The 104,993-nt window shown below is 34.8% G+C and overlaps 2 protein-coding genes and 1 long non-coding RNA gene across 3 annotated transcripts in view; all 3 read right to left on the reverse strand.

The window, feature by feature from the left end:
* Window positions 1-12,779: 12,779 nt before the first annotated feature.
* On the reverse strand, window positions 12,780-72,486 carry LOC149781903 (uncharacterized). The gene is made up of 7 exons (XM_089936101.1): window positions 72,350-72,486; window positions 65,859-66,045; window positions 44,153-44,394; window positions 37,540-37,638; window positions 30,348-30,514; window positions 25,701-25,887; window positions 12,780-16,557 (listed from the first exon to the last, which is right to left on the reverse strand). Exons 1-7 carry the CDS (start codon window positions 72,375-72,377, stop codon window positions 16,199-16,201), a joined length of 1,269 nt encoding a protein of 422 aa, XP_089792227.1. The 5' UTR covers window positions 72,378-72,486; the 3' UTR covers window positions 12,780-16,198.
* On the reverse strand, window positions 51,812-55,043 carry LOC149781904 (uncharacterized). The gene is made up of 3 exons (XR_016414541.1): window positions 54,764-55,043; window positions 53,976-54,120; window positions 51,812-52,190 (listed from the first exon to the last, which is right to left on the reverse strand). It is a non-coding gene; the product is annotated as an uncharacterized LOC149781904 (long non-coding RNA).
* Window positions 72,487-83,937: 11,451 nt separating the features above from the next.
* Window positions 83,938-104,993, reverse strand: part of LOC149781905 (uncharacterized) — a 77,521-nt gene continuing 56,465 nt past the window's right edge. The window contains exon 7 of the mRNA XM_089935027.1: window positions 83,938-84,045. Coding sequence (XP_089791153.1) covers window positions 83,938-84,045 — 108 coding nt within the window. The remainder of the gene's footprint in view (window positions 84,046-104,993) is intronic.

The raw sequence follows: 104,993 nt of genomic DNA on the forward strand, positions 1-104,993 counted from the left end.
ATGACTTTATTTTGGTCATATTTGCGAGACTCAAAAGATTAGCAAGTTCATCCTTGACCTCGTCAAGGGTTGCATATTTAGATAAGTCGCCTTGAGGTTTGCCCTGAGTCTTACTCAGAGTAGATCTTCCGTAAATATCTATCATTGTATATTACTCTAAGATCTGTTTAAAACGCTGGACGACGATGTATACTCGTGCACGACTTTATGAGGTGGTGTCAGCGTCCTTGGCACAGCGTCGAGTATAGCAATTACTTAACCGCCACATATTGGAGGATCTGTTATTGTCTGTGTTGTTAATGTTGAATACCAGATTGGAATGCTTTACATCCAGCTCACATATTTTAAAAATTCTTTTGGTGGCGCCAGTCCATACGAATCAAAATAAACAACTCCACGTGGATCAGTCGTGTATGCAACCCAATGAGTACCTGAACCAGAACTTCCATCGAGATTAATGATACCGGTTTCACCATGGTTTAGTTGTTTTGATAATTTATCACGCATACAAATAGCTCTGAAGTTTTTGATGTTTAATTTCTTAGCGGCGTTAAGTAAATCAATATTGGACATTGGAAGGAGACGCTTTGCGTCTAACGAAGTGTAACAGGCATTCTCAGACATCGACCGTACCATGAATGAGGGGTTCCTGGCAGTCTTAGAACTTTCCCTTTCTTTTTTGGAAGTTTTTATTCCATGACCTGTTACTTTCCTTAGTGCCATCCCAGCGGCAGTTTCAACAGCACCAAGTTCAGCTGCTTTGGCAACAGCTGGGGCTACAGCGGCTATCAACACTGGTATAGCTGCAAGAAGTGGAAATATACCACCCGTCTTGACTGCGTCATTATTGGCAACCGCAGAAAGATTAAGTCTAACGCCGATCTTTGATCGTTTGGAGTCACTGAAGTGCCTGAGTTGACGTTCTGTCAGTGATAGTTTATTTGGACCACCCGCGATCTGTTCTGATTTCAGTGATATTTTTGTTCTACAATTCCTTTTTGACACTGATTGCAGCTTTTTAATTTGACCATGATTCAAAGTAACATTAACGTGATGATATGACATTATAATATCATGAGCGATTTAATTACATATTTTCTACTGGGGCATCAGTGGCTCTCATTCGTCCACCAACACCTTCAAGTAGCATTGTTTTGCCTGAGAGTATAACAGCGACTGCTCTGTAACCACCAGGAATAGCTGGTGGACCAGGTATTATTGGTGGTGATCGTGCTACACTAGTCAGGAAGTGTATATCAACGACAGATTGCCTGAATAAATCTAAATGTTCCAACGAAAAGTAATAGACTGGATACAGCGTTGTAAAATCACGCTATCTGCAAACCAGAATCAACATTCAGATCACGCCCCAAAACTATCATCAACCAAAGATAAGCACGTGCTACATGACTGCGATCAAAATTCAATAATACATCTTCGGATGATTCTTGATTCCCATTTATCCTTAAAGAAACTTCACTAACTCCAAGCGTGTCAAATACTATTGAATTTTGTGCTTGTGTGTTTTCTCGTGTATTTCCCTGAAATGAGATGAATATATGTCGCGGTGCAGAAACACACTGCTGTGATTCTATATGCCATGTAAATAAACCAACAACTTCGCTTGAAATACTGTCTGTTGTCATCGTCAACCATGACAATGTTGATTTACCGCCTTGACTCATAAAAGAGAAACAGTTGTTCTTCGTCGATCGATGGAGTCATTATTGGCATCGACAACAAAACTTTTCTTAATCTTATTATACATGCATCAACTGCGTCGGGTCGCCAGATTGCATCATTGTCGTCGTCTATTGTAACAAGTACAACTGTATGTTTGGCTCCGAAAATAACATTTCTGACATGTCTCCAAAATCCAAATATATGTGATAGTGGAAAAACACATGAAAATTATTCTTCATCATTTAACATTAATCTACGTGCGGTAAATCCTAAGATGAAATCGTCATTCATTGATACAACTGCGTCCACAGCTGCATTCAGTCTCACGTTTCTGCTTTCTGGATGATCAGTTGATTCATACTTTGCAAACATCATTGACGTACCAGATGATCTCGAGTAATCATCGCTGTATCTTGCAAGGCCAAGTATCGTCGTGGCAATATCGACGTTTTCCAAGCACGATTCAATGGGTCTTCCGTCAATCATGTATATGGCACTTTTAAATAACGCCATAATACCATTGTTAACAAAACCAGGTCGATCTCCAATTCCGATTCCTGTACTATCTGCTTGTGTGTGTGAGGGTGATTTTGATTTTTAACGTAGCTTTAACAACTTCTCAGTCATATCGCTGCGATGTATGCAGTGTGGCAGTTTATAGTGATGTCTAGCACTGGGGCATCAGACATGTAGCATGATGTCCCACCCAGTCACATTATCCTGACACCAGGCCGACAAGTCCTAAAACTAACCTCTTAATGCTGAGCGCCAAGCGAGGCAGCTGTTAATACCAGTTTTGTAAGTCTTTGGTATGACTCGGCCGGGGATCGAACCCATTACCTCCCGCATCCGAGGCGGACGCTCTATCCACTAGGTCACCGGAGCGGTCTGCTTGTAAAAGTCTACCTTCTACTTCATTGAATGCCTCAGCGGTTAAGAAATATCTGCTTGTATCCCGAACTTGTAATTCGATTCTTCCACATGCGTCATAAGAATAATATTGATAATCTCGCACAGATTCATCCTTGAGAACTAGTGCATCTATGTCAAATGTTGGATCAGATACACGTTTAAACATGTTATTATAATTGTTATCATCTAACACGAAGACCACTTCCTGCTATTAGACTAGCAGTGATATTTTTTTTCTGATAGTGGTACACTAGCCAACTCTGCTAATTTTTTTATTTGCAACTTGATTTACTATTTTACTAACATTTGCAGGCATAACTTCAGTGCTGGGCAATTTTACTAATTGCGGTTTTCGTCATATTATCGTGCTAGTCTATCCTTGATTGCTGAGAATGCTTTCCAGGCAACATCACCAACAGCACCAATACCTTTATCACGAACAACGTCAATAGCTTTCGTTGATAATTGTTTTGCAATCGGTATTGAGTTTGGGGCTATTCTTCTAAATAGACCCTGAACAACATCACCGAGTCCATCACCGTAGATCGTTTTTGTATGTTGGTAATCGCGAATTTATCACCCTGACCATTACAGGCCCGCGTTGAGCACTATGTATAATCATCTTATTTTCTTGTCACTGATCTAACTGCATACTCTCAATCACTGCGATAATCATCAACGATTTCATCAATGAGAAACCGATAAACATTAATGTCCATCGCCTGTAAATAATCACTGACAAAAGCATCTGCTTCATTAATGAGTTCTGGTGAATAAATATCGGATCGTTTTCCGCCAATCAAAATTTCTAGTCTATCAACATCGGCAAGGACATTATTGGGACAAAATTTATCGGTCAACGGATTTTTTTTTTTTACACTGCCAGTGGCAAAACCTTTTCCGGATGTTTTGCCTGGTTGTTGTAATAATTGCTGTAGTTGTTGTAACCGTGCAAGATAGTTAGCTACTCCATTGATAAATGCAATATATCTTGTATCGTTATTTCGGACCTGATCAATTTTCTAGTGTATACGGTATATCCATTTGTACCAGTTTTCAAGACTTAAAATATCATTAACGTACTCGGGTTTCAAAACTTTTCCTCTGATATCAAAACTCCGCACGGCAAACTCAGATAATTTTTCCACGCTGTCAATTTCTTTATGAGGGCAATACTCTCTTCCGTAAATTTATTATTCACTTCAGTTCTCTGTCTTGCTTGTTCTGGTTCTGGTTCCGATTCTGGTTCTGGTATAAGAGCCTTTATATCGGCTACTTCAGCACGAAGCTGGTCAATACCCTTAAGTGTTTATTGTGTTTGTGGTTGATAAGTAGCACCAGCTATTTCACTGTAAGTTCTCTTAGAGTCTTTTTTTTAATATAGTTCTTTCTGATATTTTTCCAGTTGCTTTAGCGGTTTGCTCGGTTGCTTTAGCGGTTTTATTCCAACGTGGGAAGAAGACCCACGATAGCCTTCGTAACCGTTTTAAATAATTGTTCTGCACCTTCTGTAAATTCCACTGAGACTCCTGACGCTCTTGTAATTTTTGCTTGATAGAATCACGGACTGGAAGATATTTCTTAATTGCATCTAGTCACTGTCGAGTTAGTTTAGCTGTGTGAGATTCCATTATTGATATAATACTGATTTAGGGTAACATGGTCATATTCCGATCAGTAGGGTAATTCCGACGGTGGATGCACGTCCCGCTGCTTACAGCAAAGATATGCAAATTACTTGCTGTGTTCTTTGTTTTTATTTGTGCACATGCGTATTCAAATTAGTAAAGATGTTTCCAGGGGACGAGGGCATCGCGTGACAAAATGACGTAATCACCTCAGTATTCTCTCATCCGCGCGAGTTCAGAAACGGCATTCATAAACAAATTTATTCAGGACCCTAGTCAGGCATCAATCATCCAAGATTTGTATAGCTTTCAATAACATAATAATTATCTTATCGTAGCTTTAAAATACTGCTTTGTGTCGCAAAAAAAGTAAAAATTGCACCAGTTTTATGACAAATAACAATAGTGTGCAATGTTCTGTATAGTAATAGGATTTACCCCAGGTTCTTTATCATAAGAGGGCAATTCGACCAAGAACACAAGCTTAAAGAAAAATTAGAACTATAATTAGTTTGTAATGAACTCTGAAGAAATCCCCCCACCCGAAAAAAATATGTAATTAAAAACAATAAATAAAAAATTAAAGGTATAAATCAAAATAACAAAATGGTACTTCTCTCCACAATTATCCCTATAACAGCATCCACAATTATCTATATAACAATATCACTTTCTATCTGCTATCTCTCTATCTGTAAAAAAAAAAACAAAACAACAACAACAAAACAAATTAAAGCTTTTAAATCTGGCAAGATAAACAAAATCTTTGTATTTTATAGATGAAACTTGTATATGTACGGTCAATATATGGTGGTCGGAATTACACATATCAGAGGTCGGAGTAAGCCACAACACGGTTGGATTTACTCCCTGCGTATACAGTCACCATAACTTATAACATATGGTAATGTTATATTTTAATCATAAACAATAGTTTCTTCTTCCCTTGTGACCACAGGATTTCGAAATTCCTTGACAATTCTGTCCTGTGTCTCTTCATCCGTGGAGGAATGACACATTTCAATCAAACGTGTCTTTGCTGATTTTTTGCCTCTGTATACTTGGTCTCTCATTTCTTCAACCAACCAGAACCAAACATTATGAACAGCACTGTTATGTTCTGAATAATAATAATAATAACGATCCTTTTCATATGAAATATTCCCCCGTACTGCTGGTATCAGACCATGTACATCCGACTCACTTCCCCATCTCCTGTTTTGACTGCAAATATAAACTTTCTCCTTCATGTTTTAATCCCTCGCGAAACAAATCGTTACTTATAACATGATTAAAAATGATGAACTTTATACATACCTACATACATACATACATACATACATACATACATACATACATTATAAATTGACATGTGAGTCAGCGATAATTTTGTTTCTTTTGTCAAATTTGCGTAACAATTTGTTTATGTGCGAGATGTATATGTCTGTGTTCTTTATTCTTGCTTCTAAGCGGAAATTCTGATATGCTCTGTGATATCTTCCAGGGATTTCTCTTAAGAGTTCCTCATCTTTCAGTACTCTGACAAAAGTTTCAATATCCTTTCTTTGTGAAAATTTTGATTTTCCTGTCTGGAAACTTTCCAATTCGGAGACTGTTGTAGAATATATCTTGTCTAGAACATGGCCAACCCCACCAGCCAACTTGCTATGTCTGTCCAGAGTGGCGTCACTCAGCTGATGACCGGCCGATCGTAAGCTTTCTGTAAAGATAATAAAAAGTCAGCATTAATATTTTAACCTCCAAAATTAACATTATGTGGCAGTTTTCAAATTAATGAACACATAATATATTAGACATCAAGAACAGCAGCAGGGAAGGCGAACAGACCACTTGGTTGAAATATAATTTGCTTAAAACAAAACATCATACGAAAAAAATAAGGTCATGTATGTACTTTGTTTACATATATGAGGTCGCGCCCTCCCTGCTGCTATAAATTTATCCAAATATTTTATCAAGTCCGATTCGATATCTTGTTCTGGGATCATGTAAATATCCATGCGGAGTAGCTTGCGCTCGTGAAAAACAGTTTCTTATCCATGTCACCGCCACAGAATATTTCGCAACATCTCCATTAAACACAACTAAAGTTCCTGATCACGGATGGTATTTGTGAGACAAGTATTTTAAATCAAAAATGTGTGATTATTCACTGTTGTTAAATTTGAATTTTTATCGTGATTAATACCTCGAGAATGAATAATTTTATGAAGATAATTCTGCTCATGATTGTTGTGGTGCACTGCCACAATGATACAATTGTGCAACGAGAACGGCGAGGCTGTACTGTTGATATATACGGGAGATCAACCTGTGGTTCGCGTAAATGTCCAAGATGTGATTCATGTTGTCGTGATCATGAATGTCCCGAGCATGAATGTCCAGTACAAAAATGTCCAAGATGTGATTCATGTTGTCCCGAGCATGAATGTCAAGTACAAAAATGTCCTGAATGTCCAGAAGTTCCACATGCAATGTTAAATCCCAAACAAGCGGAATATTTATCATCTATCGGAATCACAAACACAGGATCAAGTATGATCATACTGGATATTTTCATATTACTGCTTGGTTAAATTTCACATATTGAAGGGTTTGATACGGATTCAATTCCGCTGGAGGTTTGTGCAGGTGTATTACGATCCTGCAATTTCTTTTTTCGGCATACTCGATGATCTATATCTCAAGAATTTTCTGCAGAGGGTGGATCTTCTCGCTGTACATGTGACACTGATAGCAGAAGAAAATACGAAATAAATTTAATCGTCAATAGTAAAGTGATTGGGAAACTCCAACAATTATATAGGAAATGTTGGCGTTTCCGCATCGACGGTAGATGTATTTTTTTCTGCATCTCAAGAAATTCCTCTGCAGAGGGAGGATTTTTTCTTGACGTATAATATCTAGGAGATAGATCTCTTCGCGTAATAAATCAATAATGATCTGTATTTATTTTACAGATCTCAGATCTGCCTCGTAAACCCCTCTTACATCTCTGGCCATGTATATCCGCGTCTCACATACTGATTGTGATAACCACAGTATTCTCCATGACATGATCTTCCACATAATTCGATTGATCCTTCATGAAGCCATTTACAGTTGTTCGTACCGATCGTCATTGTATATTTTTCATGGAAGAAAATAATGCTACCAATATCACCAACATAAATTATATTAATACGGACAAATTTTCAAATGATTTTATCTGTATTGAAAAATTTTGGATTTTTTCAGCAGTTCAGGATATTCTCGTGGATTGATAAAATGATTGTGGAGAGTTCAACTATTATATAATATAATAATATTAGTTGAACTTTCCACATTGTTCGGTGGAACAATCTGACGAAGAAATATTTTTTTTTCTGCATCAAAAATTCCTCAACAGTTGGATGGTTTTAATTTTTTTCTGATACAGTATTCAACCATTCAGTACATTTTTGTACTGGACATTCATGCTCGGGACAACATGAATCACATCTTGTACATTTTTGTACTGGACATTCATGCTCGGGACAACATGAATCACATCTTGTACATTTTTGTACTGGACATTCATGATCAGGACATTCATGATCACGACAACATGAATCACATCTTGGACATTTACGCGAACCACAGGTTGATCTCCCGTATATATCAATATATATCAGTACAGCCTCACCGTTCTCGTTGCACAATTGTGTCATTGTGGCAGTGCACCACAATAATCATGAGCAGAATTATCTTCATAAAATTATTCATTCTCGAGGTATTAATCACGATAAAAATTCAAATTTAACAACAGTGAATAATCACACATTTTTGATTTAAAATACTTGTCACACAAATACCATCTGTGATCAGGAATTTTAGTTGTGATTAATGGAGATGTTGCGAAATATTCTGTGGCGGTGACATGGATAAGAAACTTTTTTTCACGAGCGCAAGCTACTCCGCATGGATATTTACATGATTCCAGAACAATATATCGAATCGGACTTGATAAAATATTTGGATAAATTTATAGCAGCAGGGAGGGCGCGACCTCATATATGTAAACAAAGTACATACATGACCTTATTTGTTTTCGTATGATGTTTTGTTTTAAGCAAATTATATTTCAACCAAGTGGTCTTGCTTTTTTAATATTTTTTGTACAGTAACCCTAAATCAAACACCAAGTACCGCAAAAAAGGACTAAAAAAAGAATATAATGCATGAATTTTTTTAAAATTACTTTATGAACAAGTAAGCATTTAGTGGATTTTTCTTGTATGTGTTTTATCATGGATAACCATTTTGTTCTTTATAGTCGCTGGGAGAAGGTACTAATATAGAATAATTACAGTAATAAAAGGCTTCAATGTAGGATGTTCCTTCATAGATGTTAGATGGAGTTAGCTTGACCTAATTGACATATAAAGACATTAATGCTCTGAAACAAATATAACATGGCTTACTTGTAATTAGATTGTGACCCAGGATAAAGTATTTTCTGTGGTTATTGCTGTGGAATTTGACCATGTCTTGCTTCCAAAAGGACACAATTAATGGGCCATCATTTTCTCTGACAGCATCTCTTCTTACTCTATCTTCCATCCCTCTGATGAGAATTGTCTTTGTATACTCGAATTTTCGGTCGACAGCCTTTTCATTTACAGAGTCTTTCTTGCACTTCCCTTTCTTAGATTTCCTTCTTGAAATCTTTTTGCAATTATAACAGACGTATATATGTATGTATACATGTATGTTTATATTCATAAATACCACTGTAAATGTTATTAATAAAGATCATCATGCTAATCATGTTATAAGTAATGTATGTATGTATGTATGTATGTATGTATTCATAAATACCATTGCAAATGTTATTAATAAAGTTCATCATACTAATCATGTTATAAGTAATGTTAAGTATTAACATGTATGTATGTATGTATGTATGTAATCATAAATACCATTGCAAATGTTATTAACAATGTTCATCATAATAATCATGTTCTTCTTATAAGTAATGTCAAGTATTAATATGTAGATATGTATGTATGTCATAAAATCCATTTATACCATTGAAAATGTTATTACATATGATTGAAGATACTACCACTAGTAATAATAATAAATTAATATTATTATTATTATTATTATTATTGTGTAGCATATTTTCACATCTGAATACAGTTTGTGGTCTTTTTACAATTTATTTATCATTCAGTCTATCTCACATTTCTGACATAACGTCTCTCTCTCTCTCTCTCTCTGTGTCTCTCTCCTAAATTTCTGCCGTAACGACACAGCTCCCACCCAAGCATTAGTAAGTTCCCAGTGATACACGCCTTGCAAGACGGTTTTCACGCGTTACTCTTGCCATGTGGTGATGCTACTTTACACGCATGCGTGGGTAATTCAAATCTGAGGTCAACAGCCGATGAATACACAGGTGTTCTGTTCTGACAGGGATTTATGCTAAAAAAAAGTGTGTGTTCTAAAGGATTTAACGCAGTGGATCATTAGAAGAGGGATTATATTTACCGTCTGGATACAAAGATTAGTCTAAATAAGTTCATTAATGAACAGCGCGCGGTCCGATCATCCTCAGATACATCTGCGGACGCTTCAGCACTAGTAGTGCATAATAACGTTAGTCTCCGCCGCCAGTCAAACAAAAAAAAAAAAAAAAAAAAAAAAAAAGGTGGAGAACAACTTGCTGGTCTAATTTGGCAGTGGATTGGCATCATTTATAGAAAACACAAAGCTGTTCAGAACAGGATGCTGTCAAATTTCGTCTTATTCTGTTCAGCAGTTTGTAAATAAATCTTGTTTACAATTCTCTTTTAGTAATGGGACCATATTTTACGGTGGAATTGCATCATTTGTATAAATTTAATAACCCTTCTTGCCAGAATGTTCTCTCCTGATTTTGGTCTTATTGTGTTTAGTGATTTCTTAGAATTTGTTTGAAGAATTTATCTATTTTTAGTAACAAAAGCCATATTTAAAGGTGGATCAGCATAATTTTTTTATATCAGTCCTTTATGCCTGGATGATTACTGTCAAATTTAGTATACCGTGTTCAGCAGTTTTTGAGTTGAAGTCATTTAAATGTTTCTTTTTTTTAGCAATGATCAGGGATGGTCCTGGCTTTTAAAAAGCTGTCGCCAAAAAAATCGCCAACCTCAATATTTTGTCGCCAATTTTCAAAAAGTGTCGCCAAAAAAAGTAGTGTACATTTTTCCAAGTGTTAATTTAGTCTATTAATGTAACAGGCAATGAAAATTACAAAAGATGGATTAGTTAATACTTTAATTACAACAAGCATTAACAAAATGTTACAAAGTGTTACATGAAGATCCGTCGCGATTTTAGGGCTGCCCACTTGTTGAATGCAGTTTCAAAGTCTAATTTTTCACATCTGTACATGCTAATTCTCATTAAATTCTCGAGAGATGAGATGCAGAGCTTATTTCTGATGTCAGTTTTTATGAGGTTCATCTTACTGAATCCACGTTCACAGTCCTCAGTGCTGACATGTGACACCAGTAGCCTCTCAGCAGCCCCCCACCCCCCTTTTATGGCTAGCTTCACAAAGCTTGTAGCGAATTGCTTCCTAAATCCCAAGAATGATCACTGAATGCTGTATAAATTTTCTCGACAAGAAAAACAGGATCTCCATTCCCACGAATGAAACTTACACGAGTCAACACCTGGCAATATTGGACCATATATATAAGCATAAATTCACACCCAATTTAGGGATTCTTTCACTCCTGTATTTTGAGAAATAAATAATTATTATTAATTATGCAAAACTGGTTTTTTTTGCTATTTCTTGTTGCGGAGTTTAAGTCTCTGCAGCCGTAACACGGGACTGATGGCAAAAGGAAAAGATCAATGAGTATAATGCTGCACTGGCGACAGATGTAATTGTGATTGAGATTTTTTCCATTTGCTTTGTATTTATACACAGTAGTCGGTACTTCAAAGGTTATCAGTTTTCTATGAAGGTTCAGCAAAACTATTGTATTGGTATATGTATAAAAAAAACAGAAGGATTAGCCATACAATTAATTGTATCTGTTCTATTCGCGTCTTCAGAAGTCGGTCAGTTGTAGGTATAGTGTGGTAGCATGATTGACTGTAGCGCAGCATACAGTACTCAGCCCAGATGTCAGCATAAGCAGATTATGATGTAACAATGCACTGTAAAGATAGGGTTGTCAATAAGAACAAAGGATCGTTTGTGTAACAGATTGATTCCAATCCATTGTTTAGTCAAGTTTTGGCTTCCTTTCATTCTGGCTTTAAATTTATTCAGTCCAAATCCATGATTGTACAGTAAAACCTGTCTTGAGAGACCACTGCTATGAGAGACCGCCTGTCTTGAGAGACCAGGTTCTCCATGTACAGATTTAGAGATTATATAGTGTTATAACCTGTTATGAGAGACCACCTGTCATGAGAGACCATTATGTTTTGGCAGAAGGGGTGGTCTTTCAAGACAGGTTCCACTGTATGTACAAATTAAATAACCAAAAAGTATGTTGCCAAAAAAATCGCCAGATGGGATATTTTTGTCGCCAATAAGGAAAAAAAAATCGCAATTGGCGACATCAGCGAAGCCCAGGACGATCCCTGAATGATTGTCATATTTGATAGTGGACTGGCATTGCTTGCATAAATTTTGAAGACCTTTATGCCAGGATTCTTATTGTAAAATATCGCTTGCAGGTTTTATTATTTTAAGTAACAGCAGCCACATTTAAATGCAAACTGACATCATTTGTAAAATGTTTGTATGCCCTGCATGCCATGGTCATCTCTTCAACCTCTGGCTGAAATTGGTCCAGTGGTTTTGAGAAGTTAAAAATAGCAAAAGTTGATGGGCAACACACTGACATAAGATACATGCTGGACATCAAAAACATGCTGGACATCAAATACAACATGCTGGACAAATGGCTATAAGATAAGCTCACATGGCCGTATAATCATGTGAGCCAACAACCTTTCAAAATCAGCAAAGCAGGAAAAGTTTGTAACAGTGACCTACATTTTCCCAACAAATAGTATCCTTCAACTGAAGATGAATATACTGATCAAAATTTTATGGTAGTTTTTAGAGAAACTGAGTTTTATGCAAAATCTGCAAGCAATCACTGAAGCATAAAAAGTCACTCTTGCCTAAAATAGTTATATGCAAAATCTGCAAGCAATCACTGAAGCACAAAAAAAATCACTCTTACCCGAAATAATGTCTGCAGAGAATCAAATACAAAAATGTAACATTAATGCATACACCAGTAACTCTGACAAGGACCACTTTGATCCCTTTGGCATGCTCAATAACTGCCTAGTCAAATCCTTTGAATGTGGTCTAAGTGCACATCATAAGTACCTTAACTACTGTGAAATGTTAACTGAAAACAGAGTATATAATATCATCTACAGACTTTACCAGCAGGTGCTGGCAACCTTAATAGTGTCTTTTCCATTTCAGGTTAAACAGCTGGTTCAAAATACGGACAGTAGTACCTCACTATAATGTTCATAAAGAGTCACAAACATGGATCAACATACAGGTGAGGCTGTCTTATACTGAGGTACTATTAACATACTGCTACTATTAATAAAATAAGTTTCATGACCATACATATGTCAACAATGACAAATTCTATCAGCAATGATATTACATTACTTTGTGTCTGAGACAGCAGTGACAAATCTATCAGCAATGTGAAACATTACTTTGTGTCTGAGACAGCAATGACAAATCTATCAGCAATGTGAAATATTACTTTGTGTCTGAGATAGCAATGACAAATCTATCAGCATGTGAAACATTACTTTGTCTGAGACAGCAGTGACAAATCTATCAGCAATGTGAAACATTACTTTGTGTCTGAGATAGCAGTGACAAATCTATCAGCAATGTGAAACATTACTTTGTGTCTGAGACAGCAATGACAAATCTATCAGCAATGTGAAACATTACTTTCTCTGAGACAGCAACAACAACTCTATCAGCAATGAGATACATTACTTTGTGTCTGAGGCAGCTATGACAACTCTATCAGCAATTTGATGCAATTAGTTCGTGTTTGAGAGAGCAACAATAATTAATGAATTGTAATGTATAATTTAAAACAGTCAACAATAATGAATGAATTGTAATGTGTAATTTAAAGCAAACAGTCAACAATAATGACTGAATTGAAATTTAACAAAAAATTAGCACAAAAATAAACAATGATTAATCACTCAAACAATGATATGATAATGTTTTCACTCAGATAATGATTATGGTAATTCTCTCTGTGATAGATGATTTCCACACATATAATGGTAATAATGATTTTCAAAACAATAATTAGATTTCACTTAGTGATAAATGTTTTCATATAAACTGGGACATATATCCTGTTCAAAACTACAAGGTATTTTCATCACCACCACTCTGCTGGATGGTCCAGGAGCCAGTATGAATGGATTGCCCCACCTGGTCTGCCTAAGAATCTATAGAATCCCTTTTGTTCCCTGTAGGCCCATTGGTCCTGAAGCTTTGGTCTCTCACCATGAGATAACCACTATCTTCTTCCCTGCCATTGTCACCACCCACAGCAGCACAGTGGTATATACATTCTAATTAAATATGCTGTGGTCAGGTTTTCCAAGCTAACACCTGTTTGAGGTCAAGATTCAGCATACCTGATCAAATTAGTGAGGCTATCAGTAGGGAAATGAGGCTATCCATGGGGTATTATGAATCTGGTACCGTATAATGAAAGGAAATTCTGGTTACTAATGTAAATTTCTCAACCAGTGACATTTTTTGAACTTGCCTATTGAACTTTTATCAATTTAAAGTACAAGGATAAAAAAACAATTAAGTACAGGAAGAGTGCATGCACTTCAAAAAAATTATTTGTTAGGAATGGTGAGGTCATTGTACAAAGAGAATTAGCATGCAAAATGGTCATTCTTGGGATTAAACCTATTAGTAAATGGAGTCCATATGGATATAAATATTGTGAATATTCAAAGTATGATGGAGTTTGATATGCATTTTTGAAGTTTACATTTACTATTTAATTTTATTATTATTTTTTCTCTGACAAATGCTTTAGGTAAACAGGGTCAGTAAAGTATCCCCCCCCCCCAAAAAAAAAACAACATGAAGAGCTAAAATCTTTCTCTCTCTCTTATATCAGGCGATAATAATTTATTCTGATCATGAGGTGCAAGAAGAAATATGTGATAGAATACAGACTTTATTTACTTTCTGAGTGATGAGGCAAATTTATACATAAATAAATACCCAACCATGATCATTTCATCCTTATAATTTCAATTTATTTCCTTTCTCTCATCAGATCAGCAGATTTCATTAGTAAAAACATTTACTTTTAGGTAGATTGAAGTTTTCTTTCATTAACCTCTTAACTGCGACAGAATACATAGCCCAATCTTCAATATCCAAGAGTCATCCATTCTTTATACAGTAATATAGGGTAGAGTGTCATAGCCAATCATGCCAGTGATGTATTATTACGATCATTATTTTAATATATAAAAAAATGGTTGATACTTCTTAGACCATGCTATTCCTTTTTTTCTAGAATTATGCTTGCATATGGCACATTTTGTTATAGCATTCATTGTTATTTTCTATGCCATTTGATCTTTCAAAAGCAAATTCATGTCCATTTTTAGTGAGATCCCTTGCTTGACATAAGACTCTGACCTTTAATAACAGTTGCTGGAACATGTTGTTGAGATGAAATGCAATAACGTCCAAAGACTGGCTTCTTAAAGCCTGCCATATGCCTTATTTGGCAAAATGTGTGAGTGTTGGATTGCAGGAAGGTCTGTGCATTTACATTGTTTTAACTTCTAATGCTTGATTTTAATCTGTGGTGACTTAAATGCCATATCGACTTATAGCCTGGTAAATACGGTGCTTCATATCTGAGATGTCAGTGACGACTCGTTCAGCAATGTGATACCATTGTTTCATGTCTGAGACAGCAGTGACAACTCTATCAGCAATGTAATACCATTACTTCCTGCCTGAATTAGCAACAACTCTATCAGCAATGTGATACCATTACGTCATGTCTGAGATTGCAATGTGAGACTATTATTTCATGTCTGAGACTGCAATGTGAGACTATTATTTCATGTCTGAGACTGCAATGTGCAAACATTATTTCATGTCTGAGACAGCAGTGACAACTCTTTCAGCAATGTAATACCATTACTTCCTGCCTGAATTAGCAACAACTCTATCAGCAATGTGATACCATTACTTCATGTCTGAGATTGCAATGTGAGACTATTATTTCATGTCTGAGACTGCAATGTGAGACTATTATTTCATGTCTGAGACTGCAATGTGCAAACATTATTTCATGTCTGAGACAGCAATGTACAACCATTATTTCATGTCTGAGACAGCAATTATATCTTTATCAGCATTTCGACACCATTATTTTATGTCTGCAATGGCAATTACATCTCTAGCAGCAATGTGATTCCTTTACTTCCTGTCTGAATTAACAACAACATCTCTATCATTAATGTGATAGCATAAATTCATATCTGAATTAGCAATGACAACTCTATCAGTAATGTGATAGCATAAATTCATGTCTGAACTAGCATTGTCAACTCTATCAGTAATGTGATAGCATAAATTCATGTCTAAACTAGTAATGTCAGCTCTATCAGTAATGTGATAGAATAAATTCATGTCTGAACTAGCAATGTCAACTCTATTAGTAATGTGATAGCTTAAATTCCTGTCTGAATTAGCAATGTCAGCTCTATCAGTAATGTGATAGCACAAATTCATGTCTGAACTAGCAATGTCAACTCTATCAGTAATGTGATAGCTTAAATTCCTGTCTGAATTAGCAATGACAACTCTATCGCTAATGTGATAAAATTACCTCAATAAATAGACTCAACTGTATTCATGCGTTCCTTTGTTGCAAATTAAAAACATATAACATAAATAAATAAAAAGAAAGCCAAAGGCATGAAAATATATATAAATAACCCAAAATCTCAATATATGAAAGTTCATCTGTGGCAGGTTTACATGTCTTTGGTTTTGTTAGACCCCAAATAAAGTGCTTTGATGTGATTTGAATTTTCTTGGTCACTTCCTCAATGCTGGTATTAAAAGTCTTTGCAAGAACATCAGCCATAGGAAGTAGATTTGTGGGAGAGTTTCTTCCACATGATTCCAGTAGAATCTGCTCCAGAGGAACTTTTGCCAGAAATTCGCTGGTGTGCATCCCTTCCCTGCTTTCTACGAGCATGGAATCTCCTATAAATGAAAAGTTATTTCTATAAGCAAAAATTACAAATTCTATTATCAAACTCCTACATATTTGTCTGCACAAAGAATCAAAGTATAATTGTTCTTTTTTGTAAGTACAATTTGAAAATATTTTGAACCCTGAACAAAAGTATTTTGATTCTTTTGCATTGTTTGTAATTTATAAAATCTGGCATTACTCACATAGGCCTGACAGCACACTTGAGATATGATTTGGTAAATGACGGGTCAACTTTGAGAAGAGAATGCCTTTTTCAACAAAAATGGCCAAGTTTCTGTTTTTAACTTAAAACTGCTGTTTCAGCTGGAAAGTGTGTGTTCTGTTATGTATATGTTCTGTTATGTATATTTAATTTGTATAGCTTGTTGGTCTTTTAAATGATTATATGTTATGTATATAATCTGTATTTGATACTGACCTTAGTCCAAAATCAAGATAATAGTCTACCTGACCAGTGACATTTTTATAAACAACACAATACATAATATATTTTTACGATCATAGAATAAATATTCATATCATTATCAATGGAGGTTTAACAAGTTTATGAGTCTAGTACATCAATTTTCCACTTGGAAATTCCTATACTTGTTTGGTAACTTTGAATGTTTTAAAGAGGAGACTGACCTATATTCTGGCATTATTAATGTGTCTTAGTTTATTCTATCAATGTCATTTACTTGGAAAATTAATCATTCTTGGCTTAATATCTGAAGTGGTATCAGTCTTATTCTTGTGTTCTCTTATTAATTCAGGTGGATTTATTTACTAAAAGTATTATTCACTGGAACTACAAAGTGTTCAATAATATTCTTGGAGTAAAACAATAATTTGGAATTATAGTGGATTCAGTCAATGACATTTAGGATTATATTATTGTGATACATCAAAAGACTGTTAAGGCATCACCACAATCCAGGCCATTGACACATTAGCACAGTCAAGATTACAGACAAATCCACACATTCAATATTGGAATTTATTTGGAATACCACTGGAATTCAACTGGAACTTCATACACTTTGACTTGAGATAGAACATTTAGGACTATGTGGGATTTAATTCTCAATACTGTAAGTTCTTTTTAATTTTTCACTTTGTATTCAAGGGAAATTAGTTATTTGTTGAATTTTACAAAACTTGATGGTTTTTACTCTTTTGAGCTGCTAAATTTATGACCATAGAGTTGTAACAGTTCAACTAATCCCCTCCACTGTAACCCCTTCAGGATCCAAACATACATAATCATAAATGAATTTTGTATCCTGAAGCAAAGTAAAAACATATCCCAAAAGACAAATGAATTTGATGGTTTATCTTTTATATGTCTTTCAATAATAACCATGACAACAGTGAAGTAGAGCTACCTACATGGCTTGTCCCATGTTTTTATTATGTAGGTGTCATTCTGATCCACCCAATCATTCCTTTTGTGTACTGTTACTCAGCATTCTGATTAACTATCCATTAAATATATACATCTATGACATATCGCATGACCCACTCAATAACTCTTTTTCCAAACTATGACCCAGTGTTCTAACAAAATATTCATTAAATGTATACATTTATGACATATCCCATGACCCACTCAATAACTCCTTTTCCACACTATGACCAAGTGTTCTAACAAAATATCCATTAAATATATACATTTATGACATATCCATGACCCACTCAATAATACCTCTTCCAAACTATGACCCAGTGTTCTAACAAAATATCCATTAAATACATACATTTATGACATATCTCTTGGCCCACCCAATAACTCTCTTTTAAAATGTGACCCATATATATATATATATATATATATATATATATATATATATATATATATATATATATATATATATTCCACTCTTCTAACTTTGATCTATTGAGAAATAAAAATGTGAATTGTTAAGGATAATATCTCTCATTTCTGAGGAATAAAGCAATAATCAGAAGTTGGGCAGGTAAATAAAGCAATTACAAGATGTCTGGCAGGTAAATAAAGCAATAACCATATGTTTGACAGGTAAAAAAGGCAATAGCCAGATGTTTGGTAGGTAAATAAAGCAATAGCCTGATGTTTGGTAGATAAATAAAGCAATAACCAGATGTTTGGCAGGTAAAAAAGGCAATAGCCAGATGTTTGGTAGGTAAATAAAGCAATAGCCTGATGTTTGGTAGATAAATAAAGCAATAACCAGATGTTTGGCAGGTAAATACACAACATTACACAGATTCTGAACCATTTCCATTCAGCAATTTAGGACCAGATGTAGTTACAGACAGATGGATGGACAGACAGATATTGAGCATCAGAATACCACACTATTTAAATAAAGGGAATAATTAATGGGGAGTTATCTGGGAAAAGAGGTCTACATGATCTACATTTGATATCACTCCTTGTGTAGAGCAATATTACCAAATTGCCCCTACATATTCTCAAGTTAATTTTTATTTGTGGGTACCAATTTTTAGAGATTTTGTGGTTTTTAAAAAACTTAATTTAAAGACCTAATAAAGCTTGACATGGACTGGAAATAGCAAGGACTCCTCTGTGCACCCATTAATATTTAGGCTTCAACAATAAAATGTTACTGACAAAAATAAATTTATTTTTTAAAATGTGTTTTCCATCTATGTGCAAATCTGAAACCTAGAAATCCAAATATTACATTGTGTTTGTTCCTACAGAAACAGTTTAAATGTAACTGAATATCAGTTCTCTATAAAATCATCAAAAGTGGCTGGCTTCAACATGTCTCCAAGTTTTCACCTAGTCTGTTAGAATTAAATCTCAAAGCACACAGCTAACAGAAAAAGAGCATAAATGTCAAGAGGATGCACTGTTATAATTGGTAACATGTATGACTGTACCACTTACATTATGACAATAAAATCATACTAACTTAAAATACTTTATAGTAATTATTACATTTTACAAAATAAATTAGTGAAAATCTTATAAAAACAAATCTGAATTCTGCTTGTATCTCAGTTTATGAATCTGGCATTATTTGGTCACTATTTTTCAGATCTTATGTTCTGTGAAATAAATTTTTCATTTACACTGTATGGATCATTTTCAGCTTTGATGTACCCTATATTCAGTGAAGAGCGCTTGAATAACTTGAATGAGAAAAGGAGAAAAGTGATGGGGAACTGACACAAATTCTCTACAATGGACACTAAAATAATCCAACTGCTAAATATTTATTGCATTTTTGACCAGGACTTATTTGTCTTTACAATCTCTTTAACAGGAAAACTCGAAAGCTATAAGTATCAATCCTGTTAATTTATAAGATTCCACTCCAGAACTGAGCACCACTGTCATTAAAGAAGAAATAGGGCAAAGTTGTTTGCACTACAGATCTCACAATGTTGAGAAAGTTAACAGACACTTGCATGCCTTTCATCTACTTTGATTGACAATTAATTTGAACCACTATTAAGAAAACCATGTGCTGTATGAAAACAACTGATGTAATTAGAACTGCGTCTGTATTTGAAATGGCACGAAGTACACTAAAATTACCTGCCCTTCAAATAATCATTACCATTTTTCTGAAATGACATTTATTAAATTTAAAAATATAAAAAAGCCTTGCAGAGCTAGCAGTTTACAAAGAAAACAAAAGGTCTATTTTAAAGTTCCTATGCAGGGGCAGATCCAGAAACACTATTTAGTGTTAGTAGTGGATGGAGTGAAAATAAGGAGGCATGGGGTCTCTGGGATGGAACCTCTGGTGGAAGTGTGGTGAAAGACCTGGAAACCCCTACATTTTAAGCAATTTCAGGTTAAAATTTTAACCATTAAGCTGTATTGAAAACTTATTCTAGGAAACATTCTGGCTGTTTCATGTTAATTTTTTCGTTTTATTTGGATTGGGGAGGGGATTCTTGGATCCACTCATGCTACTACATCGGAACATCGAATATTATATATAAGTATATAACATTATAATAACATTACAGAGTGAATACAACAGAATATTATATAACATTAAAACTAATCCAGAAACTCTACTTATTTTCACTGAACCCCCCCCCCATTTCAAGAGTTAAGTTACCAATTTTTTGCCAAGTAAAGTTAGATGAATGGATGGAAGAAAAGATAAAGAGATAGAATAGTAGTGGTGCACTGCATCTTTTCACTGGACCTAGATTCATGTTATGTATGTATTTTTATTACAGAATTTGCATTAATGGCCCCGAGTGGCCGAGTGGTCTAAAGCGCTCTCCGTTACGGATCACTGCCATCTCACCTCTGTCTGCGTGGGTTTTGAGTCTCGATTCGGCTAATGTGGGTATGTGAGAAAGCTTGCCAGTAGCTTCTTGTGGGTCAGTGGTCCTTTCCGGGGTTTTCCTGGGTTCTTCCTCCACCATTAATACTGGCCGCCATGAATAGCCTATCGTGTGCTGAAAAATGGTGTTAAACCCTACAACAACAACAATTTGCATTATTGTTAAATTGAAAAAGTGGTTTAAAGTTTATTGAAGACTTTCAAATGCAGTATTTTTAAGCATGTCCAGGGGTATGTATTATCTGTTATGGACATTCTAGCATGTCCTGGGCTAATTATTATCTGTTCTGGACATTCTTGCAAGTCCAAGGCTAACACTATTACCTGACAAGGTACTTTGTTTTAACAAGTCCAGGGCTTTTTATCTAAGCACTTTTTTAACATCTCCAGGGATATTCATGTAAAGATTTGCCAAATTTTGTTAAAATGGGGTTGGGGTTGGCTTGTCAGCAAGCAATAACTTATTGCTGGATAAACAGGACAAGGTGTTAGGATCATATCATAAATTAAAAGTTTGTATATAAAAAATATAAAAATCAATTGTCCAACAGTTAAGAAAAGTAAAGAATTGATCAGGGAAAAAGAAGAGGACATTTTTTCATTATGATTAATAATAATCTAAATTCAAGATGCCATCAATATAATCAACCTTTAAAACATATAAACAAAGATTGAGAACAGTACAAAGAAGATAGTCCAATTAATCTTTCCAAACATCACTAGCTGAAAAATGTTTACCTAGGAATCACTAGTCACCTGTTTCTTGATATCATTCAATTTCATGATACGATGATATAGCCACAATAGCTTGTTGACATACAAGCTGTAATATTTACAAGTAAAAGGCTTGACCAGTATTTGGTTAACTGAATAGAGAAATATAAATTAGAAAAGGTTTTGAGTGTTTATAGATTATGTTTTTTATTTTTAGTGTTACATTTCAGAAAAACTTGTCACTGGACACCTGATTAAAAAATAATAAATGCTACTGTCTTATCTTGTATATTAGAAAGAGAAGAGAAAAAAAATTTATTATATGCTCATTTTGTTCTCCATTAACTTTGCATTGTTAGAATCATTCAGTATTTTACAATACTGAACTAGCATGCAATTGATATTGAATTCACGTGAATAAAAGAACTACTTTCTATTGTAAACAAACAATGGACACAGAAGCCAGCACTTTTGATTTATTTTATTTGTCTGTGGATGAAGCAAACCAACTGAATGAACTAAAGCAGATGTTTCGTGGACTGCCACATACCAGCTGCTTTTGCACATTCCAATTAACTTTTCTAATACAATGTTTTGGATTTAGGCTAGCTATAGATGCCAGACAGGGCCCTTAAAAATAACATCCAAGTGACAAGGCATAATGTATCTTCTTTAGCTGGTAATAAGAATGGCAAAAAATATACTTACAGTTTTACATCCTGAATTTTCTCAAAATGTACTTTCTTAGTTCTGTAAATCTGACTTACATGAGCCATGTCATGGGTTCTCAAGCTTGATAACGCATTTTGAAATTTTACTGTAATTTCACCTATATTCCAAGTGCAATTACATCCTCCTTACTGCACTCAAAATGAAATAAACATTATATTCCATAGTATTTTTTTATCATTGTAATTGAAAGTCTTCCTATTTTTCCCACATTATGATTTCAAACATTCAATGGCAGAACAAAAAAACACCTGCAGATGTCAACAGTACGCTGCTCCATCACCACTGAAATTCGATGTACTTCATGTAGAATTGGCACATAAATCCAGCCCATAATCATGAAATTTCATAGAAACAACAAAAAATGCCAAAATCTATTCATTCCAGATCAAATGGAAAAGTTGTTGCAATGCGCATTCATTCACAATATGACTCCAAAGTTCAATTTTAAGTAGACCAAAACGCCATTTTCTTTTGAAAGTTATGTTTAGCACGCAACCAAGTTCAAATTTATCTGGGCGGAGTTATGTGCGCATTAACACTGTTGTTGTTGTGTAATGCTGAATTTGCGCTTGTGTATTTAGTTCGGAATACGGCATACATTCAGTTACTTTGTTTCATGTAGTATATTTTTATTTACATAATTAAGCCTTAGGTAGAAAAAAAAAATGAGGATATCATAAAATGGTTACTGCATTTGTATGAGAAAATATGAATTTGTTTTGTCAAATGGATATACTGCACTCCAAAGGTCGTGCAGTATTTCCATCCGAAAAACTTGTTCATATTTTCCCATACAAATGCAGTAAGCTATATATATATATATATATATATATATATATATATATATATATATGGTTATAGGGATTGATCTTAATGGTTTCCACATTTTTACATAGAGGGCGGGATGCATGGTGATGTAGGGACAGACCAAGAGACCAAATACTTCCCCTTGCCAGTATACACTTCTAAGGTGGGACCATGAACAGTTTCTTTTCTAAGTTATGACCCACATTATATCCCCTGCTGGTAATGGGAGATCCAGATGGTACTTCTATTTCAAAAAAATTTACTTGACATTCTCATGCTGAGAAAGTGTGGGGATATCAAGTGTGGGGCTTATTCAAATAAAGACTGAGCCCCAAAATATAAAGCTAGATACATGGTATTCATAACCATACAAGGGCAGTGTTTGTTGAAAAAAAAAATACCACTTCTACTCATGCAATATTCCTAACACAAAAGCTAAGTAACATAAAGTGTACAATGAATTTTATCAAAACATGTAGCAATAATGGGTGAACAGTTGACTTCCTTATACACATCCTTGTGGGGGTGGATTCAAAAGGCATTTAACATTCTCTGCATATTAAACTGCAAGTGTCATCAAATTCAAACTGATACTTTTAGAATTATTGACATTATCAAAATCCTTAATAATGAGCTGATGATATCAACCTAGATACCAGATGTTATATGAATCACTATTCCTTGCATTTTGATTTCCTGAAATAAGCATCAGTACATATTTTGAAATGTTGTCACCATGGTAACCACAAATTAAATATCTGCCAATCAAAGAATGTGTGTAACAAATACATAGCATGAAAACACAAAAAAATCAAACAAACAACATGAAATTTAGGCTTTGATGAGAGGTATATTAAACATATTTTTTTTTGATTTGGTTACCCAGGCAACCATGATTTCAGTACTAAGGATCTACAAACTTTTATAAACATAAGAACATTATCTGATGACATGTTAATAAATATTTCTAGACATCTTCAGATTTGTAAACTTCTTGATTTCACAAAAAGAATTGTAATGATTTGCTAGATCACAACATTAAATTTATTTTAAAAAGGTAACTTTCTGCAATAAAAAAACTGAATGAAATAGAGGTACATAACTCTAAAAAAAAAACAACAGAATGAAAATCCTGATTTTGGGACAAAGGTGTGAAATTCAATATTAAATCTGATTAATCTTGATTTCTTAGAAACCATATTTACCTTATTTACCATATTTACCATATTTACCATTTTATTTTTATTTTGTTGCATTTGTCAACAATTATGTGAAACTGCCATGTGTGAAATAAAATGTCTGTATCACATAAATACAGTAAAAAAAAAATCAATATTTTAGTTTTCAATGAAAGAAAATGGCACATATAAGGGATTAAATTCTGAGGGCTATTTCCACAGCAAGACAAATTTCTGATGCATTTGAACATTATCTTTAGACAAAGCAAGAAAACTTTCTGATGCATTTGAATTATATTTAGACAAAGCCGAGGATATGCTTGCCAAACAGTTACTATTAGTATCTAAATATCCAGAACCACCAATATTTCAGATACCACATTTTCAAAATTTGTAATAGTTTTCATAGTACTTAATATTTCTGGACACTAAGTACAATTTGTAAGCTGACTAAAAACAAATCAAGCTGGAATATAAACTAAGAAATGTTTCAACCATGCCCAAACACAGGTGACTACATATATAAATGTCAGACAATGAGGACAATTACCCTTATTATAACTTGAGTTCCTCCGGGAATCCAAGTTTTTTTTTTTTTCTTTTTACTTGCAGAAAGGGCTTGCCCTACCAGCCCCCCACCCCACCGCTTGTTTTTTTTCTTTCTACTTGCAGATAAGGTTTGCCCCTCTAGCCCCCCCTCCCCCCCACCGTGTGTTTTTCTCTTTCTACTTCCAGACACAAGCAGGTAACAGTATCTTACGAGTTTAATGTTTCTAAGTGATCATCATCCTCTTGCCATTTTGCCAATGTATCTAAACAATTTCTATACCTGAAAGAATACGCTGAGAAGGTACAATCGGTGGTTCTTTCTGGGGATTTCCTGGGTTCTTCCTCTACCATTAATACTGGCTGCCATGTATAGTCTACTGTGTGCTGAAAAATAGCGTTAAACCCTACAACAACAACAACTTACCTGTAACTCCATTGTAACATCCTATCTTTTACTAAGCCTTGGCTTCTTCTGGTGTCCCTTGTATTTCCAATATACCTTTCTGACATTACATGTACTCCAGCTTGTTCTAGTGTCCCTTACCTGTAACTGTAATGTAACATTGTATCTTTATGTAATTCTTGACTTGTTCTGGTCTCCTTGCCTGTAACTCTAATGTAACATCCTATCTTTATGTAATCTATGGCTTGTTCTGGTGTCCCTTATTTGCAACTCCAATGTAACATCCTATCTTTTCCTAAGCCTTAGCTTATTCTGGTATCCCTTGTAATTCCAATGTAACCATTGTCTTTACATGAGCTTGAACTTGTTCTAGCATACCTTACCTGTAACTCCAATGTTAACATCCAGTCTTTATGTAATCCATGGTTTGTTGTGTTGTCCCTTACCTGTAACTCCAATGTAACATCCTATCTTTACATAGGACTCTGCTTGTGCTGGTGTCCCTGAGAAATCATGGATAAGTATGCCTGCCAACTTGCCTTTGTTCTTTGTTAAAATTGTCAGAACTTCTAAGTGTGCACCTCTTTCATAGACATAGATGGGTCTGTTTCCAATCTCACATGCAAGCTTTACCTATAAAATTGATAAAATGCAAACTTTAAAATTAAACATAGACCAATTCCAGCTTTCACACCATTCTATATGATCCAGGCATTAGGATAAATATAGATGTATTTTGAATGACAGCAACCTTTAAATAAAAACCAAAATACAATATTAGAACCAGTGCAAAGTACTAATTATGATGTGGTTAAGGAATGCATTCTGAAGGGTTATAAGGTTATACTTGAGACATACTGGCAAAGGTTTGGGAACTAGAAAAAAACTGGATACACTCAATTAAGCCATAGTCTGATTTTATTATGGAAAATTATGAACCATTCATGCTGAAAGGTTCAATGTCACTTACCAGTGATTCTGCCATGCCTATCCCTATTAGAATATTAAGGGACATGGAAGCTTTTCAGAGTCAATTATTATTAGGTATTTTGCCTTTATCTTAGAATTATTCTTCTAGTCAAAGTGTTCACATTCAGGATGTACAGTATGGGTTTGTTAATGTTCCTCTTCAATGTGAAAATTTGTCATCAGACTTAATCTCAGGATCTGTGACAGTCAAAATGGTGACTTCATTATGATTACCCATCAAAGATATTCAGTTATTACTATGACATTGGTGGAGAAAAGGTTGTGGTTAATCCACTTGTAACTGATAAACCTTGTTTGCATAAAAAGGTTGGTCTTTATGAGAAAATGAAGACCACCTGAGGTATCTCTAGAGATGAGTGGTCGGTGAGCTACCAAATTGTTGTTCCTAATTAAAGTCATACAGACCGGGAATTCTAAGTCTAGCACATGAAACTCCCTTGTCTGGTCATTATCACAAGATTTCCAAACATTTATATTGGTGAAAATTTAAAGTGATGTTTCTAAAAACTGTTGATCTTGTCATACTTGTCAAATGGTAGGAAAACCTGATCAGAAGATACCTAAGTCTCATCTGCAACCTATTCCATAAATTTGATGAACCGTTTAGCAGAATAATGGTAGACTGTTTCTGTCCCTTACCTAAGATCAAGTAAGGCAACCAATATTGTTGACCATAATGTGTGCATCCACAAGATTTCCAGAGGAAGTTCCACTGAGGAATACTAAAACTAATACTAAAATTTGTTATATAGGTCTTGTTTTTTCTCTCCACTTTTGGCCTTCCCAAATCTGTTCAGTCTGATCAGGGGTCAAATTTTATCCAGCAAGTTGTGTATACATTAGGCATCCAACAGTTTACATTTACTGTCCATGCATCCACTTGAAAGTCAACAGGCAGTGAAAGATGTCATCAGAACTTGAGGAATATGATTCAGTCATATTGCTTTGATACAGGATCAGATTGGGATGAGGGTGTTCATTTACTGTCGTATGATGTCATGGAATCAGTTCAAGAATTATTAGGCTTCAGTTCTAACTAGACTTTGTCCATTTTGTCCATGGACCATTTAAGTTACTGAAAGAGAAACTTCTTTCAACCAAAGATTCAGAGATTAATCTTCTTGACTAAGTCTTTGATTTCAAATATAGGTTTTCAAAGGCTTGTGAAGCATCAAGAACTAATATTCACTCTAATCAGTCAGACATTAAATAAAGGTATAACAGAAACTCAAAAGAAATTAGTTTTCAGCCCGGTGATAGAGTTTTGGATCTCTTGCCTATATCTCAAAAATCCTCTTCAGGGTAAGTAGCATGGTCCATATACAATTCAAAAGAAAGTAAGTGACTTAAATTATATGATTGACAATCCTGCGAGGAGAAAACAGAAAAAAATTTGCCTTGTATTTTAACATGTTAAAGGAGTATGTTGATTGAGATAGTTCTATTAATCATTCAATCAGTTTAGTTGTGTGGATTTTAGCAGTGGAATGCAATCTGACTAGTGATTTTGGTTTAACCAATCTTCATAAATTTGGAAATATTAAACAACCTGGACCATATGATTTTGCATCTACAGCCACAAGAAATGAGTGAATTTAAACAACTGTTATGAGAATATGCACACTTGTTTCCAGATGTTCCAACACAAATAAATAAAACCTACCATGACACTGAAACTCTTGATTCTACACCTCTGAAACAGCAACTTCTCACACATGAATGTTTGCAAGAAAAAAGAAATTCAGTATTTGCTGGAGACTGATTTAATTGAACCAAATAAAAGTAACTGGAGTCTACATTGTATTCTAGTACCAAAACCAGATAATACTTTCCACATGTGTACTGACTAAAGAAAGGTGAACAATGACACAAAATCTGATTTGTTTCCAAGGCACTGACAGAATTGGAAATGCAATTCTTACCTATTGAAAGGATTATAGCAAATTCCACTCTCAGAAAGGGTAAATTAAAATTTGGCATTTGTAACTCCAGATGGACAATTTTCCAGCATTTAATGAATATGATGGCATCTGGTTTAGATAACTGTGATACTTACATTAATGATATAATCATCTACAATGTCACTGGGGAAGATCACCTGGAACCTTTCAGAAATTTTTTCATCAACTAGGTGATGCATATTTGACACTTTAGGTAAAAGTGAGTTCTGCCATGCTTTTGTTATATTTTTAGGACCTATTATGGGACATGGTCATGTTAAACCTATAAAAGTTAAGGTCAGGGCTAGATCTGAATTCCTAGTGCTATCAGTAAAGAGCAAATATGTAATTTTTGGGTATGGCTGGATATTTTGCTCCAATTTTTCAATATTATTGCTAAACCCCTTACCAATTTGTTGAGTAAGAAAACCAAGTTTCAATGGTCTGACAAACATCAGGAGTATTTTGATAAATTAAAGGCTGCACTTAGATATGCACCAGTCCTTTCAGCTCCAGACATCAGTCCATTAATTAAAATGTGTGTTGATGCAAGTGATACAGGGGTTGGTGGAATGTAGATTTAAGAAGACAAAAATGGTGTGGATGATCCAATGTGCTATTTTTCTAAAAAATTAAACAAGCACCAGAGAAATTATTTCTCAATTGAGACTGATTGTCTGGCTTTCATATTGACATTGCAACATTGAAATGTATATTAGTTCTCTAATTATTATATTTATTGATCACAACCCCTTACTTTCATTAACAAAAAGAAAAACAAAAATCAGTGATTTTTAAGGTGGAGTTTGATGTAGCAGGATTAAAGCATTGACATTAGGCACATCAAAGGAAAAAGACTAATTGCAGATGCAATTTCACTTAAGTACTTAATTGCTTGTATATTTTGTCATTCATAAGACATCTACCTATGTAATTTTTATTAATGTAGTACAATATGTATCCAAAGTCAGGAGAAAGTAAATAATTGCTGTAAATGATGTCACTGAATGCTGAAAATAAATCTCCAGCTTTCTCATTATTTTTTTGAAGTAGCCATGTGAAAATTAAAAGCTAAGTCAATGCAATCATGTAATACAATTTTTACAAAGTTATAAAAGCATTTGGTTCCAATAATATTTGTAAAAGCAGGTTTTGAAGCCAGCTGCCAGTAGCTAACAAAGAAGGCTCAAAGCTTTGATCAGTATAAAGCCAAGAATCAAATCTGACTGAAATCCAACAAAAACTAGGAAAGCTATGCTGCAGAAAATGGAACTTGTTCAAGGTCTTGCCAATATAATGCTGAATGCAAAATCTGAATTAAATCCAAATCCAAAATACACAATCAGGCTCCAGAAAATCAAACTAATTCAAGATGTCATCAATATAGAGCTGCATAGGAAATTTGGTTGATATCCAACTGTCCAATAATACTTAATAAAGCTAAGCTGTGTAATCCAAAGTTAGGAGAATGTGCATTCAGGGGCAATAACTTCCAAATAATGATAGTTGGGTAAGAAATTCTCTTGAGAGCTCATCAGTAAAAAGCTGCATACCAAATTAAATTCCAGGAAAGAATACCAAATTAAATTCCAGGAATTCCCAGTAAAGCATACAAAATTAAATTCCAGGAATCTCTTATGAAAGCATACCAAACTACTTTTCAGGAATTTCCTGTGAAATTTTTAATGATGACAAGGCAGCTGGACAGGCAAGGATATAATTATTTATTGAAGAGCAGTGCCAAATTTGTTAAGCAGGGCTTGAATTATTATGAGGTTTCAAATTGATAATGCTATATTTTTGTATTTTTATGCATTATTATGATACAATCTCAGTATAAAGTGTCCTCACACATAACATGCTCACAGTGTTATCAATAGTTACAACATGGGTTACTTTTACGGTTCTCATGAACAGTGTTATAAGAGTTTTAACATGGGTTGGTTTTATGACTTTCATGAACAGTGTTATAAAGAATTATAACATGGGTCAATTCTATCGCTACCGTGAAAAGTATTATAAAGTGGAAGACAGAATAAGACTAGAACTATTAGATTTGTGTACATCATAATGTGCCTCACTCATTAAAATTTGTTGACTTGGATCAACACTGTTCCACTGAAGGTGTGTATTTTTATGCAAGAACATATACTTTTCACATACCTGTGCTTCAAATACCTCTCGCTGCTTTTCCTTGCTAGACAATGAATTATCATGAATAAAATCCATTCCTGCAGGTCCAATGGCAATACAGTGTTCATCTGTCACTATGTTTCTGATTGCTGTTATAGAATCAGCATTATACTCATCCACAAAATGAGGGTGAATGCCTGAAAATAGTATTACTTTGATACAATGTCATTAATATTAATCTTGCTGAAAACATGTACAAGCAAAATGGGTCATCTGTTGTTTACCTGATTCATTTAAGGTTCAATTCTGAGCAAAATCCTTTTAAAATGAAGACCAGTCTAAAAATCCATAATACGCTGCAAAATAGAAAATACTGTTGGTTGCATGAGGTCATTTGAATTCAACATAAAGATGCTGTTGTATCAAGAAGTTGTCACTAAGGTATGAGCAATTTTCTCCATATGCTGAAAGGCTTAAGTGTATATTGATTCCATTATATGGTTTATGACAATACAGGGCAATAACTCTATACAACATTTTCAAAATTTTCATTATCTTTGAACTCATTTATGATTTTTGTGCAGATAATGCCAACAGTTTTGTATTGCACCTGTATACCAGTCTGTCATTGTTGCTAATCAGGTGTGCTTTCTTTTCCCTGGCACATCTGCATCAAAATGGCTGAATATATGGGCCATTTTCAAAAAAACGCGAAATTTCAGACTAGGCCGTGGACAAAAATAAATTATTTGATAAAGACTTTTTATTTTTTTCAATCAAACAAACCAACATCAAATACCACTAATAAAAAATATGCAACCTTAACTCAAACAGTAAATATATTTTTTTTCAAAATATTCAAATACAGGTTACAAAAAATGTCAATTGCATAACGATAACAAAAATCTTTATATTTTTTTTCTGAGTTAATATAGTAATCAAAACCATAAACCAAATAATGTGTTATACGATTACAAACATATCCCACCTATTTTATCCTCCATTTTTTCAACTAACTTATTATATTGTTGAAACATGTAGTTATTGTTAAAAAATGTTTAAAAAACAATCGAAAAAAATTATTTTACATGAACAACAAATAAACAATCCCCATTTGAAGAGATTGATGTTATACACATGATGAAAACAACATTAAATAATTAGATAACAAGCATTGAATGGTGTTAGAATTTGCAAAAAATGTTATATTAAGCATGTTATGCAATTGACATTACCGTTATACAATTGACACTCTCGTTATGCAGTTGACAATATCCTGTCAAGAATTAATATAAACTTTAAATTAAAAAGTCAAAACAGAAGAAACATATTTACTAAAAAAACATATTGGTATGGTCAATTAATATAAAGGCAAAAGTCTCTAAGTATCTTACTTGATGACCATTGAAACAAAATTTAAAATATGCAAATTTTAACTATCATAACTAACTTTTATCAAACTACACTAACATTTTACCCTAATTTTATCACGTCAAAAATCTTAACTACACAGAAATACAAATTCAAACAGTGTTTCTTTTCATCTTTACATCTTGATACACAGTTAAAATGTAAGTGCAGGTTTAGGGTCTTTTAGCATCTTCCCACTCAGACTGTTTTACCGCAAAGTGGTTTGTACCCTCAATAGGTTCTGGTTCAGAAATCATGCATCTAATCTCATCAAGTTCATACCAGTTCTTGTCGTGAATTTTCTTTGGCCAGAAAAAGCAGTTTTCGTTTTTGGATCCAATTCTGACCATACATTCGATAAACACCATTTGAGATTCAAAATCAATGTCATTAACCAATCCAGGATAATACTGGTCATTGTATGTTATTAAAACATACTTTCCTAGGTAACCATCTATACTCACTTCAGTAGATTTGGTTTGTTCGCAAAATTTATGATATAGTTCTTTGATTTCTGCATTAGTGTTTCTTTCTGTTTTTTTCTCAATCTCATTGACACTGGTGTTGCAGGTTTCTGGTAAAATGGGGACAAAATGGTTCGGTATCCAGTTTTGATTTTGCATGTCTGATCTAGTAGTTGTCCAAAAAATTTGTCCAACACATGACCTTTTCTCATTAATTCTTGGTTCAACTGTTCTATTCAAATGTCGTCTAACTACTGGATTTCCAAGTTCAGGGTAAATAGATCGAAGTGACATTCCTAGAACCGATGAAAGGGCATGGATTTGCCAGATTCCCATGTAAACTTTTTCTTTAGTTATCTTCAGAACTTCTCTTTCATAAATATCTCTGATTTTATCTGATGTTAGTTTCCCATCATGCATGTATTCTTCGGAATACATTGCATATGCTTTTATCAGTGATCCAACCTTTTCAGTGTTTGCTACCTCGCCTTTGATAAGATTAGTTTCATTTAGATAGTATTCCTCATTTAATGTCAGTTCTGCTACTATTCGTGTTCTCATCTCAAATACATGTAAGTCGTTCCCATATGCAAAAACACTTCCACACGCAGGAAGACAATCTCCGTCTGCTTTGACCTTCACTGCCGTGTCACCATTAACAGAAATGTTGTTTGGTAGAATTGATTGTGAAATAGGCTCAGCTTGAAAGTTATGATAAGACCTTGGTGTTCCATGTGTATACCCAATCTGATTTTTTATTATGGCACATTGCTTTTTCAGATTAATGAATGTGTCTCTAGCCTGTAATGACTTTAGAATTCTTCTAAATGTTCCTTCTTTTCTTCTGACTTCCTGTAGATCCTCATTCGTTCGACCGTTCAAGGTAGTCTGTTTCTTTTTCTCATCTGTAATCGGTATATCCTTGAAGCTGTTATCTTGTTTCTGATTTGTTTCACTTTTGCCTTTGCTGAACACCCTTTTTGATTCTTCTGCTTTTGTACCTGGTAACAATGAGAACGTTTGAAGTTGATGGTCCTTGCAACATTGTTTATAACATACACAACTAACATCTCTATATTTGATAACATCTGGTTTATCAATAAAAATCTGATGGAGTTTTGTTGTCCCTGGAACTGTTAACAGTGGGTTCTTGTATTTTGCCTCCATACTGTGAATATCAACATCTCTGACAAGATACACCTGTATCAAAGTGTTTGTAGTCTTCATTTCTTTTAAGAAGCTGTCAGCATTAAGAATATCTGCTCCATGTTTTACTTTCTGATCTGCAGATCTCTTAAGAGCTGCCCCTATTCCGTCTGGTATCCCTTTGCCATGCCCTGCAGCATGAAAATTCCATTGAGCTTGTGTAAAGCCGTAACTAAAAATTTCATTACTAAGAATGTGAAAGTTCAACTTCTGCTTATATTGTGTCGTTGGACCATCACTGTAAAAGTGTACAGTGTCTACCTCTGGATATTTCTCTCTAATTTCACTCAACACTGGATTCAAGTGAGCCCAAATAGAATATGGATCATGTTGGAGGCTATCTGAAATTCCACAAAAAGATTGAAGCTTGTTCATTGTTCCAGTGATATAATAACCTGTGTGTAGTGTTATTTGATTCTGTGAAGCTCCAAAGTGAACACTTTGAATCTCTTTTTCCATCTTTCCTACATAATTCTCTGCAAAATCCACGTGGAGAAGACATTCATTTGGGCCTAGTGATTCCTTAAGTTTTCTGTAGTGATTCATTTGGTTTTTAACAATGAAAAGGTGCTTTCTTCCTTTTATCCATAGGTCATCGTGAAATCTGTCCATAAGATGTCCAAGTGATCCATTTTCCTGGGTTTTTTTCGTGACAGTTACTTCTTTTATTTCTCCGTTTTTAAATGTTCTCTTTTCCTTCTCTGTTTTCCACTGATTCCAACTGATCTCAGTGTTGAAATCTTCGATGTTTGTTTCTACTTGTTTTTCCTTGCAACTACTACAATTCCCAAACATGCAGTCTTTGTTATTAGGATTGCAAACCACTTGTGTTACTAGGACTTCAATATTAAATGTTTTTATTGCCTTGTGTTTGTACAGGGCAGTGGCCATAAAAGTAAGATTTTCGCAAGTCTTACACAGACATGTCTCCCTCTCTTTTTCTGTCTTTTGTTTCACCCAAAATGGTTTGAGACGCCAAAATGTGGTAAAACTTATGGCTTCCTTAGCTTCCCTTCGATACTTTTCATAAAGATTCTCAATCGTATCTAGCAATAAACGTTTCTGCCTTTTATCCTTGAGTTTAGTTACAGTTTGACGAACTCCTGTTGTAATTCGGGAATTGTCATCTCTTTCAAAAAACTGCTGAACATCAACACGCAGACGCTTGATTTTAGTTCCTTTCTTCTTCTTCCTGTCATCTTTTGATGGATTCCTTATTCCAATTTCTGATCGAATATAGCTTAGGGCTTTATATTTTCGAATCACACTACCAATTACAGCATGACTAACCTTTTTCTTATTCTCTTTTAACTTGTATTTAAGTCTAAGTTGTTTGATTAAAGCATAGTGAAACTCTAGGGACCTTCTTACTTTATTGAGCGATGAGTTGTTGCCTGCCAGATGTCTCAGTAATTTCTTTGTTTTAGTTTTTGGTGAATCCTTACTTAGTGCATCTTTCATTCTTTGTATTCTCTTCCTGTACATAGCCAGCTTTTTGTTGGCACTATCAAGTTTCATTTGTAGGGAGTTCTTGTCTCTGTAGCACTTTGCATCCTTTCTTTTTCTTTCACGTTTACTTTGTTCCTTTTGTCTAGATGGTTGTGGTCTTGACGGTGCTGGAGGTTCTTGATCTTTACTTGCGGGTGTAGATGGCGAAGATGGCGGTGTAAGTTCTTTTTCCAAGTCTTTCTGTCTTGATCTCTGTTTCCTCTTCTGTTGTCTCCAATATTTTCTCTGACTTCTTTTATTTCTTTCGGATTTGGTGTCAATTAAGGTAATTTTGCCAGCTGCTTTCTGGTCATGATACCGTTGTCTCATTTTCTGTTTAAATTCTTCATATCTTTCTGGATCTTGTTTTAATCTTTCACGAAACCTCCTTTGTCTTTCTTTTGTTGTCAAAACCATGATATTTTAGGTTTATCTGTGGATAATAAAAAGAAGATATTTTTCAAATGGACATGTCGCCAAATATAGCCTTAAATTCACTTTTTTGTCATGTCTTGTTACAGGAATTAGTCAGATTTTTAACTAATGCACAGACTATTTTATCGTTGTTTTTTTCAATATAAAATCTACCACATTCTTAGATAAATGATGTGCCACTTTACTGCCATACTAAAATAAGCAATATATTTTTGTCCACTTCATCACGAGGACGTTTTGTATGATGCTGTGAGTCTACATGAACCTTGAAGGGCTTTGAATAAATGCAATAAAAACTGGTTTAATTCGCAAACACTTTAAAAATGTTTGTGAGGGTAGTGTATTATTTTGCTGAATGTTTTTATTTCATTGTTGCATGTTTTGTCAATTGCATAACGAATCATGTCCATCAGCTAACGGCATTTGTCAATTGCATAACGGACTATGTCCATTGCATAACGATATTCGGCGTTATATCATGGACTGTTATGCAATGGACATATTCACATGCTTTTCTATTTTTACTCGTCACTACTTAAAGGTCAATGATAATTTTCTGTTAATAACATCTGCACAGGAAATGCAATTATTAGAATAATTTCTTGTTTTCCAAAGATTGCAGCAAATGCTATTTGTATGAGTTACTTACTGGACATGTTTAAAATATATGCCACTAATCGGACTTACCTTATCAATGTTTTCTTTGTAAAATGTCTTTTGTTGTCTCAATCACCCCGCCATTTTAACTTTATGAAAGTAGAGTTAGTGACAAGTAGTACAAGGGGAAATAACACATAAAGGGGGGTAATGCAAAATAAAAAAAATGTGTATGCGTTATGCAATGGACATTTTTTCTGTGACAAAAGTGAAATTGAAAAAAAAAAAAAAATACTATAATATTTGAATGTTAGTGACAAAGAAGTAAAGAAATCATGTTAAAGTTTATAGTTGAGCTATAAAAAGTTAAAAATTGTATGTTTTAAGTAACATAGTTTTATCACAAATATTAAAATTTGTTTTTGTGACATGCAAAAATGTCAATTTTGAGGATATAAATCATGATCACGAGACAATAAGATATGTAGGTGTATAGTTTTTTTGTGTGCTCCTATTTAGAATATGTATTAACATACCTTGTAAACTATTTTTTTAATGCTCTAATTGTGTATCTTGAAAAAAAAATGAGTGTGACATAAATTTCGAGTTTTTTTGAAAATGTCCCATATGCCAAAATACAAAGCAATCACATTAAGATAAATGTTCAGATTAATGATACAAGGATAAATATTCAAAGCAATTACAGTGAGATAAATATTCAAAGCAATCACAGTGAGATATATATTCAAAGCAAAAACATTGAGATAAATTTTCAAAGCAATCACAGTGAGATAATATTCAAAGGAATCACATTAAGATAAATATTCAAAGCAATCACAGTGAGATAATATTCAAAGCAATCACAGTGAGATATATATTCAAAGCAAAAACATTGAGATAAATTTTCAAAGCAATCACAGTGAGATAATATTCAAAGGAATCATAAATATTCAAAGTAGCCATACAAGGATAAATATTCAAAGCAATCACAGTGAGATAAATATTCAAAGTAATCAAATTATGATAAATATTCAAAGCAATCATATTCAGATAAATATTCAAAGCAACAGCACTAAGTTAATTAAAAGATTAAATTAAAAGAAATCACATTAAGTTAAATATTCAAAGCAATCACACTAAGAAGATTTTCAAAGCAATCATATTAAGTTAAATATTCAAAGCAATCACACTAAGAAGATTTTCAAAGCAATCATATTAAGATAAATATTCAAAGCAATTATAAAAAGATTAATATTTAAAGCAATCATAACTGAAAGCAAAATTGATTACAGGCAAACCAAAACATCAGTGCTAAAGTATTCTCAAGCCATTGGGATGATTTTGTTTTTACAATGATCAGGGGCAATAACTCAGTCTGTAAAATATCTGGGACCAAGTAGGAAAATGGTTCACAGAAAATTTGGTATAAATAATACAATGTGAATGCTTGAATAATAACATGCTAATTTGATGCCTATTCCAATGTAACAACCTTCTTTTTACAATATGTATGCTCCTTAAACCTCTGTTTTTAGAAAAACAAATTATTGTGTTAAGAGAAATAACAGTATGAATTTGTTACCAGCAGTGTAGTACAGTAAATAACAGTATGAATTTGTTACCAGCAGTGTAGTACAGTTGTCCGACATGGTCTTTGCTAAGTGCCAAAGCCTTTTCACTTTGTGCAATGCAGCAGCCTGGTATTACCATTACTTTCACACCTATTTCAAAGAATAATAAAAACTTACTTGGTCCATTAAATTTATGCAAATATCTGAATCATTTGTATCCTTACAAATATTTCATTAAATTAGACAGTAAGTAAATTGATTCTGTGGGCATAAGGCAGAATTTTTTTTAAATTAATGTTTCTGCAAATGGTGTAAAAAAAACCCAATAGGATATGTTGTGAGACTGGAACCACACATTTTTTTGGAGGGACATAAAGGCACATGTACAAGCTATAGGAAATCAATTATTTTAAGTTTTTCCATTTAAATAACTGGGAATATCTATATGGAACAAAGATACTGTACCATTGAACCTGATAACAGATCTAAATGTAAAACTTAAGACAACGCAGGTAGACAGACAGTTCTACAGACAGACGGACATGTGAGTATAAAACTACATGCCCTACCAGTGTTACGATGGGGCAATTAAAAAAAAATTGAGCTGGACAAACATAAGATGAACAGTGAATATGAAGTCAAGAAGCATTGCACCATTGGTCAATCATGGCTCACAGGGCTCTTTATGCCACTGGTCATCATGACTCACTGGGTTCATTATGTCACTGGTCGTCATGACTCACAGGGCTAATTATGCCATTGGTCATCATGATACTCAGGGTTCATTGCGTCATGTTGACCAATGATGTAATAAGCTCTGAGTGTCTTGATTACCAATGGTGTAATGATCCCTGAGTTTCTTGATGACCAATGGTGTATTGGTCATCAAGATACTCAGGGCTCATTACACCACTGGTCATCAAGACACTCACAGCTTATTATGTCAATGGTCAACATGACTCACAGGGCTCATTATGTTATTGGTCATCAAGACTCACAGGGCTCATTATGCCATTGGTCAACATGATTCTCAGGGCTCATTACACCACTGGTCATCAAGACACTCAGGGTTCATTGTGCCATTGGTCATCAAGACTCATAGGGCTCAATATGCCATTTGTTATCATGATTCTTAGGGTTCATTACAACATTGGTCATCAAGACACTCAGGGCTCATTATGCCATTGGTCAAAATGACTGACAGGGCTCATTATGCCATTTGTCATCATGATTCACAGGGCTTGTTATGCCATTGGTCAACATGACTCACAGGGTTCATTATGTCCTTAGCGATCATGAGTCACAGGGCTCATTACACCATTGGGGATCAGGAGTCACAGGGCTCATTACACCATTGGTCATCATGACTCACAGGGTTCATTATGCCATTTGTCATCACTATTCACAGAGCTCATTATGCCACTGGTCATCATGACTCATGGGGCTCATTTTACCATTGGTCATCAAGACTCACAGGGCTTATTACACCACTGGTAATCATGATTTATATGACTCATTACACCACTGGTCATCATGATTCACAGGGCTACTGGAAAAATTTCTAACATACAAATACTTTAACCATTATCTATTAATTCAGTTTAATGACAATGAATCTGATTAAGCTGTGTCTACCAGCAAACATAAGGATATACATCTGTTTGTTAATCTGTCTGTCTGTTATCACCGCCCCCTGCACTGCTGGGCAGAAATTACAGAAACTTTGTAGAGACCTTGCCCTTATTGTACCAAGCTATAAGAGGGATATATAATTTTAGGATTCCTACTCTTGGGTCCCTGGGAATCTGCTCCCATCCTTTCCTTCCCTTGGGGTCTCTTGAAAGCTCCACCCTCCTTTGGCATCAAAAGTCAAATGCAGAAAAAGAGGCCCAAGTGGCCATGATATTGCAAACCTGAATAAATGGCAAATGCATGCTTGTAAAAAATATTTAGCTGCCACATTGTCTATTAGGCCTAACAAAGTATGTCTCTAGTTTAGTTGCCACATTGTTTACTAGGCCTAACAAAGTATGTCTCTAGTTGAGTTGCCACGTTGTCTATTAGGCCTAACAAAGTATGTCTCCAGCTTAGTTGCCACGTTGTCTATTAGGCTTAGCAAAGTATGCCTTTAGTTTAGTTGCCACATTGTATATTAAACCTAACAAAGTATGTGTTTCTGGTTTAACTGCCACATGGTCCACTAGGCCTAACAAAATATATGCCTTTGGTTTCATGCTAAAATAAGTGAAGTGGTTGGGCCAGAATAATTATTCTAAAACTTATCCCCTAATGAACTGAGAGTGAACTATAGTTACATAACCTAATTTTATTACTTTGAGAAACTAGTACAGTATTCACTGAATATATTGGGACATGATACAATAATAAATTTGTTTCCTGTCCCAGAACTTACGGTGAAACTTTTTCACCTAGGTTATATGTCCCAAGACTTAAGAAATGAAATAAATTTGTATTGCATTTGTGCTCCCACCCTCCATGCACATTGCAATAAAATAGATAAACAAAACACTTATTTGATAATAAAAAGAAAGAAACTAACTTTGTATTGTTATCAGTTATTCCTTTTTTACAACATGACCATTAAAGAATAAAATATATCCATGAAATCTGTATATGTAGTGTAGGCTTCCATACTGTTATGTATCACTTATGTCCAATAACACATGCCACATTGTTCATTGACATGAACATTGAGAAATAAATTGTGTTTGGTTGTGCTCAAAGGTTTGAACATGTTATCTGACTGAAAACTGGATCCAACAAAATCACAAACAAGAGGGAGATAATCAACTGATATCTTGAAGACAACTGTCACTCATGCATGACATTGTGTTAGGTGTAAAACAATCAAGATTAAAATATGAAGGTCTACTGTATATGACAGTATCTTGCAAATAAAAAATATTTATTTGAAGACACATTCACTTGAGTATAAGTGACAATCTTTTCACCAGCACAGGTTACAAAGGAATCATTACTATTTACCCGCAAACATCAATGATCCTTTGTATTAATTATAACTACTGATGTCAAGCACACAGAAGCCCAGTGGTGAATAAGCACAACTGGCAGTGAGCAGTAAACTCCTTCTTTGAACTTACTGACAGGACATCAAAAACAAAGGTTATTTTTATTACAAAGCAAGCCGACCTCGAAATCACACTTTGGATACTTTGAAGCTGTTTTTTTTTCAAAGATATCAATAAAAAGCATATTTATGGCAAAGCAAGCTGACCTCGGAAGCCGACTATGGATTCTTTTAACTGTGCCAATTTTTTTTAAAATTATTTTTTAATATACAAAGACAATCAAGATATGAAAGCTAACTTTGGTTCCTATTCACCAGTATTCATGGAAATTTTGAAAATAAACTGAAATAATGGATCAACATTTAAAGTGACACAATATAGCAGCTTTGTGCCTGGACATCAATGACCCAGCATCACCTAGATGATTTGGGAGAAAATAAAACCATGTGATGAATTCATGAAGGCCAAAAAAGAAGCAGATGATTTCACAAGTAATATGATCATTAGTATGGATGAAATTCTAGTGTACTTTGATTGCATTCCTGGATGGACTGATGATAAGATGGGGGTCAAAAGTGTGAGAATTAGACTGCAGCAGATTTGAAAAAATCTGACTTTAGTCCTTGCAGTTTCTGCTTCAGGTGATGTGTTGCCTCTAACAGCTTTCTCGCAGTATGAGAAAGCAAAAATAAATATTCAAGCACCGAAAGAATAGATTGTACATGTGCAGGAGAAGGATTGTGTTGATGAGATGCTGCTGCAGTGGATTAAAGAGTTTTATCTCGAGTGCAAAGTTTTGTTGCACAGCTTACGACTCTAAAAATATTATGTGTCCTAAAAGATACAGTGCACAAAAAAATTACTTTTAAAATTAATTTATGGTGTCCCAACAAAAACTGTGTCCCAACATATACAGTAAATACAGTATTATTCAACAAAATAATGTTTGATAATAGTTTCATATATACCCTCTATATACAATTACTTAAAACATTTGCATTTGACTGATATAACTAGTTGTAAATTTGGACCACCCATGATTAGCAAAAAACACACAAGGGTAAACAAGACTGAATCATGCTTTCCAGCTTGTTCAGTTGGCACAAAAAAATACTGGAAGAAAGAGGAAATGTCTTTGTGAGCCTGGAAACAAATATTGTAACTTAATGTATATATCTGATAACACAAAACCAACAAATACTACGTTCATTTTAATATAGCAATACCATTTAGAGATATTTAGCGACTTTTAAATTATGTTGGGCAATAACAAACACACCAATAATTAGTTGGATCTGGTTGTGCTAAGACCTATTTAAGAAAAGGAAAAACTGGTGTGCATCATAGAAGAACAGCAATATTTTTGGTTTCGTTGTGCTTTGCCTGCTTAAAGGTAGTTCGCCTAGTGGTCATGGTTACTTTTAGTTGGGCAATGACCATAAAGTATCTTGCCTAAAGACAAAACGCAACAGTCCAACACTTCAAATTGATTCCCAGCAATGTACAAACTCTACTTCTTTCCAGGCTAATATACATATAAAATACTAGTTTACATAATTAAGAGTTTTATTTATACAATTTAAGTTTCCTGCAGTAAAAACAGTGATTATTCAATTTAATAATTTAAGTATATTATTTTTCTAATATAAATGTTTTCTAAAGAACTCTCTTCAAATAACAAACCTGTTATTCTCAGTAGACCTGATAAGTTACTTCCCTTGCTTTAATATGGAAACCTGATGATAAGTTACTTCCCTTGCTTTACTTTGGAAACTGCTATATTGACATCCCAGTGGTAGCAAGGTCAGCCAATCAAATGTACGACTGTCTTATTAATATGCATGGATCTCACTTATTATCAAATCCATAGTAGAATTTGGTGATACACATCCATATTTCAAGTTTGATCAAAATGAAACCAGCAATATGGATTCCAGAGGGGTTACAAGCTCAATCAATTAGTATTATGAAGATGATCCAATTTGTATTGTGAAGATGACCCAATAAGTATTGTGAAGATGACCCAATTAGTACTGAGAAGATGACTCAATTAGTATTATGAAAATGACCCAATTAGTACAGCACAGATCACCCAATTAGTATTGTGAAGATGACCAAATTAGTATTATAACTATAATTAGTATTATAATTTACTCATTATCAAATCTGTCTGAAAGCCTAATGATTAAAATATATTCCATGCCTGATCAAAACTGAATCAGAAATGTGACCTCTAGAGTGACAACAATCTCCAACAATCTCATGAACGATCACCTAATTTGTACACAAGGACATTGCTCAATATCAAACTCATTTGAGATGTTAATGATACAACCATATATTCCAAAATTGATTAAAATCAGATCTTATACATATGGTGTCTAGAATGTTATCAAGATTAACTAGTCATATGCAAGATCACCTCATTAATATGCACAGATCATTACTGATTGCAATCTGGAGTAAACAGAATATGCTGAAGATGAGACTGAAATGGATACATTAGAATAAATGAAAAAAGATGAAAGAAATTGGAAAAGGAATACTAGAACTATTTGTGAATGGTGCATCAAAAAAGGTAACAACTAACTAGTTCCTCTGCATGTATTTAAGCAGAGGAACTTACTTTCAAGGGTAACAGTTAAATGCCACCCCTTGGATCCAGCATGTGGCTAGCATATTAGTAACAAAATGTTACATTTACCCTTCACAAGTGGCTACAATTTTTTTTATTATGTTTAATTCATACAATATGGTAATTCATACAGTAAGGTAAGTAATCTGATTATCTTTTTGACGTCTGCTTCCAGATGCCATGTTTTTGTTGCTGACATGATTGCTAAGTACATAATAAACTGTACAACCATGGTTAGTATTGCATCATTATCTACAAATGCTAACCTTTACAGGTAACGGGCTACAGTGGTGTGATAGGGTTTTGGGCTTCACACAGCTGTTGAGTTCTTCTCTTTGATTATTATGGCTGGAGGAAATTGTCAAAATCATAACTTGGTCGGTTTAGGCTAAATATATATTTTGCGGATTAACTAACAAAGAGAAGTGAAAACAGGGTACCAGGGGAAGATTGAAAAAACATGTTACTGGACATTATCACATCCTTTATAAACAAGGCATCTTGTCTACTTTATAAAAGTTTTGCCTGCATCATTAAACTGCAGTACAATTAACAAGCAAGAACATTCCATTTACGTGCTGACACGTTAAACTTTCATAATAACTTGATCCTATATTTAACTGTGAAACATTCTTAAAAAAAGACAAAAGGAAAGTTGCAGAAAAAATGACATAAACAAAACTGGATAAATACTTCATGCTTAAGAATTAAGAACTATTAATGCATGTTAACTTGAAATATTCTTCAGACAAGAAGAACTCTTTGATAATTGATGTTAAATAAAGATATTAAATGTTCTTAAGTTACATGTAGCTTTCTTACTCCATACACACATATAAACTTCTCACAAATAGAGTGCCCCTCACGTAAGACCATTTTCCTGGTGCTGAAGGGGTGGCATTGCAAGAGACGGACCATCATACATATGCCCCACTATGGTAATGCAGTGGAGATGAAATAACTGGTACCAGATTTTTACCAGACTTGGCTCCTTCGATAATCAGGTTGTCTATATCTTTCAGAAACTTTCTGTGAAGTAAGTTAGCTCCAAAGTCATACATATGGAATTTGCTCTTCAACAATGAATATTTTCTGAGACATTTTGGTCGTAGACTTCTTGAGGTGAATACTCCATCTTTCTGCTTCACCCATTGATTATGCTTCAGGAGATATTGATGGGAAGACAGAGATTTGACTGTGATTGTTTGCCCATCCAGAACTCTGTAAAATAAATATTGAAAACCCAAATAACATTAAAATGGTGTTGCATGATGTGTTTTGATGTATGTATGTATGTATGTATGCATGTATGTATGTATGTATGCATCCATGCATGTATGTATGTATGCATGCATGCATGCATGCGTGTGTGTGTGTATATATATATGCATATGTGTGTGTATATATATATATATATGCACATATGGCTTTATTTCCTCTTCAGAAGAGATTTCAATATTCAGTTAATTTTTCATTATTACACAATAGAGATAGGAACATAGCTTGATATATATATATATATATATTTATATATATATATATATATATACACACACACACACACACAAAAGTAAAGGAAACACAATATCTAAACACATAAGTGAGAGAACTCATTGCAAATGAGATATCTAAGCAACAGAGATTATGAAAGAAAAAGAAAAGGAATTGGAATTATTTACATTTGACTGGAATGATTTAAATGGATTATCACATTGGCTCTCATTTGGAACACTTGTAAATAATTTATAAAATAGAAACGAAATGGGTTTATTTCCCTAATATACTGAACAAACATAATATCAGATATCATTTTCAAGTTCATTTGTTCTTCTGTACAGTATGTCTATTCCTTCAGCCACCACACACATCAATGCCTGCCACGACTAACCAGCCATAGAATCAAAGATGTCCACTCTCTTGCCCAAAAGGATATGAACCAACGAATCATTGTCCTGACATAAAGGCCAGTGCGAGTCTAGTTTTTTCAAACATAGTATTACATTCATCGTTTAGGGCTTGGCAGTATAGTAACATACATGTATATGCTTGGCTCTCTCTGTACTCAATCTTTTGCAGAGTTTACAGTTATATTCATTCTCTGTTGAAATTGAACACATAGTTAAATAGGCAATGTTAGATCCAAGTTTTATAAGGACAACATTTGCCAAGCTTCCAGACAGCAAGTGGTTGAAGATTAGTATGGACATTTGCATAAATTAATGTAAAAGTTCAGCCAGGTCTCATTTCAAGTTTATATCTCCACAAGAATTCTTCGCAGCTGTGAACTGTTGTTTCGACCTCCTCCAGACTGGTTTCAGGACAGAATACAGGGTGTTCATGTATAGGTGGAAGAAACCGCCAAGCTGGTATTTTAAAAGAACATGATATATATCTTTAACAAAACCAACGTTCTTGCTCTTGTGTATCAGGAAGTCAAGAATTCTTCTGTATGAATATAATTTTCCATGCTAGTGAACCATTAGCTCTGCAGATTTTATTGAAGAAACCTAATTTGATTTTAACAACATATCCCTCAACTGACCATAGTCCAAGACTGCTAATTGTTGTCTCTGTAGAAGAGTGCTGATCAAAACTTATAATTCTTCTTGCAGCTTTTCTTTGACATACTTCTAGATCATATACCTGTGACTGGCTCAAGCTGGACCATAATTCGCATCCAAATGTCATAGCAGGTAGCACTATAAGTTTGACCATATTTTAGCACTATTAATTGGATTCATTCCATCCTTTCCAATGCCAGTTCCAACAAGGGAATAGAATGCTAATCTTCCTTTATCACAAGCATTTTTCACTGCAGCTATATTAAAAAGATCTGTGGAGTAAGTGATTTTGATTTTTACCGTAGCTTTAACATGTTTTCAGTCATATCGCTACGATGTCTGCAGTATGGATGTTTATAGTGATGTCTAGCACTGGGGCATCATGCCGCAGACATGTAGCATGATGTCCCACTCAGTCACATTATCCCGACCAGTCCTAACACTAACCTCTTAATGCTGAACTCCAAGCGAGGCAGCTGTTAGTACCATTTTTATAAGTTTTTGGTATGACTCAGCTGGGGATCAAACCAATGACCTCCCGCATCCGAGGCGGAAGATCTGTAGCAGCAGAGAGGGTGAACAGACCACTTGCTGGAAGGTCCATTTTTGAAAAATAAAGCTTCTTATGAAAACGAAAAAAATAAGGTCCATAACATCAAACTGAAGCCTCTAACTAAAACCGAGAGTTTCTCTAATTTGGTTAGTTTTATTGTTATTATATCTTTGTCGTTTGTTTTTGACAAAATTTTGTTTACCCACCATGACACTAATTTATGGTCGCACCCTCTCTGCTGCTATAAATGTGTGAGTAATTAAACCATTATTATATCAATAATGGAATCTTACACTATTAGATTAGCTCGAGAAAGATTATAAGCAATTAGAAGATATCTTCCTGTTCGTGATGCTCTCAAACAAAAACTGCAGGAACAACAAGAAATACAAGCTGAATATGCAGAAGGTACAGAAAAATGATTTAAACCAGTTACAAATGTTACTGAAACAATTGCAGAAGCTACTGAAGGTCTTCTTCCAACAGTAAAACAAACTGCTGAGCAAACTGAAAAGATATCAAGAAGAACAAAACAAACAAAAAAGATTTTAAGAGATCTTCTGGGTGAAATAGTTGCTGCACAACCTCCTGGTAGAGAGGAAGAGATATGTGAAAGTATTGGTGAAATAAAAAATGATCTTGCACCAGTACCTGGAGTAAGAAAAGAAAATACTGCATTGATTAAAAAATTTAGAGAAGATTTTATTAACGAACTTATTGATAAAGAAATTGTTACAGAGCAAGAATTACCTAGTACTGCAGCGTTGGGTTTTCTTCAAAAGTTTGAACTTTTCAAACCTGAGTATACAGGCGTAAATATTGATAGTTTTCTTAAATGGATATATTGTATATATTACAACAAAAAACAGGCTAGAAATGATGATCCAAAATATGTGTGTGTGTGTGATTTGGATTTTTAACATTGCTTTAACAATATTTCAGTCATATCACTACAATGTCTGCAGTATGGCAGTTTATAGTGATGCCTAGCAATGGGGCATCATGACGTAGACATGTAGCATGATGTCCCACCCAGTCGCATTATCCTGACACCAGGCCGACCAGTCCTAATACTAACCTCTTAATACTGAGCGCCAAGTGAGGCAGCTGTTAGTATCATTTTGTAAGTCTTTGGTATGACTCGGCTGAGGATCGAACCCATGACTTCATGCATCCAAGGCAGATGCTCTAACCACTAGGCCACCAGAGCGGTTGATCCAAAATATAGAGAATATGTTGAAAGTTTGAGCTTGGGTGGACCCCCACTTTTTTAATGAAAAATTGCAAAATATCACCAGCATTGACAGTATGTCAGTCATGAGATTTGATCGCCAGATCACGAGTATGAGAATCCAACACTCTAGCATTGTACCACTGTACACATCTTACAGATATACGTTTCAGAAATTATTATAAAGTTACCTATGCTGGATTTTCTACAAATGAACCACAGTGTGGATTTATTTTCCATCTTCCAGAACACATCATATTAAATAATTGTATATATATATATATATATATATATATATATTTATTTATTTCTGCACTTGACTAAGTCAGATTTAAAATATATATTTCTGTATTTCTGTATAACAGAAAGATCTAGAAATAACTACTGCATTACAAAGTGGGTTATTGATTTTGTCAAGGGAGACAAAATTATTTGGAGATAAAATTAAAACGTGTAAATAATCTAAACAATTACAAAATTATATTACTTCACTGATACTAATTATCACACAGATGGTTAAATTATTGTATATCTTGTATACAGTTTGTTTATGATGAAAAAAAGATAATCAACCAGTAACAAGTCGGAGAGAGCCTTGCTTCACAGAGTTATCTCCCTTAATTGTGCTAGTAGATAGTACGCAGTAACAAGTGGGATTACTTAATTACTCTACCAGAGAGAGCTTTGCTTGACAGAGTTATCTCCCTTCAACAACAATGAAAAATTATCTTTTGTTTATATTTCTTAGAGAAAGCAGATCTGGTAATATTTTTTGTGACGGCCTGAACCGAAGGCATGCAAATATCAAAATATTTGCCAGCTGCATTCATTGATTGAAATATTATTTCCTTACCAGTTTCTACACTTGTAGATACAACTGCTCTGGAGATCTTACCACTACGGCCAGCATTTCCAAATTTACAATTATGGCTCTGAGTAATGGCTCGTAAATTATCTAAAGAGTTTTTCTCCATTAATATGATCGATCACAAGACCGTCTTCGATTACCTCCACAAAACATTAGCATATGAATTTATAACAAAGATATATTTTATTCCCCCCCCACTGAATATAAGATAACCAGTATTAGTGGCATTACCAACTGGTTTTTTTTAGTTGACAGTTCCTGATTACACTATCATGAGATGCCTCATGATTTTTGATGATAGGATGTGTCACAAATTCTTTTTGCTCCATTTATATATAATATTATTTGTCTAAATGATTATTCTGAAAATCTAGCGATATAATCTTCTGCATTTCTTACGACCTTGTCATTATTATCAGTATTAATTTTTTATCATATCTTTTCTGCTCTCTGTATTTTTTACCACCACACTGCACACATAACTGTGTTTTTCCTCTAACCCCAACACCACATTTCAAACATGGTTTAGGTCCTAAACTCCGTCTCCATATATTTTGTAAGTGAAGTCCACATAATTCGTTTACGCAAGCTTTGTTACAAGGAGTTGTAGAGGGGCCCCGAGTGGCCGAGTGGTCTAAAGCGCTCTCTGTTACGGATCACTGCCATCTCACCTCTGTCTGCGTCGGTTTGAGTCTTGGATTCAGCCAATGTGGGTATGTGAGAAAGCTTGCCAGTAGCTTCTCGTGGGTCGGTGGTTCTTTCCGGGGTTTTCCCGGGTTCTTCCTCCACCATTAATACTGGCCGCCATGTATAGCCTATCGTGTGCTGAAAAATGGCGTTAAACCCTACAACAAAAACAACAACAACGAGTTGTAGAGCCTATCATAAGCTATTTGCATTTATTCTTTGTTTGAATCATTATATAATATATATATAATTTAAATATATATTTGTCTTAATTATAATATGGAAGAGTTATTATCAGCAATTAAAATTAACCCTGAATAGAGATTTGATCTTGATAGAAGAACCCCTGAGCCACAAAGACAAAATCTGGTTGATCTGACGGAAACTCTGATCAAAAGTATTCATAATGCTAAACAAGAATTTCGCAGAGCAGAGATGCCACAACTCATGTGTGGTCAATGCATATGCAATAACACCGAAGTCATAGATAATACAATGAATGACCAATGAGCGGCAAGTGTAACAAGATAACCAGGTGTGATTTTCGGATTCACAACAGAACACTTGATGATGATATAAATACAATGTTTAATAATGGATAACGTGAATGAGCAACTAATTATGAAAATGTGTGTATATATATAATCCAAATATTAGACTTGATTAACATAAGAAAGCACAGACTTAATGATGAAAAATACAAATAAATTAATTTAGCAAATATAAAGACAAGGGGTGAATGGTTCACAATGATTTGACAATGAAACGATGGATATAGTTTACTCAGGTAGTAAACGATGTAAAATTTTACTTGTGTAGTAAAATGCATTCACTCAGGTAGCGAAATTATGGTGATAAAAAAAGAGGGACAGATATGCAACTTATCTTTACAGTCTCGAAAGATAAACTGGGTTTTACAAACCCCAAAATTAGCCCACAGCTAACAAATTACATGTACGGAGATACACTCCGTCATCAGTACACTGTTTCAGCTCCACGGCTGCTACAGTTCAGCTTCACAGCTGCTACAGACTTTCAGAACACTTCGAAACACTCTGAACATTAGACCCTCCAGACATTCTGGGCATTAGACACTCTGGTCACTTCAGACACAGACACTCTGGTCACTCCAGACAAACACACAGAGACTCTCTGGTCACTCCTGAGACAGACACTCTAGTCACAGACAGACACTCTGGTCACAGACACTAGGCAGCTGAAAATATATCCAATATCGTGTACTATACATGACACGGGCATAATAACGTAATGACATTATACACGCTAAGTTATATAGATTACATTATGAGCATAATAATTACAAAATGACGGGTTCAAAAATAAACCTAATCCTGCTTGATAAGAATCCTACTATATTAAACAGTTCTCCAAAAAAATCCCTTGCTAAGTCGAAAATGAGAATAGAAATATGTGCATTATACTGTGTAAACCAAAGCTACATAGTAAACATACAAAAATAAACGTGGTAATACAGTAGTTATAACTTATAGACTAGAAATTATTAAACTTACATACCTCTACAGCTGAAGAAGTGCAAGTCCTTGAAGCAGACTGCCTGCTGACAAGACTATTTCATATTGTAAAGAAATGTACATATGGTGAGGCATTTATACACAGACAGTCTGTGCAATGTAGGCATTCGGTTCGTGCCATCAGGAGCACTTCGCACGTGCAGCATGGGATGAACCGAACTCACTATTTCGAAATATGACACAATATACATAAATCACCTTCGGGTATTGTTGTACACAAAAAACGAAACCCAGAGTCCATGTATTCAATAAATAAAAGAGTTTAATTCTGTGACAGCGAGTATATCCTGTAACCGCACTTATTTATGGAATTTATCTGTTGAATAATAAACCCAGCGTTCATGATCTAAAACCGATGAAATTTTCGAAAAACAATTGTTTAGCCAAACGAGTAACAGAACATTTTATAAATGCGATACATGGAACTAAACTAACGGATCAGTGAAATGAAAAAAATGAACAAATGGGCTGAATTAGTCATGGATAAAGGAGCTACAATAAATGATGTTGCTGAATTAGGAAAGAAATTAGAATTCCCATTAACAGCAAGAACGATAACAGGATAAATTTCATATGAATCAAAGTATAAATCAAAAGGAGCTTCAATTGAAATTATTGATCATAATGTGCATGCATAGACTAATGCAGTAACAATATTTCCATGAAATAGAATTGCTAAATTTGATCAAGGAGATATTTGATTTTATTAATGAAATAAGTAAGAACAATCCTGTATCCATATGGCTGTTTTAAAGTTAAGATAATGGAAACTATGATTAGTTTGTATGGCCTAATGGAGATATTTATTGAACAGAAAATCTCTCCATGAAGAAATGAAAAATCTTCCCACACCAAAGCTGCCTACCCTTCTGCACATGAGATTCTCACGTGAGATCTAACACAGGTTAGTCTCATGTGCAATTTAACATGCAAATTAGGTAGAACTCACGTGAGCAAAGAGATTCTAATAAGAAAATCACATGTGCAGGAATTGTTAACAAGAGCAACATCTTGCTCACGTGAGCCACACCTCGCTCACGTGAGCAAGATCTGCTCACATGAGCCACACCTCGCTCATGTGAGCAAGATTTTGCTCACGTGAGCAGCATCTTGCTCACATGAGCAAAAACAACAAAAAACAACTATAGTATTTAGTTTTTATTGAATACAAGAATTAAACAGTAAGATCAATATTCAAATCTAGTAATCATAAGCATATAATTTGAGTTCAATTAGTGATCTTTTAATAAGGTAAGACAACTGGAGTATGTATGTATGTATGTATGTACCTGTTATATTAATACATCACATTTATTCTAAACACTTTAAGGTCATAATGAAAGATACTGCTGGAAATTTGCTTCACATGAAGACCAATCTTCACTGTTCCAGAAAATTCGAAGCAAACAAAACGTGTAATTGACATTCCTGCTTCTGAATTTCATTATTTGCCAGTCTGCAACAATATTTTCACTTGGAGATTGTTCTCTTTGAATCAATGCACTTCCTGTTGACCACTGAATTTAAGTTAGCAGGCTCAGTTTTAACTGTTGAAAAATGAAACCTGAAATGGAAATGAAAAGTTGGTAGAATTTTTTTTCTTCTGATCACGGCATTTGAGACATTATGTAAGGTTGATTTTTAAAGATTCGTTTTACAAGGTAAAGGCAAAATACATAATTGTAGTTTGGATTAGATGGCACTTTATCACAATGTGAAAATAGGAGCCAACTGTTTTCCCAAGGACACACTTACGCAGTCAACCCAGTCTGAAAATTCATCCTTTGGACTATGAGTCAACTTGCTCTACCAATAGAATTACCTTAGTTCAGTAGCAAACATATAAACTGCACTGTTGATGAGATACCTGCAAGTCATGTTGCATATTCCAAATTTGACTACTTCTGGATAAAGATGCCAACGTGTACCCGGGTATTCTCCCATAGATAATAACCTGGGTAATAAAACGAACAATTGGGTACCCGTTAAAAAAAAAAGTGTTCACAGGGCCTCATATGGTTGCTTACAATTTACTTGTCATACGTGGTCTGTATAATAATACAATCCTTTCTCAAGTGACCTATTTAAGAATCAACACTGATATTTCAAGCCTGACCATCCTAACTTCATGCCTGTCCATGGTTCATGTGCCAATTTTCTCATGACTTAAAACACTCTTGTTTTCAGATCCTGGTGACATTATCTGGGTCAAATAAAATTAAGCACAATATGAATGTCTGGTTTAACATGGCTACTGTAACATGCACTTCTTATACCACCATGTTAGGACAAAAAATGAATGAAATGGACAACTATACAGACTGAAATATAAAGATAAAAAAAGTTTGCTACTTAATAACAGTTTTGAAAAAATCAAATAAAAATTGATGCATTTGTAACTTCTGCATGAATTTTACATCAAACAGTTCCAAGAAAATAGACAGGTTCTTGAATGTGAAACCATTTGCTCTAGATTCATTCTATTATGATACTACACACATAGCAGTCCAGCTTAAATAGAAAATAAATGGCACCAGATATCATTTTTAAAAAAAGAAGAAAAAACAACAACAAAAATAACCCGGTATGTATCAATGCAACTGATGGATGTTATGTAACTGGAAAATGTTAGAGAAAAGAGATTTTGTTAAACTTAAAAACATGTTGCACTGGACTGTCATTATGGGATGAACCATGGCAGGTTGAGGATAATACAACAATCAACATTTATGGACTTTATGACGATTCACTAAAGTTACTGTAGACATGTACACTAGTCGAAATGACTGTTATGCACAAATAATTTATCAATTTCTTTTGTGTCTATTCTCATCCATACTACTAATCCACACGAGTTCAGCTGATTTGTGACAAAAATTATAACTGCATATACATTTTTCATACAGTTTTCTGTAATAATGGCATGTAATTTATACTCGTGCTCAGATTATGATTTTTGCCACTTATGTTAGTAATAATTATGCTTACAGCTCTTTTTGGGGTTGGAACATGTGAACCTACAACAAAGCAGTTCAGCTTCACATTTAATACAATTTCCTTTTGATTGTATACTCTGGTAACCAATTGTTAGGAATGATGGGTACACATTAGAAATTTCCCAAAAATTGACATCTCTACTTCTGGAACAGTCCTCTGGAAGATTTCTCCAAAACTTTTAAGATACATTTTTCCAAAATATGTACATTTGCAATATATAAAGAAATTCAAAATCTGGTTTCCAATTTTTATATTTAAAAACAAAGATGTATTGGGGGTCAAATTTTAGAGTCTGAAATGCGTATGTTATCATTTGTATTACATCAAAAGATTTGAAGCGTCTTATACATACCCTTTACTGGAGTTGGAATTTCCTCTAGCATGGCAATGCAGTTTTGTCTGACTTCTTCCTGTTGCTGTCAATGTTTTGCACTTCTTTCAAATGATTGCTAACTTTGTTGTGTTCATTAAATTTTGTGACCTTCATGAAATTTAATCTGTAAAAAGATAAAAATTAGTATAATTGATCTTTTTTTAAAATCTATGCAGAACAGAAAGAATGAACTGAAATGAGAAAACGATTTGGTTGGCAAAAGAGTCCTAGCCTATAAGTGTATATAAGCATTAAGAAAAGCTGTAATCCTTATCCAATTAAATCTCTTTTTTAAATTTACCAATCAAAATATTTGACAGACAGGGCAAATGTCTTTTAGGAATAAAATCACGAATTAAGCTACTGCATTTGGTTCTCAATTGTGTATGCTTATCTTGATCCACCCAATCAGCAATAAAATAATACGAAGAACATTTATGTTTGTACATACTGTTTCAATCGGTAACGCAAGTGCTCCTCACTGAGGCGCCCGCATTATTATTGGGGGTGGGGGTAAGAGCCAGACATGGTTGCACAGTTTAATTGTGGAAGGCTTAAATATTCGATGACAGTGTGGTGTAGATATCATTTTTGGAAACAGGAGGTTGAATTATTATCTTTAAGTAAAATCTGAAACAAACCCTTGGCTCAATTTTAAACAACCATGCGAATTTATGCTTATGCTTATAATGTCGATGATTCAGGCTATCCACTTTGATCATTCTATATGCGAAAATTGTAAAAAGAAATGAGAAAAAGTAACTTACCTCTTTCTCGGCAAAGAACCAGTCTTTCATAATCCTTGAATCTTCCCTAACAGCACGTCGACGTCTTCTGTTTCGTACTGGACATTAACATCAGTACCGACGTGGACATCTTTAGGTGTTGGTGTTGGTTTCTATATTTTAATAATGTCCACACTCTTGCTGTCAGAATGTTTTAAGAGCAGACATGTTGCAGGAGAATATTAAATAACTTTCTTCATAAACAGCGTGGCCCTTGCTAAGAGAACATGGCCCGCGCGTAAATTTCTCTTTTCGGTTTAGAAGTGCTATTCTACATGTACACTGTAGGTCAACATCCAGCGTCTGTTGAGTTTATCTGAGGCGCCATAAAGGGTAAATTATTAGTAAACACGTTGTTGTACGCTAGGGGCTTGTATCATTGATTACAATATAAAAGTCAGTCATACATTTAGTATAAAAATAATACTTTTATTATTTTATACTACTGTATGACTGACATTTAAATTGTAAGCAACGATGCGAGCCCTTCTGGTTTTACACTCCTTTGTACACATGTACTCGGGTATTTCTTAATGTTATATTTTATTTATCAAATAAATGCTATTTTATTATCTGATGTTTCATAAAAACTGAGCTATAAGTGAATTCATATCATTAATAAGTTAATTAATATAGACCAAGTTAATTTTGATGTTTTTACAGTAGCTTGTGCCGAGCCATGCTCCATAGGACACTCTAATGGTTCTAACAAGCCGATTCTTCCACCGTGTACTCTTATAACCTGGGTCACAGAAAAGTTAACGGAAACGTCAGTGATTTGTTTTGTGATTATTTCAATAGGAAATTTCTTTTATAAACTTTGAAATGACACAATCAGAACATTTAAAAGGCTGCAAATAAGCAAAATTTTCCATTGCCAAGAATATACACGTGTAAAAAAGTGCGAAACAGCTACACAAGCAAACACGACTGGATTAGGCAGTTTCTTACGGATTTATTAAATTTTTTTATGTACAGTACATGTTTTTTTTATACTGATAATGTACATATGCATAAGAAATGGGGTTGGGGTGAAACCTCGATAATAATTTGTCTAATACGTAACCTGTTCGACTGTTCAGTTGGCGTTTGAATTTTGGCGGACACTAGACAAAATGTTTAATGTTACCCCGCGTATTCCTTTGATGCCAGACATTCAACGTCGGTGGACAATGTTTTATTAAACACGTTAATATTATTAATCCTTTATGGTTTCTGCGTGGATTAAACATAGGCCGTTTTATAGAATATGGGGAGGGGGGCGTCAAGCGTACGTACGCGGGGGGGGGGGGGGGGGTGCGTAATAAAAAAGTATGCATGCGTGGGGGGGTGGGTCAAGCTTTGCCAGATTTTTTGCGTACGTCCTAAATGGATGACCCTTAAGCCGAATTACACAATTCAGTAAGTATAAGATTGTATTGACTTTTTGTGCGAATGTTAGGCATGGAAGAAAACGACGTAGTTTATGTAATTCTCCAATTTTTCTGGACAATGACTTGAGAGTTTATTAGGCCAAAAGGACTGTGCATCAGTGGTTTTTTTTTTCAGATATGTGGCTATGTATTTGTTTTACAATTTTATAGTGGGGTTTTAGAAGTTTGTGAATAAAGGAGCTGCATCATATGTTTATGGAACATAGGATTCATTTTAGGGCAAAAGTTTTATTTCCTTTTTATATTTGTAAACTGTGTATTTTGGGGAGAGAAACATTTCACCTTTTTACGGATTACTTTATTAAACATTAACCACGATCAGTATGCAAGTTATTAACTCTATTCTTTGACAGCTGTTAAAGTTTAATGGGTAGTCTGGTTATACGAGACCTTAATTCTGAATTGTTTCATTTTATGAACAGTGAAATGAACCTTAATATGTTCAAATACAAGGAGCCTGTTGGGTCAAAATAAGATTAAAACTCACTGTGAGAAAATAAGTTGAAGATGTTTTAAAATTTAAAAAATACAACAAAGCAACATGAACAAGTGCAAAATAGAAATTATGTCTATTTGACAATAATTGAGATGCTTGACATTCAATATTTACACAAAATATTTAAGTCCGAATTGCTCATGTGATAACTCACATGAGAAAATCCAACTTTGAATAAATTTGAAATAAGTGTTTAATCAGAATCAAAGTCCAAGTTTCTCACGTGATATCTCACGTGAGAAATTAGAACTCTGCCTTATTTTCAAACATGGTTGTATGTAATGGAAAAGAATGTTTTCTAAGTTCTACTTTCTCATGTGAAAATTTAGATTCTCACGTGAGCAAAATCTGCTCACGTGAGAATCAGGTTAGTTTTTCCTTGGCTCACAAGATCTAACAAACTGCACACATGAGCCTGCAAAATCTACCCAATTTGCATACATTTCTAACAAGGTTCTCATGTGCAGCTTATGAGCAACTCATGTGAACTGGTGAGATTTTTCTGTACGGGTTGTGCTGAAATATACCCATGACGAAGCTGAACAATTACTGAGTAATTGTTTTACCATTCCATCAGTTGCTGCTGATTTTGCTAGGGAGAAAAATTCGTGGAAACCAATGCAATTGGATTTTCTTGAAGAAATACAATGCAGTTGTGTCAAATACAGACACAGTGAATTACTGCATACTAAATACGATTATAGAGATCTTATTTTGGTTAATATGGTTGCATGTTATCCCGTTAGTTTTCTTGTTATGGGAGAGTGTTCTAAGTATTTTGAGTGATCTGGACATCCAACACATGAGATAACCAGAGTATCGATAAATGGACCATTAACAGATTTTGATCTGACTGGATTTGCTTGTATCAAATCATTTAAATTTGCCAAAGATCTTCATCCAATTTGTTGTGTCTGGTTTGGTAAACATTTTTCAGAAAAAATGTGGGCACCAACAGTATTATTACGATGTAAAAATACTATTATTGTTAACAGTAAGTGAGGCAATTATATCATATTGTCCGCAGAAAGAAGTTTAGTTACCATAGCAAAAGAAATATTCTGATGATGAAAATCCTGATATAACTGATTTTGAGAATAAAATCACAAAAGATCTTGGCAGAAAAATAATTGGTAAATTTAACCAAGGAGAATCACATGATCATAAATGACATTGCAAAAGATTAATTAATGTATGATGTTGAACTCGATTTTATAATTACTGATAATTACTGAATAACAATGAATAGAAACACATTTGTAAGTCGAAACAATGTTAATTTATTAGACGGAACTAAATTAGGTAAAATTGTGAATTATAGTGATGGTGAGTCACTGCAGTTTATTCATTTATGATCTTCAATGCTTGCGTACATTTCGAAATATCTATTATCAATGATAAATAGAGTTTCTGAGTTTGCTGTCGGAGTCACTACAGATTTATTTTATATCAGCAAAAAAAAATACAGGATTGCTAGAACAACTACATATCGGCACGTTTGCATCTTGGGGCGAATGGAGAATAAAACAAGAAAATATACTTAATTATTCTGAATCCACCGACGTTGAAATTAAGAATATTTATTACCAAAAAAATCAAATATCAAAACTGTCATCAGCACCATCGGTATATGATCATGTAGCTAGACATAAAACAGTTTATTTCAATGGGTTGTGGTAAAACAACTTGTGTGATTAAATTATTCTTGAACAGATGCTCAGAAATAGTTGTTTTAACACCAACACACAAACTCCAAGAGAAATGAGAGAAAGAAATATTAAATCATGCACTTACAACAAAGTTTTCGATGGAAGGGAGATAAATAGACTCCTGAACGAATGGGAGAGAAATATATTCCAAGGATTATTGTTTGGGATGAAAAACCGTTTCATTAGAAACGTTCAAAATGTTTCTTGATTGGTTATTGACAAAAAAATACTGCTGTAATAATCTGCAGTGATCATGGTCAACCACCGCCTTTTGTTGGATTGTCTCCACATAAATGGTTGAGGAATTTTGAAGATTATTATGAAGAAATAACTGATGATCATAGAGCACTTGATCCAGAATTAAGAGAGTTTAAGAAATTAATCAGACTACAACCGAATAAAATTCAATATGAAATAATGCGTGAATTAATTTCAGAAACTCCTATTAACAATTTTCGGAATTTATGGAGACCAAATGATTTGATAGTTGCAAGAAGAAAGATAGTTTGTGATACACTTCAACAACAATTATTTATGTTACAGAAAGAATTTTTTAAAAATCTACCCGTACCATTGTGTTATCGACCAGCAGATCTGCAAAGACAAAATATTGACGTTGGTATACCAGGATCATCAGAAAAACACAATCTTGTATTAAAGGATACTGTTTTAGTTCCTGTCAATGTTGTTGAGAGCGTGTTAACTATGGACAAAACTCCATGGACGCTAGGATATGCAATGACAATTCATTCATCACAAGGATTAACCATCCCTGATACAAATGTTTGGATCGTAGATCAAATGGTCAAATTTAGTTTATCTCGCAGTGTCTTGAGTCAGAAGAATATCTCAGTTGTGGAGGGTTATCATACACTTCACAGAAAATAATGATCAAATTCAGGAAACTAATGATAATATAGTAAGAAAAAAAAGAGTTATAAAGAGTGTGACAAAAAAAAATAAGTACGACTTTGATCTCGATGCTGAATTTAAAACAATGACAGAATCATTGTGTGAGCTGTAACACAGTAATGTTGTGACAATATTCAAATAATAATCCATGACAGTTTACCGTAAATAGAATTAATAGTCTTGGTCATACACACGAAAATGTGATGCTGACCTGTCTTGAATGTATTGATGTCGAGGCCCTAGTTCACAAGAGTGAACATGGTGGTAATTGTGTGCCTTTAGGAATTACTAAATTGTTCACATACAAATCCACGCTGAGGAGCAGTTGAATCTAGTCTGTTGATTGCAGGTCTACCTGTGGATTGTACCACGCTAGAAATTTTATGTGTTGTAATACTCCAAATAGGAGCAGTCGCTCTTTTTTAACCACCTTAAAGTTCACCAGGTTCATATATATATATCTTAGAGTCACATTATCTAGTACTAGTTGTTTTGAAAAGTCACGTCATTGTATTGGTATGTGTTTTTTTGTAATTGCATTAATGGGTTTCATGGCAGTTGTTCAAGTAATATTATTATTTAGCGCAGCTATCACACTTGGTAATCTTGCAACCCATTTATGAGATCTCATATCTTTCTGAATTATTTCCTTCACATACTGATATCCAAATAACTGCTCAGCAAGTGTTTGATTAAATCATTCAACAATTGCCTGATCACGATGAATTGCTGTATGACCTTGTCTAATTTTGACATTGTTTTTTTTATCAGGAAAGATACTGCACCAAAAGGAGGCATTTGTGAAAGGAAACCATACACAGAACACAAACAATATGATAGCACGCAGGCTAATTTCAACTGCAATAACTCTGTCGTTTCTGATGTTATTCATAGGATAAACTAGTAGTGATTTCCAATAGAGAATTGCAGTTCCTCCGAATCTGGAGGGACATTTTCTTTCCCATGGACACGTGTTATCCGGTCTTGAAAAAGCAGCAAATTCCCTATCAATGTTTTGAAAAAATTGCAGTTACTCCGGATGTAGCCAATGCTCTTGTATGTACACAATATCTACCTTATTTAGTAACGAACAAAGATAGGGCGTTCCTGTCATAATGCCCTTCACATTCCAAGTCATCATGTTTAGAGTAGTCATTCAAAAAGTATAAATTACACTTGTATTCAGAACTGTATTTGGTGTACCAGATGTATTTGAAGATGGACAAGAAGATCTGGTCATATTTAAATAAGAGCAAGACAGTTTGTAAGTTGGAACTGAATTCCACGAATCTGTGCACTTAATGTCTCAATTTGTTTCTCGTTTACAGCTTGTAGATTTTCGATTACCATTGCCTGGCTCTTTATTATATATGCCATTGCATGTAGGTCAGATTCTAAATGCAATTCCAACTCCTTGCCTTGTCAATGCTCAATTTGAGTCTTTTAATTTTCTCATCCTTACTTCGTATTATCTCTTCCAAACGAACAATGTCCTTCCTCACTCTCTTCATTTCTTCCATAATAATTACACAACTGACGTGTAGTTCATCTTTTACAAATTGTTTCAGATCAATAAATTTTTCATAGTGCAAAATGGGAATGTTGGTTTCAACTCTCTTCTACAATTGCCTATTGATGCATTGCCTCTTGATTAGTATTATCACTCGACTGACCAGTTTCTTGCAGATTCATTAAGCAATTCAAACTGTCTGTTCCACTCAGCTTGCTTACATGCCTTTACTTTGCTAGTGTTACCATCACCCTACAAAAAATAAAATATTGCATATATGTTGATTTGTCTGCTGTTTTTTCTTTCACTGGAGCACTATCAGAAAGCGATGTCCTCTCCACCAGCTGACCAGAAGGATAACTGGGATAGCTGAGCCTACCAATATCATGTAAACAACTAAGAATAAGGCAAAGGGATGTAACATCAACAGACTACTCGATATCTCTCGCTTGAATGACTGCTTTTCTAATTTACCATAAGTAGTCTCTTATTTCTGCAAGAATACAGCGTTCTAATTGAGAAGTGCACGGTATATCACTATCTGAATCCTGGGTATTCTGAGCATCCTGGGTATTCTGAGAATCCTGGGTATTCTGAGTATCCTGGGTATTCTGAGAATCCTGGGTATTCTGAGTATCCTGGGTATTTTGAATATCCTGGGTATTCTGAGTATCCATTCTTGTCAATATAATCGTATAGCAATCATTAGTCCCTACTTTGTAGGAAATTAGTCAGAGTAAAGTACGCAATGCTGGCCATACTAGGTTTCCATTACATAAAGTGATATGTGTTCCTTTTAGTATTAGAATTAACATTAGCACATGCTGACACACTAGTCACAGTTAATGACATAGGTAATGCACATACTATCAATAGAACAGGTTACTAATCAGGCTACTAACCCACTGAATAATGAGTGAATTCAACTCAGCTTAAAATAGATGAAAAATATATACTCATGTATTTATATTGTAAATTGTTATTTGATGCATTAGACATACAAACTTGAAAACAAAAACCCATCAAGTATCAACATCCACAAACACAGTAGCACCAAACATAATTTATGTAACCTCTCCACATGTCTTCAACAGAAACTTCTAAAATACACGATAATGACACACCCTTTCATTGCCTGATACTTCAAAATGGTGCAAACAAAGGATAAAAGAAAGAAAAACTGAATTTCCTTGAAAAGTAATTTATACAAAACTATAGTACACATACCATTTTGCTCTCAAAGTATTCTCAGTAGAATTTCAACACTGGAATGAAAAACACTTCTCTTTACTCCTATAGATCTCTATAATTCACCGGACCTTGTACACATGGCGTCCACCTGGTCTGCTATCTTGTTCACAGTGTATAGGAGAGGTTAATTCAGAACCAGGACAGATAGGACATGGAGTGAGGCAGGGGTGCTTGTTATCACTATACTGTTCTCTGTATATGCAGAAATGATGATGATCTCTGTATACATGTATGCAGAAATGATGATGATCAGGTGATGGAAGAAGTAGAAGGAGGTGCAAGAATTGGAGCACAACTAGTCAAGTATGTAAGACTTGCATATGATCAAGGTATGGTTATTGGGTTGGAAGATATTGGATTAAAAAAGCGAATGGACTCCTTAAACAAGAAATGTAAGCAGTATGAGATGAAGAGAATAAGACTGAAGTTATGAGAGTATGTAGAGATGGAAACATGTAACTCAGTATCATAACTGATGAAAAACATGCTGAACAAGTGATAAAGTTCAGATATCTGCAAATCTTATTACAGAAGAAATTGGAAAGTGTTAACAATGATTTCTTAAAAAAGAAGATTGTCACAACCTCGGTATGGAGTGTAGCATTGTATGGATCAGAAACTTGGACTCTTGGGAAGGAAGCACGAAGAAAGAAGTTTTTGAGATGTGGACTTTGAGATGCATAGAGAAAGTCAGCTGGAGTGATAGGACATGAAATGAAGAGGTACTAAGTTTAGAAGGTGAAAAAAGAAGATTGTTGCAAGCAAATGGAAAAGATGGATGCCTCAGACCTGCAGTATCTCAGAAAATGACTGAATGACTGACTGACTGAATGAATGAATGAATATATGGTATATATTAGGTAGCAAACAATGATTCCTGATGTGTGGTATTATTAGAAAGAGGACACAGGAAATCTATCATGGTAATTATATGTCAGACAGACAGAATGACAAAGAAAAGATTAGTGTAAAAATATATAAATATATACAACAGCCAAGTTGTTGTAATGATTTGAATACATGTTATTATATCCTCAAATTCAGAGTTGCAGAACTCATGGTATTACATCCTTGGCATACCCAGGGCTGACAAATTCATGTTATTACATCATATGATGCCCATGGCTAAAGCATTCGTGTTATTACATCATATGATGCCCATGGCTAAAGCATTCATGTTATTAGATCCTTGGGATAACCAGGGCTGACAAATTCATGTTATTACATCATATGATGCCCATGGCTAAAGCATTCATGTTATTAGATCCTTGGGATAACCAGGGCTGACAAATTCATGTTATTACATCATATGATGCCCATGGCTAAAGCATTCATGTTATTAGATCCTTGGGATAACCAGGGCTGATGAATTCATGTTATAATATCCTTGGATATGAAGAATTCATGTTATAATATCCTTGGATATCAAAGGATGAAGAATTTATGTTATTACATCCTTGGGATACCCAGGGCTAAACAATTCATGTTATTATATCCTTGGATAATGATTCCAAGGATGAATAACTCAAGTTATAACATCCTTGGGATAAACAGGGCTAAAGAATTCATGTTATGTTATCCTTGGATATCCAAGACTGAAGAATTCATGTTATTACACACTTGGGATACCCAGGGCTAAATAATTCATTTTATTACATCCTTGGGATACCCAAGGCTGACAAATTCTTGTTCTTATATCCTCGGATATTCAAGACTGAAGAACTCATGTTATTACATCCCTGGGATACCCAGAGCTGAAGAATTAATGTTTAACATATTCTATTCTTGGATATCCAAGGCTGAAGAACTTGTGTTATTACATCTCTGGAATATGCAGAGCTTATGAACTCTGCTTCTCTGTATATGGGATAACTATATGTACAAATTCTTCTCCATAGCTGCTGGATGGACAGATAATGAAAGAGTTGTGATTTTTAATGTTTGAACTTTTTGTCTCTTTCAAAATCTTGACTTTTATGGCTTAAATACCATTTCAAGGTTTCTTCAGCAGTGTTCCCAATACTTTCTTTAATAAGGTTTTGTTTGCCCCTGGGTTGACAATGGGCAGAAAACAAATAATCATGAAGTAAATTAATATCACTGCAATGGAATCATCAACAACACTGCACCAAGAGGGTTCAACAACCATCATTTGTACACAAAAACATTGCATATTAGGTCACTGCTTTTTGCAGTTGTTTATTCACAACAAACAAGGTTCCTTTCTTTCAAAACCATGGAAACTGTCAACTTAAAACTAGATTAAAAAAAAAAAATTCTATTAGTAAAATACCGGTACCAATGCTGTGACTTCATTGCAAGTATTAATAAAACTTTGTCTCATCCTTGAGGAAACTACAGAGTGCCAATTCAGGAATTTTAAGTTCACTAGAAATTCTGGAACTCGCTTCTCAACAATAAACTATCTATGAATAAAAAGTTTTGTATTCACCTAGTACTCATTTTGCTTGGATGCCTTGCTATCTTTGTAAATGGGCAGACTACTTAGGTTAGTTTAATTATATTACTTGCATAGTCATATTTATAACAGTGTTTGATTGATCAAATGAAATGAGTTGACCTGACAGATGACAGTTCACTACTCGCTCTTATAAAGGTAGGATTTGCATGCCTTTTATCATTTCTTTTATTCTGCCCCTTTTGTTTGATTTAATACAAAAATACATAATTACTAAGACAATAGAAATACATAATTAATATGACAATAGAAAGCATATCTGCTTTTAAATGAACACAACAAATACTTCCAAAAGTCCTAGATCAAAACATGGCTGGCACATAATTAGATTCTTGCATAACTGCTCGTGGACATTTTTTAAGTTTGAGTATTAGAGGTTATGATGCATTTATGACGATTACACTGAAGCTGAATTAGAACTAAACATCAACATCACTTGATAAAACTTATATAATTGGTATTTATTTATTAAAGTGTTACAATCAATAGACATTAGCACATCTACTATATTGATTGAAATTTTGTCAAATATTGTTATTTTAAGTTTACTGAGAATGTTGTTTGAGAAGACAATTTAACAAAATATATGACTTATTATTAGCAGAGAATTTCGATATTATTTTTCAAATTCCTGGGAAACAAAATGAATAAAATGGGCAGTATATCAAGGTTTCATTTACAAATTTTGATAGCGATTTTCTTTGCATTCAACAAATAGGGACCAATGTTTATTTTGTATTGCTAGGTATGAAATGGGGTCCATTCCTGACCCTGCATTATAAGTATAATAACTGGGTCCATAAGTTATATGGCCAGGAGTTATATGGCACGAGTTATATGGCACGAGTTATCAAGCTCATGGTGTAATCATATGGATCATTGGTAGCAAACTTGGTGCTCCTTAGTCAATGCAACAAGAATGCCGTTGCTTCAGGAAACACTAAAAGATGGACAAATGGCATTTATATCTGTGCAAACTATCTTTAAAAGAACAATCATGATTGGCTAACCTTTCCTTGTTCTCATTATAGTGCCATGAAGTGGTCACTGAAGGCTGAGGAATCGGGGAGGAGGTTTACAATTCCCTCGGTAGTTAAGTGGTCACTGAGGAATGAGGGGTGGGGGGAGGTGGTTTACAATTTCTCCAGCAGTTTGGATGCAATACAATTAAAGGGAGAAATATTATTATTATTATTATTATTATTACCAATCATAAATATACAAAACAATATTTTATTGTACTGTAATTCATACAGACATTAAGAGATATTAATCTGATTCACTTACTGATTGTTGAATCCCAGCACATGTTTTGCCATGCTAACAGGAACAGTAATAAAAGCCATCCCCATAGGCTGACCATTTTTCTTGACTGCAAGCTTTACAGTGGTGAACGCCTGACCACGAAATTTTTTTTTGTCCAACTCAAGAAACTTTGTAAGACTTTCCACCGTTGTCCCTTGGCTTAAGTTACCTGAATATAAAAGAACAAAGGTGTTATGTACAGTAGTTTATGAGATTTTCACATTTAGCAGTTATTTTAAAATAAGCTTAACTTATATTTCTGAAAGAAACTGGACCATTACAGTTTTATTTTTGAAAGAAATTGTTTAATTGAAGAAGTTAATTCACAATCTTGGTTTCATATTTGGCTGCCCACAACGACAAGTGAGATCATAGTAAGCCTGGATGATCAAGTGTTGTTCTTCATGTATCCAACAACAATTACTAGTTTAAACTTCTTGTCAAAATCAACTGTATAATAATAATAATAATAATAATAATAATAATAATTTATAGAGTCTGACCCATTTAGTTTAGGGCTATTCTCCGCTGGGGTCTTTGTAAGTAAAATATATAACAATCTGCATCATATAACAAACAATAGTATTTAAGATTTATTTTAACCTCTTTAATACTATAAATCCTTAATTCTATTATAATCTATTAGTAACACGTACATACTCATATTATCGCTTCTTAAATACTGTAATATTGTCTTTAGATTTTACATGCAGTGGAAGGCTGATCAACAGCACTATGCCAGAATACTGGAAGTTTTTTTAATTTTCTATGTTTTTAGTGGCAAAGGGTCTCTAAATAAATGCTGAAGATATGCAAGAACTTCCATGTGAAAACCAATTTTTTCATATAGTCTTTAGTAATGTCAACAAAGCTTTTGGCAAACGTACAGTAGATGCATAAAATTAATTCATCCTGTCATTTTACTTAGTTTATATCCTGTCAAGATGAAATGGATATACTTTCCCAATACAGATGAACAATAATCCATGGTTTGAAGAATATATTAACTGTAGTACAGAAAGCGAGTTTCTGTAGGTACACGTTATTTAATTCTGATTTATATTTAGATTTATAAAAACAACTTCGTCATAGAAGAATACACAAGGAACTCTGGCTGTGTTTTTTCTCTGCTTCATTCATGAAATTCATGAATTGTTTGTGTGAAGCATTTTCAATGATACTCTTTGGATCATCTGAATTTTGTGATTGACAGTGATATTGATCCTGTGCTTATATAGACTGATATTTATGTGTTTTTACTCATTAGGACACTATATAATTTGTTTGTTCATTTAACCTGGACCAAATTATTCTTGATGAAGTAGGTAAGAATGGTTATCATCAATGCAAGTTGAATTAATTTCTATTCATTACAGAAGCATCTATCTAAACTGCCCAGTTTCTAATCTCCCATTCATATAAAAAATCTTAGAAAAGGTTGTTCTATCCCAGCTTGTTTCTCATCTAAATTCAAAGTCTTTTTAGCAATGTACAATCTGCATATCGCCCTTGCCACAGTACTGGAACTACTTTTCTAAAAGTAGTTAATGACATATTTCTCTCTTCGTTTGATAGCAGAAAGATTACAGTCTTCACCCTCCTTGATTTGTCTGCAGCATTTGACACAACAGACCATGATATATTATTTCACCATCTCCAGCATGTATTTGGCATTCATGATACAGCCTTACTGTGGTTCAAGTCCTACTTGGTCAACAGGACACAAACTGTATCTGCAAATGGAATACACTCCAGCCCAGTTGATCTATTTTGTGGTGTTCCACATGGGTCTGTTCTTGGACCAGTTCTCTTCATTCTGTACACTCAGTCGCTCTCAAGTATCATATATCATCATCCAGTGTCTCACCAGTTGTACGCTGATGACACCCAAATATACAAATCTAGCCACCCAACTGAAGTTGATGCTACCGTCCAAGGTGTAGAGAGGTGCATTTCTGATGTAAAATCATGGATAACATGTAACAAGCTGCAGATGAATGATGATAAAACTGAGGCCATTCTGATCACGACACAAAGACTTTCTCATTCACATCCTTTACCTCAAACAATAAATATCAGCAACACCAACATTAAATTCACACAATCAGTATGAAACCTAGGTGTTACTCTGGACAGTACTCTCACATTGCACCAACATGTCATGAACATATGCAAGGCTGCATATCTTGAGCTGAGATGCATTAGCTCAATTTGCAAATATCTTTCAGTTGATGCCACTAAAACACTTGTGTGTTCATTAGTACTTTCAAGACTGGACTATTGTAACTCAATACTGTCTGGTTCATCTCAATATCTACTCCAGAAACTTCAAAAAGTTCAAAACACAGCTACTCGGATCATACTTAGAGTACCACGATCAGAGCACACCTCCCCGCTGCTCTGTACCCTACACTGGCTATCCATTCGATCCAGAATCAAACACAAAATTTGTTCTCTGTGCTATGTTTCACTGTCAGACTCTAGTCCAACATACCTATCTGATCTCACTCATGTGTACACACCAGCAAGATTCTTACGCTCCTCTTCTGAGAATCATATACTGATTATTCCCACTATGAAAACAAAGTCATATGGACAGCATTCTTTTGCATACCAGGGCCCAGCAACGTGGAATGAATCGCCCACTGAACTTAGACACAAAGACACAGTGATCACATTCAAGAGTGCTCTCAAAATTCACTTATTTCAATTGCAAGAACAAACTTAAAGACCTAATAATGTTTCCTACCTGAAATATTCTCAGCATGCTTTTGTTTTTAATGTTTTTCTAATTTCATAGTGTTTCTTTTTGTAATAATATTATTATACGTTTTTTATCTTATAGGTGTTGTCTAATGTTGTAAAGCACTTTGAGCTTCTAAAGATTAGGCGCTATACAAAGTCTTCATTATTATTATTATTATTATCTATTAATATCTGAACTTGCTATATATGTTTTGGTCCATTTATATCTTAAGTCCATAATATAGCAACCCATTGTAACAGATAATCATATTAATGGAATTTCCTTATTTATAGTTGTAGTAAATGTATATTTATTGTATTTGCAGGGTGTAACAAAGCAGGAGAAATGTATTTATCTCCATTTACCAACCTTGTGCACAATAAAACCCAATTTCTTAAAAAAAAATACTGGACTTGCATTTTCTATACTGTGATACAAAGGCAAGTGCTGTCATGTACATCGACAAACCAAATAAAACAAAGCATTAACATACTCAGACCAGTATAAATAGATGGATACAAATTTACCGCATGGGCTTCTCTTCATGATTTAAGTCAGTGCGAGTAATCTGCAAATGACGCATCATGAACTCTAAGAAATAACATACGGGACTTTAAGCAAAATTATTAAATTAATTTCATCTTTTTAAAGAGATAACACCACCATTTTCATTCCATTCATATCATTTTCTTTATGATAATTAATACAAGATATGCATGATTAATGGAACATGGATGCATGACCAGACTATATTGTATTGAATTAAATCAAAAAAATCTGACATGAACCCAGTGTCAATTTGCTACATAAATTTTTACTTGGCACTATTAGTATATAGTACAATATACAGGATACAAATATATTTTATATAAATGTAACAAAAGCAGAAACACTGAGACCATTAGATACATATTTGTAATGCACTGACCCTGTTGTCATGATTTTTTTAAGTGTCAGTAATAGTATTTCTCAAAATAAAAGTCAGCTATTTCAATTTTGCATAAAGGTGAATTAACTGCTTTGAAAATAGTTCACTTTAAATTGGTACGGCAAGATATACGTCTAATTTCATTTTGTTTGCATACCGAATGCTATTATCAATCAATTTCTTTCAATGCAGTTTTTAACTGTAAACATACTAAGGAATGATGAGAAATATTACTTCACCCACTGTAAATATCACATTTAAATCTAAATGAGCTATAATTTGATCTGAACTGGTTGAATCAAATTGCACCCATTCTAACAACTTTGCAAACATAATACTCTCCCAAGACAGTACATATGATAAAGTAAACACTGAATTCCAATTTCTTACTAGATCTTTATATTACTGTTAAACATAAACAGACTGAAAATAACTTGTAAGAAATTAAATAAGTTCATATCGTTCACCCGAATACTTAGTTAAGGGCTATTGGTAATGTGAATAGTTCTAACAGGGTGGGTGGGTGTGGTATGGCCAAATATCACATACAATACAAAATAAATGAAAGTTATAATTAACTTAAAAACTGTAATTTAAACTTGCAGGTACAGTCTGTTTTGTGGAAAACCTATTTATATGAGCTAAAATTGGCAATTTGATCATACAGTGTATGTGCAATAGATCACAGCATTGAGATAGCATAGAGCTACTACACTGTAATAACAGTGCTGATGCATGAATGCTACGCAAGATCTCTTGCAACAAGCATTAGATTTTTCAAATAAATTGGACTTTGTGTACAATGCATTTGGCTAACATGATGATGCCATGTAATGGTGGCTGCCATATTGGTCTTCTTCCAGTCCACCTGGTCTACTGAATGACAGCCACTTTACATGCATACCTGTAACATGATGGCCATCCAACTTTCCATATTAAAAGTGCAGCTGTGGTCAATACTGTTAATGGTGAAGAAAATTTAGAAACATTATTGAAATAATACTTTGAAATGACTTATTGGCTTGTTTAAATTTGCTTCTTTTCCTTTCTTCATTCACTACATATAGTTCTGCAAATAGTAATTTACCAAAGTCTATATCTTTGGGAATTATCAGTCCTTTTTTCTTAATACCAGTCTAAAGATAATGAAAAGTGCTTGACATTAGCTAATTATCCAAAATAAAATTTGTATGTATGCATAAATGGGACATATATTGGATTTGCTAGTAAATAAGAGAAATATAATTGTAGTGATGGTATGTGTTTCCGCTAGTGTGTGAGAAGGTACTTCCCGCAAGCACAAGTTTGAATTAAGAAAATTTTAACCAAATTGCAAACAGATCAGGTTGGTTATATGAGCAGTTGCATTCCTTAGAGTGCACTTTGTTCCATTCTATTGGCTGTTATGATTGTCACTAAGCATGAATGGTCGACTAACTATATTTCAATATGCTTAGTGATAATTAATATGACATGTTTAAAAGTATACACCCATGTGCTTTTCTACACTGGATTCTACAGTGTGTCAAATAAGTAACATGTAGGGAAAGAGTTGATAATTATTTGTATAATTATTTGGATACATATTCGTGGTAATTGAGTCTTTTTTCTGTATTTGTCATAAACATTTATTGTTTTGGGTCTGACATTTGAACACTGGGTAAATTATTATTTAATATTGTGCAGTGTGGTCATTTGTGACATGAGGTGCTTTAGAAATCAGGATACAAGGAGGTAGCTTAATGAAGTTGTTAGTCTACACAAATGAGAAATGTTAGACCAAAATCTTACAATTTATGTCTAGCCTTAAACCATTTATTTTAGGATAACAAGTGGTTAGAGATTTAGATCCAGGACTCATTAATTAATAAAGTATTGAAAACTGAATTACTAATTGTGGTAGAAAAGACTGAATGATGTACAGCATATACAGAAAGACATGTGAGCAGAGAATGTGAAAATGTTCCAGACTGTTAATTTTGGGTTGTGCGAAAGTTGGAGTCTAAAAAAATTTATTATTATTAATACAAAATTGCATGTAGAATTTTGTCACTGTCTTCATCATAAAATGTTTCATATTGCGAGCAAAGGCCTTCCTACCTTTTTTATTGGAACTACTCTTCAGGCTGTTCATGACTTACAAAAATCCATTTTATTTGCAAACCATATATGCAGAAAAACAGTTTATGTTCAATTCGTCCAAGTTTTATATTATAAAAAATCCACTTCTTGTCATTAAATGGATTATTCAAAAGTGTAAATGATTTTTCTTTTACACTACACACAGATTCCATAATGCTGTACACCCTCAAATTCTGAAGTAAAAAAAAAGTATGGATTTTTTTATTATAAGTTATTCTTTCACACACTCACTGATAAATATTCAGTGATACTTAAATGGAAAAAAAAATGGGACGTGGTTATTTTTTACCTTAAGTTTTAGCCATTCCTTCACAATGACTCATTGTATGAAAGTACCAATTCCTAACCCACCTGTATCGTCAAGATACTGACTGAACTGTGCATTACCAATAGCACTCAAGTCAGCAATACACGTATTTTTGTTGTTGAAAATGTATAAATAAAAGCGTGAACGAAGAAAGATATAATAACAGAATGCTTGCCTGTCAAGTAATTTAAAGTTTTCAAAATAAAAAATAAAAAAAATGAAATCATACATAAATAAAGCCGGTATACAAGGGGTCTCTGTGAATTCCAGATTTTACCCACATTCCGGATTTTATAAACAAAATAAAAATATCTTAAAAATGTATTACTGCCTATCACGAACTTAATTACCTATTACAAACTGACGAGTATATGCCATTTCAAATGTGTGCTTGAATTCCTCCTGCTCTTCTCTTTGATAATCTGGCAGAGAATAATAAAACTCTTAGTTGGCCAGCAGTCGAGCTCCTGTTACCGTTACTTGTTGCCTAAGATTTGTTCTCTTTGTGAAATACCGCTACTGTGCGCATTTAGACGCTTAGAATTCGAATACCATTTCAGCTATGTAAATGATTTCAAGCACTTTAACGATGCAAATGGCACAACTTATGCGTTCAAAAATAACACGCCAGATTCGGTACCGGAAGAATTAGTTTTCTCGGATTTACGGAGTCTGTAAATACATTATTTAGATTTCCCAAAGTTACAATAAAGATTAAAGTTTATGTTAATAAAAATAATAAATTTCTATCACCAATGACCCTAGATTTCACATAGGGCTATCACACATATAAATTCAGTGGAAGGTAGATATTAGTTGGCAGTAGCGGACTTTGTGCGACAGGTGCAATCGCTCACAGGGGCTCTTATCGTTGCTTACAATATAACTATCAGTCATACATAGTTTGCTCAAAACAGATTTTAATAAAGCAGATGTTTTTAAAATAAATTTAATTTAAAAAAAAAACAAACATGTATTTTTCTATGAATATTTCAAAGAGATTCTCCATTGATTTAGAAATTAAATTGGGGGGGGGGGGGGTTGTCATCAAAATACCCCATATCTCCCAACCTTCGAAACACCCCAAACCACTCCAAACCCTCTCATTACGTACATACAGAAATAAAATAAAAATACATTTTATTTATATAATTAACTTAAATTACATGAAACATCCCAAAGCACTCCAAACCCTCTCGTGAGCGAGATATAAAGTTAATGAAACTTACTGTCCTTTATTTTTTCTTAGGAGTTGAATTATTATATCAGTAGTATCAGGATAATTTTCCTCGACTTCGAAAAGGCGCAAAATTACTTGCTCGAGAAGAACTGTATTCTGGCCTTGTGGTTCCTGTCCTTTGGAATGCGTTACAGATTGCATTTTCGTAACTCTTGCCGTCAGTGGCTTTATTCAAATTGTGAAAATTTCTCGTCTGAAGAGTTTGCATTGTTTCGAAATGTTGAGAGTTAATAAACATGCAGCCAGTGTTTCATTAATGAAATTGAACTTCCTTACAATTACTCTCATGAATTAAGCCGATTAGTATAGGTAATGTACAAGCTGATCAATAGTTACAAAACTTAGAACCTAAAAGATATAAAAATTCATGAAATCTTCCTTAGACATGCGAATGGTGGATCAACGGGTAGGTACCCAAAATGTTGTTGTTGTGGGGTTTAACACCATTTTTCAGCACACGATAGGCTATACATGGCGGCCAGTATTAATGGTGGAGGAAGAACCCGGGAAAACCCCGGAAAGAACCACCGACCCACGAGAAGCTACTGGCAAGCTTTCTCACATGCCCGCATAGGCTGAATCCGAGACTCGAACCAGTGCAGACAGAGGTGAGATGGCAGTGATCTGTAACGGAGAGCGCTTTAGATCACTCGGCCACTCGGGGGCCCCTACCCAAAATGTATCATAGTTTAATAACTGTACACAATGTGGAACATACAATCCCGAAATCAGTAGAAATAAACTATAAAATACTCAAGGTACTCAAATACATAATTTGTAATATTATAAATATAATTATATTGTGTTATTGGCGTATTTAAACAAAAATTAAAGTATGTTTTGTGAAATACTAATAATATATATTATTAATAATCTGTAATTTCTTCCTCGTCTTCTCCTAACATGTCGGCGAAGATGGGTTTTTACTGGGGTCAGAAACGAATCCCGTCGTCTTCGCCAGGAATGCCTTCTACAAACACGATTGAATCGCCTTAACGTTCTCGCAAGAGGCTGTACGTCGATTGCCACTCTTTGTAACACCACACGACCCGTTGTTTATGTTCGATCAAACGTTTGACAAATTCTGTTTTGCCTGAACTTGTAGGCCTGCCAATTAACATGTTAAAGGAATGGCGAAGATACAAGGCCTCCAAGCGGGCACGATCTAAATGTTCTTCGATGACTTTGAAAGAGGGAGCAGAGACAGCAGATGTAGCCATAGTGCAATGAATGTCACGTTTGACAGACAATAAAAGAGTTTTTATACTTTTTTCAGGACACGTTTATTTTCTAAAATGGATCAACACGAAATACAAAAAAATACATAAAATCCAAATGGTTAAGTACAACGATAAAATACACATCGAAATGATCAAACTGGAATATAAGCAAGTGATTGTACAACATGTTTATGGTATCAGAGGTGTCCTAGGGACAGTGTGTAATGTTCTGAAAGTCTCTACATTGGGTGCAGTCACAGAGGTGTCCTCCCAGAATGGCCTTACGGGAATGTCCATGACACTCCTGTCCTGAAGGGAGTGGTTGTCCTCGGTGACGGGTTCTTCTTCTGGCACTGTCACTAACACATGTTTAAAAGTTACTATTTTCATTGCACGTTTGAACTGAGGATCACAACTCTTGGGCATAATTGGCTACTTCTTTAATCCAAGCCTCGAAACCCCAATTATTTCAGTTATGTACATCTGTCCAGTGAGGGTGTAAGTCACAAGCTGCACACACATCGTCGTACACATCTTCAGTACCTAAAAGTTGACGAATCTCTTTTCCCATATAGGTCGAGAAGTATCCAGAATTCAAGGCTTTTAACAAAATGAGTTTCTCGTGTTCATTTAAAGGACCACTTTCATGTTTTATTTGGTGCCAAGTACTGTTCGCAAAGAGTCCACAAGGAATCGGCTGGTAAACGAAATCCCAGAAAGGAAGTCACTAAGACACACACCACACGTCGACCCCAATTCAATGGAGACAGTTCTCGTATAAAGTGTTAGTAATTCTCCACCGTTTGAATACTCTCATCAATTTCCTTCCACGGAATCTGTTGTATCACCACTGATAAAGGTCGTGGTATGGTAGCCAGTTTTTATACCTCTTTTTGTCGGAGGCAATAAGTGTACGTTCTGCACAGAGATACTCGTACTCCAGTGGCGAATAGTATGGTTTAATCACTAACTTTCACATCACAATACACCGTTTAGTAGTTTCCTCTTGAACTGAGTTTAAGTTGTGTAAAGGAGTTTGGTAACCCTCTAACTCTTCCTCTGGAATTCGTAGCAGTATGTCTACGTTATAGTAAAAAGAAGCAGTCGCAACAAACCAATCCTTCTCTCCCACATCCATTTTAACAATGTCTGACCACCGGCTCACTTTCATTTGAATCAATCCTCTTATAGCATTCAGGTACTAGTGGTTTAAACATTGGTGACGTGACGGATGCAGTGGTTCTTTGCGTTTCACTTGCATTTCGACCAGCTCTCGGTAAATGAGTTCTCTTAACTCCACTTGCAAACCACGAATGTTCTCTTGTAAAGTATCCATGTTCATGTCAGTCAGTAATTATATCCACGTTAGGGGTCGCTTCCTATTGTCCTATTTATTTAAAATCTTCTCCTAGAGCGAAAGTAATGAACATAGTGAGTAATTTCCGTCCACTGCCGTTCAGTGTAACGGTATAGAATGGCAATAAAATCTTCTAATGTACACGGTCTAAAGCGGAATAATCGGATGATCGCAGACTTGATCCAGAGAAATCTGACGAGTACGTTGACTTTTTCATCTTTCTCTTGTGAATTTCGCGACACAAAAGTTATACAGTCACCAATTGAGATTTTGCTCAGGCAAGTCCCTGCCAAACATCCTTGTAGCTCTTCTATTGCATTTCGATTGGTAATCCTTGAATATTACTTTTAGAATGTGGTTTAAATACTTGTCTCGGTGTTGTCCAATGTTTGACTCCTTGCCAAGCTGGTATCTTAAACGACATGGTATGCCACTTCAATGACTAAAGACCCATTAAAGGTAGGTAGTAACAATGAGGAGACCATAGAGCATGTTCCAAGTAAGCCAAATCTTTCTGCTCCCACTCGTGAAGTGACACACCGCAACTGAAGCACTTAGCTTTATCCCCTGTGCCCAAGTGGATAATTCTTCGGGGGTAGGTCCTCCCAGATATTTAGGCCATTTTCTTGGAACTTTTGGAATCGACTTTCAAAGTCGCATTATTCAGGCAAATGTACAAGGAACGAATATTCGTCCTTCACAGGCTTATTTCGATGAGGGTAGGGTGAAATCCGCAGAAAGTTTTCTCCGGGTTGGATGACAATCGTAGGGTGGTAGATGCATGTTTTCACGTGGAGGGTGACATTGACAATGAAAACCAGTAATGTGATAATATGTTCTGTAACGAGTGGCATCGCTTTCGCATCCATCAGGTTGGACACGCACAACATCACATTTCATGGTAGGTGTAGAGGTATTAGTAGTAGTCATAGCAAAGTTCCCATGATGTGATACTGAATCGCTGAGGTCACAGCGTACGGCATCGCTCTCATCGCAAGGCACAGCATCGCACTCCACTTGAGAATCCCCGAACTTGAATGATGTCTGTTGAAAAGTATTCATCTTTTTTCGCTTGGTCTTGGTTGTTCCAATGAACTATTGGTCTTTGACATTGTCCCTTTTTATATGCTGACCAATATCGACGTGACCGTACGGTAAAATGAAGTGATTGGGAAGCCGCACTTGCTTCTGGCACACGAGGTTATACAATTTTTCCAAAGACCGACTGACAATTTGGTGTGTGGGTAAATGTACAATCTTGTGGTCACTTTAAAGTTTCCATCCTGTCCTGACTGCAAGGCTTCTTTCAGTATGCCAAAGCTCACCACTCAACTGTTACGATAAATGAGGGTAAATCATTTCACTTTACACTCGGTGTGCACTTCTCTTTGTTTGTTCCGGTATTCCTAGCCGTAAATTTTGTGACCTCCACTAGCAAAACTTAGAATCTTGTCGACGGGAGGGCTCGTCCGTCCAGGCTCCGCAAAGGTCTCCTTCGGTTTTAGGGTAACAGTGATCCAGGCGATCGATGCAGATGCAACTGTCCGTCTCAAAGTACAGAATGCGATATGCTAAGTCCTAAAACTTCGTACAATTTTAAGCGAGCATGGGCTGTCACGTAAGCCGCAATGATGACATTTCCAAATTTGTCGGCTTCTACAAAATCAGTTCTTCTTCGTAATTGACTAAGATCAAGTCCTCACGAAGGACATCCCCGTGTTTCATGTATTTGGATTGTCGTGAATCATCTGGAAGAAGCGAGAATGTTCTGTCAAATACTCTGTCTTGGGTAAACACGGTCGTTTTGCTCCACAAGCAATTTAACATCACTTTGGCAAACGATCGCCTTCATTCCTTTTTATCGATGTGGTCTAAAATGACGCCCTCCTACTCCCAGTATTTCTCTTTGAATTACATTTGGTCTTCGGGAGTGTGGCACCAGGAAGGATAGCCGCTGGTTTCTTGTTTCAGTTTCAAAAAGGCATCCACGTAGTCTGCGAAAATGCCTTTCTGAGATTGGTCACCCTTGTGGTAGTTTTGTATCTTGGGAAAGTGGCAAATTTCGTACACTTCTAACAGTTGGTATCCCAAGTCCATTTCTTTAAACAATTCCACTCTGACCCACGTTCCCGTTCTTCATGGGTGTGCTGACAAGGCTGGTCTTGATTGCACGTTTCGGCACAAGTACGACACAAGGGAAACATCGGTTTTGTTGGCAATGCTGAGGTAAAACAAGATGGTACAAGTCAGTGGGAGGCAAGACTTTGCATTTAATCAATCCTTCGTAATGTCGAATGTTGTCCAGGTCGATGTGCTCGGTCAGCAATTGCAGGTACGCTGCGGAAAATTGACAATATTTGCACACGTAAGGATAAAGCGAACACACGTTTAAGTATTTGATGTCTTCTTCTTTCTCCTCGTCGGCGTAGTACAGCAAACAGGTGGCAGTAGTCCGTCCTCCGTAAAACTATACCGCAGATTCAGTGGGTCCATCAGCTTATAACTTTCCACGATGCGTTTGAACTCGGGATCGGTTTTCAAACGGTGATCGTACTCGTATTCCCACATTTCCACTACTTGGCATCCTTGCTGTTCTAACGTCAAGTGGTCCCGCACAAGTCTTCCATGGTACGTTGTAAAACTGATTTTTAGTGTCACGTTGAGGGCAGCAAAGGGGACATCTGTAAAATAAGCAACAGTTAAAGTCGTATACGATCTTGGGGTTTTCTAAGTCTCAGCCATCTACAAAGTACGTCCGATGTTCTTTTCGCCTGCGTCTTTGCGCCATGTTGAATCTATCTGTCTTATTTGTCGAACAAGTAAGGTATCCAGCGTAGGGCTTTGTCCGAGTATCGACGTTTGACAAAAGTGGTCGCTTGAGGGCAGATAACAACAAGGGTGTTTTGGGGCATGAATCGTTGGCGGTATACTAAAGAACACGCTCTGTCAATGGTACACGTTTATTTCATAGGATCGATCCCTCCGTGTTCCATGAACAGTTCTCGAATTTGTCCACAGCAACGCCGTAAAATGTCCACGTCGGAATTACAATACTTTAACATTTCTTCCTGAAAGTCGAAGCGGTCCGAGGCGTGAGTCTGGTACAAAGCTGAGAGAACTTCTCTTTGTTCGGTGTGCATGTTGTCGGAGTCGTAGTAGTGAGCCTCAGGCAAATGGGATATAACGGCGTGTTAACTGGCTTCGGTATTGAAAAAGTGTGGAAAATAGCTTTTGGCCATTTCTGTCATTCCAAACGTTTTAAGCATTCGACTAACAAAAGTGCGCTGACAAGCAGGGCAATGAACTCGTTCTTGTCCTTCGTCCAGACAGGATTCAGAAGCCAAACATCACGAGCATTTCGATCCACAATGCCTGTGTTGCTCTCGATTGTTATAGCCATAGTCACATTTCTCACAGCAATAACCGTATCACAGGAATGGGGCGATACTGTGATGGCATCGAAATGTTCATCGTGATAATAGACGTGAATGTATTTTCCGTCTTTGAAGTCTTTGCCTCGAAACAATAGAGGTCCACGCACTTCTTGAGGGTGTACTTTCAAGGTGTAGCGTGGAGCCAAGATGTTTTGCAATTTTTGCATTTCAGGAATGCCACAGGGTGTGTCTTTGGACAGCCCTGCTTGCTGTAACATGAGTTTTGCTTCTCTTCGTGTTTGACTCGGCTCAATTTATGAATAGTTTGCCAGGCTCTTTTCTATTCTACTGTGTCGTTCTTGTCGGCATACGTTCGTCCTACGACGATGGCACGGGATAAACACATCTTGTCTTGAGGGTTGTTAATTCGGACGAGACTCTTCTTGGTGCTGAGAAGGTCGTCCACCAATAACACCTTTTTGCATCCTGTCCTTTGGGGAAGAGACAAGTGGGTTATGGACAGTGTTGCTTTTCCATCGGTGATGTGAAACTTGTCGTTGGATTGTTGCACTTGCTGAATCTTGTCAATGACTTTGGAAGGTGTCAATTCTGCAGAGGTGCTAAACTCGATCCAAACGGGGGACTTGATGAATGGAAAGTCCCAAGCGATCGTCTTCTTTGGCTTGACATTGCCGTTTCAGTGTGGTTAACAAAGAATCCCACACCTCGTTGATGAACTGCTTTGCTTTCTCCAACGGTACTTCGGACTTGAAACCTTTAAACTTCATCGTGTAAGTGTAATCCGTAGTTCAAAATTTTCTAGAGGAGCGCTTTTTCGTCTCTAGAATGTGGTAGTAGTTTAGATGTGTTAATTTTGATGGACTTTGGTTGAGTGTAGAATCTCTTGTTCTGGATTCTGCCTTACGCGTGTCATCTTCCAAATCGCTGGCATGAATTTGAGCCAAGACGTCAGCTACTGTGTGAGGCGATAAATCACGTTTCTGCCTCTTATTCTCTTCTCATTTCTCCACGAAATGATGCAATCATTTCATCTTGAATGATTGATGTTTATCAGTCTATGTCTGTATGTTGTATGTGTTGTATATGTCTATGTCCCGTTCCCGCCAAGTGTTCTAGGTTTTTCCCCGCTGTTTTATCAAATTGAGGTCAGCCCCTTGCTACATTGTTGCCAATCTTCAGTACTGTGACCTCACCTCACATGTTTCATTCCTATTCTCCCTATACTACCCCACTTTCCCTTGTCCGTATACAGTCCCAATATTCCCTATGTTAAATTCCCATTGTCCGTAAACGTTCCCAAGGTGGTCTGAAAATTCTTGTCCGTAAACGTTCCCAAGGGGGTGGGTGGGTCTGTAATGTATTTTCCCATTGTCCGTAGGGTATCACACTATACTACTTGTACGTAACGAGAGCGTTTTGGTTGATTCAAAGGTCTGGGGTGCTTCGGGGTGTTTCGATGGACCGATTTTGGTGGCCTAATTTCGTACGGGACCAGCACAGCCCTAAAACCACTGCTGAGTTTGCTTGTATTTTCTTTCCCTTCTATGGTCCCGCGAAACGCCTTTATGCAGATACTTACTGAACATACTATGATCACAGCTTTCTTCGTTTCTTCCCTCCTGTATTCCTCGATATCATACATAGCCGGATCATAGATAATATTTTGTTCTGCGCGTCTTCAACGTAAAGCAAAAGACGATTTTTTTAAACAAGTAACCTGAATTTGGAAAAAAAGAAGTAAATTGGAATACGCAGTCCGACTGGTTGATTTTAAAAAGAAAACAGATTTACAAGTGAGTATGGCTAATTTGCTTTTAAAGTACCCCCAATTTTACATCATGATCGTCATTTACAAAACAATTGGCAATCGTGGATGCTGATGATCACAGATGGTCTGATGGTCACAGTCACTGCAGCACATGTAGTTCTATTTCTAAAAAGGGCAAATCCACTCTCTTTTCATCAAATATTATCCCCACTCCATTTCGACTCCCCCCTCCAGGTACGAGCTTGACACGATGGTCAGAACGGGAAATCCGTAACATATGTATTCTTGTAAGCCGTAGGAATTTTGGTTGTTACACTACACAGACATACACACACATACACACACACACACACACACACAAGCGCGCGCGTAGTATTGTTACGACTATATGGTCTTAAACTCTGTAACAGAAAGAAGCGAACCTACAAGTTTGTACAACTCAAGAAATAATTTAATTCTCTAAGTTACAAAAAATGACAATTTAAGACAAACCTGCAGTATTGTGAACTAAATTTAAAATAATCCCACAAGCTCTATCACAAGTCAGTAAAATAGAATGTTACTGTAATTGATATTATTTGTAAATTTGACCTGTGACATATCGCCTTTAACCAGACTCATGAGACGAGGCTACCATCTATGATCCTCCTGCGTATAGTTCCATGAGCACAATATAGTACCATGTTCATGAACTTACACCAAACGTTCTGTACCCGTATTCTCGGCGGTAAAATGCTGAATTAAAACGCAGTGATAAGAAACATTATCCGATGAAGGTTCTAGAGACACAAAATCAAGGATTCTAGATAGGATTGGCCGTTCTAGGAAGTATTCCTAATTGAAGAAGATATGAATAATGTCATTTGCTATTCTTTTTTTCTTTGCCTCTAAAGGTGCGTTACTGTAATCAATATCTGAGAGCCGACACTATTGTTTTATGCACCAGAAGGTACGAATGCGATTGCTCAGCGGGCCCTTTAAGAAGTGGCCTGTATACACGTCTTCATACACACGCAAATATGTAATCATATATGTATCAAATGAATATTTGCAACATATCATGTATATACAGTGATCCTTATAAGCAGTTCTTTGCTAAGTCCTTTATGGGGGCGATCGTTAAGATCGTTAAATACAAGCATAGGGAATAAACCGGCTTAGCTTTTTATTGTCAGTACTCTCATTTACAAAATGATTGATGATCAGCTTATGCCAAGTTTTTACAATGGTGTGATGCATCTATCTGACATGCAATTAAACTGTTTTTCGTTTTAGTTTTCTAGCTGTTCAGCTAAAATGCTAACAGTTATTGGATTTTCTTTCTGATGTTATGGCTTACAGACATTAAAATACTTGGTGCATTTCCAACAATAATCGTGTAGCACTTGCTATCAATGTAAACCAAGCGCTTAAAGAGAAGCATGTCCGTTATTAAGTAATGTATGAATCGATTGCGTGCCTTTTCATTTTTTCACAGGCAACCGTCATATGTCCAATCAAGTGATCTTTATGCATCCAAAACTTGTAATCATGCCGATCTATTCTTGCAATTTACTAAGATCTGCATAATTATTCCGCTACAATTACTTCATTCTGATTCATATGATTTGGTTTATTTCTGTGGAAAAAATCTAATTTTGTGATCAATATCTGACTTAAATGCTTTGTGCAAAAAAAAACTGCTTTGATGAAAATAAGCCCATTAGTGAAAATCCCTTCTGTTTAGAATACATTCATTAGTCAAAATCCCTTCTGTTTAAAAGCTGTCCATTAGTCAGAATCTCTTCTGCTTAAAATAGGTCCATTAGTAAGAATAATCACTCCTGTAAAATAATATGCCCATCAGTAACAATCCTCTCGCTGTTTGAAAGCACAGAAGAGAAAAAATAAAAATTACATTTTAACTTCTTTAGGTGGAGAAGAAACATAGATTGCACCCAGTCTGTGAAGCGATATGTTGCCACGCTGACAAGACCTAAATATTATCATTTTATCTGAAACCACCGATAGCCTGGTGGACCAGCGAGTTGGTGGAAACAGACCAGCTCTAAATTAAATGTACAGACAGTTATACCATAGGTCATGTGCACATGTATATACGGACAGAGGTGCCGATCTTACGGACAGAGGGGCCGATCTTACGGACAAGACTGATTGTTTGCGTGAGGAAGATCGGTAGTATCTCTGATGCGTAGTTGAACTTTTCAATTACATACGAATTTTAAAAAAAACCAGCAGATTAAACGTTTTAAAAATTTTAAGAGTAATTCAAGTACAAATCTGAGCCATAATTGTATTTCATTGATAGAAAAGGATCAATGCGTAATCGAGGCTGTTATCTTATCCACGACAAAATTTAAATCACTTGTCAAGATGTTTTGCGATGTATGCACTTTAATTCAAGAAAAAGAACAAACGAAATAATGTACAACGTATTTATTACTTCCAAGAATTTAAGTTTTTATGAACATAGTTTTGTTAAATCAGAGGTTTTCTGTTTTCTATGGTCTAGTTATCTCGTATGCACTATTTTTCTAGTTATCTCGTATGCCTTATTTATCTAGTTATTTCGTATGCACTATTTATCTAGTTATCTAGTATGCACTATTTTTCTAGTTGCCTCGTATGTACTATTTATCTAGTTATCTCTTATGTACTATTTCTTGCTCAGACTTTGACCAACGTCGTCTCTGAAAACTTGTTCGATTTCTAGAATAAAGTCTTCTGCCCTTAATCTGCTGTTATAATTAGCACAGACTTAATACAGTTTTTCTTGGGTTTGCCACAACATTGCCATATCGGAAAACAATTTTCTGTAACGGTTTTGACTAGAGACTGTGCTTAACTAACCTCTAATTTTCTTTAGGGTCTCATTTAGTTTTTAAAAGGGCCTTTCTTAGTGGAGTGTCAGAACATCTGAACTCCGTGACTTTCCACATATGCTGGCTTGTGTCGAGCTTATATTGCAAAGACCTCATGAAATGGACTCAGATCACAATATGTATTTCCTATATCGTCTCTACATCTTTTGGTTTTCAGTGCTGAACTTGACACTGTATCCAAATCCTAAAAAATCATAGTTTAATCTGAAGTACCAACAAAGATGAACTCAGAATTAAGGTTTTATCACAGGTTATCCAACATTGCTTTGTGAGGCTAGACTGTGAACAAATCAACGTGCATAGGGTTACAGATTCATCTCTCATTGTGCACTATAGCCAAAAGATACACAGACGCCCACACCATAATGCCTATATTATAAGGAATAAACATATACCTAAATTTAACTCTTTTATCGCCACCAATATGAAAGTGGAAAAATGCTCTAAAAAAAAGACTTGGACTATATTTGTGGGTACTAAACCTGAACAAGTAATTGTGACCCGGGTCCTATCAGGCCAACTTGTTATGGCCAAATTGTAGTGATGCGTTTATATTTGCATGCCACACATATTGCAACGTTTCACAGCAAATGTTTTAGAATATCACAGCAATAGGGCCTGTCAGAGCTGACATGAAGTGTGTAGTGTTGGTGTTGCACAGGGTGCAAGTTTGTTGCCAAGTGCTCTCGAGACACCGACACTTAATTTGCTTTATCTTCCTTAGTTATAGGAATTTTTCAATGCACTAAAAACTTAATTGTAATACATAATAATATCAATATGAAAATGTGTTTTAAATAAAAATATTGATCAATACAAATTTAGTAGAATTTTTAAATTTAGAAAACTAAATTTTAACATAAAATTAAATTTTCATACAAATTTTAAAGTTGAAACTGACCAATTTTAGACAGTAAAGTTGACCAGTGAATGGTATTTAAAACAGGTGTTGATTTAGGGTTGTACAACGTATAACATATTGTCATGCGGAGGTGAAGTTAAATAGCTCACGGTAATTTTTGTAGCAAATTACAATATGCCTTTAAATGCACATACATAACTAAAGAAACAACGATAAATTCCATATTCCACATTTACTGTGTCATGTACTCAGCTAGATGCTAGTATTAGTATTAATATTTTGCACTTAAGTTTCCCATTTTAATGGGACCACTGCCATGTTTTATAGCAAATACGCATTGCGTTTCAATGTCAGTAACCACAAAAGGCGATTACGTAATATGAAAATAAAGTTCCAGAGAGGTTCTGAACATTGGTGCTGATCTCTCGCATGAAGACCTAAACCATGTTTTGAGGTGATATATATCAGTGTGGAAATACGAACTAATCCTGGTAATTTATGGCGGGTACATTATACATGTCTTAGTGAGATATTGGCATCATAGTCGGAGTGTAGGACAGTCTAAGAAATCTAACTCCTCCATCACGTTCCAGATGCCAAGCAAGACTTGAAAAGATATAGAATGTTTCACTTAATCTTATAGATCGGTAAGATGGAGGTAAATGAAACTAAGAATGTGATTTGTAAATTATATTAAGTGTGTATTCACAGGAGAATAAGACATTTAGCTTGACATAGTGACACTGAGAAATGTGAAGCAATGGACATGTATTAAAGAGACTATTCATCCCAAAATATATAACGTTTCTAGAAATATCTTATCAGATTATGTTCAGCCATTTTCAGCTCAGTAACTAAAACGGTATCCCAGCTGTCATCAACTCAGCTGTAATCAAGTTTAAGGCAATGTGGGAATTTATAAGTTTGATCATTTGTTGCAAGAATAACTACACACCAGTATACATGGAAGTTAAGAGACAATGTACTAAATTCAAAATATTACCTTAGTAAGTTAATTCATGATGGAAAAACAGTTTCTGAATATTTAAAGTGAATACAGTCAATTATGTGCCTCACAGATCAATTATAAATATCGATAGATCTTATATCATCAGCTAAATGTGAATTTCTGATCCCCAAAACTTGTCAAAATGGACGGGCATTTTGCATCTGTGGGACTTGTACCATGTACTTATAAAGACAGGCTGTATAAACGTAACTGAAATGATCTGTTGGAACATCTTCTAGTGCATTTTTAAGAGTGGCGGTTATCAATTATTAAGTGATTGATTCATTTGATTCAGCTAATAATACAACACCGCACTGTCAAAGTACTCAATTAAAATATATTACCATACATCAGGATATTCGTGATGAAAATAACACTTTGTTATATTTAAAGTACATACAATCAAATTTGTGCCTAACAGCTCAACTACGAGTAACGAGAGATCCTATATGATGTCCTGAATGTAATATTCTGAATCCAGTCTAAAATATATTGAAATTTGCTCATATGGGATATGTAACCATGTTAAGATCAGGTGTACAAAGTTAATTCAAATAATCTGTTTGAACATCTTTTGTGTAATGCTTAGGGTATCAATTTATAATTATCAATTATAAGTAACGTTGCACAAAAATGTTACATTGAATGGGATATCAGCTTATGTTACAACGCCACACTTTATCAATCAATGTCTCAACTAAAATGAATAATACAAAGGGATGCATTTTGTCTTAGACTCACTTCCTTTTGCTGTTTTCTTACATTCTAGGTAGACTTTGAGAAAGTACATTGTATTCCTTTGACCTATATTGCTTTAGCCATTTTTCTTTTTCTGAAAGTTTAAAAGGGCCTAGTTGATAACTTGAGTATACTCCACTATACTCTACTATAGTTTTTTAAAAAAATATCCATCCCCTTATTAAGTGTCATATACGTTTATAAACAATTATTGAAAGCCATACAAACAGATTAAACTTACTCATATAATCAACCCATCACAAACACACACATTAACTGCTTGGACCCATAATTAAAGGTACGAATGACCTAAAGGCACAGTATCAACTAGAAATATGTCTTTTTTTTGGTCTGAATAAAGGCCTCGTTCCGGCTTTGAAAGATATTTTCTGTTTCATTGTTTCAAAATATCCACAGTTACAGCTTGTATAAGGTGTACGTATACTTGCATGCTGATCATAATGAGCATCAGCCCCACAGACTATATAATTTGCATTTTTAACACAAATTTTAAAATTTTAATTTATATACATTGCGATAATTATTGAGGCTACATTACTTTTGGCAATGCTTACTGAAGACAACAATGTTTTAAATTTTGTACACATCAGAAATAATGAGAGCAGTTTTCAATGAGGCAGTGAAAATATTTAATGAGTTGAATATCTCTCTCTTTCTTTGAAGATGTAACTATTATTCGTTCGCAAGTTCTTATGGGATCAAAGTGTTGTCAAAGCTAGTTGTACTGCTGTAGAAAGTTGAAAAGAAAAAAAAAAACTTGGTAAGGTTTGATCTCGAGCATAAAATTAATTTGATCCATTGTTTCAGATATTATTTTCGTAATTCGTTTTGACCGCTCCGGTGGCCTAGTGGTTAGAGCGTCCGTCTCGCATGCCGGAGGTCGTGGGTTCAATCCCCGACCAAGTCATACCAAAAGACTTACAAAAATGGTACTAACAGCTGCATCGCTTAGCGCTCAGCATCAAGAGGTTAGTATTAGGACTGGTCGGCCTGGTGTCAGGATAATGTGACTGGGTGGGACATCATGGTACATGTATGCGGCATGACGCCCCAGTGCTAGACATCACTATTAACTGGGGGGCCCCGAGTGGCCGAGTGGTCTAAAGCGCTCACCGTTACGGATCACTGCCATCTCACCTCTGCCTGCGTGGGTTTGAGTCCAAGGCTCGGCTAGCGTGGGTACATGGGAAAGCCTGCCAGTAGCTTCTCGTGGGTCGGTGGTTCTTTCAGGGTTCTTCCTCCACCAGTTATACTGGCCGCATGTATAGCCTATCTTGTGCTGAAAAATGGCGTTAAACCCAACAACAACAACAACAACACTATAAACTGCCACATTGCAGACATCGTAGCGATATGACTGAAAAATGGTTAAAGCTACGTTAAAAATCCAAATCACATCACATCGTAATTCGTTTTGAAGTGTTTCCGTAATGTAACGTACGGAGAAAGAACAGAGTATTAAGGTTTAAAGTGAGGTTTAGATAAGGTAAACGGGTTGATCAAAGATACTTGTGGAATTTCCTTAATGTAGTTGATAAATAAATGTGTTCCATGGCTAGGTCAATCTGATTACAGGTTTCAAGTTTAATTTCAGCTGTCAGTGCTGGTATGTAAACAAAAAACTACATAGCTATAAAGATGTTAGAGGAATTAAGCTGTTGTGGTTGATCTACGCCGATTTTTATTTCCTACCAAATTAGGACTTAATTACGTGAAGTGAGTAAAGAAGCATTTGATCCATGATGGGCTAGAAGAAAATAACACTGTATTGTAACATAAGATTTCGCGCATCCCACACTTGATGTTATAATAGCTGATTACAAGAGTAAATATAACGATGGTTCTGTGTTCAATACTCCTATGAAAAACATGTCTTTGGGAGACAAAACTGAATCGGCAGGTTTCATATATTTCTTCCCACAAAACAGTAACGGACTCACATGCAAATACATTGCAAAATAATTTCAATTTTTATAAATTGACTGCGTTTTCTGCGCTTTGATTGGATGTAAACAGTCATGTGATACTGATCTGGAATTGTTTACACATCGATAAATTCTGTGGACTACTTTTGGTTTCCTGTTACCAGATCATTTAATGTGAAGTTTTATCTATATCAACGCCTTGCACCCTAATATTAATAACAAAAAGCTCCTACCCACACACTCCTGTGATTTCTGATAAAAAATGACAAGCCACAGCTTAAAATCGACCATTTAAAGTTAAAACAATGTAATTGCACAGACCTTTCAGCATTCCAACACTCGCCACTTTTGCCGAAGAAGGCATATATCAGGTTTCAGAAGCTAATCTTCGGAAATTATTGCATTTCACCGCGACAACATGTTATAACAGCGGTTATTAAAGGTCAGGGTAATATGTCAATCAAGGAGTGTCACAAAAAATGGATACGATTTTGCTCTTGAAAGATTGGAATGCGTAGAAAGTAACAATAACGTTGCTATAACAACACGTGCCACACGCAAGAGTAATTTTCAACACAAAAAAGGAATATGCCAAGTTTAACCGTAACAACCATTTTGTATGTATTAAAGGAATGATCATAACAGTATATCAATGGCATGACCCACTATGACATTCTACCCCGAATCACTGTATATCGATGAATCTTGGCTAGCGAAGATAGGGCTATGTATTCTCTCGCAGTTAAGAGGCTAATGAAAGAAAACTTCAATGTACATAAAAGTGAATCTTTCGTTGGTTAAATCTGCTGATGGGATGTTAGAAAGGAAGTAAATTGCAATTATAAGGATTAAATGATCATGGTAGGGTATTTATCGATGTGTAAATTTTCCCTAATCACTCGCAAAGTAAATAAAGTCCGAAGACTTTATGTTAACTTTGTGAGTGATTAGGTAAAATTTACGCATCGTCGATAAATACCCAACCATGATAATTTAATCCTATATTTAATAAAATGTACCATGAGTTTTGCAATCTGCATCCTAGGTTAACCATTGGGAACTTTATTGCAGTCTTTCTTCGATATTTAAGACACAGCAAAATACGTCAGCTATTAATTTTAAGACAGAAGCCACTTGGCGTAATTATTTAGATCTTAGTATGTGAATGGTAGTCTTAATATTATGGATCAATATTTGTTGTTTGTTTTACTGTGAAATGAATACAATGAAACAGACCAATATCTCAGCAACATAGATGAACGGTACCCAATTCAGAGACTGGACTTCTTTTTTTCGAAAGAGAAATATCACAATCATGTTCGTGAATTTCGAGATAACCTAGCACCTTGAAATACAACCGTCATGGATGTCTTGAAAGTTTTCTCGGATGATATCGTCATTATTTTGAACTGGATTTCCATCATCCTACATGCGTCAGAGGAAGTGAACTATTGGCCACATATCATGGCCTATTACATTTTGCTTCTGAGCAAAGAAAATACCGGGGTCGAGAGAGCACTCGGTAGCGCTTACTTTGCCGAAGGTAAGTGCTAGCTTAAACTTTGATTTTCATTGTCATTTAATTCATTTCCTTCATTGTCGAGATACATTTTTGCATGGGTAATTGTCCTTTCAGCTGCTTGGAATCTTCTAATGAAATTCTTAATATATTCGCATTATTGTTTTGGAGAAAAGGTTGAATCGATTTCTTCAGTAACAGTATTTCTTGCAGAAATTTAATAAAGGTAGTAACATTTTTGTTACTGGATAACTTCATTAGGATCTATAATTTCAATTCTATTTTTATACAGTCTTTGGAAAAAGTACAATGTCTTTTCTCCAAGTTACAAAAATATTTATGCACTATGTCCTTTCTGATATATCCGTTCTACATTTCATGTGTTTATACATTTTTGGAATGATGAATAAGTCTCCGTTTACTTTGTGTTATACGTTGCTGGAATGAGAAGAAAGGTTCCGCATACCTCACGGACATGGACTTATGTCAGTTGCTTCTTTTGTCGCTGTATGTTTGTTGTGCCTTTGTAAATGGTTTTGCTTTCGGATCGTGCACGTAATTAATTCAGGGGCTGAAGAAAGAAAGCACGCTTCGAGGAATTTCTAAACGTGACAATCAATATCAGGTCCAATGTGACGGTGATTAAGAATATAACCGTAACAAAATTACATTCCATATGACCGTACGTCATACAGAGCTTATTACATTTTGATCATCTATTAAATGTAGTCATTAACATTTTATTAATATGCGGAAGTCTGTTATCTGCACACTGGTTGATACTGGTAGACCTGAGCCATATATATGTTCTAGGTTTTAGATATATATTTCATGCAAACAGGACCAAATATTGTCAAGACTACCTTCGGGATTATACAGATCTTCAAATAGATGATGTGATTGACTTAGCTCGGTAGGAAATAATAATGGCCAATTATAAACTTCCTTATTACTGCTACAAAACTATTAGCGAAACATTGATTCAAACAATTATTGTAAAATTTGATAAATTCATCTGCATCTACGTAACATATAGCGACTAATGAAGGCAGTATATGCAATATATTTATTATGCGATGCCTGCCATAGAAAACAATATTTATTGAATGACCAGAAACAATCCAGCAGCAAAATTTAATATTTCTTGTTATAATTGTTTTTAAATTCAGAAAAATGCTATCGATCCACTTGTAATTTCGTTCTTCGTTTTAATAATGTGAATATATTTCTTATAGGCGTAGGACTGCAACCTAACCAAGATCCAACTAAGACTGTCTGAGAGACCCTGCGTAGCACCCTTTGTGGCTGCTCCAATCCAAAAATTAAGAGTATTGAATAATTGAAGATTAAAACCGCATTGCAAGAACAATGTGCGCAGTTTTGGTTGATTTCATACCTAGTTATGGGCAACCCCCAAGAGGTAAGGAAGAGTATTTCCGCATGGCAACCCAGCAGCTAGAAATATTGACGCAGCGCTTTTACAAGGCACTGGTCTTGTACTTGTTTGTGCACGACACTTAGGCGAAAAGGTTACCCTTGGAGTGTTTGTTATTTATAAAAGGGACAACTTAACCATCGTCACTGATCTGAACCTGATAACTGAAGAAAGTTTGGATTTCTTTAACCAGGTTGTCAAAGGGTCATTTCCCCATCCCGCACAAATTCATGAAATGCAAGAAAAAACATAAACTTAAATAGAGCCCTACGAAAAGCATTGTGGGTAAATGCATGCAGGACTAGAACTAGTCTTGGTAGCAGACATTTATCAATTGGTAGTCTGGCATTTGTGTGTTTGGTAAATGTTTATGTAGCGTTTGCAGGAGTGTTTGAAAAAGAAAGGAATTGGTTGGATCAGGGATATCTTTCAGTTTATGCATATAGCCAATAGCCAAGACACATCTTGATATGGTTGATGGTGCATAGTGTTTTTCAAAAAGATACGAGATGAAAAGTGCCAAATTGGTACTTGAAACCAGGAAAGTACTGTTGAATTTGATAGCGGTTGAAACATTGATGTAATGCTTCCAACTGTGCCTGTAAGCTTCCACCGAAGATGGAGAAAGAGCATTTTGTACAAACACGGACAATATTACTCCCATGATGTTAATGTCGGTAGTTCCGGGACCTGTTCTTGGATTTCCTCTGCATTTCTCACATTTACGCTGGTCAATCAATTGTACTGCCTCTGCAATTCTAGTCAGGTCAAAGTTTATAGCTCCGATATAGAGGAGCCGGCATAAGTAATCCTGTGCAACCCTTCCCAAGACTGAGAATCAATGTTGACTTGTTTCAAGGATGATCTGAGGTAATCTTTGAACACATGCGATCGCTTTCCCTCCTTGAGCTCGCCGTAGAAGATATTTGGTAGTTGCTCTTCTGACATCCTGGTAACGTGGCTTGGTTATATCATTTGTGATTTCATCAGCAGAGTGCGACTGCTTGAAATGCTTGCCCGTGTGAGAACTTCAGTCTCAGGCTCCTTCTTCATCAGTATTCACGTGCAGATCATGCGAAATTGGCCCAACCTTTCACCAATGTATATGCATACCATCCAAATCTCGCATGCATCATGCAAAGTCGGCAATACATTTGCATCGTATACTTTCACTTTTGTTTTCAGACATTTGCTCTGCACGTCTGTACTTGTGCGAAGTATATAAAAGGCCACACTTGCCATAACAATTATTGCACGTTGGCTTTGTCTTTGATGTGGACCACATGAGACAATTTCCAAATGAGATTGATGAACTTGTCCACTGCGCGCGCGCGTGTGTGTGTATGAGCTTGTATGATTTACATTACGAGCGAAACCATTGTGTAAAGTGCTAGTTCAAATGTGGATTTTGTTACAGTATCTGTCAAAATTGTTTTTATTGCAATACCAGTTTATATTTTTTGTTACAATACCAGTTATAATGTAACTTTCTTACAGTGCTAGTTAAAATGTTGGGTTTGTCACAATGCCAGTTAAATTGTGGTTTTCGCAGCAGCGCCATTTATTACTTGTTTTTTTTTGTGATAATAACCAGTTAAGATTTCTTTTTCAATATTATAATGACAGCTAAAATGTATTTTTTGTAACAACTTTTTATAGTGTGGATTTTGTTAAATGACAGTTATACTTTATTGCACATGTTACAATGCCAGGTAAAATGCTGATTTTGGGACAACGCTCGTAACAGTGTGGGTTTATTACAATGAAAATTAAAATTGTTTTACGTTTGTTACAATGACAATTAATAATTTGCCAACCTGAATCTATATTATGGTATTCTCAAATTATGACTCGTAACCACTTTCGACGCCTGGAATATGGCCAGAAAGAAAAATAAGTTTTTTTTTTCTTCTCAAAACCCTAATGGGTCCTCAAAACATTTATGTGCAAGGTGTAATAAATCATTAAAAATCGAGCCACCAATCTTAATAATTTAATCACAATATTATTTAAAAGTTTATTATTATTCAGGGGAACTAAGTATGTCAACAGAACTTAATAAGCGTTTTAACACTTGACGAAGCAATATTATTTTAAATTTGCAAGTTTAATTACAATGTGTATCCTGGCATTTTAAAGGTATACATATGGATGTTAGTGTGACTTTACGGTGAGCTGTATGATTTCGTGAAGATAATTTGACTCGTCAACTGTCGTGGAGGAAGATATGACTAAGCAGTTCTTTCGGGGCCGACCATCTTTCCTAAATACTATAAGTTTATAGCGCAGAGATAAAAAGATATTTCTTAAGTGTCCGAGGTTTTTATTTGATATTGCTACTGAAGATAACATTAAACAGTCAGTGGAATCACAGTCCTTGAAAGAGAGAGAATATATGTTCTTGTCTATCTAAGACCTATGACTTGATCTTCGCCTGGCTTTGTAATTTTCGGATACTAGAGGTCATTGCGGAGTACAACTGGTTAACTGCACAGCACGGCTAAAGGGTCTGATCCATGAACATATCTGATTTTTTTAATACCTCTTCCAACAGATGTAATGATTTGTACACACTATTCTGCTTAGCGTAATGTTTATCTTCTAATTCTATAATTAATTTCATCAAACCTTTCCAAATGATGCCTGCTTAATAACAATGATCCTAGAATCGACCACATCTTAGTCCTGTTGTAGCTAATTAAACGGTAGACCTTCCAACTGTGACTTTGCAGCTGTAGTGTTGTTCTTCACCATGGCCAACAATAATTTAATGAAGGATTGATCAGAGTGACATTGCCGTTTGCTCTGCTTATGAATATTCGAGATACCGAGCAAAGACACTGAAGATACTGAAGACACTGAAGCACGATAGGTGGAACAATTTAACTTCCAAATGGCTGCGAACATAATCACTGAACGATATTCCCAAAAGCGTCCGACAAAACTGGTATGAATGTAAATACTTAATGATAACCTCGTTGAAAGCAATAAAACCGCTGCCAGAAGAATACTACTTGTGTCTCAGTCGAAGCGTAATAAAAGTATTAACGGAGAACGGGTCTTGGATCCAATCATCTTCTTCAGAAAAAATACGAAGAGATAAAGGTAAACACGAATAGAGCTGAAATACAGCATGATCGTTTTGGTTGTCGTCTGTGTATTGTTGTCTATGATGGCGTTCTCAGTTCAGAAGCTGACGAGCAAAATCCATCAATTTGTCATAGCTCTAGAACAGTAAGCTAATGACCTAGCATAGGAAAGGAAGAGAACGGAGACTCTACATTACCAGATGTTACCCTCGTCTATGGCCTTGGAAATGAAACAAAATGGATCAATTATCCCAGAATCTTTTGCATCTGTGACTAATGTTTTCAGACATAGTCGGGTTCACAAATATTGCCTTCCGATACGCACCCATGCAGGTGGTGGAGCTGTTAAATACCTTATACCTGTTATTTGATGGCTTGCTAAATAATTATGACGCCTACAAAGTGGAAACTATTGGTATGTGAATTTAAAATGAATTAACTCACATTGTATCAGTCCAGTTTTCTATATCGTGCAATAAACATTCCATAGGACCTGAAAAGGTGCGTTAAACACTACGTACAAGCCATTGGATGGCCTGATAGTATTTAAACGCGCATAAAGAAAAAACTATGTTTATGTGAGATTGACTTGAATCTACTCCAATTTTATCCGGAGAATTATATTTAGTTTAATTATAGATCGTACGAAGAAAGCAGCACAATAAAAAAATATAACTCACAGCAAATACCAGACAATCAGTTACTTCACATTTCGTCACTGGGCATCGAATTCAAAACCTGAAGGTCCTAAACTAATTTTACATCCATTGCATTGTTCAACGTACTCAACTAATTTTTTAAAATAAAAAAATAAAATAAAACGCAAGTGAGAAATTTAATAAATAATTCAACATCTCTGTTAAGTAATTGCTGAAAATTTCGTTGAACTTTGGGAAACAAATGGAAGATTTGTGCTGTGACGAGTCTATATACACTATATAGACATAAATATCACGGAGTTCAACTAGACGAAACCAAGTGGTAGAAAAGATTTTTTGGGGGGTAAGCATCATCATCTGTTTGTCAATAAATGTAATCAGGAGACAACTGGATCTGTAATATTATACAATCATTGCCTTAGTTCCCTTAACTTAGAATACATTCTTATGAGGTACGAGTATTTGCTGATGGCAGCACAATGATGTTGGACGTATACACATAAATTGCCAGTTGCCTATGGTTCAATTACCTTAACAAATACCTTACTTACCCTCTCTCTCTCAGCTGATGGAATCTCCCATCGTTGACTTAAACATGTGCGGTACAACTAATATACTACTTAACGCACCTGCTAGGGTGTGGCTCACTATGCCTTAGTCACATAAAATACTAAAATGTGAATCACATGAAAAATTTTTCAAATAAAAATTTAACTTACTTGCAATATATGGTAATTTATTGGAACCACATAACCCGAAGGTCACCGTAAAATGCAATAATTTACACTTTAATGTCATTGAACCATCACGGTTACCAGGTGCTATTTGCTTGCACTCTATAGAGAAGCTTGTCTCAGGTGAACATACATACCAGGTAGAATATCATATAGTCTCGGCCTTGCACATAATATTATATGAAATATCTTCAGCGATACTTATAAGCTCGATGTATTTAAATATTTAGGTGGTCGGTTACATTTCCTCCTTTCGCTGTATTTAACTAGTAAGCTGATCTTGGTGCATTTATTCGTTTTTGGTACAAGATAATAATTGCTAACACGAATTTGGGTTTTTATTGTGAGAAATGTAGATTTGAGATAATTATATTTTTCCTCTTTTTCAGACCTAAAACCTGAATATAACAGATATTTCATGATGTTAATCTAACATCAAAGCTCATGTTGATGAACTTTCTTCTTAAATGTAGTTTTGTTACTATGTCTCTCAGAGCGCCGTTTAGTTAATAAGCAATGAACTGTTGATAAATACAACTATTGCTAATATTACCAACTTACATGGGATGCTTACATATACAAGAAATAACCTTCATGTCCTTAGACCTATTATCAGTAACAGGCAAAATACAAATACCACATATGCCTGAGGAAACTTTACAACTACGGATTGGAATATAAATACCGGTAAGTGTAAATACTAAACCTTCTTCATAAACATTTGTTGGAACACTTTTAAGAAACCTTAACGCCAGTAAAGGGAACCATACATCCACTAACCAACCATGATTTCTAAAATGACGTAGACAATGAAATATATTTCACAGCAGAGAAATATTTACATATAACTGGTTTTGGGGTATTGTGCTTTTCATAGAAAGCAATGTAAACCAGCTATTCAGGGGATTTTATTTTGTCTCCTACAAAAGCTTGCGCTCATGTTAAAATGTACGTTGGCTAAGGAAAATAATCTGTGTTGTATGTTTTGTCGCACAAGCGGATTAATAAAATTCACTGTGATATTGCTATTAATCTGCATATAATAATTTTTCCATTGCATCAGGTCCCGTTGTATCAGCAGTTGTGATAAAAAAAATGCCGAGGATCTGTGTATTTGGCGTCACAGTCAACACAGCATCCATAATAGAGTTGACTGGGAGGGTAGGACAATAAACTTTGCTGCATTTAATACATTTAGTTCTGATAATTGCAATGGATTTCCTTCTTCTTTTTTGTACTTCGTTTCATCTTCTAGATATTAGTGTGGTCACAAGAACTTAGCTGGGTTTTTCTCAAAATGTTGGATGATTGTATGTTTCTTCTGTCTGGACATAATGTAGGAAATATGTAGTGTCTTATGTTAATTGGTGATGTGTATTAATCGATAGCCATGTGGACAGTGAGGGGTCAATTCTGTTCATACATTTCAGATGACAAAGAGGCTTTTTCTTTACAATACATTTACCATTCATTGTCATTTGCAGATTATTTTACCTAGTTAAAAGCCATATATCAGCTGTAAGGGATAAACTTTTCTTAGCAAAAGTACACACAGTGCACGTAATATCGTGTTCAGCAGAAACCTGTCGTAGGAATTATAGGTGCAGCATCTTTCCTACCATTGGACAGGCATCAACCATTCAAAGATAGATTACAACGTATGCCGAATTTCGACTAGACGTAAACAAAGCAGTATCAACAGTTAACTTGACAAGCAAACATTTCAAATTTCTGCAAGCTGAAAAAGTGGCGAATCATGAAGCCAATTGCTATCTCAGAATGTTATAAAACGGAGACACGATGAGCATCATACCTCATAGCTGATGCAAAGGAACTTCTGCATACATACTCAAAATATAGTAAAACCCATACTGAATGGTACTATTAGTATTCTCAGTGCAACAATGATACAGTTTGAATCAAATAATGCTAAATCAGAGATAGCGTATGCGTGACAGAAATCCTATGTGTCATCATGTTCGAGTTACAAGTGTTAAAAATGGATAATAATTAAATATGACACAAACTGTGGACCACCGATTTTGATATGAATAATGGTCTTCATAACACACAAGGAAACTGTTTATAATGTGTTTTCATTCTTCCACTTTTAGCCTCTACGTAGTATACAATAAATAACATGTGAATTACGTCATTAAGCATAAAATAAAGGTATGGTCTAAATCGATTTATCCCTATAATACAATGTTGTGAGTTTCTTTAAGATAAAAACGTGACGAATGTGCCGAATCTTAACACTAAATGTTTCTAACGTGATTGATTTCAGATAGCTTTTGGACGATTTGCCAGTCAGCTACCAGGCTTATAATCCCCTCTTTACTATAGTATTATTGATGAATAATATAATTTCGAAAGAAATTTCTCTGTAACGTAAACTTAATCTTTTACTGGATTATCACTTGTTATAATTTATTCCTTAATCAATCCTTGTTTGTCATTTAGAATATTAATTTGTCAGCAAAATGAAAATGGCATCCAAATAGGATAAAATGCAAAAACTAGGATGGTACGCTTATATATACGTGTGTTAAGGGTTTCATAAAAGTTTTTTTCTTCTTCACTTTGTTATATTTTTGAAACCCCTAGATGGAATTTCTTCATAATCTAGACTCGGATAATTCATTTTTTGTAACGATCCCTCAACCATTTCACATTCTGGTCAAGGTCTCAATCTGTACAGCAATGCTTTTTTGTGGGAGATATAGAAACAGAATAATATGTAAGCATTTACATGCTTAAGTGTGTATGTATGTATGTATGTGTATCGTTGATTCAGTTTGTTTTGTTTTCTTTGTCACTTATTTCGTTTGATATGTAATTAACCAACGTTTAAAAACTGCATAAAATCCATATTTCGCCTAACTTGTCTCACGAGTCACACGATGCTAAGCTTACTCTTTTGATATGCTATTATCTTACAGTACATTATAATATACTACAATATATTATATCATATCACATAATATTGTATTTCATTATAAGCTCATTTCCTATCGGCTGTCTGCGACACGTAAGATCCGAGCAGTATTTTCCACAGTACACTGCTTCATATTGCATATTGCATGACACGTGTATCTAGAAATAGTATCTGTATGTGTGCATCATCAATAAGCAAAGCAGTAAGTGACGGTAAAACCAAGCACGATGAGTTTATTCGGATCATGAGGGGAACACATGCATTAAAATTCCCCTGTTGAAATTGAAAGTTGCATGGCAATCGATCGCCTTCCTGTGGAAAACAAATTCAAATCCTATTGACAAAAGAAACTAGTTGCCTATGCGTATCGGTAAAATACTCGATTTTATTGGTCGATATCATGACATAACCATTATAAAGACAAAAATAAAATGAAAAATAAGATTCATATAAGGAAATAAAACAGCAATTTACTATGAAAAAGCTACAAGAATTAAACTATTAAGCTAATTTTGGTGGAAACTTTGTGTATTGTCATTAAAAGGAATTTTGTAAATTGGACCAATAAACAGACTGATTATCAGCATAAAATATTTAGAGGAAACCATGACACCTCACGCTATCCTTGAAAAATGTGTTCGCATAAGCATAACATAACGTAATCCATGTATAGCCTAATGGGAAAATCATCTCACGAAATAATATTGACTTTGATTTCCTTTAAATTTGATTTCTTATCCATAATATTAAAAAGCCAGCAACATTGATTTCACGTTCCCCACGACATGTATTGCCATTTCGAAAATATCATTGTATGATAGGGTTATAACTTGTAACAAATAATCTGATGTGCCATTTCGAAAATATCATTTTATGATCGGGTTATAACAAATAATACGCTGCTTCTTGCACAATACACGCTGCTAATCATAAATCCATCACGATTTTATAATAACATCAACTCAGTAACCGCCAATAGTCTACAGAATAACACACATTCATGAACTATATAATGGCGTGTTCAGTTAAAATTACAGAACATGTTAACAAATAATCAAGGGCTAAACAGGCCTGATCGTATTCACTGACAAAGACGAAAAACACTTCGATTAAAAAAATATCTGATATAGTCAAAAATAAGATCACACTTTGCGTGATTATGATCAAATAGCATGCATATACAAAAGTTCAGTACAGAAAAAAATTGTTACATCTATCTAAAATATATACGAGAGATAAAATCATACAAAATAACGATGCAATTTGAACTTCGTATAATAAGGATTTCAATGTTGAGCATTTGTAAATGACAAAAACGGAAAACCAGTATAAATAACAGTCAGATTTTTAAAGAAATTTAGATTCATGGATATTTTCTAATAAAGCTGGCTAAAATTCAAGTAATACAAAATGAACTTAAGTAGGTAAATATTTTACAGATTATGAAAGGCAAATAATAATATTACTTGTATGGCATGACATTGGGGCCATAACATCACATCCAGTAGAAACAATAGAACGCGTATTTGAATCAATAAGATCTACGGTAGCTGCGATAGATTGTTAATCACCAACCTACATAAAATAATCTGTTACTAGATCATCTACCAATCAATATACAATCTCTACTATTTCATGTAACATACCAAATACAGTGTATTAAATATCGAATACTATAAAGATAACACCTTAATCCAGTACACTTTCAAGGCAAATGTGTTTCTTATGTAGTAGATATGTTAAAACGTTGCACGAAAGGCAAGACCACGAACGTTGGTTTTGAATCGCTTAGAACATAAACAATTAACAATGTATTTGAAGCATCGTGTAATTTATCAACCCACATGAATATGTAAACATGAGACACCGTCTTTATGGAAAGATATTTAGGTCACCGGTGTGAAATTGATTTGTAGGACAAAAATATGTTACTCGTGCACAATAAACGCCACAGTATCGTGAAATTAAAACTATTACATTTAAGTTAGAATATTGGTTTCGTTCACATGATCTTATATAAATTAGTTTCCAGACGCCGTTGATAAACTACGATACTATATGCACTGATCATTTTACCCTGAAACTAGCCTCGATTTTAGTTGTCATAAAAAATACATTTGCGTTGAAATATGAAGTAAAATTTCAGAAGTAAAAAAAAAAAAACAGTTCTACATCTACCGTGTCAGTCCTTAAAATGATATACTTTCGCTATTATGTAAGTATTGCTTTGAAAATGAGGTCAAAACAGAAACAGTTGTTGCTGCTAAATTCCATCTACGATAGCCAAGGTTCTGATGTTTTAACCCTATCTACACCATGGCGGATCTATCAAAGAATTCAGTACTTATGGTGTTTGAATTTCACTTGCAAGTCACCTTATCCAATCAAAGTCAAGTTGCTAAAATTTGAACACTTCCTAATTGATCGATGCAAAGAGAGCACACAAATGGAATGGACTGATAGAAAAATCCATTTTCCACAACCTGTCTGTGTTTGAAAAAATACATTCTTTCCCTCAAATGCATATTCAAATGGTCTCTCTCTGGAAAGTAGTCATACTTTCGATGTTAAACTTAAAAGGAGCCCTTTTGAAGAAAATTTGCTCCACCATTTTTGGCCTATATACAAAGTAACAATGAAACGCTGTTAAACGCTATTGGTTTATTGGCATTACATATTAAGTTGCACAAATAACGAAATCCACTATATATTGTTATGAAAATGCACTCAAATATCGTATCGATCCGCAAGGTGTGGACAGGGTTAACATGATGGAACGTTGGCTAGCAAAGATGGCAAGATTCCCGAAGGAGTCTATTCATGCTGACAGTGGCTATTCGAGAAAAGTGAGATTCACAACCGCAAAACAGTATGGCTTCTGAAAGGAGCAGAGTTAAGAACATTTTTGCTTTAGCCCCGCAATTTAATATAATGTATCTTTCACCTATCTCCAAATGGACTCCCATATCCCCTCGTGCTGAAACAATCAATCCACGAATAACATCTCATTTTAAGGCATATTTTAGAGCAATACACTTTCCATAGCTGTCTGTTCAACTAACGTTTCCTCTGTACTCGAAATCAGGAATTGCGAGAAAAATTGTTATATACTAGAAGACTTTTGAAAGTCTATGTCAAGTTTCTAAGCTATACGTTTCCTCAAACATATTTAAATACAATATACGTAAAGTTCTGATATGTCAGTTACTCTGGGTCAAATTAAACACCATAGATATCCACTCAAAATTCATTGGATTCCACCGATAACTATTCAGGTATCATTGTTAAGCAAACCAAATCCAAGAAGAGTAACATACGCACGGACACTGTGGATCACATCACTTGAACTTGAAACTTGACGATGAACGAACACAGATACAGTTTAGATAAAATCGTTTAGCAATTTTGTTTATTTGTTCTTTTTTATTATTTACAATACTAAATGGTACAATACAACAAAAAACAATACAAGACAATTATACAAAACCTAATACAAAACCACGCAGTACAATATAAATATATTTATTTAGTATTTAGGGTAAGCTGGTAAAGAGATAATGTAGTTGAAGTGTTAAAACCAGAGGCGTTTAAACAGAAGTAAAAGTTTGTTTCATTTAAAAGGGCGTAATATTGAAGATTCAAGTTTCAGTTGACTTATATTAACCACCTCCAATCAGGTAGAAATAGTACGAGTTTACACGTCGTTACACAAGTGAAATAACTTCCTTTCGAACAATAAATAAAACAAAAATGAAGTAATATTGAAATTCACAGGATGCAAAATCAGTGAGCGTAATCAATGTACTCTTTTGACGATGAACCATTAGTCAATAAATATTAGTAGGTGGGAGAATTCATGAGAAATCGTAAATCTACTGTGAATTGATTTTCTTTATTTGATTTTCGTCATTATCAAGCCGACTGACACTAAATACTCTACAATAATTTTTCTTCACTACAGTCGCCAATGCACTTATTTCAAAACATTCATAGCCAAAATTCTATGTACTATTTTAAACGGTAGCCATCAAAGGTTAAAACATTGTGTAGTTTTATATGCTAGTAAGAAACATGTCTGCCAATCTTTTTGTTCTAACTCACAAAGTTTAAAATTCCACTTCCTTATAGAAATTGGTGTTTCGTTGTTTCCAATCAATTTTTCATTTACACAGGTACATCCTTTTCTTATTTTTAATACCAGGATACAAAACAATATTTCTTGACGGTTGGAGCCGTGACTGATTCTGAAGTTTTTATTTCATGAATTTATCACTGTCATTATGCTTCGAAAATCTTTGAAATTAATCTGAATAGAAAACTTCCATTTATTCATCAAACGTTGTATTCAGGAACCGTCTTCATTGACCAAATCATTTACAATTAATATCATCCATTTCTGAAAACATGGTTTATAATAACTCTTTTTTCCATGTAGTCTATATAACATAAGGACTCAACCATACATGTGTTTCTAGAATTGTTTTGGCTGTGTCCATTTTGTAATGCCCTTGTTAGCTCTAAAAGTTTTACAAAATCCTGTATCCAGAAATAAAAAGGTTTCAATATTTAATACTGAAACTTGTAACAGCTTTTTCTATTTAGGTTAATCAAAAAACATTCTTCTAAGCAACGACAATTTAAAACATTTACAAAATTAAATATATGATCATTTAATCCCCCATGATAACCCTTCTCTACGTCATTACGTTTGATTCTGTCTTTTGACCCATGCCATTATAACAGCAAATTTAAAATGAACTTATGTTATGTCATACAAACACATGTATATATATATATATATATATATATATATATATATATATATATATATATATATATATATATATATATATATATATATATATATATATATATGTGTGTGTGTGTGTGTGTGTGTGTGTGTGTGTGTATTCCAATATCATTCTTATTCTTTCTTATTTAATCAGCTAAAACCTCTGCAAACAGGATGAAAGTATATGGAAAGAGATTGTCCTCCTGTCTACACCCTCTTTCCTCTTTTCATCCCGAACCAACTGAAGACTTTACCATTACTAACTACATAAGATTTGATTTTGCGATTATAAAGTTTTATCGAATGCTTATTGGTTTTTCACAATTGAAAAATGTTCCTAATTTTATCAATAAATGGCCATGCAAATGAGTAAGGTTTCAATGTCGACTGCAAGGACTATGCCAAGTATATTGCTAATTTTGGTTTAAAACAATAGGTCATATAAGTTTCTTATATTCTCTCCAATGTATCGTTCTTTTAAAAACACTGTCTGATCTTTATTTATAATTGTGGGTAGTAGAGTTTATCCCTGTTTGAAAAACATGCAGAAGCAATATTGTATGAAACACTTAAAAGTGAAATGATCTGTGCGTTCTGTGCGTAAAATGATTCCCCACTTTTATACGGTTTTAAGTTAATAGTTCTCATTAGAAACTGTCCAGTATCCTACAAAAACAATTATAAATTTTTTTATGGTGAATCAGTCAGATAATGGATATTTCTTCTTACCACATTTTTTGTTGGACATTTGCAGCTTCTATATATGATATAGGTCTATTCAGTAATGTTTCTTTAAATAATTCAGTCTTGGAATTACAGAATAATTAGGCAACGTTTCGAGATCTACAGGATCAACTTCACGCTTTTTTATACGCTACATATAAAATACTTTTCCTTCATCCAAAATTTCGTTCTGGCTCTCTGTTAAAGAACCATAGCTATGAACAAGAGGTGACATCATTTTACTTACGTAGTTTATATTTTCTAAGTTACAGAAATATTTTGTCGCTTTGTCTCCTTTTTACAATCCATATGGCTATAAATATAACCCTGACCTGATCCATCATTTTCTTTCTAATATCTTCTAACTCTTTTCACCCCTCCAATCTGGTAGTTCATTCACATCACTTCTCTTTTCGTAAATGCAACATCCACAATTACTTACTTTTATTCTAGATCTTGTAATTGTTTCCTAAAAGATTAATTTTTCATTCCTCTATTTTCCAACAGAAGCATTTCGAAGAAAAGTTGTTAATATGTGACATGTTTGAAATCAGAAATATGTATATTCTAAAAAGGATCTAATTGTTCAGCACATATATACTGACGAATATTTTTCAAGATAGCTTCTAATATACTCTTTTCGCAGATTCCGGGTCCTTGAATATCAAATTATTATATTTCCAAAAGG

This window comes from Sinohyriopsis cumingii, chromosome 15, assembly GCF_028554795.1.
Source record: "Sinohyriopsis cumingii isolate HCF-2022 chromosome 15, ASM2855479v2, whole genome shotgun sequence".
NCBI classification, from domain to species: Eukaryota; Metazoa; Mollusca; class Bivalvia; order Unionida; family Unionidae; genus Sinohyriopsis; species Sinohyriopsis cumingii.

What these genes read in the sequence shown, in the direction of transcription:
- LOC149781903 (XM_089936101.1), bottom strand. Translation starts at nt 72,377, where the DNA reads ATGGCATATACTCGTCAGTTTGTAATAG. An exon ending in ACAACTGTACTACACTGCTG is followed by an intron (nt 30,515 to 37,539) that starts GTAACAAATTCA and finishes TACTATTTTCAG; the next exon opens with GCATTCACCCTCATTTTGTG. An exon ending in GAGAGGTATTTGAAGCACAG is followed by an intron (nt 25,888 to 30,347) that starts GTATGTGAAAAG and finishes TCAATTTTATAG; the next exon opens with GTAAAGCTTGCATGTGAGAT.